A 114,952-nucleotide genomic window follows, 5' to 3' on the forward strand; every position below is an offset into this window, starting at 1 on the left:
TTTTTGAAAATTACGAATGTTACGTCACCTCTAAAATGATGAGAAAACGTTATCATATGACCCGTGGCGCCATCCCTTATTTAAAAAAAAATCTTTTTGCCGGAAAACGCGTCTTATTTGAACGAACTATTGAGAGATAGACGGCGCCACGGGTAGAATGATAAAGTTTTCTCGTCATTTTGGAGCAGATGGCAGTATTCTTATTTTTTAAAAACTTTTTTAGCGAAATACTGAAATCCGACGTTTTGATTGGACCTCTAGATTCATATTCCCAACTCAATGGATGCGACTGGTCATGAGCGTGGTTCGGCGTGGTAATCTAGATTTTCTTCTGCCCTTGTAAAGGTGCCACCAAGAATTTTGATTTCATTCTTGCTCTACTTTACGTCTAAAGGTTTATCAAGCCTTTTCCTCCAGCCGCCAAGCCAGAGCCCGTTGCTTTTTTCGATGTTGAATTTGGCATTACTGTATTTGGTTTGTAGTTATTAACGTGTTTAAGTCATCGGCGAATGACATAACGGAGATTGGGTTAAAAAAGAACGGAAGTTTGATTGGGTGCTCGTAAAGACGTTTACGTAAATGGCAGAGAAAGGGTTTGATTGACATATTGAATAAAAAACTCGATAGGGGATCACCTTGACGTATCTCCTTCGCGATTTTAAATTTGGCAGATAGTGTATTATTTACCTTTATACGCGCTTCGGCGTTGTTGTACACGTTTATTATAAACTTATTGATAGTTGCTCCAAAGCCAATCTGTTTTAAGATTTTTTATAGGTAAGCGTGTTTAACCCGATCAAAGAAATGTGCGCTTACACCAGGGGTGTAGTAAAATCTACAAATGCATTCGGAGAAGCTACACTCCATTAAAAGTCCAAAACCATTCTCCAGACCCCTTTTGGTTTCACTTTGCCCCTCCAACTTCTAGAACGTTCCTACGCCCCTGGCTTACACACGTATACGAGTAATCAGAAAGTAAGAACCAAGTAAAGGTAATGAGCATTAGGTAAAATCAATGATGATTCGCTTAAAGGGGTTTCGGAATCTTTCACAGAAGGTTTGGAAGAAACATAAAATATTTAAGAACAAACCAGAGGAGAAGCTTGATTTGTAAAGTTATAAAGCTTATACTGTTACTATTTCGTTGTTGCGTAACCGGCTTTAGAAGAAAACAATTCTAGCAGAACATCTTTACCGCTCGTGTAAACTACTTTACACTGAAGGCTTTTTTGATAACTATTTCTAAATATGGCAACGTTTCAGCTGCTCGGGTGATTGATTGTACCGTAGGAAAGGGTTCACTTCACCATTTTGATTTAGCAGTATTTTTGTTTTTTGGCCCTTGTGTATGCGTAAACACATGGCCTCTACCTAAGAGCTTTAAAAAACAAATGTTCAACACCGCCAAATACGGATTCTTTAAGGGAATAGAACCACATGTAAATTGTGTGCAACACCAATACTTCTAATATTGGCCACTTCATTATATGCCTTTAGATATTTATAGTAAGTGAATACTTACTTAAATTCTCAGTCGTCTTCCAAAAAGATTGAGTCGAGGTTAAATTCCCTTCAATGCTCTTTCCAGTGTACATAGTGGCTTTTGTGTTATTGCACAGTGGCCTTTAGTAGGTTCTTGTACCGTGGGGGAGGGAGGTTCAAGCAACGTCTGCACGGACAAGCTTGGGATACATTCCTGTGATTTTCCCAAGAGGCTGATTACTAGTCTGTAACCTGGACTGCACTTAAGTGATTACGTGGCTGATTTCAGATTAAGCATTGCTATAGGCTGTAATGAATTCCGTTTAGTGTTACAGGTATATGGATTTCTTGGAAGTGGTTAGCCACCTGAATTAATGGCTTTAAAAGTCGCTTGATGACTTGGGCCTAAGGTGGCGCCTTGGGTATTACATTAGCTGATGATGATTATTACTAGCGTAGGCTGAAGAATTGGCTTACATGAATATATCCGATTGAAGACGGTGTCGGCCGGGCAAGTGAAAGGGTAAGCTTGACCCCAGTCATCCCAGCTGCATTCGTAGAAGACACGTTTCAGAATGAGCCGAAAAGTTCACTTATTTACCAAAAAAAACTTACTTAGTTGTAAAAACGATTACGTCATATTTTATTTACAGTTATATACATAAATGAAAACAAGTGTATAAAAATATCACAGTCATTTCGTGACAGTTAAATTACTGCGGGTAATCACAAACGTTCAATGTCGGATTGAAGACTGTGTCGTCCGGGCAAAAGAGAGGGTAGGCTCGACCCCAGCTGCATTCGTAGAAGACATTTCTCAGAGTAGGATGGGCTAAGTACACAGGAGAAGGTCCATTCTCAGCGGGACAGCACTTGGAACCAATACAAGACCCAGAATCAAGGCATCCCTGTCCGCGGTGGTCGCAACAGTCCTTTAGCTGGCAAGGTTGAGGAGTGAGTACTGGAGTAACAGCACTGCCGAGGCAAGGTCTGCAATGGATCTTCTCCTTGGCTTCTGCGACTGGAGCTTTGTGGACGAAGGTTTTGTCTTCAAGGGTTTCATCAGATGCCTCGTGTCTGGGTGGTGCAAAAGATTCCATCTCTTCGGCAACAGTATCATTTAAGCTAACTGATATTGAAGAAGTCGTGGGATCATCTGGAGTATTATCGGTAGCGCTCACCGCTTCTGACACATCTTCGCTTCCTATTTCGATCTCTTCAACTTGTTCCGCTGTGGATCTCTCAACGATGCGATCGCATTGATGACAAGGCTTGGCAGTTGGAACAGGTTTACAAGGACCGGGCTTCGGAGTAGAGGTAGTTGCCTTGCAGGAACAGGGCTTCGGAGTAGATAGTCTGGAGTGACACGGACAGGGTTTCGGGGTAGTTGGAGTTGCCTTGCAGGAACAGGGCTTCGGAGTAGATAGTCTGGAGTGACACGGACAGGGTTTCGGCGTAGTTGGAGTTGCCTTGCAGGAACATTTAAGATGATTGCAGTCAGGGCAATGCTTTGGCGTCGGGACAGGCACGCAGTTGCACTTCTGGCACGAACAGACTCGTCTTTCTTTTTTCGGTAGTTGATGGACAATGGGAACCTCAACTCGTACTTTGCAATGCGCGCATCCCAGACCTTTCCTATGGTATGATTTGCCTTCAATTTCGGAGTCACCTCGAGAGTCACCTGGTAAAGGAACCGCTGTGGTCCACTGCAGAAACACGACCAACAGAATAACCAACAAGTTGAAACACTTCATTGTCAAAATTATACAAATTGTCTAATGACTTAATCTCAAGACACTGATGTCTGACCTCAATTTGCCCGGCTATTTATACCATGCCCCCCCCCCTTAGGTTAAAGGTTACCCAACAATGTAATTTTTTCTTGAAATATCTATATTAATTTTTTCATTTAACAAAATAAAAATCGGGGAAACTCATAGTACAGTTTTGGAGCGGTTCTATATTCAATTAAATGTTTTCACTCGAAAGTTTTTTTTAGCCTAAGAAATGGAAAATTGAAGTTGGTTGGGTTTTTGATGAAATTCTGTAACATAAGTAAATGAAACATAATGTGGAGTTAAACACCTATGAAATATTTGGTTTTCTTTAAAATAATACATTTGAAAATTAATACTAAACTACTTCGTCGTATGACTATGATCAAAGTGTCCTAAAAACAAAATTTTATCAAAATTCAGGAAATTAGAGTGGACAAGGCAATTATATCTGTCCTGAATTACCCAAATATGATAAGAGCAACGGGCAATAATAACGTGTAGAGGAGATTTGTAGGAGTGTGGTTTGTGCCCTATAAAACCATGGACACTGTATCTCAAACCGGACGGGAAAACAGCCTAAAAGAGGTACCCCCTCACTGTCCGTTTGCGTCCTACTTCGTATTAGCTGAAATAGTCGGCCGTACTCGATTCGCAGGGCCGTCAAGGTTATTCGAAAGAATGTAAACTCCATTTCAAACGGATCTTTTTGTCGACCACGTGACGAATTATATGGCTTTGACAGCCTGCAACTTTCAAAATTCTTGAACCTGCCTCCCTTTACAGAGAGACGGTGGCGGCGGCAGGTGGTTTTGTATGGTGGAAGCTACAGCTTTTCCCGTCCGGTTAGAGATACAGTGTTCTAACATATCAAGAAGGTTGTTTCGGCGTCGCACTTTTATTCATCGATTTCTTGATATGTTAGAATTGCGTGCTGCGCCAATTAGTTAAATGCGTATTCTCTCCTAATATTTAAAAGGCCATAGCTCGCGAACTATTCGTTGAAATTTAAAAATTCAAACACTTTTCCTATTTAAATCGACCCAGAGGAATATGAAAATCACAATTAAAAATCAAATTTCCAAGCGGCAAAAAAGTTACTATTCCACATTTTGGAAAGTTTAGACGAAAATAGGTCAAAACCTATACGTTTCCTTATGTCAAAATATGTGTTTTGTAGGGATTTTTCTGTTCTTTTCAACAAGCTAGGAACTTTGTTACTAGCATTTCTAGAAAATAAATTATCCTCATTTAAATTTTTAAATTATAGGACGAACAAACTTTTCAGACAGAGTATACAAAGTCTGATAGCGGCAACGGCTTGAGTCTAGACGGATTAATTTCTAATTCTAAGTCGTTAGGAGAACAAACATGTTTTCTCTGGGAAAATATAATTGAAAAAGGTTTGTAAACATAAAGTACACGAAACTAATATAATAAACATACGAATAAGGAAATATCTACTTGAAATAAATGTTAGCAAAGACAGGTTTTTTTCTGCCTCCGCCGGAAATATAGTCCGTTAAATCAAGAATTTATTTTTACCAAGAATGTATTGATGTGAACGGAGAATATGTGGTCTGAAGCCTAGTCGGCTCGTGATGCAAGCCAATGGCGTTGGGACACGTACGTTAGTGTGCTGGAGCTTACTTTTCGAACCACTGCCTCCTATATTTTACGAAGGCCCGTGCATGCTCCCCCGTAAGAGAGGTATAATATATATATATAGGTTTGCACTTTTTTTCCGAGAGGTGGCAGTGCTTTTCAGATTATTTAAAATTCGAAGCAGGTTCGCATATGTCTAAGGACCTTTACTATGTGGTTAACTTTGGCTATTTTCTACAAAATTTTAATTTTGTCATTCTTAGTGCCAAAAATAAGCTTAGTAAACAGGGTTGGCAAGAACCAGACAGACTGGTTTAAACCACTTTTTTTTATTATAAAATATATTGAGAAATTAACTAGAACTATTGAAAATTTTAAATACTATTTCAAATAAAAAACGCAAAATATAATATTCTGCATTTTTTATTCGAAAACGAAACTAAAACTTTACCTTCACTTTTTGTCTTCTGCTACGTCGTCTCACAAAGCAATTGGGGATCTTAAAATTCGTATGGCACGTGCAAATACGCCACCATGTTATGGTATTAAGTTGTTTTATGTAAAAAAAAATATAAATCATGGTTCTAAAAACTATCTAATATTTAAATTTCAAACTTTTTGAGCTTTTCGAGACAGAGGTTTTGAGTTTAGTAATGAAGTGACGTCCTCACAAGAAGAAAATTTTCCCCTAGCGAGGCGCTGTCAAAGGCTACGTGTGACGCGTTAGCAAAATGGCGACGAAGCCCGTAATGCGGTCTGTCTTGTGTGCATGTGATGAATAGGAAGTGTCACACTTATGTAATAATGTTATACACTTATGCTATCAGTAAATATCTAAAATAGTATTGTAAATACACACAACAAAATGGTCAAGACCAGTTTGTTTTTACTCCACGAGGGCGTATTAAAAATTGGTCCAGATCGAGTGCGGCGGAAATTGGTTAGACCAAAAGTAATTAACACAATAAATTAAAAAAAATAAGGATGTGGGGGCAGGTGAACCTGAAGGGTGACGAACCTTTTTAAGTAAAACTTTTTTAACACTGTGAAAAACGTTTAAGACCTGTTTCCTGAGAAAATCAAGGTACATTTTAATAAATTTAGTTAATAATTGGTGATTACAAAAATTATATGTAGTCACGTGATTTGGGTACTTTCCGTCTGAAATGGCGCCCAAATTTTAGAATCACCGATAAATTAAAAAAATATTATTTATCCGATCTGGCATACTTAAAAAAAACTTTTTCCGCGTCAGCAATATGATGAACTTATGGTTCTTGGTTCATTTCGACGTGACGCTCTTTCCCAGCCGAATGGAGGCTTATTTAGATGGCTTATTATTTCATTTCACGTGATTATATTTTCCGTTCGCTTCTTCCTTATATTTACACTGACTTGATTCCACGCATGGCCACTCGGCAGTCGCAGAACAAGGTGCACCTCTCGACTATGACCGTCATCAATTTGGAAATCCTCTACGTGATAAATCATTTGAGCGCAAAATGGGCATATGAAATGCGATTTGAGATTTATCACCGTTTGGGTTGTCTGAAAGTGGATGATTTAAAAGAACTGATTTAGGGTTATTGAGAACTTGTGAGCCTAGCTTCCAGCTCCAATGTACTGGCTTGATCATCTACGAAGAATGTTTATTAGTGAGTGTAGTAATCGGTGTACAAGCTTGTAGCTTTGACTGTAGTAAAGTGATTACGTAATCGATTACAGATTTAGCACAACCAAAGGCTGTAGTCGCTGTAATCGGGGTACAAGCTTGTAGCTTTGATTGTAGTAAAGTGATTACGTAATCGATTACAGATTTAGCACTACCAAAGGCTGTAGTCGCTGTAATCGGGGTACAAGCTTGTAGCTTTGACTGTAGTAAAGTGATTACGTAATCGATTACAGATTTAGCACTACCAAAGGCTGTAGTCGCTGTAATCGGGGTACAAGCTTGTAGCTTTGACTGTAGTAAAGTGATTACGTAATCGATTACAGATTTGGCACTACCAAAGGCTGTAGTCGCTGTAATCGGGGTACAAGCTTGTAGCTTTGACTGTAGTAAAGTGATTACGTAATCGATTACAGATTTAGCACTACCAAAGGCTGTAGTCGCTGTAATCGGGGTACAAGCTTGTAGCTTTGATTGTAGTAAAGTGATTACGTAATCGATTACAGATTTAGCACTACCAAAGGCTGTAGTCGCTGTAATCGGGGTACAAGCTTGTAGCTTTGATTGTAGTAAAGTGATTACGTAATCGATTACAGATTTAGCACTACCAAAAGCTGTTATCGCTGAAATCGGTGTCCATAAATTAAAAAAGTGGTTAGCCCCTCGGTGTAGGGAGCTATTGACTCACGTGGCATGAAGGGTTTGCCACCACCCGCCTACGCATTGTAGCCGGGCCACCTGAATTAATAACATTAAAAGTCGCTAGCTGACTTGTGCCTAAGGTGGTGCCTTGGGTATAAGACTAGCTGATTATTATCAAATAGATGACAAACAAATCAAAACAGTACACTTTGGGGAAATTGAAATCCGTGCGCACGCGCTGTCAAATATTAATAATAACCAGCTAAGCTAATACTCAAAGCACCGCTTTAGGTCCAAATCAGATTGCGACTTTTAATGGTCGGGTTAAATTGCGTAGGAGGGTGGTGGCAGGCTCTTCATGCCACGCGAGCCAACAGCTCCCTACACTTACTATTACCGTTAACCTGTACAAGTATTTATGGATAGGCCTAACCGAAGAACTCAACAAAAACCAATAGACTATTCTATAAAGTATTACTTATGTATTTATTTACTTTTGTGTATAGAGTGGCAGAAGGTTTGGCCCGATTTTTCATGAACCAGGGAGGCTCCAAAAAGGCTTCTCTGGCAAACCTGCCAACCTAGTTGTCTGGATAAATAATGCTTTTTTGGTCAAAATCCTACTCATTTCACGGTGATAGTTTTATACAAACTATTATAAATAGTCAACTAACTATATATCATGGATTGTGCAAATAGTTCAGGTATGGACTTACTATATTTTGAAATATACTATCTTAACATAGGCTACCTTAGCTATATTTTGAAAATGGACTCTATGGGGGGTGCTTCAGAAAACCATAATAAAATAGAAATGAGCATAAGCAGAATTTTTAAAACCAAAGAACAAATAAGTTGGCAAGTCGTACTGCTGAAGTAGCGCTTTGTTGTCTTTGTGAAATTATTGGGCCTGTTTAGCTAGGAATTTATAGAAAGGTCTATTTAACCAGTGGTGCGAAAGTGGCAATCGAAACCGGCTCCTTTTGCTGCGAAAGTTGCAATCGAAACCGGCTCCTTTTGCTGCGAAAGTTGCAATCGAAACCGGCTCCTTTTGCTGCGAAAGTTGCAATCGAAACCGGCTCCTTTTGCTGCGAAAGTTGCAATCGAAACCGGCTCCTTTTGCTGCGAAAGTTGCAATCGAAACCGGCTCCTTTTGCTGCGAAAGTTGCAATCGAAACCGGCTCCTTTTGCTGCGAAAGTTGCAATCGAAACCGGCTCCTTTTGCTGCGAAAGTTGCAATCGAAACCGGCTCCTTTTGCTGCGAAAGTTGCAATCGAAACCGGCTCCTTTTGCTGCGAAAGTTGCAATCGAAACCGGCTCCTTTTGCTGCGAAAGTTGCAATCGAAACCGGCTCCTTTTGCTGCGAAAGTACGCCACTAAACTGCCTAATCTGGTGGCGTAGAGCATAACGTGTTGGATGGACAGACGAAAATCGAAAGCGGTATTGGCGTCTTCCACTTTCGGCCGCGGATGTCATAAAAAGTGAGATCGAGGAAGCGGAGATCTTCAAGTCGGGCGGGTTTACCATTCCACCTGTTTTTTCTCCCCAAACACAGTAAACTAGTAAAGCCAAGTCCGATTCGCTTCGCGAAAAATCGCAAACGATGGGAAGAAACTGGTTGCGGGGAACCACTGCCGAATTTAATGGGATGTGTGTGCTCATGCGAGTGGAGTCGCTGACTTTTTGCAGAAAACGACAGTTGAGGACCAGAGCGGGATGGACACTGACCACGTGACTGATTCGCGAAACAACAGACATACATTTTTCTATGAAACATTTTCGTAGGTCATTGTTCGAAAAAAAATGAATTAAATAACTACGATTTAAGCTTCGATGTGAAAATATACTACACATTGATCATAGCCAAACAATGAAGAAACTTATTATAAAAACACAAAAATAGTTTATACGAAAATACAAAAACAGTTTATACGAAAATATAAAAATTGTTTATACGAAAATAAGAAAATTGTTATAAGAAAATACAAAAATTGTTTGTACGAAAATAAAAAATTTGTTTATACGAAAATACAAAAATTGTTTATACGAAAATACAAAAATTGTTTATACGAAAATGAAAAAATTGTTTATACGAAAATACAAAAATTGTTTATACGAAAATAAAAAAATTGTTTATACGAAAATACAAAAATTGTTTATACGAAAATAAAAAAAATTGTTTATACGAAAATACAAAAATAGTTTATACGAAAATAAAAAAATTGTTTATACGAAAATACAAAAATTGTTTATACGAAAATAAAAAATTTGTTTATACGAAAATACAAAAATAGTTTATACGAAAATACAAAAATAGTTTATACGAAAATACAAAAATTGTTTATACGAAAATACAAAAATTGTTTATACGAAAATAAAAAATTTGTTGATACGAAAAAACCAAAATAGTTTATACGAAAATACAAAAATTGTTTATACGAAAATAAAAAAATGTTTATACGAAAATACAAAAATTGTTTATATGAAAATAAAAAAAATTGTTTATACGAAAATACAAAACTAGTTTATACGAAAATACAAAAATAGTTTATACGAAAATACAAAAATAGTTTATACGAAAATACAAAAATTGTTTATACGAAAATAAAAAAATAGTTTATACGAAAATACAAAAATAGTTTATACGAAAATACAAAAATAGTTTATACGAAAATACAAAAATTGTTTATACGAAAATACAAAAATTGTTTATACGAAAATACAAAAATTGTTTATACGAAAATACAAAAATAGTTTATACGAAAATACAAAAATTGTTTATACGAAAATACAAAAATTGTTTATACGAAAATAAAAAATTTGTTGATACGAAAAAACAAAAATAGTTTATACGAAAATACAAAAATTGTTTATACGAAAATAAAAAAAATTGTTTATACGAAAATACAAAAATTGTTTATATGAAAATAAAAAAATTGTTTATACGAAAATACAAAAATTGTTTATACGAAAATAAAAAATTTGTTTATACGAAAATACAAAAATTGTTTATACGAAAATACAAAAATTGTTTATACGAAAATAAAAAAAATTGTTTATACGAAAATACAAAAATAGTTTATACGAAAATAAAAAAATTGTTTATACGAAAATACAAAAATTGTTTATACGAAAATAAAAAATTTGTTTATACGAAAATACAAAAATAGTTTATACGAAAATACAAAAATAGTTTATACGAAAATACAAAAATTGTTTATACGAAAATACAAAAATTGTTTATACGAAAATAAAAAATTTGTTGATACGAAAAAACCAAAATAGTTTATACGAAAATACAAAAATTGTTTATACGAAAATAAAAAAATGTTTATACGAAAATACAAAAATTGTTTATATGAAAATAAAAAAAATTGTTTATACGAAAATACAAAACTAGTTTATACGAAAATACAAAAATAGTTTATACGAAAATACAAAAATAGTTTATACGAAAATACAAAAATTGTTTATACGAAAATAAAAAAATAGTTTATACGAAAATACAAAAATAGTTTATACGAAAATACAAAAATAGTTTATACGAAAATACAAAAATTGTTTATACGAAAATACAAAAATTGTTTATACGAAAATACAAAAATTGTTTATACGAAAATACAAAAATAGTTTATACGAAAATACAAAAATAGTTTATACGAAAATACAAAAATAGTTTATACGAAAATAAAAAATTTGTTGATACGAAAAAACAAAAATAGTTTATACGAAAATACAAAAATTGTTTATACGAAAATAAACAAAATGTTTATACGAAAATACAAAAATTGTTTATATGAAAATAAAAAAAATTGTTTATACGAAAATACAAAAATAGTTTATACGAAAATACAAAAATAGTTTATACGAAAATACAAAAATAGTTTATACGAAAATACAAAAATAGTTTATACGAAAATACAAAAATAGTTTATACGAAAATACAAAAATAGTTTATACGAAAATACAAAAATAGTTTATACGAAAATACAAAAATTGTTTATACGAAAATACAAAAATTGTTTATACAAAAATAAAAAATTTGTTGATACGAAAATACAAAAATAGTTTATACGAAAATACAAAAATTGTTTATACGAAAATACAAAAATAGTTTATACGAAAATACAAAAATTGTTTATACGAAAATACAAAAATTGTTTATACGAAAATAAAAAATTTGTTGATACGAAAAAACAAAAATAGTTTATACGAAAATACAAAAATTGTTTATACGAAAATAAAAAAAATGTTTATACGAAAATACAAAAATTGTTTATATGAAAATAAAAAAAATTGTTTATACGAAAATACAAAAATAGTTTATACGAAAATACAAAAATAGTTTATACGAAAATACAAAAATAGTTTATACGAAAATACAAAAATAGTTTATACGAAAATACAAAAATAGTTTATACGAAAATACAAAAATAGTTTATACGAAAATACAAAAATAGTTTATACGAAAATACAAAAATAGTTTATACGAAAATACAAAAATAGTTTATACGAAAATACAAAAATAGTTTATACGAAAATACAAAAATAGTTTATACGAAAATACAAAAATTGTTTATACGAAAATACAAAAATTGTTTATACAAAAATAAAAAATTTGTTGATACGAAAATACAAAAATAGTTTATACGAAAATACAAAAATTGTTTATATGAAAATAAAAAAAATTGTTTATACGAAAATACAAAACTAGTTTATACGAAAATACAAAAATAGTTTATACGAAAATACAAAAATAGTTTATACGAAAATACAAAAATAGTTTATACGAAAATACAAAAATAGTTTATACGAAAATACAAAAATAGTTTATACGAAAATACAAAAATAGTTTATACGAAAATACAAAAATAGTTTATACGAAAATACAAAAATAGTTTATACGAAAATACAAAAATAGTTTATACGAAAATACAAAAATAGTTTATACGAAAATACAAAAATAGTTTATACGAAAATACAAAAATAGTTTATACGAAAATACAAAAATAGTTTATACGAAAATACAAAAATAGTTTATACGAAAATACAAAAATAGTTTATACGAAAATACAAAAATAGTTTATACGAAAATACAAAAATAGTTTATACGAAAATACAAAAATAGTTTATACGAAAATACAAAAATTGTTTATACGAAAATACAAAAATTGTTTATACAAAAATAAAAAATTTGTTGATACGAAAATACAAAAATAGTTTATACGAAAATACAAAAATTGTTTATACGAAAATACAAAAATAGTTTATACGAAAATACAAAAATTGTTTATACGAAAATACAAAAATTGTTTATACGAAAATAAAAAATTTGTTGATACGAAAAAACAAAAATAGTTTATACGAAAATACAAAAATTGTTTATACGAAAATAAAAAAAATGTTTATACGAAAATACAAAAATTGTTTATATGAAAATAAAAAAAATTGTTTATACGAAAATACAAAAATAGTTTATACGAAAATACAAAAATAGTTTATACGAAAATACAAAAATAGTTTATACGAAAATACAAAAATAGTTTATACGAAAATACAAAAATAGTTTATACGAAAATACAAAAATAGTTTATACGAAAATACAAAAATAGTTTATACGAAAATACAAAAATAGTTTATACGAAAATACAAAAATAGTTTATACGAAAATACAAAAATAGTTTATACGAAAATACAAAAATAGTTTATACGAAAATACAAAAATTGTTTATACGAAAATACAAAAATTGTTTATACAAAAATAAAAAATTTGTTGATACGAAAATACAAAAATAGTTTATACGAAAATACAAAAATTGTTTATATGAAAATAAAAAAAATTGTTTATACGAAAATACAAAACTAGTTTATACGAAAATACAAAAATAGTTTATACGAAAATACAAAAATAGTTTATACGAAAATACAAAAATAGTTTATACGAAAATACAAAAATAGTTTATACGAAAATACAAAAATAGTTTATACGAAAATACAAAAATAGTTTATACGAAAATACAAAAATAGTTTATACGAAAATACAAAAATAGTTTATACGAAAATACAAAAATAGTTTATACGAAAATACAAAAATAGTTTATACGAAAATACAAAAATAGTTTATACGAAAATACAAAAATTGTTTATACGAAAATACAAAAATTGTTTATACAAAAATAAAAAATTTGTTGATACGAAAATACAAAAATAGTTTATACGAAAATACAAAAATTGTTTATACGAAAATACAAAAATTGTTTATACGAAAATACAAAAATTGTTTATACGAAAATAAAAAAAATTTTATACGAAAATACAAAAATTGTTTATACGAAAATAAAAAAATTATTTATACGAAAATACAAAAATAGTTTATACGAAAATACAAAAATAGTTTATACGAAAATACAAAAATAGTTTATACGAAAATACAAAAATAGTTTATACGAAAATACAAAAATAGTTTATACTACACTTTCATCTTATAAGAACGATTGAAATTAGTTAAATGTTTAAATACAAAAAAAAATTACTAAGTCATAATTTTTGTTGATGCTAAAATAAACTACACGTTCATCTTAGAAGAACGATGAAGATGTTTATTACTTAAATACAAAAATTGTTTATACGAAGTCAAAAAAATTTGTTATTCAAAAGATACTACACTTTCATCTTAGTCAAATGATAAAGAAGTTTAACATTAAATTTCAGAATATTAATAACGAAGTAATTCACTTGGTTGATCCGAAAATATACTACACTTTAATAATTAACCTTAGCCAAACTTCTTATTACTTAAGTACAAAAATTGTTCATTCGAAGTCATCATTTTGTTGATGCGAAAATATACTACACTTTCACCTTAGGCAAACGATGAAGAAACTTATTATTAAATTTCCAAAAATTAAATATACACCTTTTGGATTCGAATTGATACTACACATTCATCTTATCCAAGTTCATTATTAAATTTCAAAACAATAAATATTTTAACGGAATCAACTATTTAGTACAGCAGAAAACATTTTACTTTTAGAATTTCTCTTACTGGTGTAGTGTTTTATGAACTTTTGAAAGAAAGATTAGAATTAAATATTAGTGGTCTCTTAGCAGTGGATATTCCCGGACCTAACTAAGACTTTGAGAAACAAGTGGTACTTCAGTGCAGGGCCGGATTAAGACTTTATGGGGCCCTAGGTCCAAGTTAATTTTGGTGCCCCCTTTCAATAGCGAGCTAGGCACTTCCTCAATTTATAATTGAGAAATGGAAGGAAAATTCATTTTGCTGCCAGATTTAGTATGTCGTCAGGGGCTAGACGGCAGTCCGTCAGATAATGTGACAATCAAACGTTTTTGGTTTATAGGGGTGGACGCATTTACTAAAATTACTCCGGAAAATATTTTGTGAAAAGCAAATGATTTAAGTTTTGTACTTTAATTTTTTTCGAAACCTCTTGATGCCCCTTGTAGGCTTGGTGCCCTAGGCCTATTGGTTAATCTGGCCCTGCTTCAGTGCAAGGAGTAGCATAACTTAGTTTTCAGAGTGCAAATGCAAAAACGAAATACTTGGTACTCTAATTAGAAAAAAAGGATATATTTGCTTAAACCAAAAGTTCGATCGAATACCAAATCGCAGTGTAATCCATCCACCTGAATTAAAGGCATAGTCGCTAGCTGACTTCGGCCTATGGTGGTACCTTCCGGGTCATAGCCTATAGCTAATTATTATTGTAATTACGTATTTAAAAACTGGTCAGGGTTTTTCTTGATTGTTGAGTTCAACAAGAGAACGTTAATTATTCAGCTTTTAGGTCTTGACAAAGTAAAACTAAAACTAAAGCTGTAAAGCCAAAGAGTAAAATTTTTTGGTATCAGTTAATTGGCCCGGTTTTTTAATTAAAAATTATTCGACGTTTTTAAATTTTCGATTTGGTATTTGACGTGGCTAGGAAATAAATATTTCATATTCGATTTGATCAAAACAAAAACGGTATTTGCTGACCGCCATTGTTTCATTACATAACCTCAACATTTCTTCGGTTGTAATTTTTAATAATAAACATTAAGAGCCTCAACATGTTTCCGTCGAATCCCGCGTTGTATTTTTAATAATACGCATTATTGTGTAGTAAATATTTCAGCTTCTTTTCATTAATATCGTTTGCCCTTGGCCCTTGACCTTTTGAATGACGCTCGAACATCGACACATCCTTGACCAATTTTGTCGCGTACAATCAAAAATTCGTTCTTGATATATGGTTCGATGTTTTCATCATTTAAAATACCGTGTGTGTTCGCATTGGGCCGAAAACGAACAATTGTGGTTCCTGTGGTAGAACAAAAGCCTATTGTTTTTATAGCCGGAAAAAATCCACGTGCCAAATTAGTCTTTTTTTGTATCTTCTTCACTGAAAATGCTATAATTATTTATCGAATTCCTCTTGTTAAGTTTTTATGAAGTCTTCATTCGTAATATCTATGTAATAATAATTAACTACGCTAATGCCCAAAGTACCACCTTAGGTTCGAGTCTTCAAGCGACTTTTAATCCCATTAATTCAGGTGGCCGGGTTACAATGCGTAGGAGGGTGGTTGCAAGTCCTTCATGCCACGTAAGCCAACAGCTCCCTACACTCACAATTACCGTTAACGTCAACAAGTATAACCAGTGGGGAGATAACTTGTTCCTCTTGCTGTAAGATATCAGATGGTAATTTCATTTTGTTCGCCGACATTTCGAAACTTGGCAATTTTTATTGACAAGGCTTAGCGCCAAATTTTATTTCGTTTATTTGTAATATAGTTCGAAACTTCTTTCTTGAGACGATTCTTAGCGTTGCTCCCAATCTCTACAAATTTTGGGAAACAATTACTGGCTGGAATTATAGTATAACTATAGTAGCACCATAGTAGTACGTATTTTGGATTTCAGTAAGAACATACCGTAGTAGTTTTTCTCAAAGGGTTGCCAGTTTTGAAAGAAAATGCAATTCGTAAAATTATTAAATTAAGATTTATTGAGATTGAGGGTGTGCTCTTCGATTTTGGAACAGGATTCAATTAATGTAAAAAACAAACTGGCAAGCTTGCCAAAATATACCTCTCCTCGGAAGAATTTGCCTCCAAATATATAAAACCAACGTAACCACATGTACCACACATTTAAAGCCGATAAGAAAATACGTAAAATAAATTACGAAGTTACGAGTTAAGTAAGCAAAACAAAACAAGAAGCAAAAACCTTACCATTAACGAAGCACAGAAAGCCACTTGACTAAACGACAGCTCGGATATCAATAAACGTTAAACCAACGCCACCACATTAATACAATTAACTATATCTAAGTCGATAAGAAAACACGTAAATAAATTACAAAAAACCAACTAAGTGGACCACCCACGCAAGGGCGTATCCAGGATTTTATTTCAGGGGGGGTTTTGAGGGAAAATTTCAAGGGGGGGTGCTGACGGAAGTTTCACTGAATTTTATTAGGCACCTCCCCCCGGTCATCAAATCCCTCTTAACTACGCCCTTGCACCCACGGGTTCTACCCTTTAACCATCTTATCTCCGCTGACTGCGCTAAAACAATATTTGACCTTGAAAATGTCATAGGTAAAAAATGTAGACTTTAAAAAGTATTAGTATACTCTTCCGCTAAGCTGAGTTTGTAATTTTCAATGAAGCGTAACATGTATCGGTGTTTCTGCGGTAGAACGTCTGCCTGTCATACAGGAAGACTCGGGTTCGAATCCCGCTCGATGCCATCGCAATTTGATACTAAGAAGAATACCGTGAACAATTGGTGGGAACCCTGCCATTTCGACGTTGAGACGTTTACTGTAACCCCCAGCGCTCGGTCCGTCCCAAAAGTCAAGAAGATGGAGAGTAAACACCCATACATACAAACAAACTCATCACCCACAACCGCCATAACACAAACTCAACATTCCCACACTACACATCAACATAACAATAACAAACTTTCCAATAAAACTGAGTTGAAACCGTCGCGACGGTGAGCGTTAACGAAAAAAACAACAGCACCTAACCCAACCGCAAATTCATCCGTTAACGCTCACCGTCAGACGGTAGTTTTCCACCCTTTAAACTGCAAACACGGTTTTTCGACTTTGCCCCGGTAACGCGTTTTGGACTTTGCCCCGGTAACGCGTTCGCAGCACACACACAGACAGACAAACACGGTGATTGTAAAACCCCTCCCAGGGAGAGGTAATAATCGGTAATAGTTCTATTTATAAAGTTACGTGGCCTTATTGTTTCAATGTGGCTCTTACTTTTACAAGTCTACGAGCGCACGCTACAGTCGCCAGAGGAATATAGGCTTTTCTAGCGCACGTGCGAAGAATTAATGAAGCGGTGTCTTGTGACGTAAGAGCACCATTTTATCAAGTTGCGCAAAACCACATTTTATTTTCTAAATCAATTATTTGTCTCATTTTAAATCTAATTTAAAATGAATGGTTGAGTAAAGTCTAAGGCTAGTTTTGTACCGTCGCGTATCCGAGTTTATAGCAAAATATAGCTTTCCCATTATTCTACAAATCTACAATCAGAACCGTTATTTTGTTGAAATAATGATAAATTGGCCAAATGTAATAATAGGTACTCCAGTTTGTTTTTGCGCCTAATGATGTAGAATTCAGTGTTGAACACGATGTAATTTTTTTGGCGGAAATTAATTGTTTTTTAATCATTTTTTTCAAAATATTTTTCTTTTTGGCGGAAATTATGTTTTTTTTCGAACACGAGGCTTTTTTTGCGGAAATAAAAATGTTATTTCTAAAAATTTTATAATTTTTTTTTTAAATTTGTTTTGGCGGAAATGATGATTTTTTTGGGTCTAGAATGAATTTTACCAAAACTAGTAGCAACGAATTCTTTCGCCCTTACTCTTTGTTATACAATTAATCCTTCGGGGCGGAAATGTTTTCTTTTAATTTTTTAAATTACATTCAGTTTGTGAAACACTTACGTTTTACAGCATTCTTTGGCTTTAGTTCGCGTTACTCGAGGTAAGCCGGGTACAGTCTGTTCAACCATTAGTTTTCAGTGGTGTAGACAAGGGGGGTTTCCGGATCCAGCCCCCCCCCCCTTGGGACTACCTTTGACTGTACTAAATTCCCACCCCCTTCTCGACCCCCTCTTAACATTCACGTACTTCGACCCCCCCTTGACGAATTTCTGGCTACGCCACTGTTAGTTTTATATCGGTTTGGACAAATACTAGGTGCGTTTGGCTAGGTACTGTCCTCTTGGTCGTGTTGTAGACGGCCCAGTTTGGTATAAAAGAACGGGGCTGAGGGGGCGCCAATACTTAGATGCCAAGTCTTTAAATTTAAGTTTCCGCAAGAAAATTAAATTTAAATTTCCGCCAAAACATTTTTGCACCAATATAATCCACAAGTTGCCCTCTTTCGGAAAAAATAATAAAAAAAGGGCGGCGATTTTACCAATTATACAAAAATAAGTGGTTGAAAACGTTTTCACTATGGTTAAAATTATTTATCGGAAATTAATACTTAAGGAGATATAGTAGGTGGGGTTTACATATGCACCCATAATGATATAAAAGTCTTAATAAGTTTTTAATTAAAAAACATTTCATCCGCCCCCCCCCAAAAAAATATTGTAGTCCTTTATATATAACTTTATTTGACGTATTTATATCTATTAATTTATACTATATATTTACCCCACCCAAAACCCCAACTTTTTAACCTTGATCCCGAAAGTATGTTTTGTAGTCCTTAAGTGGATACAATTTTCGATACACTTTTTGAAAAATTATTTCCGCCCAAATGAAAATGTTTAAAAAAAAACAAACATTTCCGCCAGAAATTTAGTGCGGGTAAAGGAAGCCATTCTGGATAATTTCGCGTTTTCTCTTCGATTCGGAGAATATTGGGTATAACTTGAAGACGACGCCATATTTCTGTCGAGCTTATTTGACGCGTTGTATAATACTGAATATTAGAATTTTACAGTTCAATAAATCGAGAGAGAGTTATGGCAAGTTGTCCTGTTTCAAGCAGCATGCGTGTAACGAATCGGAAATACTGGTTTTATTTGAAATAAGCCTTGGTTACGTTCAGTAAGGAAAATCAGTTGGAAATTGGTGTTTGCTTGATTTTTGTTTGATGTGAACGTGGTGTCACGGGTTGTTGAACGGGTTCCTATTTCAGTCATCGGTGTTTTGAAACATGACTGCGAAACCTACTAACAACGCGTGAGACGTCACGCCGTAAAAAAACCCATATCTTCTAGCGGTTTTTTTTCTGAATGGCATCAGATGGGCGTCATGACGTTCCAGCCGGTAACGCAAAAAGTCGGATCTTAAGCAGTAGAGGTCGGCGTTTGAATAAGAAATTATATATTTATCCATAACCGAGAATTATTCAGAAATATTCGAAAAAAATGATTAATTTTGCATGTTAAATCGTTGTTTAATCGTACAATTTATTCGTATAAAACAAATAATACAAATTTTAATCATTAATTGAAATTTTGTCGGTTAATTTATTTGTTCCACCGACCTCTATTAAGCAGTGATGCCGGGTCGCGAATAAAATTTCCCTTTCAACCCTCGAAATTTTCCTTTTTGGATTAAAATTTCCTTAGTTTCCCTAAAACACTAAAAACAAAAATAACAAATGTCCTGAAGAAAATATTACTTTTATTTTCATCTCGCAATGCATAAAAACTAGGAACAATTTTACCAGTACAAAAATCACAGTTTGTACTAGGGATAAAGCGGGGAAAAGTCGTTCGGATTTGCTACTGTGGGCCAGTTATTTAGCAGACGACTTTCCAAATTGCGTTAAAAAATTTGCAGGGGTGCCAGCTAAAGCGAATCCGACAAAATATGATCGTTATATAATAATTTTCTCCTCGAATTTCCCTAGATTCAGCAAATTTTTGTTCGGATTTACCTTTTCCCTTTTTACCGTTTTTAGGGGTCAAAATTTCCTTATATTTTAGAAATTTCCCTCAATCTGGCATCACTGATAGTAAGAAAATTATGGCATCGATTATTCACTGATGTTTTAGATTGAACGTAACCCCTGTACAATGAGGTTCTTGAAATGTTTTTAGATAAAAGGGGGCGCTGCACAACATTGACTTGCTTTTCCCAAATTCTACCCCATCTTTTATCGTTATCTAGGTTAACAGGAATCCATACCTCTACTTGGAATGCTTATCCTGGCGTATCGCGTATGGTAAGATCACTCTGACGGCTTTGTCCCCGCCTACGAGAGAAAAAATCCCCTTTGGGCGCGCTCCCCTCTCACGTTGTTGTTTGTTAAATTAACGAAAATCTGCCGCGATAAGCATTCCAAGTAGAGGTATGGATTCCTGAGCTTAATTTTTTATTTCTTTTTTATTATTGTGACGGGTGGGACAATACAGTCCGCTCGTCCATTTGATTAATCAGGTGCGAGCTATGTGTTACGGCCACGCCAACGGGGGGGATACTTGGGGATAGGGTTGGTACACCCGTGGCGGAAGTATGACAACCACCCGTTGTGGGATTAGTGGTCGTCCTCACACGGCCTTCCACAAACTCTGCCTCCCGGACGCCTGGGATTACAGGAGTGAGCCACTACTCCCGGCCTGAGCTTAATTACATTGAGTAAAGATAGCCATAATAAATATTGATTTAAAATATTTATTCATTATATATTTATTTTTTACTAAACCACAGCATTATTTACTTTTTTTGCGAGAGCTTCTATTTATCTGAAAGTAGTTTGCAAACTGGTTAAATAACCGCTGATTTTGGACATTTTTTCAATGTCAAGATTTTTATTGCAAATTATCGAAACTCTCTGGTATTTGATCCGTTACCTGCCACCGATTTTCCCCCTAAAAAAATATTCGACCAAATTATTTGATGTTTCTAATTTTCGATTTAGTATTTGACAAGCCTAGAAAAATATTTGATATTCGATTCGATCTCAAAAATATGGTACCTGCACACCGTTAGTTTCAAGTAATTAACATAAGAAAGTGGATAATAATAACAATCATACAGAAATAAGCCAACTAGTGACTTGTGAACAGGGTTGGACATAAGGATATTTTTTTAGTAGTCAGCCTGACTAGTGAGCCTCCTTTCTTAATTTATTTTAATAGTCACTGCCTAGTGGGGGTAAAGAAGGGGGTATAAAAACCAGAAGGGCAGCCAACATTTCGCTTTACCCGTCACAATTAAAATAGGAGTTTATTAGCGCTTGAGTTACATGATGTGATTTAAAAAAAAATGGGATTGCTGAATGATGAATTTATGATACACCATCTTCGCCATTGTTTATGAATATTTAGGTATATTATTCACTAGTCAACATATTTAGATTAATTTTAGTAGTCAGAGCGTTTATTTTAGTAGTCAAATGCCGTGACTAGTGCCTAAATATGTCCAACCCTTCTCATAAAGCTTATACTTATGTCGAAAATGAAATGGTGGTGCAGTATGGACGTTGAAAAGCGAGTATAACCGACGGGCAGGTCACTTCCTTGATTAACGACGCACCCCTCAAAAGGTTAAATCCGATTTAATCGTGATTATTTTGATTAAATTCAATTTAATCACGATTAAGTTGATTAAATCACGTTTAATCATGATTAGAATGTTTAAACACAAAGTCGTCCTTTGGACATCCGATTGACGTCACACTCGAATCTTGCCTTCGTTCGTAGGACGCCCCAAAATCCGCGGTTGACGTCGGTCGGACATTAACAGACCCCAAATCAAGGATCCTATATTTGTCCTTGAGGGAATAGTAACAAGACGTCCCACGTTTACAGGCTCTCTTAATATCGACGGCGCTGCCGCCGCGGCGTTTTGAAAACACGGACTAGCCGGAGGGTAACCTATCCTCGACGGGCAGGGCACTTCCTTGATTAACGACGCACCCCTCAAAATATTAAATCCGATTTAATCGTGATTAAGTTGATTAAATCACGTTTAATCATGATTATAATGTTTAAATCTGATTTAATCATGATTAAATCTGTTTAAAATGATTAAATTCTTATTAAAAAAATTATATCGTGATTAATATGATTAAATCGTACTTTAGTTTTGATTTTAATGATAAATTATCTATTCGACCGATTGTATTGATTAAATCGTGATTAAATATAATTAAAATGATTAAATATAATTAAAATGATTAAATATAATTAAAATGATTAAATATAATTAAAATGATTAAATATAATTAAAATGATTAAATATAATTAAAATGATTAAATATAATTAAAATGATTAAATATAATTAAAATGATTAAATATAATTAAAATGATTAAATATAATTAAAATGATTAAATATAATTAAAATGATTAAATATAATTAAAATGATTAAATATAATTAAAATGATTAAATATAATTAAAATGATTAAATATAATTAAAATGATTAAATATAATTAAAATGATTAAATATAATTAAAATGATTAAATATAATTAAAATGATTAAATATAATTAAAATGATTAAATATAATTAAAATGATTAAATATAATTAAAATGATTAAATATAATTAAAATGATTAAATATAATTAAAATGATTAAATATAATTAAAATGATTAAATATAATTAAAATGATTAAATATAATTAAAATGATTAAATATAATTAAAATGATTAAATATAATTAAAATGATTAAATATAATTAAAATGATTAAATATAATTAAAATGATTAAATATAATTAAAATGATTAAATATAATTAAAATGATTAAATATAATTAAAATGATTAAATATAATTAAAATGATTAAATATAATTAAAATGATTAAATATAATTAACATGATTAAATATAATTAACATGATTAAATATAATTAAAATGATTAAATATAATTAAAATGATTAAATCTAAATAAAATGATTAAATCTAAATAAAAAGATTGGATCATGATTAGAATGATTAAATCCTGATTCAAAAGATTGGATCATGATTAGAATGATTAAATCCTGATTCAAAAGATTGGATCATGATTAGAATGATTAAATCTCGTTTAAATCGTGATTAGATTTTTTAATCTTTATTACCCTGATTTAATCACGATTACCCTGATTTAATCATTTTACTATGATTAAGACGCACCCTAAATGGAATGACCTGCCCCTCGAGTATAACAGTACTCTGTCAAACACTACGCGAACAATAGTAGAAAATCAACGGACACTTTAAAAAGCTATCAGTTAAAAGTTAGCGACAGGAGATTTCGATCCGTCAAAGCATTCCACATTAGTCACCGTTTCATATCACCTTCAGCGTTTGGTTTTACCTGGTCGTTTTCGGGCCCCTTTCAATTGTGTATGCCTTACTTCCTGTCATTGTTGGTTGCACCATTTGGTGAAAACTGGGAAATTCCTACACTATACGTGTTATCTTCATGTGGAATTTCAACGACGAAAGCTCTCATTGTGCACGAATATAGTGCTAGGATTATAGACTTTGTGGGCGGCCGTTCTGTACAAAGCATAACCGGCAACCATACTGTCATGGTGCTTTGTAAGTTGGCAGTATAAATGCTATAGTAAGTATTTGTATTTTCAAATTCACAGATCGATATTTTTATGCGTATTAAAGTATACGTTAACATAATATTTTTTAATATATAAAAAAATAAAATTAGTAATAAAACAATATTGAGGTATCGTTATTGCATTGCATACAATATTTTCTGGTTTTCATAAATTTTCTTTGTATTTTCCAATATTTCTTGTAGATTTCACCCTATTTTGTACAACAAATTTGTTATGTTTTCTTTTAGAAAATTTAGCTGATAAATAATTTATCTACATATTTAAAATCTGTAAATTAACCTTCGGCTCTTAATAGTCTGGATGTAATATTCCTAAATCACTGTGAAGTGAGTTAGAATGTTGAAAAAGTTTATAGATCGATCCATTTTTAATGGTGGATGCAGTGGCGTATCTGATGGTCCGCAGGGCCCGCGGTGCGGGGGGGCCTCGAGCTTCAGTGGGGGCCTCGAGCTTCGAGGGGGGCCCTGATAACCATAAAAAAATTAAAAAGGGGGGCCTCATAGAGATTTTTGCGGGGGGGCCTCCGAGTTCTCAGCTACGCCACTGGGTGGATGTGGTGACATAAGTTAACATGAGATCAAAATTTTATCCAGAAATAAAGTTGTCTTCAGAGACCCAAACTACATCATGGAGAGAATAGAGTTTCAGCAAATCAATTTCTAGCCGTTTGCGCGGACGTCTACCGATCTCCTGAACGTTGCAGATGTTAGCGTAAACACCTAGAAATGGGTTTGCTGAAACTCAAATGCTGTATCCACCTGCCAAATTTTCTCCAATGATAGAGTTGTAATCCCTAAGTTAAATTTTATCCAGAGTCTATGTTGTCCTTAACATCATTCTTTCTCCAGAGATATTGTTGTTCTTAAGATCAATCTTTCTCTAGAGTCAATGCTGTCCTTAAGATCAATCTTTCTCTAGAGTCAATGTTGTCCTCAAGATCAATCTTTCTCTGGAGTAATTGTTGTCCTTAAGATCAATCTTTATCCACAGTCAATGTTGTCCTTAAGATCAATCTTTCTATAGAGTCAATGTTGTCCTCAAGATCAATCTTTCTCTAAAGTCAATGTTGTCCTCAAGATCAATCTTTCTCTAGAGTCAATGTTGTCCTTAAGATCAATCTTTCTATAGAGTCAATGTTGTCCTCAAGATCAATCTTTCTATGGAGTAATTGTTGTCCTTAAGATCAATCTTTCTCCACAGTCAATGTTGTCCTTAAAATCAATCTTTCTCCCGAGATAATATTGTCCTTACACAGCTTCATTTAGTGTCATACTTAATTATATTGTTACTTATGGTGGTACGTTACACAGCTTCATTTAGTGGCTTACTTATGGATATTGTTACTTATGGTGGTACGTTACACAGCTTCATTTAGTGGCTTACTTATGGATATTGTTACTTATGATTGTTCTTTTACGTTACGTTGAATAGCGTAGGCAGATACACTACAATTATAGAAGTTTATTTTTAACAAACATTTCCTTGGTTAAAAAGTGACTATAATGGTAATAATTCTGGTGTAACTAAAAATATAAACATGTACATATATATATATATATACATGTATATTCTGCAATTTATAATTGACAAATGGATTGAAAAATACAATTTCAATGTAGACTTTGCGGATATTTTAGTGACGTTAATAAATGATTGCTTTACATGGTATCGAAAAATGTGGACCCATTTACTAAAATTACTAAATGATACAATTTTTGTACTTTTAATTTTTTCGCAACTTAGTTCCTGGTGCCCCTTGTAGGCTTGGTACCCTAGGCCAAGGCCTAGTCGACCTATTGGGTAATCCGGCCCTGATTATTTATGACTAGAAGTTTCAAATTGACAATAATAATAAGCCGTGAGTGACCGAGTGTTAGGCTATGATAGAGTCGCAGAATATTTTGAAAATTAATTTCCCAAAACATTGTTCGGCTCAAAAATAGGTTAAATATTATCGGAAAGGGCGACAGCTATCGTACGTCTGGCAACGCTGCTCTCTATAGCGATTTCGTGCAAGCGCATTGAAAAACCTGCGGAGAAAAAAACAATAATTAGCAAGAGCTCTTTGGCCGTGAGCGCAAGCAGAGAGGCTTGGGATCTAATACTGGCACTGCCGTCGTTGGGTTTTTTTTAATCGAATGTGTAAAACCCAGAAGGCGTTTTCATGAAATCTTTCTTTAGGATATCTAACTTCTACTTCTACATTTGTAGTAATTCTCCAGCTAAGGTCTAGTTTAAGCTCGTTTTGAAGTATTGTAATTCGGATCACATTAGTAAAACTTGGTAATTTTTTATTTGTTCTAAAATTGATATTCGTTTATATACAGGACTATAGATTGACCTTTACACACGGAAACTAGCGCGCCATCTTATTCGAGGTCAAGGTCGACCGGTAAGGAAATAAGGAGTAAAAACAACTGGGCAAATAAGAGTTAATAAAAAATATCACACTTTTTATGGTCCACCCATTATCACATTTCCCCCTCCCCCTAGGTAAGTCGAGAAAAACAACCTGAAGGCCGATTGCACCACCAACCTCAACCCACAGCCAGTTGGAATACTCCGTCAAGGCACGACAGAGCCCCCTCGTTAAACCTTGGATTAACAATATTAGAGCCTACCTGGATATATCACTTGGAAGGAACCTGACCAGCAAATGGCTTTGGCGACAGCAGCGCCGCTTCGGCGAAGTTAACGGATAATTTTCAAAACTAACGTAACACGTAGCCTTCTACAAGGCAGAACCCGTAACAAGCACTTAGGAAATGCACGCGGAACGCTAGAGTGATATATCCAGGTAGGCACTACTATTGTTAATCCAAGGTTAAACACTTGAACCCTCCGACACAGCAGCCTGGATATACCTTTCCCGGGAAACATTTCGGACTAGTCACCAAAAGACGAGATCATCCTCAGCGAATCAGAAACGTGGTTTCACTTTCAGTTCACCCCAGATCGAAACTACAAGTAACTAATACACCTACGCTTCCGACATCCAACATTTCCACCCTCCACAAATAGAAGGACAACAAAACCAATTTACGGAGAAAAAATCAGGAAGCAATTCAGATTGAGATTCTGGCAGAAGAAACCCCAAAACAATTTTCCAGAAGAAAACATAGTCCATGGTTTCCCCCAATGTTATTCGCTAGCGAAACGGGTATAGGCGGCGCCACAGTCGCTACCCCTGCAGCTTGGTTTGTCTGCGTACTTTGTTGATCAAAACAAACGGTTAATATGGCGGATTGTAGGCGCAGAGGTGGCATAAATTGCCTTTTTGTAGTAATACTGCCTTTAAAAATATTACAATTCGAGTAAATGGTGAGAAAAGAACGTTGGAGTTATCGTTTCACAATTTTCCGAAATGCAAAAATCTTTTTAATGTGTGGTTAACTAATATAAAATCAGGGAAGATGCCTAGTTAGTGGGCACAGATTTGCAGCGCCCATTTTAAAGATAAAGACTTTTTAGAAAGAAATGGTGAGACACAAATTTTACTTGTTATTACGGATTTTAAAGTTAATATTATTAAATATATATCATAATAACTGTCATTTAGATGAAGATAATTCAAGAGACGCATGAAATGCAGTGCCATTCCAAGCAATAATTTACCATGTAGACTTATTACAAATCCAATGTAACTAAATAAAAAGAGAGGACCCTACGTTTTGTGAATCGTTTTAAAGGTGATCTGTTTTATTATATACTGCAAAATAAGGAAATGCTAATGAATTAAATTAATTTTAGGTCAAGCCGTTCGATTGTCATTATCGCTGGAAAATATTACATTGAGGCCCACAAAATTATGCGTTAAAAGGGCATATTTTTCTATTTTGTATTGGACACCAATTTTCCTATCTTTGCCACCCTGATGGTTCGGTATGAGTTTTCGAGTTGATTAATAACATTTCGAGCTATTGCCGCAGATCCCAATATGATTAAAAATAATACTGTAAATTCCAATGGTTTTTATTTTTAATACTTATTTGCATATCTTAACATTTTATTCACTTCTATTGTAGTTTCTAATTAAGTGGTTTCTTCAATGAATTTAATTGCTTTTAACTTTGAATTAATTCTATAATACATTTGTTTTTGCCTTTTTAGTTAACATGGCTTTGAGTAGAAAATTCATAACATAAATAGTTCAGTTCATTTGTTATCTACAAATACTAATTGGCCAAAATTTAAAATAGGAACTAATTTAACATATTAAAAATATAACTTTCCTTGACTAGAAGTGTAAATTTAATTATAACTTTTCTTTAACTAAAATCTAAAATAAAAATTATATATTTGGACAACGTTTTTCTTCAAATATTGTCAGTCTCTCTTAATATCAATTAAAAATAGCCCTTGAGAGAATAGACAAAAAAAGAAAAGGCCTAGCTGAATTTTTCCATAGTAGCCTCTACAGTCGTTAGCCAGTAGATTCCTTCCTTTCCAACTTAGTTATTTTGTGCCACTGCCTCTTCAATTGATATTATTTTCGCTTCAAATGGACTCTCCACAAATATTTTATCCCGACTAAAAGCTAGAAATAAATTTTTGAGACTAACTAAGTGACCAAATAAGAGTACATAAACCTTTTTGAGCCAGCCAAATTTAACCCTCACAACTCTAGACATTTTATTACCGTACATAACCGAAGGCACAGTTAGTTCTTTTCCTTCATTTTACCCCACTTCTAAAGTCAGAAAGTTGGGATAGCTCTCAGTATCTTTATATATAAAATAGACCAGCAATTTACTGCATGTTCGCAAAAGCCTGAATTTCTAGAATAATAAGTAAAACAGGTTACATTAAAGAATTGGGTTTTAATAAAAAATATATTTACCCACTATTGCATGAACAATGGACACTTTCAATGCTGTGTTTTCCATCACCAACTTCAAATTTTAACTTTTGTTTTAAGCATCCGCACACCTTATTCTATGGATCAAGAGTAGATTACTCTCCAATATACTTAAAAATTTCAAGCATGGAGCGATTCACTAATATACCAAATAAAATTATTTAAAATACATTATACATTATACAAAATGCTGAAGCTACTAGTCTATGAAATTAGAACAATCTGGGCTTGTTCTAATGTGAAGATAATAATAAATTTCCTACATACCTTTAAAACTTACAAACTGATCCCGTGTATGAATTCTCCAAGGCCTACTCATAGTGTTATTAAACTCGAATATTTATACTTATATTTACGAATTCAATACCTATTGACAGTTCAAAATTAATAAATAAATGTCGTATATACACCTTTGTTAATACAAAACATTCGAACACGCTTTAAAAAACATGCTAAAATCGTTAGTAAAATGTTTTAATTGATGTTATAAAACGCGCATTTTCGCATAACGCCATTACCCGTATCACCCAAATATAGTTCTAGGCAGTGTGACTAGGTGGCGCAGCTGTAGTTTTCGGTGGCGAACATGAAAAGATGTTAAGTCCGCAATTAAACAATCCTAAAGGTTGGTTTTCACTAGGACCAAAATGGCACGACGGCGAGCTTCGACGCGTAAAATTTGTATTAGGCCTAACGGGGATTTTTTGCGTCGACGTTCACCGCTGTGGCGTTTTTGCCCAAGTGAAAATCAGCCTTTAAAGATGCATTTTGACCATCGTGTCGTTGTGCGCTCCCCAATATCTTCGATCAAAGAACGTGTCTGTGTTATGAAGAGCTTTCATCAAGCTCAACTCTCCAAAAGTGCCTTAATCCTGGTTCCATCCCTTCTTGGCCGAGTCAAAGTCGTCTTTCCTAAATCCTCCTTAGCCTAGATCAAAACAAGCCGTAGCCAAAATAAACCAAATGCATTTTGCGTCCATCACTTTTAAGTCCTCTAAACTGTTCAATGTCATATCTAACCCCTTTTTTTCTGAAAGTGTATACAGGGTGTTTCAAAGGGTTATACAAAGTTGTAGGGGGTGAGTTGAGAAGTATGCCTGTTTTTCTCCATTTTCCTACGATGAGTTAAAAGAGCGCCAGAGAGCTTCTAAGTGTGGCCTACTAGCCTCTGGAAGTAGGATGCAACAAGCGCAAAACCAAGCATGCGAACATTAAGATTTGGGTTCGTGTGATAGATGATAAAGGACTTTGTAAACAAATCGAGGTAACCCGCGCAAAAAAGTAAACTTAAACAGTATTTTAAGTCCCTGCTGCTTGGTTTTGCGCTTGTCGCAGCCTACTTCCAGGGTCTAGTATAGGCCACACTTTGAAGCTCTCTGGCGCTCTTTTCACTCATCGTAGGGAAATAGGGAAAACAGGCATACTTTTCAATTCACCCCATTCAACTCCTTCACCTTTTTGCATAACCTTTTGAAACACCCTGTATTTGACCCATAACAAAACAAGAGTCTATCTCAATACTAGAATAAAGGTTGCCAGTTTAATATATATTCTAGTGTTTTATATTTTATATTTTTTTGGTTCAATAACGAGTTGTTTATATCAATATCAAATTTCCATTGAGAGTCCTATTAAGAATGGCCGGTAGCCCATTCTTATTTAAGGGGTCAGCGCGATTTCCAATGGCTAAAATTAATACAGCCAAGCGCAGGAGAATCAATTAGTCGGGTCGCTAAAAATTTTAAGACTTTATTTTAAGCGATTATCATGCCCAAGATTCAGTATTAGGGAGGCTACACGGCTTTGTTATTACTGTCAACTTAAAAAAAAACAAACTTCATAATGGCAATACAATACATGGTTTACTCGACAGTAGGTAAAAGGCTACCAATGGCTTTACTTTTATTGAAACATTTTTGACATGACGGCTTTACTTATCGGCTGGGAAGTTCATGAGCAACCCTGTTCCAAAGTTTGAAAATAAAAGTTTTAGTCGGTGCCGCCTTAAAAGTTTTAAATCTTTTCAGTGTTAATAAACGTATTATTTGTAAATAAATTTGGTGAATAATTTTTCACTCTCATTCAAGGGTTCACTTAAAGCCCTAATTAATAAAGCAGTAGTTTATTTAGTCAAATTGTAACTACAAAAGTAAGTTTTGGGGTGGTCTCTTTGGCCCATTACATTTAATTATTTTTCTTTTGAGGTTTATTATTTTTCACTCTCAGTCAAGGGTTCTTTTAAAGCTCAAATTTATTGAAATGCATTAATAAATTAATATAAAGCTTTGTTTTTCAAACTTAAAATAGCAGAAAATATGTATGGTTTGCAATATTTTTTTTGTAGTTCACAATTGTATGTATTTCATATTTTAAATTATTAAATAAAGTTTCACTGAAAATTTGAAATTTACTGTGAAAAATGTATTTTTAAGTAATATTAAATAGTAATTAACGTCCCTGAGACGTCGTTGATGGCGCAAAATTAATCCAAGATAAAACCCCAGATGAACTATTAAACATCCAGCTGACATCCCTAGGATCGTTCTAGAGGCCAGGAATGTCCATAGGCTCTAGACAAACCGGACATTTGGGCCAGAATCCTATATGTTAGAAGGATAGGCGAGGGGCAGGTCACTTCCATTTTGGGTGCGTCTTAATCATAGTAAAATGATTAAATCAGGGTAATCAAGATTAAAAATCTAATCACGATTTAAACGAGATTTAATCATTCTAATCATGATCTAATCTTTTTAATCAGGATTTAATAATTTAAACGAGATTTAATCATTCTAATCATGATCTAATCTTTTTAATCAGGATTTAATAATTTAAACGAAATTTAATAATTATAATCAGGATCTAATCTTTTTAATTAGATTTATACATTTTAATTAGATTTGATCAATATAATCGGTCAAATCGAGAATATATCATTAAAATCAAAACTAAAGTACGATTTAATCATGCTAATCACGATATAATTTTTTAATCAGGATTTAATCATTTCAAACAGATTTAATCATGATTAAATCAGATTTAAACATTCTAATCATGATTAAACGTGATTTAATCAACTTAATCACGATTAAATCGGATTTAATATTTTGAGGGGTGCGTCGTTAATCAAGGAAGTGCCCTGCCCGTCGAGGATAGGTAGCCCTCCGGCCAGCCCGTGTTTTCAAAACGCCGCGGCGGCAGCGCCGTCGATATTAAGAGAGCCTGTAAACGTGGGACGTCTTGTTACTATTCCCTCAAGGACAAATATAGGATCCTTGATTTGGGGTCTGTTAATGTCCGACCGACGTCAACCGCGGATTTTGGGGTGTCCTACAAACGAAGGCAAGATCCGAGTGTGACGTCAATCGGATGTCCAAAGGACGATTTTGTGTTTGCTGGATTGATCTGCTCTATTAAAAATATTTTTAAAATTAAAAACTTTTTATTTTCCAACTTATGGCTTTATTTTACAAATATAAATTTTAGGCAAAATATGCCCTGTGAGGCAGAGAAAAGGGACAGCTATTAAATAAAAAATGCTTTTATCAAAGCAGTTGAAAGGTTGAATTAAGGGGGAGTAGTTGAGATCTATGAAGGCGCAGATATTGAAAATGTTTTAGGTTTAAAGAGTTTTGTTTTTGGAATTTTCAAAAGCGAAATATATTTCTAAAATAATTTCCATCGGTTTTCCTCACCTTTTATATATTTTAAAACCCTTCCCTTAAATTTGAGCCTTGAAACTGTAACAGTAAACTGAGAAAATTTTAAATTGTAAAGGATTACGTGTAAAATGACAGCATTTAACTTATATATACACATATAGAGTAGTTTCACTCAAAAAGCATGGGTGACGTCGTATCACGTGACACTGAAATAACTGTATAAATATATATATATATCACAGAAACTGAACTAGAAAAAGTCATAAATAAAAGAGATTTGCAATAATTTTAATCAAGACTGTGTTCAAGTTAACAGAGAAAATTTTGATGTAATTATAGCTTCTATTTTCACAATCAACAGATGACATTCTCTTCCTATAGAGAGAGCCTGCAAGTGCAAAGAGAGCCGTGTGTCCCTTGGGCTTAGAAAAGATAAGTCATTGTTTTTCTTCCAATAAAAATAAATTATAATAGAAAGAAACATTGCGTTTTAATGTAACTCTTAAGTCTCTTTTTTACTACCAGCGCTTACTCAAACTTATGTGGAGCTTCAGATTTTCATTAGGCATGCCAAAACTGTATAAAGCTCCATGTTGTTATGTGTAATTCTACCAGGGATTAATGAGGTTAATTAATTCATGATTCGACTTTAAACGAAAAGTTTAAAAATGCAGACTATGATGGATAGAATTTTGAATATGACTTATATAACATCAATTAAATTCAGATAATTAGCTTACATAGAACGTTGCCAACTCCTTTAACCTTTTAATTTCTTTTATATTCATACAACATTTTTAATTTAACATATAAAAAAGCAAATTTATTAGGCTATAACTCATTACGAATACTAATTTGCAAAACAAATCTGTACGTAGCAACGTATAGAGTTCTTAAATTAGGAAAACAGTAAATTACGCGGTAATTTACAGCGTAATTTACCGTGTTGTGGTAAATTACCGTAATTTTTTTTAAAAAAAGGTTTTTTTTACGATTAAAACAAGGAATACAAAGAAGAAACGCTTTTATTCGTTAAACAAATCGCATTTACCGGGCTTCACAGTTTGTTGCTCAAAATATTTCTGAATAACTAGGTCTACTTTATTTCTTTTACGCATTTTTACCGAATAAAACTTTATAGAAAGAATACTATATTCTTTCGCAAGACTACTTCGAAGTAACGCTAAACTAACGTAGATGTTCGGAATAACCAAGTGAAAATAAAACTAACATTTTAGCAGACGACTGATGAATCATGAATGTGATTTTTCTTAAACAGGGCTATAGACATAAGTAATTAAGTATTCTTCCTATTAAACGTATCAAACTATTCTAACACAGCCTTCGACTAATTGGAAATTCGTTACCAAAACGAATCTAGGTGGCGCAGCGGTGCCTAGCTCTTCGAGTTAGTGCGTTACGCCTATGACCTAGTGTTTGCTGGAGTGAAATTACATTATTAAACGATGCAAAAATACACTAAAACGCGAATAACGTTAGGTTTTGAGTTTTGTAATCTTGTGCGACGTATTTTACGTACATTTTAGCACGAAAGATCAAAGAAATTGAGAAACAGTGAATCACGAATACGATGGTAAATTACCCTGGTAATTACCAGGGTAATTACCATTTTCGTAATTTACCTGAGAAAATTGTAAATTACTGTTACCAGGGTAATTTACCGCGTAAATTACCAGGGTAAATTACCGATTCGTATCTCTAGCAACGTAGCAGACGTCTATCGGATTGAAAATCAACGCCAGAAGCCCAGAAATAAGCTTTCCATTTGAAAAATATGGTGCCATATCAAGCAATGAAGGCTACCTCGTATTTTTGTCTTTTTCTTTCTAGATTTTGATCATACAGCTCTATTAATTTATCCCTGGCTAACTGCCCGTGATTTTAAAAATTGGTTTAAATATTTCGATTAGAATAGAAAAAATTCAGAATTAAACACGCGTACTCATTTACAATTTAAAATTTTCTCAGTTTACTGTTACAGTTTCAAGGCTAAAATTTAAGGAAAGGGTTTTAAAATATATAAAAGGTGAGGAAAACCAATGTAAATTATTTTAGAAATATAGGGTGAGTGAGGGTAAGAATGGACATGGCGAAGTTTGGACACTTTTGAAAAATATTTAATTGAAAATTTATTCTTTGATGCCAAAGCGCAAAATTGGTCTCATTTTGAAGCCTTAAACATACCCTAAAACATGCAATTTATTACTAAATATTTACACCGCGACAGATTATACGGCAAGTCTTGAAATAAAACAACTAAAATTATCGAAAAAAATGTCTTGAAATTTCATTGGAAATTTCGTTTTGTGGCTTAGGAAATAAGATATAGCAGGCAAACATGAAATGGTGAGATAAAAATAAATTGTTTAAGTATTATTTTAAGCAATTTGGCGTTTTTCTAGTACACGAAATTTATAATTTAATGAAGGTTTTGCCTTTTTTATAAGCATTTAAATTAACTAGTGCAAAGTTTAAGATTGGACAGCCTACTTTGTGATCAATCACATGTCGATTGTATTCAATTTTAAACGAGGTAGGATTTAGTTTAAAGTCTTTCCTTGAAAGGAAACTTTAAAAGCAAGTTTTCATATTCAAATTTCCCGGGAAAGCAGACGGCTGACTGTGTACGGCTGTGAGGTTGGAGCTCTACGAAACACGTAGCTATGAGGCTGCCTCGCTTACATTGTTAGTCTAGGAGAGTCGAGGGGTTCGACACTCTTTCAAATTTCGTACACGCCAGTAATTTGAAAATTTCCAAATTTCAAATTACTTATTAAATTTTAGAAAATCTTTTCAAATTTCTCAAATGTTTTGGCAAATTTTAAATTTTTTATCGATTCCAACAAATTTCTCAAATTTAATAAATCTTGTGAAATTTGATGGTTTTCCGCAAAATTTTTATGAAATTTGAATTGAAATTTTAGCAAATCTTGAGAAAATTTATAAATTTCTACGGGAAATTTAAGAAATCTTCAAAATTTAGAAATTTACAAAAAAAAACCCCGGAGGAGAAATTTCCAAAGATACCGTAAACTATTTCTGTGATAACTGGACTCGGGAAGTATAATATGTAATAAATTAATATTTTTATATATTAATATTGTAATATTACAATATCTACCCTTCTTGTCCATAGTTTTCCTAATAGTGTCCAAAGTTAGCACCCCCCAGGCTAATTCAAAACTATTTTGTCCAATGTTTGACTTACTCACTTCATTTCTTAAAATAATTATTGTTTTAAAAATTCACAAATTTAAATACCAAAAACCAGAATATATTAAAAATGAACATTCATTATTTGTATTTCAAATCGTTTTAAAATGGTCTACTCTCAATTTGTGTTTTTAAATCGAATTTTACAAAAAGTGTCCATTCTTACCCTCGCTCACCATATTTCGCTTTTGAAAATTCCAAAACAAAACTCTTTAAACCTAAAACATTTTCAATATCTGCGCCTTCATTGATCTCAACTACTCCCCCTTAATTCAACCTTTCAACTGCTTTGATAAAAGTATTTTTATTTAATTAATTGTAGGCTATTTGTCACTATTTGTTCGACCATATTATTTGGCTAAATTTAAGGTTTATACTATTTGCACCGACGAATCGAATTTTGGTCATTAATATTCTAGAATACCAAATAATTAATTTGAAAAATCCGAGTATTCTATTTACAAATTTTGATTTTTGTCAAATTTTAACCAAATTTACCAGACTATTTGGTATTCATATAAAATTTTCGGCTGTGAGCTCAGCAAACTTTGCCATGTTATCGCGGGGTGTCATCAACTCCTAACACGTGCTAAACCCACTAGGGCTGCGTTCAATAACCTTTCGATTCATTCCCGATTATGCATCAGAAAAACAGATTTTTGTTGATGAACTCGCAGGTAGAAGTTTTCCGTGTTTTGCCGCTCAACAAACATTTACGTCATGATAAGCAATTGGACCAAATGTATCGGATTATTATACGATTTTAATGTTGGCCTGACGTTTCCAAGTCTATCTAACTTTAAATATAAGGAATGACAACTTGTGGAAGAGATAATTTTTGGGGGAAGAACGTCATTAATCCATATCCATTTGGTGCCCCAAATTTTCATTATTAATTTTTTTTAACTTAAAACTAGGTCATAGGTCAATGGTCATTGACTGAATAGTATAAAAATTAATTAGTGATATATGGTGATAAATGAATAATCAATAACTCTTTATATTAGTCTAACTAAAATGTTCAAATTAAGTGTGAAAAAATGGTGATATATGCTGAAAGGTCAGCACTGAGAAGTGATATTTTACGGTAAGCGTATCATAAGGTCCCCCTAGGTAAAGGGACCCGTGTGATGTCCTCCGAGACTAAATTCTCTTCAGAGGTAAAGATGTCCTCCGAGACTAAATTTCCTCCAGGGGTAAAGATGTCCTCCGAGACTAAATTCTCTTCAGAGGTAATGATGTCCTCCGAGACTAAATTTCCTCCAGGGGTAAAGATGTCCTCCGAGACTAAATTTCCTCCAGGGGTAAAGATGTCCTCCGAGACTAAATTCTCTTCAGAGGTAAAGATGTCCTCCGAGACTAAATTTCCTCCAGGGGTAAAGATGTCCTCCGAGACTAAATTCTCTTCAGAGGTAATGATGTCCTCCGAGACTAAATTTCCTCCAGGGGTAAAGATGTCCTCCGAGACTAAATTTCCTCCAGGGGTAAAGATGTCCTCCGAGACTAAATTCTCTTCAGAGGTAAAGATGTCCTCCGAGACTAAATTTCCTCCAGGGGTAAAGATGTCCTCCGAGACTAAATTCTCTTCAGAGGTAATGATGTCCTCCGAGACTAAATTTCCTCCAGGGGTAAAGATGTCCTCCGAGACTAAATTTCCTCCAGGGGTAAAGATGTCCTCCGAGACTAAATTCTCTTCAGAGGTAAAGATGTCCTCCGAGACTAAATTTCCTCCAGGGGTAAAGATGTCCTCCGAGACTAAATTCTCTTCAGAGGTAAAGATGTCCTCCGAGACTAAATTTCCTCCAGGGGTAAAGATGTCCTCCGAGACTACATTTTCTGAAGAGGTAAAGATGTCCTCCGAGACTAAATTTCCTCCAGGGGTAAAGATGTCCTCCGAGACTAAATTCTCTTCAGAGGTAAAGATGTCCTCCGAGACTAAATTTCCTCCAGGGGTAAAGATGTCCTCCGAGACTAAATTCTCTTCAGAGGTAAAGATGTCCTCCGAGACTAAATTTCGTCCAGGGGTAAAGATGTCCTCCGAGACTAAATTTCCTCCAGGGATAAAGATGTCCACCGAGACTACATTTTCTGAAGAGGTAAAGATGTCCTCCAAGACTAAATTTCCTCCAGGGGTAAAGATGTCCTCCGAGACTAAATTCTCTTCAGAGGTAAAGATGTCCTCCGAGACTAAATTTCCTCCAGGGGTAAAGATGTCCTCCGAGACTAAATTCTCTTCAGAGGTAAAGATGTCCTCCGAGACTAAATTTCCTCCAGGGGTAAAGATGTCCTCCGAGACTAAATTCTCTTCAGAGGTAAAGATGTCCTCCGAGACTAAATTTCCTCCAGAGGTAAAGATGTCCTCCGAGACTAAATTTCCTCCAGGGATAAAGATGTCCACCGAGACTACATTTCCTCCAGGAATAAAGATGTCCACCGAGACTACATTTTCTGAAGAGGTAAAGATGTCCTCCAAGACTAAATTTCCTCCAGGGGTAAAGATGTCCTCCGAGACTAAATTCTCTTCAGAGGTAAAGATGTCCTCCGAGACTAAATTTCCTCCAGGGGTAAAGATGTCCTCCGAGACTAAATTCTCTTCAGAGGTAAAGATGTCCTCCGAGACTAAATTTCCTCCAGGGGTAAAGATGTCCTCCGAGACTAAATTCTCTTCAGAGGTAAAGATGTCCTCCGAGACTAAATTTCCTCCAGAGGTAAAGATGTCCTCCGAGACTAAATTTCCTCCAGGGATAAAGATGTCCACCGAGACTACATTTTCTGAAGAGGTAAAGATGTCCTCCGAGACTAAATTTCCTCCAGGGGTAAAGATGTCCTCCGAGACTAAATTCTCTTCAGAGGTAAAGATGTCCTCCGAGACTAAATTTCCTCCAGGGGTAAAGATGTCCTCCGAGACTAAATTCTCTTCAGAGGTAAAGATGTCCTCCGAGACTAAATTTCCTCCAGAGGTAAAGATGTCCTCCGAGACTAAATTATCTTCAGAGGTAAAGATGTCCTCCGAGACTAAATTTCCTCCAGAGGTAAAGATGTCCTCCGAGACTAAATTTCCTCCAGGGATAAAGATGTCCTCCGAGACTAAATTTCCTCCAGGGGTAAAGATGTCCTCCGAGACTAAATTCTCTTCAGAGGTAAAGATGTCCTCCGAGACTAAATTTCGTCCAGGGGTAAAGATGTCCTCCGAGACTAAATTTCCTCCAGGGATAAAGATGTCCACCGAGACTACATTTTCTGAAGAGGTAAAGATGTCCTCCAAGACTAAATTTCCTCCAGGGGTAAAGATGTCCTCCGAGACTAAATTCTCTTCAGAGGTAAAGATGTCCTCCGAGACTAAATTTCCTCCAGGGGTAAAGATGTCCTCCGAGACTAAATTCTCTTCAGAGGTAAAGATGTCCTCCGAGACTAAATTTCCTCCAGAGGTAAAGATGTCCTCCGAGACTAAATTTCCTCCAGGGATAAAGATGTCCACCGAGACTACATTTCCTCCAGGGATAAAGATGTCCACCGAGACTACATTTTCTGAAGAGGTAAAGATGTCCTCCAAGACTAAATTTCCTCCAGGGGTAAAGATGTCCTCCGAGACTAAATTCTCTTCAGAGGTAAAGATGTCCTCCGAGACTAAATTTCCTCCAGGGGTAAAGATGTCCTCCGAGACTAAATTCTCTTCAGAGGTAAAGATGTCCTCCGAGACTAAATTTCCTCCAGGGGTAAAGATGTCCTCCGAGACTAAATTCTCTTCAGAGGTAAAGATGTCCTCCGAGACTAAATTTCCTCCAGAGGTAAAGATGTCCTCCGAGACTAAATTTCCTCCAGGGATAAAGATGTCCACCGAGACTACATTTTCTGAAGAGGTAAAGATGTCCTCCGAGACTAAATTTCCTCCAGGGGTAAAGATGTCCTCCGAGACTAAATTCTCTTCAGAGGTAAAGATGTCCTCCGAGACTAAATTTCCTCCAGGGGTAAAGATGTCCTCCGAGACTAAATTCTCTTCAGAGGTAAAGATGTCCTCCAAGACTAAATTTCCTCCAGGGGTAAAGATGTCCTCCGAGACTAAATTCTCTTCAGAGGTAAAGATGTCCTCCGAGACTAAATTTCCTCCAGAGGTAAAGATGTCCTCCGAGACTAAATTTCCTCCAGGGATAAAGATGTCCTCCGAGACTAAATTTCCTCCAGGGGTAAAGATGTCCTCCGAGACTAAATTCTCTTCAGAGGTAAAGATGTCCTCCGAGACTAAATTTCGTCCAGGGGTAAAGATGTCCTCCGAGACTAAATTTCCTCCAGGGATAAAGATGTCCACCGAGACTACATTTTCTGAAGAGGTAAAGATGTCCTCCAAGACTAAATTTCCTCCAGGGGTAAAGATGTCCTCCGAGACTAAATTCTCTTCAGAGGTAAAGATGTCCTCCGAGACTAAATTTCCTCCAGGGGTAAAGATGTCCTCCGAGACTAAATTCTCTTCAGAGGTAAAGATGTCCTCCGAGACTAAATTTCCTCCAGGGGTAAAGATGTCCTCCGAGACTAAATTCTCTTCAGAGGTAAAGATGTCCTCCGAGACTAAATTTCCTCCAGAGGTAAAGATGTCTTCCGAGACTAAATTTCCTCCAGGGATAAAGATGTCCACCGAGACTACATTTCCTCCAGGGATAAAGATGTCCACCGAGACTACATTTTCTGAAGAGGTAAAGATGTCCTCCAAGACTAAATTTCCTCCATGGGTAAAGATGTCCTCCGAGACTAAATTCTCTTCAGAGGTAAAGATGTCCTCCGAGACTAAATTTCCTCCAGGGGTAAAGATGTCCTCCGAGACTAAATTCTCTTCAGAGGTAAAGATGTCCTCCGAGACTAAATTTCCTCCAGGGGTAAAGATGTCCTCCGAGACTAAATTCTCTTCAGAGGTAAAGATGTCCTCCGAGACTAAATTTCCTCCAGAGGTAAAGATGTCCTCCGAGACTAAATTTCCTCCAGGGATAAAGATGTCCACCGAGACTACATTTTCTGAAGAGGTAAAGATGTCCTCCGAGACTAAATTTCCTCCAGGGGTAAAGATGTCCTCCGAGACTAAATTCTCTTCAGAGGTAAAGATGTCCTCCGAGACTAAATTTCCTCCAGGGGTAAAGATGTCCTCCGAGACTAAATTCTCTTCAGAGGTAAAGATGTCCTCCAAGACTAAATTTCCTCCAGGGGTAAAGATGTCCTCCGAGACTAAATTCTCTTCAGAGGTAAAGATGTCCTCCGAGACTAAATTTCCTCCAGAGGTAAAGATGTCCTCCGAGACTAAATTTCCTCCAGGGATAAAGATGTCCACCGAGACTACATTTTCTGAAGAGGTAAAGATGTCCTCCGAGACTAAATTTCCTCCAGGGGTAAAGATGTCCTCCGAGACTAAATTCTCTTCAGAGGTAAAGATGTCCTCCGAGACTAAATTTCCTCCAGGGGTAAAGTTGTCCTCCGAGACTAAATTTCCTCCAGGGGTAAAGTTGTCCTCCGAGACTAAATTTCCTTAAGGGGTAAGGATGTCCTCCGAGACTAAATTCCCTCCAGGGGTAAAGATGTCCTCCGAGACTAAATTTCCTTAAGGGGTAAGGATGTCCTCCGAGACTAAATTTCCTTAAGGGGTAAGGATGTCCTCCGAGACTAAATTTCCTCCAGAGACCGAAGGAAAAGAAGGAGCCATCCGTCAACCAGCCTAGCCAGTCACTATCACGTTATAACTTTTCAAACTTAATTTTTGAAGTAAAAAACAGGCGGAAAAAGATGAACGCAATTACGCGCTTCGGTAACTAGCGACTGAGCTTTACGAATTCACTAATTAAATTAAACTAGGAAACTTTTGATTATAATTATTTTTAATTTCGAACGTGATGCGAATCCTAATGGTTTTGGGAAACTGGAAAGACAGTTGTCACGGTCAAGGGCGTGTTATATTCTAAAACATTAAAGCTTTATCAACTTGGATTTACTAAGATTTCGTTTCAGAACAAAATCCAACTAACCGTGAATATTTTTAAATCTCAAGCAGAGTAATATGTAATAAAGTTTTTATTTAGATAAAACAAGGAACACGACGATACAATTTAATGTTTGGACAATACTAAATCCGATAGCTTAAGGGGGACGATTTATGTCATTTTTGGATCAATGGGGTTAGTTTTATTTTGTTAAATACGTAAAAACTTAACTATATTATAAATAGCAACAAATGCTTTACCACTAAGCGCCTTGCATCAATTGATCTGAGTTTAAAATTTCAAGGTGCTCATATTTTTACTGTACTTGACCATATTATAAATGTGCATGAGTATATTTTAGAATGCAATGATCTTGTTATAAATGTTCATGATCATGTTGTAAATCATAAATGTTCCTGATTGTGTTCTAAATATTCCTGATTGTGTTATAAATGTTCTAAAGGTTCATAGACATATATAAAATGTCCGTTAACATATGGAAATTCACCATGGATTGGTAAAGTTCGGAAATTTACAACCAATATTTGGGAATGAGATGCACAGGTAGGCTGAAAACCTCGAGCATATCGGTCGTTTCAACGCACAAATCCTAAGCCTAACAACTTCAAGTTCCCAAAGTGACCGTTGTTGAGTCTGAAGTGTAAAGCACGTCTTTGCAGTGGCCCCCACAGAAATAAAATTGATGATAACTAGCCTTTAATCTCTTCTGAATTCCGTCTTTTTACAGAAGTTATTATGATCTTGAAGATGCGAGTAACATTAAGATGAAATAACCATAAAACTGATTTCAATAGATTCGTCCAAACAGACAATCGCCTCGTCGTGTACCCAGTCTTACGCAATTATCCTAAGTTACGCTATAAAGCGATATAGCCAGATTCCGAAGGCAATAAAGACATCGAGGGGTGCCGGGAGTAGTGGCTCACTCCTGTAATCCCAGGCGTCCGGGAGGCAGAGATTGTGGATGGCCGTGTGAGGACGACCACTAATCCCACAACGGGTGGTTGTCATACTTCCGCCACGGGTGTCCCAACCCTATCCCTAAGTATCCCCCCGTTGGCCAGTGGCCGTAACACATATCTCGCACCTGTTTAATTAAATGGACGAGCGGACTGTATTGTCCCACCCGTTACAATGGCTCATAACGAGCACAAAAAAAAGACATCGAGGAGATTTTAGAAAGAACACTTCAAAAAAATAAAATAATAAAGATTAAAAGCAGTACGTTTTCTTGCTTAAATATGAATTTTTGGATAGACAAAATGGTCGAGACCCCCACAGGATTTTTTAACGATCGCCGCCACTGTGGCACTGCGTCTTTGTCGTTAGTTAAGCGTTCTGCTTGACGGTGTCTTTCCGACCTGCAGGGCTCCTTAGTCGCTCTTTAATCAAAAGGAAAAGTGGTACCGTGCTCCATTGCCAATTATGAAATTCGGGTTCAATGGCCCCTGCTACCCGCATTAATAATACCCTTCACCTTGTTTACCAAAACACTATTAATTTCGCGCCAAAGAGTATTCACTTTCTACCCGTGGACCGTCGCACCTGACGCTACAAGTAATTGAAGCGAAGCTTCTTTACATCATTAAGAAATGTTCGTTATTGTCGTAGGCATACTAAAACATTTGAATAAAATTTTGAAACACTGTCTTAACGATGCCCATAGTTCTGAAATATCTAGTGTTGTTAATTTTCCGGAAAAATAAAATGCGGAAAATTTTCAGAAAAAAATCGAAAAATAAAAAATTGAAACATAAATTACTTTTTAAGGCTTTTTAATTTTTTAACTTTAAATCGATATAAAATGTCGAATAACAGTAAACATACTACAAAACATTAATAGTGCTACATTGTTAATCAGTTTAAACTAGTCTAGAGGTTTAGTTTTACTTTCAGATTCGAAAAAATGAGGCGAAAATTCCGCTTTATTTAAATTTGCAAACAATATTAGACTAATTATGGAATGAAAACTTTTGTTTATTATCTTCGAAAAAATACCGAAAATTTTCCGGAAAAAAGGCCTCGGTCATTTTCGGGAAAATTTTCGCGTAAAACACTAGAAATATCGATCTGTGGTAAATCTAGTTATTAAGAAAAACATGATTCTTCACCAGTCATTGTAAAGGGTAGAATTTCCAATATATTGATATATGGCTTAGATAAAAATATATTTTTTCTGAATCGATTTGGCAATTTTGGAATAATTTTCACGAAGTGTTAAAAAATAATTGCCATTGAGTTTTCTCACCTTTTTTGAAAATTGATATGCATATTTATCAGTTGGAAAGTTTTCATCTCAATTCTGACCCGCCAAACTGTCAGGCAACGTTAATATTTTAAATTTAAATACCAAAAAGGTTTTTGAAACTAAATCTGAGGACGATTTCAAGATTTTGAAATGATTTGATTTTATGGTTTAATCCCATTTGGTTTTCTTAAATGGGATCTCAATATTACCAAGATTTCTAAAATCTTTTTTCTATGGAAATCCTTGCATCGTTTTTTCTGTGTACTGTGTGTAGATTTTACATCGAAATTGAGAATTTTCCAGGTTTTTGAAAACTTGGTTCTTAGAAGTGATTAGCTAATGTTTGTTTTGTCGCTGAACTTAAATTAAATTACATAAGCGTTTCTTTAATTGGCTGTTTAAAGATAACGGATTTAATAATCAGCTAGGCTAATACCCAAGGCACCACCTTAGGCCTAAGTCATCAAGCGACCTTTGAAGCCTTTTCATTCAGGTGGCCGGGTTACAATGCGTAGGAGGGTGGTGGCTAGCCCTGCATGCCACGCGAGCCAACAGCTCCCTACACTAACTATTACCGTTAACCTCAACATGTTTTTATGGAAGGGGAAACCGAAGAGCTCGAGGGAAAACCACTTAAACCAGTGGGGAAAGAACTTGCAAACTCAACGCAGAAGGAGTTGTTCTGAGTTTTCACCCAGTGCCACAAGCTGGGATCGAACCCGGCTCCTCTTGCTGCGAGGCGAAACTGCTTAAGAAATTATTATTCGTAATTATGTAAAATATTTAAAGGAATTATTATTAGTAATTATGTAAAATATTTAAAGGAATTATTATTAGTAATTATGTAAAATATTTAAAGGAAATATTATTAGTAACTATGTTTAATATTTAAAGAAATTATTATTCGTAATTATGTAAAATACTTAAAGAAATTATTATTCGTAATTATGTAAAATATTTAAAGAAATTATTATTAGTAACTATGTTAAATATTTAAAGAAATTATTATTCGTAATTATGTAAAATATTTAAAGAAATTATTATTAGTAACTATGTTAAATATTTAAAGAAATTATTATTAGTAACTATGTTAAATATTAAAATATTAATTAAATATCATATTATATTACTATTATAATTTTTAATTAGACATTTTAATGATATTAAATTATTATAACAGTCCTGATTCAAATTAATGTTATAGTAAATTTAGTAATATTACTGACCCACAGATGGCGACTACGCCATACTGCCCAATTATGCTCCACCCACGAAATTCGAAAAAGATTACATCATGGAAACGAAGGTAGAAGTGTTAGTTTGTTCCCAGTTACTTAGATTGGTTTTTGGGTGTAACAATAAGCAACATTAGTAACCAGATACTATTCAGATAGTCATATAATCTTCTGAATTATCCATTTAAGTTTTTGTAGAAACGCAGAGAAAACGGAATTACTTATAGCATAAGTAACATAATAACGATAAGTTCTTATTGCTTTAATTCTAATTTTCTAACCGAACTTTTTTCGGCACTGATACTCTCTTCAAGCTGTGACTTGGACTCGCGACTTACCTTTTTGGATGACTACGTTTTGATAAAAATTTAAGCCTAATATCGAAGAGCACGTTCTGGAGTCGCGAGGGGCCTTGGCTTTGTTTAGAAGCCCGTGTGTGAATCACGCGTGATAAAAAAAACATGAGCTCGTGGCGCCGAGAAAAACGTTTTTAATTTTTATCATCTTAGCCTAATATTCCGCCTATCTATCGGAAACCAGATATTTCGGCTTAGCGGAAGTCTCGCGTATTTTAGACACTAGAGGGCTCTGTGCTGAGAAAACATCTTAATAATAATCTTCATAATAACGAAAATCAGTTTGGTTGTAAATCTCGTTAATTGTCATACTTATTGTTAATATGTTACTTATGCTTATAGTAATAATCAGCTAGGCTATTACCCAAGGCACCACCTTAGGCCCAAAACATTGACCTTTAATGCCATTAATTCAGGTGGTGGTGGAAAGCTCTTCCTACCGTTAACCTCAACAAGTTTTTATGGAAAAGGGGAACTCTTTTAACCACTGTTAAGAAAGCAATCTAAGTGCTAACCAATCCGCCAAACCACCTCTACTTATAAAGTGCTATTTCTCTTTTCAGATAATAGATGGCGCGTTAGTATTGCTAAACTCAAATTAGACGCTCCAATTCGGTGTTCCTCCGTGACGTAGACAAACGGAAATCGTCAAAGGTCAAAGCGTCGTTGGTCACGTGAGCCGAATGAAAAGAAAGATTGAAAAACGGCTCTTTTGATGTGGCTATATTAACCTTCGACGTTTCTTCGCGACAAACGATTTCTGAAAGCGCAGTCTTTACGGCTCTGTCCCTGAGGAGAGTCGATTGACGAAATGAGCGTTGTTCCGCTAACCTTGTCTTTCAATATCCACCCAAGAAATCGCCGTGTTGAGGTGCCAATTTTATTCGTTATCATCTCACTTTATAAGTGAGCAATAGTTACTACTGTTCAAAACAAAATGAAATAGATATACATCAATTCTGTAACGTGGTTTTCGGAAAACTTCTATACGGAAATATTTTGTTTCCTACAAAGTATACCGTCTAGAATATGCAATTTCATTGGTGCCAAATTAGAATTAAACTTCTTCGTGGTTTTGGCTAAGACCAAAGTGTAGTATATTTCGCGTAAGCTGTTAAATATATCCGGTTACGTGCAACATTTAAATTCTTTAAATATTTTTTTAAGCAGGTTAATTTTCGCAATTTCTTTTTATTCAATTAAATAATTTCCGGACCTGGTGGATGACCTTGATCTTTTACACCAAACACGTTTTGTAGTTTTGATAAAGTGAGTTTCAATGTGTTAAAGTGTAACAATCCTTTCTTTGGGCCTCGGAGCAGCTGCTTTATTATGTTCTGGGATAGCCTTGGGTATTAGCCAGCTGATTATTATTATTATTATAGTTAACTATTCACTTTCAAATTATCGAAACTAATTTAACCACAATAAGTACGGAAGTTCATACTCCCTTTAAACACTAAAAAAAGATGTACTCTATTCTAGAAAAATTACTAAAATCAAGTGTTTTTTAAATATTGATTTAAATCAAATGTTTTTAAATATTGATTTAAATCAAATGTTTTTTTAAATATTAATTTAAATCAAATGTTTTTAAATATTGATTTAAATCAAATGTTTTTTTAAATATTGATTTAAATCAAATGTTTTTTAAATATTAATTTAAATCAAATGTTTTTTAAATATTGATTTAAATCAAATGTTTTTAAATATTGATTTAAATCAAATGTTTTTTTAAATATTAATTTAAATCAAATGTTTTTAAATATTGATTTAAATCAAATGTTTTTTTAAATATTGATTTAAATCAAATGTTTTTTAAATATTAATTTAAATCAAATGTTTTTTAAATATTGATTTAAATCAAGTAATATATAATAATCCTAAAAATTAAAAACCACATTTACGTAGTTTACACTGAAGTATTTTATTTAAAATACGTGACGCAACTAGATTCGGAGCAGTGTGATTTGAGTTGTTTTAAATAAAATAAAAATAAATAAAATAAACACGTAGGCTTAGTATCGATTAAATCATGTAATATATTACTAAGAATGCATTTCTTTCCAATTCGGGGGTGTTAAAACTCTACTAGTTTTATGAGTTAAATGTAATATTAATTTGTTTTCAATTTAATATGTAGCAGTTTACTCAAATAATATAATGCTTTATATTCTTTGGTTTACTTGTATTTTTGAAATAGACATTTCGGCCTAAAGAGGCAATAGTCGTAAAAATGGAATGTTGTCCCCAACGCACTCAACTTTGACCCCGAGCAAAGCCAAGCCCTATTTACGGCTCTCGGGAAATTCCTAGAAACAGGGGCTCGCCGCTCGCGTTTCAGTGAAAGTAACAAAAGGAGCTAAAATTCCTTCAAAAACTATCCCGCAGTGGTGCAATTACGTTCTTCTGGCACCGTAAATAGGGATGTACCGGTATGGGTGCAGCCGATAATATCGGCCGATATTAACAAAGTTATCTATCATAACAGTTGTGTATATGATCAAATCATTGTCAAAGACGGTTCCGTGTACTGCCATATAATTTTATTCTAATTTTTCATTAAAAAACGTTTGCAAGAACATATGCGAATATGTTTAATTTCATTTTACGAGATACATATTTTCTATCACAAATCGAATATAATTGTTTTAAATTTGTTTAGACTCGTAACCCCCTTTCTAAAAAAAGGTATGATCTAGCTTCTGAAGTCTGGCGAGAATTTTCTTATTTTTAAATGTTTTCTCCCTTAATTCCCTCCAAAAAAAGTACTCTTAATTTTTTAAATACTAAATTAGTAATTCAATTTAATTTTAGATTTTATAAGCAATAGAACTGAAATAGATTGGCAATCAGGGATTAATTGCTCAAAAATCCATAATTTCATTAAAAACTGATTTAAAACAATTTTTTATTGAAATATATTTTGAAAATATGGCCTCTTGAGCAATTGTTGCACCACTAGTTCAGATTTTAGAATATCCTGCTTATTACGCAGATCTGGCTGCACTTTTGCTGACTTTTTACCTTATTTCAGTAAAGGAGAGTACACGACGAAGAAATAGAAATGTTTGGACAATACTGCAGTCGGACCTAGTGAATCAATTGGTTTTTAATAAAAGATAGATGTAACATCAAGAATGAATACTTTGAGTTCAAGAAATGAAATTACACTGCGTAAGTATAATAGCTCTTTATATAAAATACGAGAGGTCACGTGATTACGTTAGATACATCGTTAGAGTGCGCGCGAAAACGCACGAGACCCTCTACACGGAAATATTAGCAAGCGCGCGCTCCAAAAAAAAAATTTTTTTATACATGTATGCGTATATATTATTTTATAGAAAGAGCTATTACATTTTTTATATTTTCATATTTAATCACATTTTTCTCTATTTATTAATTTTATAAAACCGTATAAAACCACTGTACGATGTATTTCGGTGTGCCGTATGGTTTTATCCAAGAATATTTTCGAAAAATAAGGAATAAGATTAGCAGTAGATTGCAATAGATACTTCACTCTATAATTATATACTTTTGGTGTTACGTCACACAGAAATTCCAAACCTGCGTAGTTACTTGTTTCAATCGAATAACTTTGACAGTACTATACAGCGATTGATACTTCTCTCAATAAGGATATACTTTTGGTGTTACCATAAGTGTATAATATTGATACATAAGTATGACACTTCCTATTTTTCACACGCAAAGGTTTTACTGAGAGCTACTCACAAGACAGACTGCATTACGGGCTTAGTCGTGGTTTTGCGTCCGCTTGCTAACGCGTCACCCGTATCCTTTCCATAAATCCGCTACGACTGCCCAACTTGTTCTGGAAATTGTGCGGATAAACCTATGGACGAATTCATTCGCTCTGTTCAGTGGGAGAGCTGGGGAAGCATGGTAGAAGTGTGGAAAAAACAGTAAACAAGAAAGACAACGTTATTTTATAGAAAGGCCTATTATCTCGATATAAAAGCTGAACGTTTCAGTTAAAGAACATTCGTATTCAAAAGTCGTCTACTATTTCTTCCCACATTTAGTTGACAGGTATTAAAGTAGATGGCTCTATCTTTTCTAAGCTCGAAGCCTATAGAACGATGGATATTTATCTCCATAATTATATAAATGTTACGAAGGGATAAAATGAGCAATACACACCGATGGATATTTATTACTATAAGTATATAATTTTGGTATCACGTATTACAGAATTGCCAAACTTCATCATAAGTTAATATTTCTTCTTCTGATGCCAAAAATAGTTCTTAAAGCTTTCTAAAATCCGTCCATTATTTGATAACAAATGATAGAGCGAGATCATCCGAGGCCTACTCGTCTCGGCGGACCACCCGGCAACGCGATAGGGCCCGCCGTACCTGGTCCGACGCTCCGGGTTTCCCCCGCAACCCTATCAACCCCGTCAGGCTGTTGGGCTCGGACGGGCAGGAGCAGCCGCGGCCGGCTTCCCCGTAACCATGCCAACCGACGATCACGCCACCTTCCGAGGAGATCGTACGAGTCGACGTCGGCGGGGAGCGCGCGCTGCCGCTCTTTTCGCGGACATTGCGGCGAAGAAGTCTGCGCAGGGGATCAAACATTCTAGTTCGTGCCATGTCGAATTTCGCAACGACTGAAGGCGGGTGCCGTTAAGCCTAGGCCCCATTTTTTGCGTAGTGGCCTCCCTACTCTCTCTCTCTCTCTCCCTCACTCCTTTCTTCGCGCGCTCTCTCTCTCTCCCTCAAGACTCATTTTTGTCTAGGCCTAACTCGTACGATCTGTCTGCTCGCTGCGGAGACAAACCCCTATTGTTTTCAGCGCGAGTGACCTACTTGCGCTTTTAACCGGGTGAAAACAGCGGGTAAGTACGATAACAGACACTATTATTATACTCTATTACTTTTAATAACGAGATAAGAAACGTTTATGTAAAATTCGAGCCTTTTTTATTTGCATCTTTTTATCGTATATTTACCAAACCGTTACAAATGGATGAAAGATGAATTATTTAAGAAATTTTTCTATTTAAATTTTTTGGGTATAAACGTACCTATTTTTTAAAATGTCTTTACGGGTATGTAAACGTTTTGTAATCCTTAGGCCTATAATTTAAGACTGAAAAAAAGTGTTTTTGCGAGTTTATTTCTTGTCGTTTTATTTTTTTAAAATTCGCGTATTGTGTTTTATTTATTTAGACTGCGTTTTCAATTTTTCAATTTATATTTTATTTTATAAATGGCGAGTTCAATGTTTTGACGTGGCGTTGATCCTTTACAGGTGTATGCACGATAAGCCTATTTTTAGAACTGAAAACTAGACTTTTAAATTATATTCGATAATAATTTAGAAAGCGCGAAACAACAATGATGAAAATGGTGAAAGTTTTCAGTCGTTGTACGTAAGGTTTTCGAATTTCGATCGATCTAGCCGTGTTGCGAACTGATCGAAATGATTGAATTGAACCCTTGATTGAACGATTTCTAAACTGACTGTTTTGCATGCGACACTACCTGTACTAGTTTCGGTTTATCACGATTATTTTCACTCCATAAAACATTGTGGGATTTTCAGGCGCTCGTTTAAAAAAAAAGTAAAATGGTTCAGATTAATGACGTCATAGTCATAAGATTTTAAAGAAGAAATCAGCAGATATTTTACAGATATTTATTCAAATTCTACGGTTAATATAAAATTAAATTTAATTTATAGGTTAATACTTAATGATATTTAATTTATAGGTTAATACTTAATGATATTTAATTTATAGGTTAATACTTAATGATATTTAATTTATAGGTTAATACTTAATGATATTTAATTTATGGGTTAATACTTAATGATATTTTGAAATGAAATGGTGTGTTTAATGTGCACAACAACAGTTACAAATCGAACCTTCGAGGTTGTACACAATAAGAAAATTGATCAATGTATTACAAATTAGTACAAGGAATATATAGATTATTTACAATGTTGAAAAGTTTCCAGAAATTACTGTAAAAATATCTTAACAATCAGAAAATTTATTATAAGTTATTTGCATATGTGAATTTAGGGATATTTAGTATAATGAATATGTAGAATTAGTATAACTATTTACATGTATGTCTGAAAAGTCATTCATTTTCGACAATTTTGAATATCCGCGTTTATGTCTAGTACTGTAACTAGGTACTTGAAACATTAGTGAGCTTGTTAGGCCCGCACATAGACGCTAAAAGAAATTATTCACTCCAAAATAAAAACCGTCAAAAGGAAGGGTTTTTAAATTAAAAACGCGTGAATCTCGATGATATCGCCCATTTTTTCGTCGCACGTGTAATTATTTATTCTGATAATAAAATAGAATCACGTGGGCTTAGCAATATTTATCCGCATTTGTCTTAGCCAATAAGATTATCCCTTCCGAGCAAGCACGCGCCAATTTACACAATATAACCGTTGAATTTTTCAAATCAATTTCTTTTAAGATCTATTGAGAATTAACTATGGTTTTTTTTTAAAAACACGATTTCACGTTTATCATAATAGAGTTTTATCGTATCCATTCCCAAATAATTTAGTAAGTATGTGTAAATGTATGGCTGTTTTTTTAGGAAGTGGGTGTGGGCAAGCTCCACGAATTTGCGTTGCACATTTTCGACATCCTGAAACCCCATGAGAGCATTCCGTAAGTCAACTTTGACCGTACCAAAGTCATATACAGCGTTTTAAAACATCTGACAGACTTAAGGTCACGTGATAATCGCAGAATTCCGAAAAGTAAACGTCTAGATCGTCCAACAATATTTGAAATCTGCTCACGGAAATATAGCTTTTCATCAAATAAGACGCCAAGGTCTTTTAGAATAGCAGTTCGTGGTATAGCATTGTCGTTTAGTTTGTAAGAGTAAAGTGTACTGTTTACTTTTCTTGTGAACGTGATAACTAAACTTTTGGAGTCGTTCACGAGTAAATTATTCAAACAGCACCAGTTAGCGATTCGAAAGAGGTCATCTTGTAGAAGTTGGCAGTCTTCAATATTCCTGAAAAGTAGTTGGAAAAGAAACGTCCGTTAAAGTTCCATTGCATTTTAGCACGTTAGTTCTGTTACGTAGATAGTCCGCTACCCATTCGCAAGCTGGGCCAACCAGTCCATATCATTTTAGTTTTTTTATCAACAGTCGATGCGAGACCCTGTCAAAGGCCTTTGACAGGGCAATTGATACTACATCAACCTGACGCTGTCTCAACACTGCTGGCATAACGTCATTTAAGAACGATACGTGGTTGGTTTCCACAGACCGTGATCTAATGAAGCCATGTTGTGAATCGGCGAAATTGGGCTTAAACCAGTTGTATAATTTGTCGTGCATTATTGAGTCAACTATTTTTGCGAAACAACAAAGTAGCGATATGGGCCGAAAGTTCTTTACGTCGCCCGCGAAACCAGATTTAAATATTGGCGAAATAATGACCATTTTCCGCAGGGACGGGAATGGTCCAGATTTGAGCGATAAATTAAATTTAATTTTCCGGTTAATACTTAATGATATTTAATTATTCGCTTAATAGGAAATTATATTTAATTATTCGGTTTATAGCAAATTATATTTCATTATTCGGTTAATACCAAATAACATTTAATTATATTTTAGTTTATTACCTAATTAAATTTAATTTTCCGGTTAATACGTAATGATATTTAATTTTCGGTAATATTTATATTTATTTTTCCAGTTGATACGTAATTATATTTAATTTTCCGGTTAATACGTAATAAAATTAATTTCCCGGTTAATACGTATTAAAATTAATTTTCCGGTTAATACGTAATGATATTTAATTTTCGGTAATAATTATATTTATTTTTCCGGTTGATACGTTATTATATTTAATACGTAATAAAATTAATTTCCCGGTTAATACGTAATAAATTTAATTTTATGGTTAATACATAATGATATTTAATTTTCTGGTTAACACGTAATGATATTTAATTTTCTGGTTATACGTAATGAAATTTAATTTCCCGGTTAATACGTAATGATATTTAATTTTCAGGTTAATACGTAATGATATTTAATTTTCAGTAATAATTATATTTATTTTTCCGGTTGATACGTAATTATATTTAATACGTAATAAAATTAATTTCCCGGTTAATACGTAATAAATTTAATTTTCTGGTTAATACATAATGATATTTAATTTCCCGGTTAATACGTAATGATATTTAATTTCCCGGTTAATACGTAATGATATTTAATTTCCCGGTTAATACGTAATGATATTTAATTTTCAGTAATAATTATATTTATTTTTCCGGTTGATACGTAATTATATTTAATACGTAATAAAATTAATTTCCCGGTTAATACGTAATAAATTTAATTTTCTGGTTAATACATAATGATATTTAATTTTCTGGTTAATACGTAATAAAATTAATTTTCCGGTTAATACGTAATGTTATTTAATTTTCCCGTTAATATTTACTGATAATGAATTTGATAATTAATACTTAACCCTGATTTCGTCAATAGCATACAATTATGCTTATTTATTTTTATAATAATAAATGTAAAATAAAGGTTAAAACAGCTGAAAGAACTGCGCGGCCTATGTACTCAATACTGAAAGTGAACTATGGGCTCGCGTGTTTCGTCTACCAGCATCCAAAGTGTAATCGCTGCCAGCGAGAACGAACTCCAACGCGCTGTAGCTGAAATCTAAATCCAAAAATCACTGCCCTAAATCCGAATTTGATCTTGGATTTTTTCTCCAAAAATTTCAAAATCCGACGAGTTTTTATTAGTTAAACCTAGGAGTAACAAACGCGAGGAGCAGTGGCGTAACTAGGAACTCCGCCACCCCCCCCCCCCCCGCGAAAAACGACTCGGGGCCCTTTTAAATAGCACCGAGTTTATGGGAGTGAAATTCTTGGATATTGGATTTGTGGATTTGTATCCAAATTTTGCACAGGATTTCGCGAAATGTCCGACCCCTAGCTTTAAACACGGTAACGCAATGTTGTGTAAAAGTTTCATTGGACGAACCTTTTCACTGAACGTTGTACGGGCGGGGGGGGGGGGGGGCAATTCCCCGATGGCAGCAGGTGCTACAGCGTCTAATCAATGAAAATTGTACGCAAGGAAATGCACGACTTTTGACGTTAAAAGGCACCACCTAAGGATTTCAATGCAAAGGATGAAAAAATAGGTCTTCGAGTGAAAAACTAAAATAAAATAGCCAGAAACTCCAACGGTAGACCGGTTTCGTCAATACCGTGCGGGAAGGCTGGCTCGCGACTATAACACCGAAAAGAGAAACTAAGCCTAAACATTAAAAATTAAAAGTTTCGCGTCATTTTGTTTGCTCGAAGCATGGATAGTAGATTTTAGAGGATCGGTAAAAAGTGGATAGTAGATTTTAGAGGATCGGTAAAAAGCCTGGTTTTTAGCCCCCGTAAACCAATCACACTAAGGGAGTCGGCCGAGGTTATTTGAAAAAAAAAAACACGAAGTACATTTTTACGCCAAACGGTATTTTTTCACGTTTTTATAGATTAAATATGATATACTAAATATCAGTTGATAGTTTTTATTGAATTAAAAAACCAAAATTAAAAATTACTAAAATATAAAGCGCAAAAAATTACGTAACGATATCCACCGCATTAGATTGCCATTTTGAAATTTTAAGATAACGTGGTACAAACGACCTTGCAAGACGCCCTCGGAGTCTCTCGAGCTGATTGATACGCGGGGAGAAATAAAATGCACTGTGGAAGGCTATCGAAAACCTGTCCTTAATTTACTGTCCATGCTCGAAGACCTATCGGTACGAGCTCATGGTTCGAAAAAACCCGGGTTTTTTATTTTAGTATACTATTTCCATATTTGTATTATATGATATGTCAAACAAACCTCAAATCAAGAGAAATTAGAAATGTCTTATGTCGAGCCCTGCTAAAAAAGATTGAAGGGACTAGATATCGTCTGCTTGGTAGACTGCTTCACTTTTTTGTGTCAGAAAAAGCTGAAAAGCTTGTAAAAGTGTACAGATACTGCAAAGGCAGCAAAGCTGAACCAAAGGACTGGTAGAAATCTGAAGTCGTAAGTCTCAAGTCTCAACTATTAAGTTAACAAGCCGGTTAACTTTGTAAATTACTATATATATATAAGTGGTCATTGCACCTTGAAAAAATGCCTTTTCATTAAAATATGACATTTTAAAGTGGGTTTTTAAAGTGGGTTTTTAAAGTGGGTTTTTAAAGTGGGTTTTTAAAGTGGGTTTTTAAAGTGGGTTTTTAAAGTGGGTTTTTAAAGTGGGTTTTTTGGGTCGGGTTTTTGGTTTTCGAACCCTGTACGAGCTATTTGTAAGTTTTTAAATTTCTTCAATTTTGTTTAGGGTTTAACTTTTTTATCCCTTTCCATAATGGACTAATCTACTTATTCGCTAATTTTTAACGACTTTTGACGTGGGCGGCTGTGTTGGTTACTCCTATAGGTAAAACCAATCCATGTATGTGTTTTCGCCTAAAAGCCAGCTGCGTTTTTCTATCGAATGGCTCTATAAATTTTTAATAGAGGTTCACTACGCTTGTTAAAACGTGATGACGAAGTACTTTAATTAGAGCCTGTGGATGAATTAACAAGGTCTATGGTGCGACTGCCAATGGCGCGTACCGGTAGAATATGTTTCGCGAGGAATATAGGAAAATGGAATCAACCAACACGTACTAGCATAAGTAACGTTAAAACAATAAGTATGACACTTCCAATTGCTTTAATGCTAATTTTCTAACCGAACCTTTTTTCGGCACTGATATTCTCTTCAAGCTGTGACTTGGACTCGCGACTTACCGTTTTGGATGACTACGTTTTGATAAAATTTTAAGCCTTATATTGGAGAGCACGTTCTGGAGTCGCGAGGGGCTTTGGATTTGTTTTGAAGCCCACGTGCGAATCACGAGTGATAAAAAAACATGAGCTCGTGGCGCCGAGAAAAACGTTTTTTAATTTTTATCATCTTAGCCTAATATTCCGCCTATCTATCGGAAACCAGATATTTCGGCTTAGCGGAAGTCTCGCGTATTTTAGACACTAAAGGGCTCTGTGCTGAGAAACATCTTGATTACGCAATAACTATGAAAATCAGTTTGGTTGTAAATCTCGTTATTGTCATACTTATCGTTATTATGTTACTTATGGTACTAGACAGATTGTGTCTGCCAAAGAAAACGCTTAGCGTTATCTCTACGCGTTTTCTAGATCTGCCTTAATGTGTCTATTTTACCAACTCAAACATTGGCTCTTGGTCATCAAAATCTCTTAACAAATAGCAGTTTAAGAAAATATTGTCTACCTTTTATAATGAGTTTGGTAAAGCTGGATACGACGAAATGGACGACTCTTATTAAAAAAATTAAATTTAGTTTAATAGCTCCACAAATTTCTGAACATCAAGCTATTGACCTTTTTTAAATGTAGTACTGTCCAAACAATTGTATTATTGTTTCTCGTGTACCCTCCTTTACTAAAATAAATGTTATTTAATGAGAGGATTGTCTGCTGTTTTAGACGCCAAGAAAATTTTATTTTATCGTAGAAGTTTGTGTTAATATATTTTAATAAGTTGCTAAACCAAGAATTTGTCCGCAATTTATATATACAATGTCGGACTGTAAACTAAAGAATGTAAAACCGGGTACCCGACGACAAAACAAATATGTTAGGGCAATATTATTACGTGAGAAGCTCATAAACTGCTAGATTTTCTCTTTAGCAGACCAAAATCCTACGTGGCTATGTGTAAACTCAGGGTTGCCACGGTACCTGGAAAACCTGGAATTCCTGGAAAAGTCAGGGAATTTGAAAATGGGTATAAAAATCAGGGAAAAGTCAGGGAATTTTAAAAATTAGTCTAAAAGTCGGGGAAATGTCGTAGAATTTAATTTCGTTTGCAAATAGAAAACTTTTTTTTTTCTAAAATATAGGTTAAAAAATACAAAATCTTGGCAGAAAATAAGTCAGGGAAAATCTCCGGAGATGGTCAGGGTAAACCTGGAAAAGTCAGGGAATTTGATTGTGAAAAAACTGTGGCAACCCTGATACTGGAAATGACTAATAAGCGATCTAGGAGTTGTTTATTATTATAACAACGGTAGAGTTAATGAAATCGTTTTATTGCAAAGTACAAAGTGACGAATGAAATGGTACCTATTAAAATATTGCTATTCAGAGTAAATTTTATTTTACAACCGGAAATATTACTGTCGAAAAACACTTTAATTTCGCTTAAAATTGCCAATGGGAAATAGTATTGTCCAAACAGAATAATTTCATCGTCGCGTACCCTGTTCTATCTTTTAAAATACGTCGGGACAGAATTGAAAAGAACAGCCTACTGATAGCCCTTTGGTACGCGGGTATTTGTTTGACGTATGAAACGGCTTGCCAGGGGAAATCGTGGGATTTCGTTTCAGGGCGAAATTATTTAAAAGGGTCACTTCGACCGTACGGACAAAAAAAATCGGGGAAGCGTTTCTTTAGGGAAACTATAAAAAGTCGACGCGAATCGAGGATCACGAGCGGATCACGTGCAAGTTAACGGAAGAAATTCGATAAAATTATCCGCTCACTATTTTGGCGCGTCGCTTCCAAAGGCGTTTAACGAGAGAAAAAGCGCCGCGTAGTCGCTTAATTGGGAATATTTTCTAGTCATCTTGATTCTCCAAGGATGAAACTCTGATAGCAGACTCGCACGCTAACTTAAAGCGAAAACATACTATGTCAATTATCTTTCTTTTGGTCACACTGTGGTCGATTTAAAATGTAAAATTTATATTTTTCGATATAGAATTATTTTGAAGGATTCGAACTCAGTGGCGTAGCCAGAAATTCATCAATTAGGGGGGGGTTCGACCATATTATCGTATGTTTTCTAGATTTGGTGATCACTTAGTAAAGCAATTGTAGGTAACGTGTTAGTAATTATCGATGACTTACCACAATTTTACTGTTATGTTTAGTTACTGCTCACAAATTTCCGATAATTACCACTTTCCAGTGACTTTCGTACGATTTGTACACGTGATAACTGAAGTGTGAATTTCAGAATTTTTCACTTTTTTTTCGTACAATTTTTACAACCGATTTTTTAAATAATTATTATCCGAAAGTTTCTACGTTTTAAGAAGGCTTAGCGGAAAAAAGAAAAACCTGAAAACAGCAAATTCTTTAGTGGCCGTGTGAGCCGAGCTAAGGGCAAATGTTAAGCAGGAAAAATACACGTTTGAGACCGTATTTTTTCGAGTAAAAAATGTGTGACGGATGGGGAAATTTCCACTAATGCAAATTTATTTTGAATACCTTTTTAGTTTGAGGTGTTAACAAACCTAATTCCGGAAATTCCCTTACATTTAATGATAATGTCGAAATCAACTTACAAAATTCTTGAATAAACAAAATATCGGTTCTAAAATACAAAGGAAAATCAAGCTTAAAAATTAAAATCTCAAAATCCATTCCGAAATCACAATGATGCATTCTAATGAAAACGCTCGCTCTCGGCCAGCGAAAAGCGTTTTTCCATTAGCGCAAAATGCGTCTCTTTTTTTGGAAGGCCTACTCGTACTTAGCGCACTATCGCTTTAAGCGCTCGTATTGATAAACCCTTTGACAGGGAGAAGTAAAGGGCGATCCGTCGCGGTTTGCGTCGAGGGAAACTAGAGAAGCCGCGCGAGACAGGCTGCTGAGCGCGCGCGCAATCTCTCGGGCTATTTGTTTCTCTCGCGCGGCAAACTGGAGGGATGACGTAACTTTGACATCACGACACGAGCGCTTCGACAATTGGCGGAATTCACGTGGTGTCATGCATCGCGCGAGTCGGGGGGAAAGCGCGAGGGATGATTTCTCCTCCGCCGGTCTGAGTGGGAGGGGAAAGGCCCAGCAGCTTCAGCCGCGCGCGCTCGAACGACCGACTTTGCTTTCGTGAAAATATACGAAAACGCGCCACTTCTTCTATTTCCAGCGCCCCCCCCCCCCGCCTGCCTCGACGTTTAGGAGGAAATAATGGCGTGTATTTTTATACAAAACATTTTATAATATGACATTCTAAATAAGTTCGCATCATTCGGCGTCGCGGATCGCTACCGGTAACCGACGCTCTCTCGAGACGGTGATCGCGTTCAACCGTATTGGGCGAACAATATTTAAAAAAAAATATCGAACTGAGTCTCGCGCTCTTCACGTGCGCTCGAACTAAGAACGCGTCCGTCACGACTATTTTATCGACGCACACGCGTCCAATTAAAAAATAGGAACGGCGGCTGATTAGGGGACTTCTTTCACGTTGTACCTTTTCACGCGTCACGAGTATCGGCGCGGGCCATTCACGCGGCCGAAATAGAGTCGAGAGGGTCTCGGATTTTACCTTTGGAGCTGGCTCCCCTCCGTTAAAAGACCTTATACGTGGATCCGAAAGGTACAAATACCGGCTAGTCGCCGACCACGGCGCATCGTTCTTCGCGAGTTCTACTACACGGATTACCTGAATATTTTACGAGTTAATTCTTTATTTGGCGCGGATTCGTCTCTGATGCGGCGTAGAACGGTTATTAACACTTTAGTCGTTATTTAAAATATAACTTTGGTGTTTTGGCGGATAAATATTTGTTTAATCCGGATTTTTCTGTGCTTAAACTTTTTCCTTTTCGGATTTTTTTCGATTACTAGTTCCTTTTCGAAAGGAACTTTCGGTTGTGTCTTTAGCTCCAAGGATTGGTTTTTCACGGCTCCAGGCAAGTACCTTAATCATGCTTTCATTAAACGACGGGCGTAGTTTTTGATTAGGCCCTTTTGCGGATGGTCAATTATCTAAATTAGATTTATTTACATCAATTTTTATTTAAATAAATTGCAAAACCGATTTTTTTATTAACACCAAATCATTCGGAGTATTTGTTTCAGGGGTAATTAATAATCTGGGTATTTAATTTTGGTTGCCAATGGAAAAAGTTTACTATAATATTGGTCCAAATTTTAACTTGGAGGAAATGGTAGGGAATTTTTAGAACTGGGTAAAATTAAGGGGATTTAATTTTGTTTGCTATATACTAAAATATAGGTCAAAATTTTGACCTAAAAATGTCAGGAAAAAACCTGTGCAACCATGTGAAATGGCTAGGGTATAATTTACATTCGAAATTAAATGTATAAAATAAACAATTACCCGAACGCAATTTCTGATTGTTTCGGACGAAATGAAATAGCTTTAACTTTAAGATTTTTTTAATTTATAAAAAAACGACTTTAATACACGCGTATCGGCGTTTGATATTTTAGTTTTTTTTGTTACATTTTAAATTAATGATAAAACCAAATAAAAGCTTAGAAAACTGACCGCTATACTGGCTCTAAATAAAATAGATTTATATCAGTTTTTGGTTTTTAAATTGAGACAAATAAAATTTAATAACCGTAGGCACGGCCGTAGCCAGGACATCGATATAGAGCGGGCGAACCATATTTTAGGAGGGGCGAATTGAGCGTAGGGAGGAAAAATTCTACGCAATGAGATATGGACGAAACATTCATTAGTGGGACTGACGGCTAGCTTTTAAATTGTATCATTTTGGTAGGGGTGGTTTAAAGTCAGGCCGTATTCAGATTGTTACTCGACATTGTTTCGATTTAGAAATTCGAGATCGTGGTAAATGGAATTCTGTATATATTAAGAATGAGCGTAGTACAAAATAATTTTAGAGATTCGACCTTTAGAATAACTTTCTCTAAACGTTTTTCTTTAGCAATATCAGTAGAATACTCTAAAATTTAGAGTATTCTATAGCTTTTAGAGTCTTAAACCTATATAGTGTTCCATAAATCCTTAGAAATATCAATAGAATAGTATAAAAGCTATAGTGTTAAATTAATTCTTCATAGAGCTCTAAAGATTTATTTTAGAATTTTTATGGGCATAGAAAAATACAATGATGAATTTTTGTCAACTAATTCTGAGGGGGAAATAACGCGTGACTTGTGGATATCGTACTGTCTATTTTTGTGGGGGGGGGGGGGGCGGAGTGGTTAGTACTTTCACCTCGCATCAAGAGGAGCCGGGTTCGATCCCAGCTTGTGACACTGGGTGAAAACTCGGAACCTCTCCTTTCACGTTGAGTTGGCTAGTTCTCTCCCCACTGGTTAAGGGTGTTTTCCCCGAGTTCTTCGGTTTCCCCTTCCCGTAAAAACTTGCGAAGGTTAACGGCAATAGTGAGTGTAGGGAGCTGTTGGCTCGCGTGGCGTGAAGGGCTTGCTACCACCCTCCTACGCATTGTAACCCGGCCACCTGAATTAATGGCTTCAAAAGTCGCTAGAGGACAATTGGCTGTTGAATTTTCGTAGCTTATGGCCATGTATGTCTGGTCCCCATCTTTCGCGAGCTTCGAAATGACTTTCCTGTTTGTGGTTTAGTTCCGGACGGTAATTTGTAAGGCGTGAGACTCTTAAAGACGGTGACTCGATAGAAATCAGGTTATTTAGACAGGTGCGTTTTTAGCTTTCTTTCAATATTTTCGGCGTGTCGCGGAGGGCTGTGACAACTGAGAAGTACCAGAAGCCGAAGTCATCGGCGACAGATTGCCGACGTAAGCGGTGTACTCGTTTCACATAATCTTAGCGTACTCTCGCGTAATTTGTACCTATTCCGCGTACTCTTCGTGTAATCTGGATGTACTCGGCCTAATATTGGTGTACTCTACGTACTCCATGCGTAATATTAGTGTACTCTACGTACTCCATGCCTAATGTTGCGTAATGTTGGTGTACTCTACGTACTCCATGCCTAATGTTGCGTAATATTGGTGTACTCCATCATCTCCATGCCTAATGTTGCGTAATATTGGTGTACTCTACGTACTCCATGCCTAATGTTGCGTAATATTGGTGTGCTCTACGTACTCCATGCCTAATGTTGCGTAATATTGGTGTACTCTACGTACTCCATGCCTAATATTGCGTAATGTTAGTGTACTCTACGTACTCCATGCCTAATATTGCGTAATGTTAGTGTGCTCTACGTACTCCATGCCTAATATTGCGTAATGTTAGTGTGCTCTACGTACTCCATGCCTAATATTGCGTAATGTTAGTGTACTCTACGTACTCCATGCCTAATATTGCGTAATGTTAGTGTACTCTACGTACTCCATGCCTAATATTGCGTAATGTTAGTGTGCTCTACGTACTCCATGCCTAATATTGCGTAATGTTAGTGTACTCTACGTACTCCATGCCTAATATTGCGTAATGTTAGTGTGCTCTACGTACTCCATGCCTAATATTGCGTAATGTTAGTGTGCTCTACGTACTCCATGCCTAATATTGCGTAATGTTAGTGTACTCTACGTACTCCATGCCTAATATTGCGTAATGTTAGTGTACTCTACGTACTCCATGCCTAATATTGCGTAATGTTAGTGTACTCTACGTACTCCATGCCTAATATTGCGTAATATTGGTGTGCTATACGTACTCCATGCCTAATACTGGCGTATACTCGTGTAATATTGCCGTAATACTCCTAGCCAAAAATCAGTGTACTCGCCAGAGAACGTTGAACAATTTTATCTGTTCTCGCACTACGAGATAGACAAGAATTGCCCCGACCAAAGTAGCTTCATAACGATATCAATTTTCCAAAATAAGCACTAAAATTACTGGAAAATATTGGCTAATAAAGAAAAATTGCGTTTAGAAGCATTAAAAAGTAATTGGAATTAAATTTTTAAGAAGTTTATTGTAAAAATATTTAACACTGAACGTACAATGTTAGAATGAATTATTCCAAAATTAATTATTCCAATGTTAATCGCAATTTGACCATTCCTATGCACATATTTGCCTTAAGTAGCCCAAATCTGAAATTTGCGTGTTTTTTTTTATTATTTAATAATTTTTTGTGGTAAAAAATTTATTTGCCACTTTTGGCCAGGCCATCTCGGGACACCAAACACGTTTTTTTACCGAAGAATCAATTTCGGTATCAATTTGGCATAAATGTTAGTTGCGATATTTTTCCATTGAGATATTGTATTGCGCGGTGTAGGTGTGGACATCAAAGGTTCTATCTCTGGAAGATACGCTCGCGTTTATGGCCGTTATTGATAGAACTAAATTTCGCACCTTATTCCGAGATTTTGCACCCGATTTCGAAGTTGTTGCGCGTTATTTCGAAAGGTTCGTACAATTTCTAGATTTTTGACCAACTTTAATTTGTTTTGGAGATTTTCGGGCGAAATCTACTTTGAATTTTGGAATTTTTTTCGAAGAAATGAACGTGCATGCAGGGTTCGAAAAAAAACCCACCTCAAAAAACCCACTTTCAAATCTCAGATTTGAGATGAAAAACCGACTGGTTCAATGTGCAATGGCCACTTTAATATATCTTAGACTGAATTGTAATGTGATACAAACTTAGCAAAGTTAACTGGTTTGTTAACTTGAAACTTATAACTTGGTACTTCCTTTGGTTCAGCTTTGCAGTATCTGCAGGGTTGCCACGGTACCTGGAATTCCTGGAAAAGTCAGGGAATTTGAATATGGGTTTAAAAATTAGGGAATACACTCTTTTTCGCGGTCTTTTCGACCCCTCTTTTTGGCCGCCCGCTAGTCGGCCATTACCTGGAACCACCGGTGGGGGGTTTAGGCTCGGGTCTTTGGTCCCAGGATATGGAGAATGGGGGTTAAGGGGGGTAAACTCAACATGGACGCGCCCAGCAAAATTCCAAAAAAAAAGTCTATAGGCCGGGAATTTTAAAAAGTAGTCTAAAAATCAGGGAAAAGTCAGTGAATTTAGTTTGAATTCAAATAGGAAAGGTTTAGTAAAATATAGATTAAAAAATACAAAACCTTAGCACAAAATAAGTCAGGGAAAACCTCCGGAGATGGTGAGGGAAAACCTGAAAAAGTCAGGGAATTTGATTGTGAAAAAACTGTGGCCACCCTGATCTGTATACTTTTACATCTCGTCTAATACAAACATGGAAATTGTATAATAAAACCCATACAAATGAAAAGAAACTCAATTGGATTGGGCTTTTTGGAAAAAACCCCTGGTTTTTTCCGAGGGGTTGGTCACTCCGCGAACTCGGTGTACACTGTCGTACCTCTGACTGTGCTAATAAGAGTTCGTGAACTCTTAAAAATCCGTACCTTTAACAGTACTAAGTACGCGAACTCGGTGTACAAGTCATCCCCATCGGTTTTTTCGAACCCTGAGAACGTGATTTAGCCGTTTGTTCCAATTGTTTCTAAAATAGATCAGTGACGGTGTACATTTAGTTATCTTGTTTTTAATCCGCTGTTGTAAACGCAGGTGTGTCCCTTGTTATTTATTTACCTGAGGTCTCTCATTACCTCAACTACTTGACTACATCCTAACTTATACCACTAACGTCAGCTTATGCAACACGGTTTTATGTAGCTTATTCGTCACGAAATACGTAAAAGTTCAGTTTATACTTAAAGGGAATATAACCAGCCGGGCAATCTTTATGGAAGACCCCTTCAATTTTCCCTGTACAGTGGCGCCAAACATTTCTAAATCCAAGGGCAAGAGCAGCCAGAGCTGCAAACGTTGGTGTTCCTCACCAAATATCCGAGGTTATATTCCCTTTAAAAATAGGGTACCTCATCCAATTAACCCTTAGGTCCAGGGCTTTTCATAGTAAAACTTCATTTCGTAATAGTATGATAGTTTTAATACTCCTGTTTGCCATTTTATAATAGCATGATAGTATTAATACTCCTATTTCTCTTCTAATAATAGTATGAGTGTTAATTCTTCTGATTGTCATTTCATAATAGTATGAGCGTATTAATACTTCTGTTTGACATTTCATAATAGTATGAGCGTATTAATACTTCTGTTTGACATTTTATAATAGTATGATAGTATTAATACTTCTGTTTGACATCTTATAATAGTATGATAGTATTAATACTCCTGTTTATCTTCTAATAATAGTATGATACTGTTAATTCTTCTGATTTCATAATAGTATGATAGTTTTCTACTTGTAAAAACTGGGATTTAATTCTTAATGTAATTAAATAATTTCTAGGTTTATGGTGGTAAAAACTGGTTGAGGTAATAGTGAGTGTAGGAGCTGTTGGCTCGCGTGGCGTGAAGGGCTGGCCACCACGCATTATAACCCGCGCAGTGGCTTAAATAAGACCCCGCAATGCAGGAGGGCCACAGGGCTTCAGGGGGCCCCTAAATTCCTATCAAATAATATGCTAAATACCGACTAAAACGAAAAAAAGAGTTTCGCGGGGGAGGCCTAGTTTGTCTTAGCTACGCCGCTGTAACCCGGCCACCTAAAAGTCTCATGATGACTTAGGCCTAAGGTGGTGCCTTGGGCATTAGCCTAGCTGATTATCATTATTATTATTACTTTAATTAAGGGGGAAATTTAGGAGTTTTGTCTTTCTAATAACTATTCTTTGTCAATTTTTGACGTGACGTACTTTGTGAACGAACCATTAAGTTACAACAAGAATGTATTTATTTATACTCAGGGAGAATGAATATGTCGAGATTATTTTTAGCGTTTCTCCAATTCCACCCGTTGGGGCCCCCGGTATGCTCCTCCGCTTTAATAAAATCAAATAATACTGCAATCTCATTGGTTCTTAAAAATTACGTTTTTCGACGCGATTAACGCTGCTGCAAGGACGCAAAAAATAAGACCGCCTACTTTTTTCGTCCCCCCCCCCCCCCTTAGCGTGACGGGGTTAGGGGCTCAACGTGTCCGTCGATAGTCTCGACATATTCATTCTCCCTGATTATAAATAAATACATCCTTGGTTACAACAATTCTTTTAAAAATGCGTATAAGTTTCTGACTTTTCTCGAATGATTTTTTTGGTTGAAATCCGTTTAAAAATAAGATAGCGGCTAGTTTTGGTCCCGGTAGAAATAATTGAGGCTATTGTGTTGGAATATGTTTTTAGGAGGAAAACATTCGATGGCCCACATCGCGCTTCTATAATAACGCTTATAATATTATACCCGAGTCACTTCCTCCGACCTGTATCTGGATCCCCGCCATTTCGCCAGAGAGTCAAAATAAACTTCCTAATACGGAGGTTAAGCGCCGCCCGCCTCAACGCCAACGACTACGCCTATCCACGCCGCTTACGGTAACGTCCACCTAACTTGGCAACGCGTTGGAACGCGGTACGTGAGGTTTCGCTTAATCGACGTATTAGAGAGCTTAACCAGGACGCTTTTGAAGTTTGAACGATCACGTGGAGGAGTATCTAGAAATTGCTTAAAGGGGAACGGAAAAGCTTTTCCAAATATAGCCTTATTTCCGTATCAAAAGATTAACAAGACGTTCAATATACTAACACGTACCTTTTTTTGTCTTGAAAAAATTGCTTTTGGCCCAAAAAGTTGGAACGAAAAATAATAATAAGTGTTTGGGTTTTAATTTTCGCCGCCATCTTAGGGGCTGCGCCCCCAACCCCGTATGAACGATTTGCGAACTATCCTAACTTTTAAAATCGCGCAATTTAGGCTTAAGACTCTTATAACTGGAACGGGCCGCGCGTGCAAAACATATTTTTTGCGTCTTCAGCAGCGCGCGCTTTTACGTAGTTTTTGTCTCACCGACTTCTCACCAGGTGTCGCGGCGGACGCGCGCTTTTTGATTTCCCGAAATTTCTTTATTTTATTAAAAATTAACAACTCAATATTTTTTGATGCGGTTTCCGCCATAAATTTTAGTTTTTAGTGGGCTATAGGGCTGTCTAACTGGTTAAAGCTTGACCGTTCCCTTTTTATTTTCCACAATACACCTACGATAGAATATTTTAATACACTTTAAAAATATTTGGTAAACCCGGGTACACGACGAAAATACGTGTATAACCCATGCTCTAACGCGACTCATTTATGGCTGTGAACATTGCCTAAACCCACACATTTGTTGTCGTGTACCCTGCTTTACTGTAAATTTGTCTCCGATTTCGCTTAGCTCGTTTCAATTGAAACCAGTTCCTACAATTGCTAAAACGCACGTTGCTAGAAAAGGAACTAATAATAATAATAATAATAATAATAATCAGCTAGGCTAATACCCAAGGCACCACCTTAGGCCTAAGTCGTCAAGCGACTTTTGAAGCCTTTAATTCAGGTGGCCGGGTTACAATGCGTAGGAGGGTGGTGGCAAGCCACATACCATTATTATCTGGGATTTGTTTAGCAAGAAATTGGTAATATTCAGTATTTTTATTTAATCGCTGTAAACGTGTCGCATAAGCTCGACAAAAATATGGCTTCGCAGGGACCAAGACCATTAAAATTGGCTAAAACTTAATTAAACAAATTTGCTATTTTTAATAGGTAGTGTAGGGTGCTGTTGGCTCGCGTGGCATGAAGGGCTTGCCACCTAAATTAAATTAGATGACTTGGTCAGGCCTCCCACCAGGTGCCTAAAAGCCCCTACTTTTTTTCGAGGTCCCTAAACCACCATAAAATCGGGATTTGGTCACTAAATCACCCTATTCCTAGTACATTTGGTGAAAAGTACCGTCGGCTTAAAATATTTCGTAGAAAAGCGAAAAAAACCCGATTTAATGTGATAAAATTATTACAAAAAATTTATAGTCATTTTTGGGATTGATAAGTTTTTTTAGAAATTAAAACTAAGTACTTAATTTTTGTGATAAAACATTTTTGTAAATTAAAACCAAGTCAGTTTTAAAAATTTGCTGCTTTTAAAAGTTTAAAGATCTTATTTTTGTTTATTAAAATGGTCCCTATTTGGTTCCTACTTTAAAATATTTGGTTCCTATTTCACCCTATTTCTAGCCAGAAAAATCCCCTATTTCCCTATTGTTTTTTGAGATTTTGGTGGGAGCCGTGCTTGGTCCTAAGGTGGTGCCTTGGGTATTAGCCTAGCTGATTATTAATATTATTAATAGATTATAGTTGATATTAGGGAGTATTTGTTTGTAGAATTCAATAAGGAAAATTTCATATATTTGCCCCTTTATTAAAAAACACCGTAAACGATTCCCTATAAAATACGTTATGTTGGAAATTTGTTTAAGGCTTGGTTTATAAAGGGCATAAACATTAACAAAAAATTATTCTGTGTGGGGTTTTTTTATACGATAGAACCTAAAAAATATTAAAATAATTTTGGCCAAAAATTCATAAATTTTCCCCCAATGTGCGTCGCCTTCAAGTTATAAAAGGTTCCGAAGTATAAACGTTGTCGTTCGAACTCTTAGAGCACTCTGCTTAATCTCTAATAACGCGATATTGTCAATTGCGGAGGCCTTAGAGACACGCATTAAAAGTAAGTAACTTGACATAATTGGTACGCGCAAAATCCGATGTGAGTGAATGTTCAGGAACACGCTGGTATGTTATTAAAGGGGTTTTTCCCGCGCCTATTCGTAAAATATGCCCCGCAGACTAAATTAGCGCTCCACGTATAAGTTTTAATTTAGTTCTTAATGAGAATGTAACCTCGGGACACATTTTTCTGCCATTTATAGGCGGATAGTTGACTCTAGGAAAGAATACTGATCGTAGATTAACGGAAAGATGAAATGTTTGGGTAAAGTGGGTTAGACGACGAGACGAAATTCCCTTTAGACGTTATTAACAGATTCATTCTTTTAAACGCGATAAACAAATGGGTATAGGAGGATTATAGACTCTTGAAAAGCATACTGATTGTAAAAGTGAAGTTTTGCGGTAAAGTGGGTTACCTGACGAAACGAAACTAGCCTTAGACGGTACTAAACAATTTGATTTAAATTGGCTTTAAAAAATTATAAACTAAAGGGTAAATATTATTAAAACTGAGAAGATTTTATAAATTTTAAATCTCAAGGCTCAATTTAATTACAATTAACGTCAATAGTTGTCCGAAACATAATTCCTTTGAAAACTTAAACATTTCGGTTTTTATTCCGTTTGTAGAAATCTTCCTACTCTACGGTATGTTGCTACCAGTGGCGGCTTAAGTAGGCTGGGTCCACGGGGCGGCGGCAGGGTTTTATGACACCCCCCAGGACCGTGCTGAAGTTTTCACGGGTCCGTCTTCTTCAAGTTTAATCGTTCTGATTTGCACCCCCCGCCCTCGAGCTTCTCCGATGGCACCCCTGGCTACCCTGGTACCCGGGGCGAACCGCCCCCCTCGCCCCCCCTTAAGCCGCCACTGGTTGCTACTAACATCTGCGATAGAAACTCCTACTATATTTATGGCCTAGTTGGGAGGCGTTTATTACGTTCGCATAACCATAATCAGGTCATCGTTACAAACAAGCAATTACTTAGTGTAGTGTAAATAATTAGTGTAGTGTAACACGCACAAGGGGATTTATTTTGTTGGTAATTGTATTTACTGGGCGCGTCCACAAATCTCAAAGCTTACGTAGAAACGAGTTATCGGTGTTAAATTTAATTTAATTCTGATTTAAATCAATTTATTGAAAGAAAATAATGGTTTAAATCAAAAAATTTATTTGAATTTAGAAATTAGGAAATAGTTAAAAAATGGTTCTAAAAACCAATGCGATTACAAACAAATCTGAGCAAAAATATGGTTATAATTAAATTTAATTAAAGATTTTATCTAATTTTATATTAAATTACAAGCAAAGTATCCAATTAATAAATTTAAATTTAAGATATACACATGGAAGTCTGTTTCAAATGTTAATAATTTTTTTACTAATTTTTTAAAATATTTTACAGTAGCTCGAAAGCTATTGTAAAATATTTTAAAAGATTTGTAAAAAAAATAACATCCTATTAAAAATAAAAAAATTATTAAAATAAAATAGATCTGATTGCAATAAAAACATTTATTGATTTAATTTGATTTAAATAAAAAAAATTAAATGGAAAATGTAACAAATATGCGATTAAAATAACCCGAACGCGGTTTACAATATTAAATATTTCGAACACGTTTAAAGGAATTAGATTTCCTTCCGAATTTATATCCGGGAAAGTGTTTTTATCTTCTAATCTTAAATTTTTGTCGATCCGAGTTTTCATTTCTTTTAACTTCACACCTTTAGTTAAAAATATCTTAATTGTATTATTATTCAAAGGTAATCAGATTTGTGGAATTGCACGCGAAGTGAAGTCGGTTGTTAACCCTGGATTTTAGTCCGTACGGAGGGCATGGCGGCTATAATTATTTGCACTGTCACATTTCACAAACTGGCTCTGGGAATTTTAATGCTCGACAATATAATTTCAATCTCATAAAGTTGGTCGTTAAGTTTTAAAAAGGATTATTTTATTACAAATAATACCGCTTCCGTATTAAAACAAGTTGGGCCAGCTACATTACACTTTGATTATTTATTTTCTAATTACGCCGTAAAACTTGGTTATACTAAACCACCGAAAATAAATTCGATTTAGATAATTCTGCAGATTTTAATTACAACAAATACCATCCGTAAGTTGCATTTGAATTTAATTATAAAATTACGTCATAGAGTATGACTTTGCAAACCACGAAAAATATCTTCGGTTTAGAGTATTCTAAATATTTAAAACAAGCTGGGCGAGCTACAATACACTTTGAAGTTTCAATTTGTCGTTTAGTTTATAATTAGGTCATAGAATTTGCATGCATAAACGACGAAAAATATCTCAAGTTTAGAGTATTTGTTTTAGAAAGGTTTGGTACGGATTTATATGAAAATTTAAATTAATCCAGCCATACGACCTTCCGGTCTATGAAACTATTACTTTTTGATAATCAAATTACATTATCGTTCAATTCGAAATCGAGATAGTTCTTTATTAGAGGAGTATTTAATTACAACAATAGAATGACAGACTAAATATTACAAGTTGCTTAATTTTATAATGATCTATATTTGAAATTTTGTGTTTGTTGCCTAAATTTTGGAAGTATTGCGTTCGTTGCCTAAATTATTAATTTTTAAATATTCCGTTCGTTTTGCGACGCGAAATAAACGATTTTAAATTCCGAAGGGTTTTGTTTTTTTAATTGATAAAATTGAATGTTTGAATTTTCAATATAGCCCCGCATTAAACGCCTTGAGAACGTGGATCGTGTAATGTCGGGAGTATTTGTTTCCTAAACTCGTACCTGCCTCGTATTTAGACGTAGCTCCGAGGCAAAGATAAAAAAGCGCGCATCAGCAATTGAGTATGGCGGTCACGTAGCTTTTAGGGGGGGGGGGGGGACATAGGGAATCGTGGACCAAGTATTCGTTAGAGGGACCGATGACTTCTAGGTTTATTTTACGGTTTGCCTGATGTAACAATTTTTAATATAGGTGTGGAATAATATTTAAATGTTATTAGGGAAGTTAAATTAGTAGTTTCGTTGTCTAGGGGTTACAGTTATATCATAATGATTAAAATTTAAATTGTTACATTGAAGAAATAAAATATATAGTTATAGAAGTAATTTAATTAATGATGATAAAAACATAAAGGCTGGTCAGGCCACAATTAAAAATATACACAAACAAGATAATTATATACAATGAAAAGAATATATTTACACACGACAAAGGTCCATGGCGTCCCAACGTCCACCGGCCGAAACACTCGGCCCACACTACGGGCACTAAGGCCCCGCCGTTCCGACGCGCACAAAAACTCTGCTAAGACATGGCGTCTTTTTAGTTTGGCGATTTCCTCAATTCTGCCCTTTCCCTCGCTCGGGTCGGAGGTCTTAACCCCTACGAAGGGTATGGCGAAATTAGGTGAAACCTCCTTCCCGGCGAGGACAGTTTTGCACAACGGAAAGCCCGCGAGGCAACGTCATAGTTAAGGGAGAGTAAAATCCGTTACACTGACTTAAAACTGAAGCTTTTGGATTGTTTTTTTACTCATTTCATTTAAATCCAATGATGATTTTAAGAAATCATTGCATTTAAATTAAATATTAAAAAAACGAATACACAAATTTATCGGATTTAAATTCAATTAACTATTAGAATAAATGTCTGTATTTTTAAGTGATTGTCCTTTCGGATTGTATATAGTACACCGGAAAACTTCATTTGTCCTACAAGATATTTTACTACGAAACCACGTTAGTTCCTCTACAGACATGGTGGTCCACGCCTGAATCTACTCGTCAAAAGATTGCGCTTTTTAATCGGGGGGAAGTTGGTGTGGCGGCGTTAACGGATATTTTACTTTCGGGGTTTCCTGAAAGAAAATAATTGACGTCTGTCGGTGGAAAACAAAATTCTTTGAATTTATATTTAAAGGTGTTTAAAAAAGATCCATTTCCTTCGGAAGTTCTCAATAGAAATTGTTGGACTGGGTTACTGAAAAACTTCATTTTTTTGACTGGGTTACTGAAAAACTTCATTTTTTTGACTGGGTTACTGAAAAACTTCATTTTTTTGACTGGGTTACTGAAAAACTTCCATTTTTTTGACTGGGTTACTGAAAAACTTCATTTTTTTGACTGGGTTACTGAAAAACTTCATTTTTTTGACTGGGTTACTGAAAAACTTCATTTTTTTGACTGGGTTACTGAAAAACTTCATTTTTTTGACTGGGTTACTGAAAAACTTCATTTTTTTGACTGGGTTACTGAAAAACTTCATTTTTTTGACTGGGTTACTGAAAAACTTCATTTTTTTGACTGGGTTACTGAAAAACTTCATTTTTTTGACTGGGTTACTGAAAAACTTCATTTTTTTGACTGGGTTACTGAAAAACTTCATTTTTTTGACTGGGTTACTGAAAAACTTCATTTTTTTGACTGGGTTACTGAAAAACTTCATTTTTTTGACTGGGTTACTGAAAAACTTCATTTTTTTGACTGGGTTACTGAAAAACTTCATTTTTTTGACTGGGTTACTGAAAAACTTCATTTTTTTGACTGGGTTACTGAAAAACTTCATTTTTTTGACTGGGTTACTGAAAAACTTCATTTTTTTGACTGGGTTACTGAAATTAAATTGTTTGACTGACGTCGTGAGGTAGTAAAAACTAATTTTCTTAACACGGCTAGTGAAAAACTAATTTTTTTAACACGGCTAGTGAAAAACTAATTTTTTTAACTGGGTTAGTGAAATCTGAAATTGTTTGGCTGGGTTAGTGAAAATCAATTTTTAAAACCATTTGTAAAAAACGATATGGTTTGACTGGGTTGGTTAAAGACCAAATTTTGTAACACAGATAGAAAAAAGTTAAGTTGTTTGACTGGCTTAGTGGAAACGAAACTGTTTAACAGGGCTAGGGAAAGTTTTAGAAATCGATAATTCCCACGTTAACACGATTAAATTTAATTTGGTCACGAATTTCTTTAAAAACGAATGAAATTCCAATCAGATAAAAACCACCTTTAGCGCCAATAATCAAATATTCCAGTAATCTAACGAAAATCTTGAAAACTTTCAATCATCGTTTTCTAAAAATTAATAATAATAATTGCTCCTAAACCCAAACCAGTATTGACTAAAACGAGGAAATGCAGCCGTCAACAACACGGCCAACACGACAGTCGAAAAAGACGAGAAATGTCTCGCGGAAATCGGCGACTAATTCTGACCAAGCAGGAAAGTTTCGGTCGTTGCGAGTCGGGCACTTCCATTCCGAAATTCCTTTGATTTTTTTATGGGTCACCTCCCAGTCTTCTAATGAAATAGAAAAGGTATTTTTATATTTCTAGTAATTCTATTTTGAAAAAAAAATTTAAAAGCAAAGCCTAGTTTTAATAATATGCAGGCGGAAAAAAACGTTTCCTTTCGTGAAAGCTTGTTTTTGAAGAAATTGGATCTAGTTAGGGTTTTGGATTAAGGGGGAAGACTACAGTGGCCATTGTCTAGTTTCGCGCTATTTCAAGTTGAACTGTTTTATTTTTGTGTTTTAACTTATAAAATTAATATTGATGTGTAGAACAGCTTCTTGTTTAGTGCTTAAAATAATTTTTAAAATTTTAAATTTCCAAGTAATTTAATTATTACGTTTTAATTTGGACCCACGGAGCTAAACAAGTTGGGCAAGCGCCCAAACTACCCTTTAGTTATAGCCTTATATCTCGTTAACTATAAATATTAGAATTATCAAAATTATTTTAAGCACTAGAGGAAGGTTCAGCCTATTAATAAAAATATAATTCGATTGTGTAATTGTAACTATCGCCAACTTCCAAATTGCTTTTTCTGGACGGAAATGATTTTTTTGGGGTTTTTATTGTTGTATAAAAGAGTAGTTTTCAACATGAGTTTTTTGTAAAAACTGGGTGAAGGAAATTATGTATCGAAGCTTATTTTATTGTCTTAACTATAGCCTAGCGCCGCCGATACAACGGCGCCGATACCGTTATTTTCTCTGGCGCCGAACCGCCGCCGCCAAGTCATTTACTTTCCCGCGCGCCGCCGATATATTTTGGTTATCAATATGGTTATCGATATCTATTTTGTTTATCAATATGGTTATCGATATCTATTTTGTTTATCAATATGGTTATCGATATCTATTTTGTTTATCAATATGGTTATCGATATCTATTTTGTTTATAAATATGGTTATCGATATCGATCACGATTTTGTTTATCAATATGGCTAATTGATTTCGATATCGATTTTGTTTATCGATACAGATTTAAAGACCATACGCTAGGTAAAGCGGTTCTCAATATTAATTATCAAATCTTATAATTCGATTAAAAGGCCAAAGGTTTCTGCAAATATTTTTTAAATCAATTAACTAACGTGACCATTTCCTATTGTTGAAAAGCAAACTAGGCGATTCTATTAAGAGAAAATTATAATCTTCTAGAAATGAAGGTAGTAAAAATGGTTTTTCTTCCTCCTATTGTTGTTCCACGAAAAAGCAAAATTAATTTCACGAACTTGCCATTACCAGCCCAGCCGCCTTGTTAATGATATTATAAAGAGTCTAACACGCCGTCAACAAGATTTGCAATTTTTATTTCATTTAATAAAATGAAAAAATATATATATTATTTCAAATTGCATTTTTAAAGGAAATGCCCATTTAATTTCGTTAATTAAATAAACTTCCTCCAAATGCTAAGTGACTATATTTAGTTTTTTTTTTCAACTTACAATTGTGACGTACGGTTTAGAAGCCACTTTGCCGATAATTTAGAACTGTCAGTTTTTGGGGATAGTTAAAAACCGAGTAAATGTTTACACACATTACTCTCCAAGAATTAGGCTTAGAAGGGCGATATTTGACTAAAAATCTACATACTTTTTTATATTAAGAAAGACTTGGTTGAAAATCATATTTTTAGTTTGTACTGATCATTTCTGAACAACGTTTTCGGGTGCATTAAGAAATTTTAATTTGAAGTGAGATTTCTGGCCAATTCGCGGGACCTCATAACCCGCGTATGCAGAATATAGCGTGATTTTTAAATTAAATTAAAAATTGGCTAAAAATTAATTTAAAGTGTTCGCATTTTGCTACCTTATTTCCAAGACCAAGTATCTCGAAAAATTAGGTTTAACTAAAAATTAATTTAAATTAACGTGTTTGCATTTGGCTACCTTATTTCCAAAACCAGGTAAAAATTAAATTTTCGATAAAATTCCAAGGTTGGCACTTTTTTTTAAGTACAAATCAAATGAATCGATTTTTATTTAAATCGGATTTTTTGATTTTATTAAATATATTGATTTTTATACAATTAATGGCTCTTTTTCTGTAAAATTAATTGATATTTTATTTTATCAGTTAGCTAATCTTGAATTAAATGAAATGCGGATTAAATTTAATTACTTAAGAACCTATTTTTAAGAACCTATTTTTGGTTATTTTATATTCATCCGTTGAAATACATCGTGTGATTTAAATCAATGATTTTTTTTAAAAAATCACTTGAAAATTGTCTAAAGTAACATAAACCAGTGTTTCAAATAAACCTGGTTTAAACCAAAAAAACGGTTATTTTGGTTTTTTGCTAACCCCGACGTATAAATAAATAAGTTCTTGGTAGATCCTATAGAAGGTTAATACAACCGTAAATTTCAGGGTGACCAGATTTCCTATATTTTCCCATATTTTTAATGCCTTTCTATAAATTCCTATATTTTCACCTATATGTTCCTATAAATTCACGGTCTTTTGAATATGAAAGAACTTTTTCGTCCCTGTCATATCTATTTCTAACACTGCCACTTTCGAACGAAATCTTGAAATGTAAGGGTTTTGTAAATCAGTAAAGCAGTGTACAAAAATGTATCAATATTCTAGGTGATTCGAGTCAGAGTATACCGATTTGCAATAATTACCGTATTATTTTTCCTATATTTTCCTATACCTAGCGTATTTAGTTTCCTGTATTTATTTAAATATAGTGAGGTGACGTATTGGTTAGCACTTTCGCCTCGCAGCAAGAGGAGCCAGGTTCGATTCCAGCTTGTGGCACTGGCTGAAAATTCGGAACCACTCCTTCTGTTTGCAAGTTCTCTCCCCCACTTGGTTTTGCAGCTTCTTCCAGGGGCTAGTAGGCCACACTTTGAAGCTCTCTGGCGCTCTTTTAACTCATCGGTTAACGGTAATAGTTAGTGTAGAGAGCTGTTGGCTCGAACGCGTGGCATGCAGGGCTTGCCACCACCCTCCTACGCATTGTAACCCGGCCACCTGAATTAATGGCTTCAAAAGTCGCTTGACGACCTAGGCCTAAGGTGGTGCCTTGGGTATTAGCCTTGCCGATTATTTTTATTATTATTAAAATGGGAAAAAACCGGCATACTTCTCACCTCACCCCCTACAACTACTTAAAATTTTTGCATAACCTTTTGAAACACCCTATATTTTACTATTTAGTATCCTATATTTTCCTATAATTCGCCGCTTTTATTTCCTATATTTTCCTATAATTCGCCTCTAGAATTTTTATTTTTCCTATAAAATGTTCAAAGCCTTTCCTTGGTCAGCCTGCAAAATAAGCCTTTCTATAAAGTCATTACGCTTGCCGAACTTGTTTTCATGTATCGCTTTCGTCACGAGATACGTAGGAGTTCAGTTCAATTTTGAAGTTTAGATCTTTATAAAAAGGGCGACTCGTCGAATTTTAATTAATGTCTTGTTGAACTTGTTAAAAATGTTCCACGCGCTCTTTTAATATTTCAGCGTAAAAGGCTCGCGCATTTTTTTTTATTTCGGGGGAGCACGAGCGAATCGGCTCGAGCCCATTTGCGCTAAAATATCATGACGCGCGTGGAACTTTTTAACAAGTTGAATAAGACATAAATAGAGTTTATGCTAGCGTTTATTGGCTGTCATAGTGAAACGTCACGAGTGACGCGCCCAATACATCTAAACAAGAAGGCCAATGTTACTTTATAGAAAGGCCTATTCCGGCAATCCGAACCCCAAGGCCACTCCACAAATTTGGCCGTAAAACAGTTTGTTAGGTAGGCTTAAGAAATACCTCGAATAAAGCTTTGTCTAAAGCCCACTGTGGTGAGCTGATAAGGGGATCGCGTTACGTAAAGACTCGAATGATTTATGAAAAATGTTTTCGAGAGAGAATTCTCTGGGAATGTTATCTCGGCTGTTCTACCGTGGTCCGATCTGACGAACTTCGCTCTCGTATCTCGTGCTTTGCCATGCGCTCCTCGATACTGTGACGGCAAACTTCATTTAAGATTTCATTTAAAACAGTTATTTTCATGTAATTTTCTTTTTAAATAAAAGAAAATTTTGGTTCAGTTTTGATTTAAATCATAAAATTTTGGTTTAGTATTAAATTGAATCATTTTATTTGGGTTTAGTATTAAATTGAATCATTAAAATTTGGGTTTAGAATTTAATTATTAAAATTTGGTTTAGAATTTAATTATTAAAATTTGGTTTAGAATTTAATTATTAAAATTTGGTTTAGAATTTAATTATTAAAATTTGGTTTAGAATTTAATCATTAAAATTTGGTTTAGAATTTAATCATTAAAATTTGGGTTTAGAATTGAATCATTAAAATTTGGCTTAGAATTGAATCATTAAAATTTGGCTTAGAATTGAATCATTAAAATTTGGGTTTAGTATTGAATTTAATTAATTCATTAAATTTGGGTTTAGTATTGAATCTAATTAATTCATTAAAATTTGGGTTTAGTATTGAATCTAATTAATTCATTAAATTTGGGTTTAGTATTGAATCTAATTAATTCATTAAATTTGGGTTTAGTATTGAATCTAATTAATTCATTAAATTTGGGTTTAGTATTGAATCTAATTAATTAATTAAATTTGGGTTTAGTATTGAATCTAATTAATTCATTAAATTTGGGTTTAGTATTGAATCTAATTAATTCATTAAATTTGGGTTTAGAATTGAATCATTAAAATTTGGCTTAGAATTGAATCATTAAAATTTGGCTTAGAATTGAATCATTAAAATTTGGGTTTAGTATTGAATTTAATTAATTCATTAAATTTGGGTTTAGTATTGAATCTAATTAATTCATTAAATTTGGGTTTAGTATTGAATCTAATTAATTCATTAAATTTGGGTTTAGTATTGAATCTTAATTAATTCATTAAATTGTGGTTCAGTATTGAATCTAATTAATTCATTAAATTGTGGTTCAGTATTAAATTGATAATTGCTAAACAGTGTATTTTTGTAAAGTTCGTAATTAAAAAACGGTCAAATAAAAATTACGATTACTAACCTAATTTCCTTAAAACAGCCGATCATAATTAAAACCAGACCAAAATTAGCGTAGGCTGTTTATTCAAATATTGATATATGGGTCGTGCACCAACTTGTTTTGAAAATTAGAATTTCTATAAAGTGTGTTCGAAGGGAAAAAACCCCGTGAAGAAATGATACATTAAAACCAGTTTTGCACCGACTCTAGAAATAGCTATTTTTGGGAATATTTAAAAAGTAGTTCAAGGTTACCAGTTTATTACACCCGTTTAATTTTAGCGATTAAACTATTTGGAAAGTGAAGCTAAGATTAGGCTAGCAAGTTAGGTTGACGAAACGACCGTTGGCAATGTAGAAACCTGGTAGTTCTTTGCCATTGCGAACGTCAGCTTAACTTTCTTCATTTTGCTATCTTAGTTCCAGAACCAGGTATCTCAAAACATTTAATAAAAGTAATTTAAATATGAAAATAAAATTACGTAAATACTTTTGAAAATTTATGTTAATAAATGGTTTTGAAAGGTTTTTCTAAAAAAATAAAGTGTTGTTGATTTACTTAAATTTCTTTAATTTATATATTTCTTTTATTGATTTTTAAGCACTATACTTTTTCCTGGCAAATATAATGATAATAGATTAGTAATGCACACTAAATTTTTACTTAATTATAATTAATAAATTAGTATTTTACAATCATTTGATTTGAACCAGAAATTTACAATCATTTGATTTGAAACCGAGATTTACAATCATTTGATTTGAAACCGAGATTTACAATCATTTGATTTGAAACCGAGATTTACAATCATTTGATTTGAAACCGAGATTTACAATCATTTGATTTGAAACCGAGATTTACAATCATTTGATTTGAAACCGAGATTTACAATCATTTGATTTGAAACCGAGATTTACAATCATTTGATTTGAAACCGAGATTTACAATCATTTGATTTGAAACCGAGATTTACAATCATATAAGTAAACATTTCAAATTTATGAGATTTAAATCGACGTTTTTAAAATCACGGTATTTAAATGGACATTTAAAGCTCAACGAAATGGTCGTCGAGGAAGAGTGTACGCGACCCGGATTCCTGCTTCGTTATGTCGTAATATAAATATTAATAGAAAATGAATTTTACCTTTTTCTAAATTTACTTTCAAATTACTTTTTTTTATATAAACCGAGTTGATCATGACCACTTTATATATATATATTATACATCGTAATATTTCCTTCTGGCTTTTTCCGGCATCCGAACAGCGAAGGATACGAGTTTGGGCATCTCGCGGATGCCCGGAAATGTTCTACTAAATCTCTCTCGAAAACGAGTTCAGCCCAGGTTCCTCAACTTTCTTCTCTGGCGCGTAGATGACACGAAGTGAACCCGCCGCGCTCTGTCCGCTTAAATCCCTTCTATGCCGTTGAGAATAAATAACTCCTGACGGTAATTTACCGGGAAATCTCTCGTGTGTTTACGAACTAGATTTTTGTTGAAGCCAACTTTTGCCGAAGTGATATGTTGAATTCTTTCCTGTAAAGGTTTTATTATATTGCTAAAATTTTAAACCTTTTGTAGCGTTAGTTATCGGGTCAGTCTGTTAATAGTCGTAGAATATCGAAAAGATCGCGCTGGATTTAGAAATCACTAAAATGTGCAAAAAAGTAAATATAAAAAGACTTAATTTGATTTAGAAATCTCATACATAGACAATGCCAGAAAATATCATAGAAAATACGACATTTGATTTAGAAATCTCAAAATATACCAATTGTGCTAGAATATTTGAAAAAGACCACATTTGATTTAGTAATCTAAAGAAATGGACAAATTATACGGGAAACTATCGAAAAGACCACATTTGATTTTGAAATCTCAAAAAATCATAGACCTCATTTGATTTGAAATCTCAAAAATTGACCATATATCAAAATATCATAGACCTCACTTGAATTAGAAATCTCAAAATTTGACAATCCCAGAAAATATAAAAAATACATTTCATTTAGAAATCTCAATCTACTAATTGTGCCAGAATATTTGAAAAAGACCACATTTGATTTAGTAATCTAAAAAAATAGACAAATTTTGCTTGAAACTTTCAAACAGGACTATCTTTGATTTAGAAATCTCAAAAATTTACAATATCACAACATATCATAAGACACCTCATTTGATTTAGAAATCTCAAAAATTGTAAATCCCAGAAAATATAAAGAGCAGATTCTAGCAAAGCATATCTAAAAGACCACATCTGAATTAAAAATCTGAAAAAGTGAACTAATTGTGCCAGAACCTTTCGAAACGTAGAATTCGTAGTTAAAACGTATTCGCTTCGAGGCGTCGTTCTAATTGGCCAAGTTCACTCTTTCCTTTTCAAACGTTGACAGCTCCCCGGCTGTTTCGGCGGCCCTACATCCTCCTGTTGACGATGCGCTCGGGTTTTGTAGGTAGCGGAGGCCCCCTGCCGAATCCTTCGGGCGGCTCGCTTATTCGCGCCACCTGGGAGCGAATCAAATAAATAAATTCCACTTCTTTCACGCTGGTAATACCTGTTAGCACTCCATGAAGCGAATACGTAATCAGGTACGTCGCTACCGATAGCTGCGCCTTACTAGTAGTGCCCGATTTTATCATTTGGTTTAAAGATTTATTATTTTATTCCGTATTCATGATCATTTTTATACTTTTTATTTGAGATATTATGTTGGACATTGGTATTATTTCAACACATCTTAATTTCAATCTGATTGATTTAGAGATTTCTAAATCTGATATTTTTTGAGGTTTTCCAATTTATTCTTGTATTTTACTTTTTTGCCATTTTTAAATTCAACCGTGATTTTTTTAGTTTGATTTTTCCAAGGTTTATAAATCTTCTCGAGAATTTTTAACTTATTTTTTCAAAATTATTTTTTTGCTTAAAATTTATTTAAAATTAATTTTTTTTGCTTAAAATTTATTTAAATTTTTTTGCTTAAAATTTTTTACTCTAAATTTATTTAAAATTAATTAATTTTTGCTCTAAATTTATTTAAAATTAATAATTTTTGATCTAAATTTATAGAAAATTATTTTCTCTAAATTTATATAAAATTAATTTATTTTCTCTAAATTTATATAAAATTAATTTATTTTCTCTAAATTTATATACAATTAATAATTTTTTTATCTAAATTTATTTAAAATTAGGAATTTTTGCATTAAGTTTGTTTAAAATTTATTTTTTTTGCTCAATTTATTTAAAATTGAGAATTTTTGCTCTAAATTTAATTAATTTTTGATAACTTTTTAGGTAGTTATTATACTTTAATCGTTGTTTAAAACTACATACAACGATTATTTAAATTTGAAAATAAGAGTTATCAACATTCATTTATCTGGATTTGGCTTTCAGGCGTCAAAACGAGTTGAAGGGTTTACGCCCTTCTTAATATGACAAGCTTTGTGCAGAATCTCTCATCGCGTATTTAGGTGAGTGACAACGGATGACCTTTCGAGTGAAAAAGGTCGAGCGTCTTTGGGGTGGGCGCGCGTACAAAAGTACACTGACAAATTAAGATATCGCATTTGGGTGTAGATCAAACGCCCTTCGCAGGGGGCCGGTCACAGAAGGAATTTGTCAGGAATCAAAATAATTATTTCTCGAACTCTAGAAATTTCCGAAATCCCGAAAAATATTAGCAATCTCTTGAATTAAGAATAAATAATTTTCAGTTATGGGAAATATTTTGGGAAATATCGGATTTTTATTTGGGAAATATCGGATTTTTATTTGGGAAATATCGGATTTTTATTTGGGAAATATCGGATTTTTATTTGGGAAATATCGGATTTTTATTTGGGAAATATCGGATTTTTATTTGGGAAATATCGGATTTTTATTTGGGAAATATCGGATTTTTATTTGGGAAATATCGGATTTTTATTTGGGAAATATCGGATTTTTATTTGGGAAATATCGGATTTTTATTTGGGAAATATCGGATTTTTATTTGGGAAATATCGGATTTTTATTTGGGAAATATCGGAATTTTATTTGGGAAATATCGGAATTTTATTTGGGAAATATCGGAATTTTATTTGGGAAATATCGGAATTTTATTTGGGAAATATCGGAATTTTATTTGGGAAATATCGGAATTTTATTTGGGAAATATCGAATTTTTATTTGGGAAATATCGAATTTTTATTTGGGAAATATCGAATTTTTATTTGGGAAATATCGAATTTTTATTTGGGAAATATCGAATTTTTATTTGGGAAATATCGAATTTTTATTTGGGAAATATCGAATTTTTATTTGGGAAATATCGAATTTTTATTTGGGAAATATCGAATTTTTATTTGGGAAATATCGAATTTTTATTTGGGAAATATCGAATTTTTATTTGGGAAATATCGAATTTTTATTTGGGAAATATCGAATTTTTATTTGGGAAATATCGAATTTTTATTTGGGAAATATCGAATTTTTATTTGGTAAATATCGAATTTTTATTTGGTAAATATCGAATTTTTATTTGGGAAATATCGAATTTTTATTTGGTAAATATCGAATTTTTATTTGGTAAATATCGGATTTTTATTTGGTAAATATCGGATTTTTATTTGGTAAATTTCCCAAATAAATATCGGATTTTAATTTGGGAAATATCGGATTTTAATTTGGGAAATATCGGATTTTAATTTGGGAAATATCGGATTTTAATTTGGGAAATATCGGATTTTAATTTGGGAAATATCGGATTTTAATTTGGGAAATATCGGATTTTAATTTGGGAAATATCGGATTTTAATTTGGGAAATATCGGATTTTAATTTGGGAAATATCGGATTTTAATTTGGGAAATATCGGATTTTAATTTGGGAAATATCGGATTTTAATTTGGGAAATATTGGATTTTAATTTGGGAAATATTGGATTTTAATTTGGGAAATATTGGATTTTAATTTTCTGGAAAATTGGCAACACTAAAATAAAATATTATCCTTAAAAAGGCAGGGAAAATCTCTTAAGACGGTCAGGGGAAACGGTGGAATAGTCAGGTTATTTGAATCTCAAATTTTGATGGCAATCGTGAATATCTTTTTTGCGAAGTGGGCAACGCATCCATCCTTTCGCTTCTACCATTTCACAGTTCAGTTACGTCATTTCAAAAAAATACTTAGATAATTTAGATGCGCAGTAGGATGATACTTGGCCACAATTTCCTTTAATATGACCTCTAATTTGCGATGCTTCGGCTAAACGCATCGCTAATCTTGAAAATAGTCATTTAAAGTACCTGCATCCACTGTAAATGGAAAGAAGCTTGGTGAAGCTGTAGTGGTTTCCGCGAGTCGTGATGATTGGTTCTTGGAAAGTGGCGCGTTCACATCAAATAAATAATCGCTCGGCAAAGCTAACCCCCAAAGGGAAGTCATAGAACGACGTTTAACGCCATTAATTCCAGGATTGGCTGCTTTAAGTTATTTATTTTAAAAACCAATGATTTTTAATAATTGGTTTTCTAATTAGCCTAATATTATTCCACATTTTCTTACCGAAATGATTATATTTCTACAGGGTTATTACCGAGCCTGGATAAGTCAGGGATCCAGGGCTCTCACCAGGTCCCTAAAATGCCTAAAAGCCCCTACTTTTTTTCGAGGTCCCTAAACCACCATAAAAGCGGGATTTGGTCACTAAATCACCCTATTTCTAATACATTTGGTGAAAAGTACCGTCGGTTTAAAATATTTCGTAGAAAAGCGAAAAAAACCCGATTTAATGTGATAACTATACATTTTTTGTAATAATTTTATTTTTGTGATCGATAAAAGGTTTTTAGAAATTAAAACTAAGTAATTTTTGTGATCGATAAAAGGTTTTTAGTAATTAAAACTAAGTAATTTTTGTGATAAAATATTTAAAAAAAAGTCAGTTTTAAAAATTTGCTGCTTTTAAAAGAATAAAAGATCTTATTTTTGTTTATTAAAATGGTCCATATTTGGTTCCTACTTTAAAATATTTGGTTCCTATTTCTAGCCAGAAAAATCCCCTATTTCCCTATTTTTTTTCAGATTTTGGTGGGAGCCCTGAGGATCTCTAAAATGGAGGAAAAATGTCAGGGATAAGTCAGGGATTTAAATAATTATCGTAGAAAGTCAGGGATTTTAGTTAGTCAACCAAACCACACATTAGCAAATAATTTTGTATCTAAAAGAATAAAAAAAATGTCCAAAATATAACCAAAAAGGTCAGGAATATTGGCAAAAATTGGTTAGGGATAACCTGGAAAATTCAGGGATTTTAGATCAGAAATTTTCGTACGAACCCTGTTCTAAAACATTTACTTTTCCGATATTTTCAATACCTTCCTATAAATTCCTTAAGTTTCCTCATGTAGTATAATCCGAAAACATTCCGTCGTCGTGTACCCTTCTTCATCCTATATTTCACTTTATTTTATCTGCTGTTTTTCGATAAGAATCCTTATTTCTGCTTATAGTTCTTCCTATATTTTCCTTTAATTCTAGGCATATGTTTTATTACTCATATTTTTAGTTGTTTTGTAATATGTATGCACGGTTAAACAAAAGCGAAAAATAGATTAAAAGTAAAATAAAGCATTGTTTAAAAAAACCTGATTTTAACAAAAAAAAAAGTATCTTCCGACTGCCTATTTACAATATGCTGTTTTTCCTCACTAACCCGGCGCAAATAAGATAAACTGCTTATTAACAAATATTCAAAATAGCAGTGTGGCCGGCAAAAGTGTCTTCGAAATTTCCGCCAAACCAAGTTTATGCGGCTTTAAAAGCGTAGAAAACTTCCTCGTCGTTAGATCCATATTTTAAATATAATACTCGGAATAGTTGGAAGATAAAATAGAAATGAATCGTTTTGGCGTATTATCCTGGCAATTTCACGTCTCATAAAAATTCATGCTTCTGGTAATTTGCACGAACAATGGCCGCGGCTAGGTAAAATACTTCTTCGCTTTCGAAAATATTTTCTGGTCAATATTAGCAGGAGTTTCAAATATATTACACGAGATACGGGAGTTTTAGGTTATTACATTTTTAACAAAGTATAATAATAATATAATATTTGTAATAATTAGTGTATTGAGATGTTGGCTCGCGTGAATTAAAGGCATTAAAAATCGCTTAGATGACTTGTGCCTGAGGATGTGCCTCTGGGTATTAGCGTAGCTGATTATTTTAATAAATAATAGTAATATCATAATTTATAATAATAATAATGAAATGAAATGGTTTGTTTCTTGTGAAACAGTTGCAGTATGTTGGCACGTTTACAATAATGTTTTTAAGTATATTCGTTGCATCTTTAATAGTGGGCTTAAAACTTTGTTAAAAACTCACATTTAACAATAACAAATTGTATAGCTTGGCACATGGCACATAAAATGGACAAATGGTGTTAGTTCTGCTAGAGATGAAATGTTAACTAGCTTACGTTTTAATAGTGTAACTTTTGATTTTTTAAAATTTTTAAAAAATTAAATTTTTAAAATTTTAAAATTTTTTAAATTTTTTAAATTTCTTAATAGTGTAACTTTTGATTTTTTTCCATGCCCAAGCAGTAGTCGTATGGTTCGGAAGCACATATCAAGAATGTATTTCAAAGTGTCGGCTTAACGTGAAGTAGCTCGTTTTTCAACAGATGTCGCTAGCGCCGAAATCAAAACTAGATAATGAAGCTACAATTTGACCCAAAAGGCAGGACCCAAAGTACCCCTCGCGTTGATTGGCTCGTTTGTAAATTGGACAATAACTTATATAGCAATTTTTAAAAATATATTTTATTTGGGATACATAATTTAGGTGAAAGTCCACTAAGTAGAGTATAAGTTGTCTAATTATAATACTCTACAGAAGTTCTCTGACGAAATTATTGTTTCGATATTTTGGGGTTTAGCAACTAAAGATGGCACCACGGCTTATTAGTGGTGTATGACGGTACCCTAATTAATTTAATCCGGAAAGGTAGTAGCTAACAGTACCCTAATTAAATTGCGTAACTTGAACGCTCAGTAATTGACGATACCCTAATGAATTAAATTCAAAATCTCAAAACTGACGATACCCTAATTGAATTCAAAATCTCAAAACTGACGATACCCTAATTGAATTCAAAATCTCAAAACTGACAATACCCTTATTTTATTTAGTCCGAAAAGCTCAATCTGACGGTACCCTATTTAAATTTAAAATCTCAATCTGACGGTACCCTATTTAAATTTAAAATCTCAATCTGACGGTACCCTATTTAAATTTAAAATCTCAATCTGACGGTACCCTATTTAAATTTAAAATCTCAAAACTGACGATATCCCAATTTAATTTAAAATCTCAAAACTGACGATATCCTAATTGAATTTTAAATCTCAAAACTGACGATATCCTAATTGAATTTTAAATCTAAAAACTGACGATACCCTAATTGAATTTAAAATCTCAAAACTGACGATACCCTAATTGAATTTAAAATCTCAAAACTGACGATACCCTAATTGAATTTAAAATCTCAAAACTGACGATACCCTAATTGAATTTAAAATCTCAAAACAGATGGTACCCTTCTTTTATTTAGTCCGCTTGATTTAAGTCTTAGTACAGAATAAGAAAGTGCGACAGTATCAGACAAATAGCGTGTTTCCAATTTTCCAACCCCTTGAAAGACATTTCCCCGCAAGTCCCTAACGGAAGGGTCAATTCCTGGCATTATTAACAACGTGAAATGAAGGAAAAATCCTTGACTCGTCACCCTGGAGACACGCGTTATTTTCGAAACCTTTATTCTTCACGTAATTCTGAATTTTGCTTTCCCGCCTCTCCAAGCCAAAATTCTTCCGTTGGTTTTTCTTAATTTAAAAGCGACGTTTTGGGCGGATAAAGTGTGATGGCAACTTATCCGTTTATGAATAGTTCTTTCCGAGGCCGTTCGCGCTGAGGAATTATCGGAGGGGTTCCTTCCTTTATTGTCACTGGGAGCGCCTTCTTCCACGAATTTATCTTTGGCAAACAAAATAATTTTTAAAAAGGCGCAAAAAATATCAAGAGGCTTTAAAAATGAATAAAAATCGCTCACACGATAAAATAAATATTTTATCCGTATTTGGTCGTTGTAAAGCGAAAATTCGTGCGAAAACTCCGGATTTTTTTCCTTTTAAACCCCTACTTTAAAGGCTCTTTATTTTTAAAGGAAGAGACGACTCTGCTAAAACAATTACCTGGCCTGTCTGCTTTGAATAAATTTGATTGAATTCGCCGATTTAAAACACCTTTTATACTTGCAATGTGGAGGTGGCGGAGTGGTTAGCACTTTCGCCTCGCAGCAAGAGGAGCCGGGTTCGATCGCAGCTTGTGGCACTGGGTTATCCCTTGACTTCTTCGATTACCCCTTCCTTAAAACCTTGTTGAGGTTAACGGTAATAGTAAGGGTAGGGAGCTGTTGGCTCGCGTGGCATTAAGGGCTTGCCACCACCCTCCTACGCATTGTAACCCGGCCACCTGAATTAAGGGCTTCAAAAGTCGCATGATGACTTAGGCCTAAGGTGGTGCCTTGGGTATTAGCCTAGCTGATAATTATTATTATTATTATTAAGGCATAAGTCGCTAGATGACTTGCGCCAAATAATTGAGGGAAAGGGTGCGGTTTGCTTTTGTACAAAAGTACATTATCATTGAACTTAATAGGTTCTTGGTCAGACTATTTTGTAAGCTTACTGTTAAAAACGTGCATTACATTCTACCTAAAGCAATGCGTAATGAAAGTCGATTTACTCTTTGCAGAATAAGCGAGCGGGTGCAAGATGCCTGCCCATTCCGTGAGCGAGCCCGTCTTAACTGACGACAGGCAGTCGCTAGGTGGCCCCACCACCTCCAAGATGCCCCGGTGGGAAATCACGGAGGACATCGTCATCTCCGGTATTTCCGGACGCTTCCCCGAGTCTGACAGCATCGACGAATTCAAAAATAACTTATTCGCCAAAGTGGACCTCTGCACCGAAGACGCCCGACGATGGAAACCTGGTATTTTTATTTGTTCAAAGACTGCTCGTTAAAAGTACCAAAACGCCACGACGGCGAACGTCGACGCAAAAAATATTAGGCCTAACGCAAATATTTTGCCTCGACTAGAAAACCATTTTTAGGCCTAACGGAAATATTTTGCGTCAACTCGAAAACCATTTTTAGGCCTAACGGAAATATTTTGCGAAATTATTAGGCCTTAAAACTTGATTTCCACTAGCGTTAAGCATTTTCCTTAACTCGCGTCAAACGTCCTAAAGTTGAGTTACGCGCAACATATTTTTTTGCGTAGGCGTAAAAACATTAGGCCTAACGGCAATTTTTTGCCTTCACCGTCGTGGCGTTTTTGCCTATGTTAAGATCAGCCTCAATGGTTTTGTTAACTTTTATCCCAACCATACCTATTCAATGAATAATAATAACGTTGAAACAATTCAGGTCTATTTGGACTTCCAACCCGTCAGGGAAAAATTAAGGACATCACGAAATTCGATGCTATCTATTTCGGAGTCCACGCCAAGCAGGCGGATACCATGGACCCCCAACTCAGAGTGCTGCTAGAGGTGGTCTACGAAGCCATTGTTGATTCCGGTAACTATTTTCTCAATTCCATTCTTGAAAGGGTTATCGAGTATCAGTCATTTTTGTTTTCGTAAAACACAAGATTTCAAATATCTCTTCGAATTCTGGCAATTTATTTTAATTAAGGTATTTATTAGTTATAACGAATTTACATCTTCTAATCTGCGATAAAGGTAAAAATCAACAGCCAGCTAGTTTTAAAGCCCAAACCGATTAAAAAATACCAAATTGAAACCCGACCCTAACCGGCCCGCCAAAATTATTATTTTCGAAAACCCGACCCAGCCCCATAACTTTTTTTTTAATTTTAAACCCGACCCGAACAGGCCCAATAAAATTGGAACACGGCCCGACCCCAAAAACTTGAACTTTTTATGTTTATAGTATACGCTTGTACTAAATCCTAGAGCAGCCTCCCAGATTCCCATTTTGTCAGTAGATGGCGCTTGGAGCTTTTTGAAAAACGGTAAAAAATTTGTGGATTAGCTTTCTGTATATAGAGATATGCTGTTGCTAATAAAATAGAAAGAAACTGAAGGTACAGGGTGTTTTGAATTGCTCTGACTTGGCTTTTTTTTCAGAACCTGCAAGAGATAGAAATGCGAATTTTTCAAGATATTATTTCTACCGGTAAAAAAATATTTGTTACAATAACCCGAAATTATTTCCGATTTTTCTGAAATTTAGGATTTAAAGCGATCGCACACTAGAAATAATACCCTGAAAATATCGCAAACTTTATCTCTTGCAGTTTCTGAAAAAAATGCCCAGTCAGAGCAATTCAAAACACCCTATATAAAAGCTCGGTCAGTTTTATGTAAAAACCCCGACCCAGCCCGACCCGTTTAAAATAAGCCCGACTAGGGCCGGCCCGAAATAAAAATAGAAAAATTAAATCCTACTTTGACACCCTTTAAATTGATTTCAATGTCTTCTAGTTGATTAGTGAACGATATATTTTGTTAAGGTGGAGTTTACACTTCAATATTTATGGAGGATCAACGAATTTCACAATTTATCGCACCAGATTTAGCTAGGGGTAATTGGCGCTAGTTACGTTATTGAAACTCACTCTCTTCCAGGCTACAGCGCCCAGTCGCTGAGAGGCAAGAACATCGGGGTCTTCATGGGCCAAAGTTTGTCCGAATCCGAAGAGGCGTACACGTCGGACAAAGACAAAGTCACCGGCTACGCGCTGACCGGATGCAGCCGAGCCATGTTGGCCAACCGCATCTCCTTCTCGTTCGACTTCAACGGGCCCAGTTTCACGATGGACACCGCCTGTTCCTCCAGCATGTACGCCTTCCAACAGGCCCTGCTGGCCATGCGCACGAACCAGTGCGAAGCGGCCATCGTGGGCGGCGTCAACATCACCCTCAAGCCGACCAACAGTCTTCAGTTCCACAAACTGAGCATGCTGTCCCCAGACGGGAAGTGCAAGGCCTTCGACGCGGCTGGCAACGGATACGTCAGGGCCGAGGCGGTCTCAGCCGTTCTCTTGCAACGGGCCAGCACCGCCAGACGAATCTACGCCACCGTTCTACATTCGAAAATTAACACGGATGGCTCCAAAACCGAAGGTAACTCGCGGTTTATTCGACACATCGAAGACTTTTTAAGGTTACTGAGAACGTACGAGGATCACAAACGACCTGGAATAGTCAGGGAATTTTAAAAAGTTTCCAAAACGTCAGGGAATAGTCGTGGAATTTAAAAAGTTTCCAAAAGGTCAGGGAAAAGTCAGGGAATTTGAAAAGGTTTCCAAAGGGTCAGGGAAAAGTCAGGGAATTTGAAAAGGTTTCCGAAGGGTCAGGGAATTTTAAATTAACCCCAAAAAAATTAGGCAAATAAATATTTGAAAGAAAATATTTTTCCAGATTTTTACCTCAAACCATTTCCGTCGTCCATATTTAATCGGACAGACTCGTATGTTCTCTGGGTATCCTTAATACGTTCTTGTTCAGGGCTGCCACAATACCCGGAGAACCTTGAAAAGTCAGGGAATTTAAAAATGGGTTTAAAATTTAGGGAAAAGTAAGGGCATTCTGAATTTTAAGAACCTTAAAAAGTCATTGAAAAGTCGGCGAATTTAATTAAGGTCGAAAGTAGACAATATTTACTGAAATACAAGTAAAATATTCGAGGGGGTAGTCACTTAAGTAATCAGGTGTACAAATCATAGGTAATCACGATAATTCACTTAAAATAATCATCGGAAATCATTGAAAATTGAGATAAATCACTGATAATCACCGAATATTTTACAAATATCAGAAATCAGCTGTACAAAATATTTAAGAGTGACTACCCCCTCGAAAAAATTGCAAAACGTTTGTCGGGGAAATTCCGGAAATTTTAATCTAAAACAACTCGGGCAACCCTGTTGATCGTTCATTTTGTGGTCGTGTTGTTAACGTAAAATGTCGAATTTCTAAGGAATAACGTATCCGTCGGGAGCCATGCAGAAACGACTCTTACAAGAAATTTACAGCGAGGCGAAAGTGGACCCGAAAGATGTCAACTACGTTGAAGCCCACGGCACCGGAACCAAAGTGGGCGATCCCGAAGAACTGGGCGCCATCACCGACGTCTTCTGCAAAGACAGGACTGGGCCGTTGCTTATCGGCTCCATCAAGTCAAACATGGGACACTCTGAACCATCGTCCGGTACGTATTCGTTAGAACCAAAAGTATATTATGTATATCTTAAAAGAGAAGAACCCATTCGTCTGCACCACTGGCTTCCTCTGATTGAAAAAATCCTTTTCCGAAGAGAGCCGTGTTGGAACAGAAACTCTAATATTACCATCCCCTTCGCGTTGAAACCATAACACATACCCATCCCATTTGCGTTCAAATATTTGTCTTACAACCATTTCTATTTTATTTGACACATTCACTACCATTCCCTACTATTCCGATTCCAAATATTGCGACCATTCCCGAACTCTAAATTACCTTTTCCATCCATTCCCTAAATCTGATCCACGCTCATTCCTACGGTTACCGTGGTAAATGGTAAAAATCCTTTCGACCAAGCTTTCTAACTTGAAATTCCCTAAATGGATCCTTCTTTCGTAAGAGAGATATTATTCACTGCAGACAGTGGCGAACTGGCCATAGAGTAAACCTGCCCGATGGACCGTTCATGAAGTGGGCCCCCTTAAACATGATAGCGTTATAGTTGTTAAGGCTGGGGCACTTGGTCTCCTGGCAACCAATAATATTACACCCAGTCCGCCACTGACTGCAGATAGGACGTCCGCAAATATTTAACCTTTGCTTAATTGTGTGCAGGCATGTGCTCTTTGGCCAAAGTGATAATAGCCATGGAGGAAGGACTCATTCCTCCAAACTTGCATTTCAAGAATCCGAATCCCTCCATCAAGGGACTTCACGATGGCCGGTTGAAGGTCGTCAACAATCCGGTTCCCTTGAAAAACGGAGCCATCGTCGGCGTCAACAGCTTCGGATTCGGCGGGGCTAACGCCCACGTGGTCCTCAAAGGTAACAACCGAGGACAAACTCACCGTCCAACGTCTAGGAAGATCCCCCGTTTAGCCATCGCTTGCGGACGAACGGAAGAAGCCACCGAGTTCATCTTCGAAAAACTAGAAACCGAAAACTACCCGGACGAAGCCTTGGTCCTCTTGGAGGAGGTCAGTAAGGCTCCGACGGCCGGTATGCCCTTCAGAGGATACATGTTGGTCAAGAACCCCGAAGAACCGATCAAGCTGGTCGAACGCGCGCCTCTGGAGAAGAAGCCTTTATGGTTCCTGTTTTCCGGAATGGGTTCCCAATGGCCCGGCATGGCCAAGGAAATGATGGACATCGACGCTTTCGCCAAATCCATTTACAGATCGGCCGAACTGCTAAAACCGTACGACGTAGACCTGGTTCAGTTGGTGACCAACGGCACCGACGAAGATTTGGGAAAAATCACCGCCTCTTTCATCACGATAGCCGCGGTTCAGATCGCCCTGGTGGACATGCTGCGAGATCTCGGTATCAGCCCCGACGGCATCGTCGGACATTCCGTGGGCGAATTGGGATGCTCCTACGCCGACGGTTGCTTCAACTCCGAACAGATGCTGATGGCCGCTTACTGGAGAGGAAAGTGCTGCCAAGATACTAAACTGCCTCTGGGCGGAATGGCGGCGGTGGGACTGACGTGGGACGAAGCGAAGAGGCGTTGTCCGGAGGGCGTTATTCCGGCGTGCCACAACGCCGAAGACTCTGTCACCATCTCGGGTCCGCTGGACAAAGTCACCTCGTTCCTGGAAGAATTGCGCTCGGAGAACGTTTTCGCGCGAGAGGTCAAAAGTTGCGATATCGCCTTCCACAGTCATTACTTGAATCCGATGGTCGATAAACTTCGAGCGGCTCTGGACAAAGTCATCACCAATCCCAAGCAGAGAACGGACAGATGGATCAGCTCTTCCATTCCGGAGGCCCGATGGAACCAACCTCTGGCCAAGATGTCTTCCGCCGCTTATCACGTCAACAACTTGTTGTCGCCGGTGCTGTTCCACGAATCGCTGGCACACGTTCCCGCCAACGCCATAGTTGTCGAAATCGCGCCACACGGATTGTTACAAGCCATCGTCAAGAGGCGCCTCGGTAGCGACTGCACTTACGTGTCTCTAATGAAGAGGAAACATCCTAACAACGTTGAGCATTTCTTGTCGGCCATTGGAAAGTAAGTTCTTTTTATAATTATCATTTTACCAAGAACGTACTTAGGATTAACGAGAGTTTAAGAGTTGGGCGGTTATTATGTACAAGGAATGGGCGGAGCTTATTATTAGGCGACTACCGTTATCTGTCTGAGAACACAATTTTTGAGAAGTTTGTTAATTATTATGAATTCAATATTTTAATTAAGAATTATTTAACTAAGTATGTCCCTATAAATTGCAAACAGTTCGGGGCGTAGGTAAGGTAAGATAGGCCCTTAAGTTCTAAGACATGATAGGTTAAGTTGTTCTTATTGTTATATTAATTCATTTCTTACAACTTGCACAGGCTGTACAACGTTGGATTGAACCCGAACGTGAAGTCCCTTTACGCGCCAGTGACATTCCCAGTACCGCGAGGCACGCCAAGTATTTCCAGCTTGGTGCGATGGGACCACTCCCACTCTTGGCAAACACCCGGCCTCGAGGAATTCGCGGCGACCAGAAAGTCTTCGGATTTATCCGTGGACATCGACTGCTCTAATACGGAATCCCCGGACTACTACGTAGTTGGACACGCGATTGACGGTCGCGTCTTGTACCCGGCCACTGGCTACTTAATGCTAGCGTGGAAGTCGCTGGCCCGACAGAAGCAGTGCAACTTCGAAGAGATTCCGGTTGTGTTTGAAAATGTCACCCTTCATCGAGCCACGGTCATTCCGAAAGAGGGAACCGTCCACTTCAGTATAGGACTGATGGATACCACCGGAGAGTTCGAGATCTGCGAAGGCGGTTCCGTGGCGGTGAGCGGACGCATTTACGTACCGGAGGACGCCTCCTTAAGTCTCGAGGAACAAGTGAAGAAATCGCCACTCCGAAAAGATAATATCACCGAATTCACCTTAGACAGTAAAGACTTCTACAAAGAACTGAGACTTCGTGGTTACGATTACGGTCCGACGTTCCAAGGAGTGGTCGAAGCCGAATCCAACGGCCTATCCGGAAAATTGAGATGGGACGGTAATTGGGTCACTTTTATGGACACCATGTTGCAATTCCCCATCCTCGGCATGAAGAATCGAGGTTTGTATTTGCCCACCAGATTCCAAAGGGTGAAAGTGGATCCCAGAATACAACCGGATCCGTCCGAAGTGTCTGAGATTGCCATCTACAGCGATCCTTACATCAACGCTTGCGCCGCTGGGGCCGTCGAAATCGAAGGTTTGAAATGCAGCATGGCGCCTCGTCGCGTTGGAGGGCAAAGCGCGCCCGTTCTCGAAGGATATCAGTTCGTCGCGAACGCCGACTCGAACGTCCTCTCCAGACAAGAGAGAACCCTCATCGAGGAATACACCCAGGTTTGCTCTTCGCTGGCCCGGAAGATCTTAGAAGCGAGCGGAAGAAACAAGGCCCAAATCAGCGAAGTCATGAACGGTTTCAAAGAAGCGTCTGACCACGTTCTGAACCGCTACTTGGACCAAGGAAAAGACGACTTTGTCCTGCTCACTACTTTAAAGGACATACTGGACGCCACATTGTCTCCCATCAACGACAACACCTTGCCCGAGAATATAAGGCAAGCCATTTCGGAACGAAGCTCTTCGTTAAAGAAAGACATTTTATCCAATACCCTTCTGAATGAGAAGTCACTCAGGGCATCGTTGGACTTAGTCATCGAAAACATTCCAAACCTGCACAAGCTGAGAATCCTCGAAGCCGTGACGGACAATTCCATCGCTACTCGCCTCATTAACTACGTCAACACTTATCACGTCACGATCCAGGCGGACTACACTGTCGGCCAAGTTAGCGACTCTACTTTGGACGCTGGTAGTCTCGGGGAAGGAGTGAAAACCATCAAATGGGATCTGGACTCGAAAGAGGGACCCTCCGAGAGCTTTGACTTGGTGGTCGCGAAAGACTTAAGCTCGACCACAGGCAGCGGGCGTACTTTAAAATCGGCCCTTCGTACAGTCGCCGAGGCCGCCAAGGACAATGGTTTCGTCATCTTGATGGAACGAACCCAACTGACTCCAGCCGAGAAATTCCTGTCGGTCGTCAGCGAAAGAAATCTACCCGAGAAATGCGAAGAAGACATCGAAGCCGCTTTCAAAGACATTGGCCTGGTCGTGATTGGCAAGAAAACCGATTCCATGACCTCCACCCTTTACCTCCTCAGGAAACAGAAGACCCCGCCGACGCCCCAACAAAAACAAACTGTGATAAAAATAGACAATAACAACTACGACGCTTGGGTCGAACCTTTGAAGGAGAAAGTTCGAGAACAAGAGGCAGCGCCCGATGGCGAGAACCTGTGGCTCGTCGCCGACAAAGCCAACGTCGGAATCATTGGTCTCGTCAACTGCCTGCGCTACGAAGCTGGAGGAAAGAAAATCAGGTGTCTCTTCAACGCCAACCTCACCAACAAATCCTTGCCCGAGTTCAAAGCGAGCGATCCCTTCTACGCGGACATCGTCAGGAAGGATTTGGTGATGAACGTCAACAGGAACGGACAATGGGGCAGCTTCCGCCACTTCGGACTCGCCTCGCCTAATGAAAGTTCTGGAGTTCCGACGCAACACGCTTACTTGAACGTCTTGACCAGAGGCGATTTGTCCAGTTTGAGATGGATCCAGTCTCCTCTGAAATTCTACAACCCAAAGAAGATCCAAAACGGACAAACGTTGTGTCACGTATATTGCGCTCCACTTAATTTCCGTGATATTATGTTGGCCACCGGAAAACTTCCACCTGACGCCATCCCAGGTTTGCTTCTTTCGTCAAAACAAATTCCAGATGGTTTCTAATAAATAAAATCTTCTTTTAGGTGACTTGGCAGCTCAAGATTGTATATTAGGTCTTGAATTTGCCGGTCGAGAAGACAGCCCGAAGGGACGTCGAGTGATGGGTCTCGTTGAAGCCAAGGGCCTCGCCACAACTGTCCTCGTTGACCCGGAGTTCTTATGGCCGGTTCCAGAGAGCTGGTCCTTGGAAGAGGCCAGTACCGTCCCAGTAGCCTATACTACCGCCTATTACGCCCTGGTCACCAGGGGTGGCTTGAAGAGAAGCGAGAGCATCTTGATTCATTCCGGAAGTGGCGGTGTGGGACAGGCCGCCATCAGCATCGCCCTCAGCATGGGCTGCGAAGTCTTCACCACAGTTGGTTCCAAAGAAAAACGAGAATATCTCAAGAAAAGATTCCCTCAACTTCAGGACAGGAATTTCAGCAATTCCCGAGAAGTAACTTTCGAATACGACATCAAAAGAGAAACTCGAGGAAGAGGTAAAGAAATGTTTGTCTTAAGTAAATTTTCTATTAAATACTGACGGATTTCTTTCGGATTAGGCGTCGATTTGGTTCTTAATTCATTGTCTGAAGAGAAACTTCAAGCCAGCGTCCGATGTCTGGCTCAACACGGCCGTTTCCTCGAAATCGGCAAATACGACCTGTCGGCCAATAACCCGCTCGGCATGTCCGCTTTCCTTAAAAACATTTCATTCCACGGTATCCTGCTGGACGCTCTGTTCAACGAAACCACGGCCACTTCCTCCGCCAAGAAAGAGGTCGTCGAACTGGTCACCGAAGGCATTAAGAATGGAACTGTTCGACCCTTGGAGACTTCGCTCTTCAGATGGGACGAAGCCGAGGACGCGTTCCGATTCATGGCCAGTGGGAAACACATTGGCAAAGTCGTCATCAAGGTCCGAGAAGAAGAGAACGTAAAACAGATCACGCCGGTCCCCATCCAAGTCCCGGCAGTTCCCAAGTCTTTCTGTCATCCGGACAAGACGTACATTATCACCGGAGGCCTCGGTGGCTTCGGTCTGGAGTTGGGCAGCTGGCTGGTGGACCGCGGCTGCAAGAAGCTGGTGGTCACCTCCAGGACGGGAGCGCGCACCGGATATCAGAAACTCTGCCTGAAGAGATGGAGGAAGAGTGGAACCTCGGTTGAAGTCTCCACCAAAGACGCTTCTACCAAAGCGGGGGCTGAAGGGCTCATTAAAGATTCCACGAAGTTGGGACCCATCGGCGGACTGTTCAACCTGGCCATGGTGCTGAGAGACGCCTTCCTGGAGAACCTGACCGTTGAGGACTACGTGAAAGTTACCGACCCGAAAGTACGAGGAACGATATTTTTGGACCAAGCGACGAGATCTCTGTGCCCGGAACTGGAATGGTTCGTGGCCTTCTCGTCGGTCAGTTGCGGCCGCGGCAACGCCGGACAAACGAACTACGGGTTCGCCAACTCCGTCATGGAGAGGATATGCGAACAGCGCCAGAAAGACGGCCTTCCCGGAGTAGCCATTCAGTGGGGCGCCATCGGAGACGTCGGCGTCGTCCAGGAAACGATGGGAGGCAACGACGTCGTCATCGGCGGCTCTCTGCCTCAACGGATCCAGTCTTGCCTCTCTACCCTCGACTACTTCTTGCAAATGTCCGCCGACGACTCGGTTGACTCTCGGGACAGTCACTGCCACAACGGACCGGCCGTGGTCTCGAGTTTCGTTCCAGCCGAAAAGGTGTCCGCCAGTTCCGATGCATCTGGAAAGAAAGATCTTCTACAGGCCATTGGACGAATCCTAGGTAAGCCACCTATTATCCCTCCTCCCCCCCCCCCCCCCCCATCCTGACTTTGAGCATCTAACAGGGTTGCCACACGTCAGGGAAATTAGCGAGAAGTCAGGGAATTTGAAAACGGGACTAAAACGTTAGGGAAGGTCAGTATATTTTTAGAATTTGTAAAAAGTCAGGGAATTCAATTTCATCTTGACACTTTTTGAAGGTAATTTTACTCTAGAACTATGACAAATTCTATGATTATCATTAATTTCCTTGAAAGTTTGGCTAATTTTTGCAATAACCTTTTTACTGAAATATAAGTCCATTTAAATTTATTAATTTCTGATAAAAATAAAATATAAAATAAAAATTTTGGCTTTAAAGAGTCAGGGAAAACTCTTTAAAATGGTCATGGAAATCCGTGAATAATCAGGGAATTTTAATCTGAAAATTTGTGGCAACCCTGTCTAAGCCCCTGTAGTTACCGAAATCTTGGCCCTTGTTGCTGATTGGTTCACATAAATTACCTAATTTTTATATGGGAAATACCAGAGGTTAAAGTTCACTTACAATTGTTAGTGTATTTTGTCAAATTATTACACTTAGGTATATTCTACATTTTAGTGGCCTTTATCATCAATAGATGGCAGACGTAAATGTCGTGATCCCAGTAACATTTCACCATAATTTTTATATGATAAATATAATATAAGTTTAAAGCGTCCTTAGAATATAGTTAGTCAAATGATTATAGCCTAAAACGGATTTCTTTGGCCTCGGTTCTTTTGAACATTTTATTATACATATCCACCAATATATGACAGACGAGTCGCTTTTAGTTTATAATTGCTAGAAAGTGGTCCCACCTAGCGGCACCATCCAGAAGCGTCTTGTATTTTTTTACATGTTTAATACAACCTGGCATGCAAACGGTGATATAAAATAACAGAATATAAAATTATTTAAAATATTTCTTAAATTTATTTTGATGGTCCTGGTGACCCCTCGACTAGTGCTCGGTCGGGGTCGGGGTCGGGGTTAAGTTATCCCCGAAAAAAAGTCTGGGTCGGTGTTTAGCTATCCCAAAAAATATAGTTACTGGCTTATTGATAACTAAAAGAACCAAATAATTTCGTGGAAAAAGGTTTAAGTAAAAAAAAAATATATATAGTATAGTATCATATGTAACATAATTACTCATAAGTATGCCTCTGTATAATATTTCCATTGAAAAAAATTCAATGAGACCTTGTTTCACGCGGAACATACATTGAGCAGACCCATAAATGCAAAAATGCTTATAATCCTTGCGCTATTGAAAAGGTTTCCATGGAAATGAAATCACGTGTTCGCGAGGCCCGAGCTAAACTTGATGTGGGCAAAGCCAGAAACGCGCGAGGAATTCTCACTAACTTCCGCTTCCCATCAGTAAAGTTGATGACGCGTATTTCGTCACGGAGTTGTAAGTGACGTAATTTACGTCATATCCCGTGAACAAGGTTTCATTAACGAAAATGCTTTTATGGCATACTTATGAGTAATTATGATACATATGATAGTATTTATTACAGACTTACAAGTAAAATTAACCCCGATTCATAAAACTCCCGACTTCATTTTTATCTTCGGTACCGGGGTCGGGGGTAAATGACGGGGGTTTTCACTACCCTCGACAGCTATGATTTATCCCCCCCCCCGCCCGCTCTTAGACTAACTTTAAGCCTAATTGTTATCTTTTTGAAACCAAGGCTTAAAAGACATCGGCTCCGTGAACGGTGACATAACTCTGGGTGAACTCGGCCTCGATTCTCTGATGGGCGTCGAAGTGAAGCAAACCCTCGAGAGGGACTACGAAATGAACCTCAGCATTCAAGAAATCCGCGTTTTGAACATGAAAAAGTTGATCGAAATTGGCGGCGGCGCCGGCAACGAAAGCAGCGCCGCTCCGGCTCGCGTCTCCAAAACGCCCGAGAAGGAGCCCGCCAAGACACCCGAATCGGCGACGCCCGCGCCGAAAAGCGCGAACGGTATCGGCGACGATTTCGGAAAGCACAGCTCGAAAGTGATAGACATTAAGCTCCCCGAACAAGTGATCATCCCTCTGAACAATTTCAAGTCCCCCAAAGCCGTGTTCATGGTGCATCCCATCGAAGGCTTCTCCGTCATGCTCGGCCCCGTCAGCGCCCATCTCAAACTCGCTTCCTACGGTCTCCAGTGCACGGCCAACGCTCCCATCTCCACCATCCAGGATCTGGCCGCTTTCTACGTCAAAGTACGTTTCTTTTAATACACTGTCTTTGCTTGCTGGAAAATACACAAAGCTTGCTACATTCCTCGGTAAAATCACTAGGGAAAAGTCGTCAATTTTTGAGAACTATCAAAATCGTCAGGGAAAAGTCTGGAATTTTTGTGAACTAGTAAAATCATTAGGGAAAAGTCGGGGAATTTGAGAACGTGTAAAATTGCCTGGGAAAAGTCGGGAAATTTTGGAGAACTAGTAAAATGGTCAGGGAAAAGTCGGGGTATTATTGAGAACTAGTGAAACGGTCAGGGAAAAGTCAGGGTATTTTTGAGAACTAGTAAAATCGTCAGGGAAAAGTCGGAAAGTTTTGAGATTTAGTAAAACCCTAAAAAAATTTAAGAAATTAATTAATTTATAAACATTTAGTTTCGGAGGGTCTGAAACTGACGAACACGTTGCGCGATAAAACCGGGAGTGCGCTGACCACTCTATAAAAAGATCCTGGTTCAGGACCAGTATCTTTGACGAAAATCCGATTAAATTTTGAACTTATTTTTTTCCTCGCAGCAAATCAAATCCGTACAATCGGAAGGGCCGTACCACGTGTGCGGATATTCGTTCGGCGGTTTGGTGGCCTTCGAGATGGCGCTGTTGATCCAGAAGGAAAGCAAGAAAGGCGTCAGTTCGTTGACGCTTTTGGACGGCGCCCCGGACTTCATGAGGATCCACGTCGAGAAGCAGGTCGGACGCATGAAGAACATCGAGACCGAGGGACCCATCATCGCGCTGCGCATTTTTCTCCTTCGATTTACGGATAATCAGTCTTTAGAGGTAATTACATAAGCCAACACTCGCTTCTAACCAACACAGGGAAATATCCATCTTGAATCTCGTAGCTTCGCTGGGCCCAGATACATTTTAAAATTTCATTTTCTAGTATAGAGTAGTATCACCTCGTAGCTTTGGCCATGGCCGCCATTTTAGGCGCGTTTTTTTCTCTCTATAGGAAAAAGCATGGGTGATGTTGCGTGATGTAGCACTGATACTACTCTATATTAATTTAAACCAAGAACCGATTTACGTTAGGTAGAACCGATATTTTATTTCCTAAAGACGCGCATGCCGCCATCTATGCAGCGAAATTGAAATTATTAATATTACAAACTTACCAAATTTTCCAATTTCTAAATATAATTTGGGAAAATACGGTAACGAATGTTAAAACTAAAATGAGCACTTTTTATAATATAAATTATTAAAGGGACTATAAAATAAATTAAAATGTGTCGGCTAACGACTTGTTTTTTAAGGTAACTAGCGCAAATCACTAGAAAAAAATAAATGCATAAAAAATATGCATTAAATGAAATTAATATCCTATATATTAATATTACAAAATTTTACGTATTTATAAAAATATTTAGTATAATAATTAATTAATATAATAATGCTTAAGAATAATGTTTCGTATTCCTTTCAAGTGATGGCGCTCTAAACCTAGAATCAAGATGGAGGCTAAAATGGGGCGGGGCGTTGGTATAACAACATAGCCGCGGAGCTATAAACTTCAAACCCAAGATCTTCTTTACGTAAATTAGTTCTTGCTAAAACTAAACATTGTTAGCCCGCGAAGGTACGTCGAAGTTGGATATTTACCTCGTAAGGGTCGTGTAATACGCTTTTGACCGTAACGATTTAAGAGTATAATGGAAATATTTTAAATGAATTACTTTGCTAATACAAGGATAAGCAGCTCAATGAGGACGTGAGTTTATACATTTTAGATAATTCTCTTAAGCATCTCAAGCATTAATTTGGTATAATTTTATTTCAAAAATATTCACGAATTTTTCTAATAGAAATTATAGTAGCTTTAAATCTTAGAATTTTTGTTCCATCATTTTATGAATTCGTTTAAGACTATATGATGCTAACGTAACGGTAGCCAGTGGTCAGCGAGTTTAAAGGTCAGATCATATTGTACAAGTATTAATAACGCTTGGCCAGAAAGTACCACAATTCTATCTTGATAGTTGTAGTATTTTAGGTATCAGTTTTCTTCATATAGTCTTTGAATTTCAATTCGGTGAATGCGTTTCATCACTTCATAGCCGACAAAATTTATAATTTTTATAATCACCGCCATATCTAGAAATGTAGCCAAAACCAAGCCCTCAAAAATCCTTTACAATTTACACTTCATTTATTTCTATAGAAGAAATATTACTACATAAAAATAACCTCACTTTCTAAGGAAAGGTTACAACGATTTCAGTAGAAATGTTACAAAAATTTCTATAAAAATGCCTTTTCTATAGAACATTTCCTATTTCTATAGAACGTGTCCTCCATTTCTATAGAAACGTTCGCCTCGATTACTTTAGTAATAAGGCATGTACAGAAGTTCTATAGTAATAATGCATGTACAGACGTTCTATAGTAATAATGCATGTACAGACGTTCTATAGTATTAATACATGTACAGACGTTCTATAGTATTAATACATGTACAGACGTTCTATAGTATTAATACATGTACAGACGTTCTATAGTATTAATACATGTACAGAAGTACTATAGTATTAATACATGTACAGAAGTTCTATAGTATTAATACATGTACAGAAGTTCTATAGTAATAATGCATGTACAGAAGTTCTATAGTAATAATGCATGTACAGAAGTTCTATAGTAATAATGCATGTACAGAAGTTCTATAGTAATAATGCATGTACAGAAGTTCTATAGTAATAATGCATGTACAGAAGTTCTATAGTAATAATGCATGTACAGAAGTTCTATAGTAATAATGCATGTACAGAAGTTCTATAGTAATAATGCATGTACAGAAGTTCTATAGTAATAATGCATGTACAGAAGTTCTATAGTAATAATGCATGTACAGAAGTTCTATAGTAATAATGCATGTACAGAAGTTCTATAGTAATAATGCATGTACAGAAGTTCTATAGTAATAATGCATGTACAGAAGTTCTATAGTAATAATGCATGCACATATACCATTTTCTTAAGATTAGCCAATCTGAAATCGTAAAAGCGGGTTTGAAATAACGGTACCCGTGAAACTAGCAATTGTAAGGTCGGTAAATAAATTAAAAGTGAATTCATCGCGAATACTTCATACGATTTCATTTCTTCTCAATTTAGCAAATTTGAGACACCTTCCGAACGAATGTAGCCCTCGACTTAAAATCTAATTTTTTATCGTCCCACTTCAGCTTATTGACAAATTGCACAAGCTGACCAGCTGGGAGGAGCAACTGAAGATGGGCAGCGAGATTTTAGTCAAATCGACGGGCGTGAATTTCAACCGGGAGAACTTGGAGCAGGCCGCGGACGCCTTCTACCGCAAACTGTTGGCGAGCTCCAAATATCAAATTAGCAGCAAGTACAAGGGAGACGTCACTCTGATCAAAGCGGAAGAAAGTATCAAAATGGCCTCGCATTTACCCAAGGACTACGGCCTCAGCACGGTTAGTGTTCTTTGCCACTCGACACAAAATAGACTCGCTTTTAAAACCAAACATTCTATTGTTAGACTATTACGCCAATTTCATCGGCAAAAACCGGTAATTTAGAAACAGTTTATTCGGTAAAAACCGGTAATTTAGAAAGTTTATTCGGTAAAAACCGGTAATTTAGAAACTAACCGTTTTATTGAAAAAAACCGGTAATATAGAAGCGAACCGTTTAATCGGTAAAAACCGGTAATTTAGAAACAGTTTATTCGGTAAAAACCGGTAATTTAGAAACTAACTGTTTAATCGGTAAAAACCGGTAATATAGAAGCGAACCGTTTAATCGGTAAAAACCGGTAATATAGAAGCGAACCGTTTAATCGTTAAAAACCGGTAATATAGAAGCGAACCGTTTAATCGTTAAAAACCGGTAATATAGAAGCGAACCGTTTAATCGGTAAAAACTGGTAATTTAGAGATGAACCGTTTAATCGGTAAAAACCGGTAATTTATAGACGAATCGTTTAATCGGTAAAACCGGTAATTTAGAGACGAACCGTTTAATCGGTAAAAACCGGTAATTTTGAGACGAATCGTTAAATCGGTAAAATCCCGATTTAGGTAAATCCCTTCACTAAAACATTTGTCTCTTTTAAGATGGTCGAAGGAAAGGTCAACGTTCACACGGTTGGAGGCAACCACAACACATTCCTAGAAGGTGCCAGCGCCACCAAAGTAGCCGAAATAATGAACTCTCAACTAGCGGGTGCGAAATGAAAATATATATTTTAGTAGAAGCAAAAGACTGTAAAAGGAATGCTGACAAAAAATGTTTTAAAATATTTCGCATTGGAAGGAAAAAGGTTACGTTAAAAAAAATTAAATCTAGGACTTATAAAAATAAATCTAAGTATAAATGTGTAAACCGTTCGGTTTTGGGGAAAAAAATATATGATAAACGTAACGCATATATATTTATCATTTATAATATAATATTATTATTTTTCTCAAAGAATTGTGATGTTTCTCAACCACCCCATCCCATCTCAAAATCCCTCTAGTTTTTGAGAACAGTGAAATAATTGTTAACAATTAATATAAATATATGAGACTGGTTTAAACAATTTCCAACGAGTCCTGAATATTTTTTTCCAAAAATTGGCGAGAGTCGTTACCACTGTTAAATACAATCAACAGATGTATATCGTAGCGTATAATATTCTAAGTATATGATAAAAAAAAACATTTGATCGGGGGGCTAGGGCATAAAAATACTTCAGTATAAATCTATGCATAACTTAAGAAAAAATATCCTTATTACATTGCTGAATGAAATATTGTATTATTATTATTCGATTTACAGTACACTATTTGAAATGTACAAACTTTTCACACATTTTTTTTACAATTTTCAGTTGTATTGTATATATCTTTTGTTTTGTTTTCCAAAACATATTTTTTAAAGTTAAGAAAAAATTGTTTTGAAAAATTTGTTGGCATTATAACTATTCTGGTAAATACAGATATTTTTCTTCGGTATTTTTTGAGGTCCATACGTACCACGTTAAAATTATTATATATTTTGTCAAATTTTTACATTTTTGAACAAAATAGATTAATGAAATTTATTGGTCCAATTTTTACATTTTTATTGACTAATAATAAAAAAATGATCTACCCTCTTTGCCCAAAATTTTTTTTCCTCAATTTGAACTACTTTCTCCCAGTTTTTTCCGCAAATATTCATTGCAACTGCATTTCAGCAAATGTTTAAACATATATTTATCAAACTGCCTCTTCCAACTTCAAAATAGTTGTAAAATTTATTCGAAGTTAAATAAAATCTTGTTTTTTGAGTTAACGTGGTTTTGTTTCATATTTGAATTTGGTATTAGCGTAATGTAATTATGAATAAGTACTAACTAAGAGCTATTCACAAGACAGACTGCATTACGGGCTTCGTCGCCGTTTTACGTCCACTTGCTCCCGCGTCACACGTAGCCTTTGACAGCGCCTCGCTAGGGGGAGATTGTCTTCTTGTGATGACGTTAGTAAAATATTCCCCAAAGTGACAAACTTATGGAAAAATGATATATACTTATGATGATACCAATAAGAATTGTTTTGTAATGGTAATTTTCTTGCTGAAACGTTTGTTTCGTACATATGGATCTGCAACCGAACTGCGTGGTATATTATCATACTTAGTAGTAGTATATTTGCCTTGGCCATATTAAGACACTATAGGGCCCTGTGCTGGGCTAAAAATCGATTGTGCAATCGGGCCGGCCATGCAACTGCTCCCCTTTGTCCTATCCACCTCAAGGGGATCACATAGTATTCGGGTGAGCTCTTACATCGTCACCTCAAATAAAGACATTTTTGTTCTTTGTCGAAAGACATACTTTTTATATAACTTCATGATAATTATGGGTATTAACAAAAGCCTATCATTCGGTGCGGCTATTTTGAAGAATAGGTCCCTCTCCTATATATTTGTTTTGATTGTGCTAAAATATTGTATTTTTCGCAAGGAATCTATTGCCGTTAAAATTATTTGTCGGAAATAAATACTTAAGGAGATATAGTTAATTCAAAATTATATATAATTGGCTTATTCTGCTATTTTGGGTGAAGTGTAGAATAGCTGCCCCCACCCTATTTGTTTTATATATTTTTTTTTGGATGGAGGGCAAGATGGGGATTATTTTAATGTTATTTTTTTGCCGGAAATGAATATTTACAAAGATATGAATTTTTAAACATTGGCCTTTTTCAGTGAATTTTCCCTAGGACGATTTTTTAAATTCCTAGATTTTAATGCGTTTTGGATAACGTGGGGCTGATGACGAAAAAGAAAAATGTGGTAATGCAAAACATTAACTTATTTTTTATTTTAGGTATTTTCGCCGTATTTCAACGCATTTAAGGGGTTTTGGCGGGGAAAATAGGTTATTTATATTATTAAGTTAGTTGGATTTATATCGGGTTGACGATACTTGATGCGTCAGGCTTGGTGCTGTCCTCTAGGTTGCGTTATAGATGGCCCATAGCTTTTTTAGTATGGGGTTGGGGAGGCGCTTAAAAGTTAGTACTGTTTTGCTTTTCAGCCTTTTTCTTTTTCGTCATCAGTTATTCAAAAAGTATTAAAATTTAGGAATTTAAAGAATTGTCCTCGTCATCAGTCCTACCTCATCCAACACGTAGACAAATCTCGAAATATGTCGTATTTTCCGTTGTAAAAATTGCTGGCAAGTAACAATTTTACATTGATCATATCTTTTTAAATAATAAATTGCGGTTAAAACTTTTTGCATTACTGTAATCCTTGACCAAAAAAAACACACAAAAAGTGTCTATTGTTAAGAAATCCCCACTTGAATACTCACGATGAGACGACCCGAGGTGGTTCTCACCGATTTTGTTCAAACTTGGGGTAGTTAGACCTATGTGTAAGATGAAAACAGCTACAGGGAAAAGTTACGCTGGGCTTCCGTTTTGCCATGGCAACCAAAAATGTTTTTGACAACTTAAAATTTAAAAAAATTTAAATATATATATTTTTTTTTAAATTAAAAAATAGTAAATTTTACGTTTGTGGAGTACTTTGCACTAATGAAGGGGGGGGGGTAAAACTATTTAAAGTGAGCTCGAGCTAAATTGAATTAATACGTCGTAATTTTAAGAATAATACACAATATTGGTAAAATGTATGCTGTAATAACTTCCATATATTTTCGCCGAGAAATCTAAAAAATTATATAAAACAATGTCGGAGCCATATCAACAAGCTTTTTATATTTTGATAGAAATCCGTCGCCATTTTGCAAAATGGCGGATATAAATATAAATCGCGGCGCGATATATTCGGTACTTTGTATCCGATTACCCTAAGATTTTCTACGTTGCCTTATCTGACCGAGTGAATTAGTAAGTATAGATTTTAATAGGAATCCGTCGCCATTTTGCAAAATGGCGGATATAAATATAAATCGTGGCGCGATATATTCGGTAATTTGTATCCGATTAATCTGAGATTTTCTACGTTGCCTTATCTGGCCGAGTGAATTAGTAGTATAGATTTTAATAGGAATCCCTCGCCATTTTGCAAAATGGGGGATATGAAAACATGGTGTGATAAGTTCCGTAATTATTCGTCTATTAATTTGAAATTTTTTACGTTTCCTGATCTGCCCGAAATAAATATGGCGGATATAATTATAACTTAAGCTGTCATAACTACCTATATTATTCACAGATTTACGTTAAACTTTCTACGTTACATTATCAGACCTAATAAATAAGCCCTTTATAGTTATTTGCAGTTTAATTTAAATTTCTTACAGAGGTCCTATAATACCTGGAAAATCCCTTTTATCCTATAATTTAACCAATCATCTTATAAAGTCTTATAGTTTTGCTGATACATATTCTCTCTGATATATATTCATACCTACATGAACCTATATTATTAACCGATTTACATTATCAGACCTCATAAATAAGCCCTTTTTATTTATTTGCATAATAATAATTTCCCCACTTACCAATATTTTATTGAATTTCTAATTTCCAGATATACCAATTATTTCCAGATATACCAAGAATTTCCCGAATCACCAAGAATTTCCCGAATCACCAAGAATTTCCCGAATCACCAAGAATTGCCCGAATCACCAAGTATTGCCCGAATCACCAAGAATTGCCCGAATCACCAATAATTTCCAATTACCAATAATATAGGTAGTTATGACAGCTTAAGTTATAATTATATCCGCCATATTTCAAAATGGTGTCGGATTATTATGGAAAAGCTATAGAACTATTTATTTCGGGCAGATCATGAAACGTAAAAAATTTCAAATTAATAGACGAATAATTACGGAACTTATCACACCATGTTTTCATATTCCCCATTTTGCAAAATGGTGAGGGATTCCTATTAAAATCTATACTACTAATTCACTCGGTCAGATAAGGCAACGTAGAAAATCTCAGATTAATCGGATGCAAAGTACCGAATATATCGCGCCGCGATTTATATTTATATCCGCCATTTTGCAAAATGGCGAGTTATTCCTATTAAAATCTATACTACTAATTCACTCGGTCAGATAAGGCAACGTAGAAAATCTCAGGGTAATCGGATACAAATTACCGAATATATCGCGCCACGATTTATATTTATATCCGCCATTTTGCAAAATGGCGACGGATTTCTATCAAAATATAAAAAGCTTGTTGATATGGCTCCGACATTGTTTTATATAATTTTTTAGATTTCTCGGCGAAAATATATGGAAGTTATTACAGCATACATTTTACCAATATTGTGTATTATTCTTAAAATTACGACGTATTAATTCAATTTAGCTCGAGCTCACTTTAATTAGTTTTACCCCCCTTCATTAGTGCATAGTACTCCACAAACGTAAAATTTACTATTTTTTAATTTAAAAAAAAATATATTTAAATTTTTTTAAATTTTGTCATTTTCCTATGTTAATTTCCATAGGATTTTTTCCGTTTTAAGTTGTCAAAAACATTTTTGGTTGCCATGGCAAAACGGAAGCCCAGCGTAACTTTTCCCTGTAGCTGTTTCACTTTTCATCTCTTCGCTCGAAATTTCTGCGGGAATTGAAGCGACATCCCGAACTCCGGTAGTAATTTTTTATTATTGCTCAGTTGATTGTATATACTGTATATATTCTTGTATGTGTTCACTATTACACATTTTATTCTGTATTTCTTTCATACTAGCGTGATGGGCATTGCCTTTTGCTAGTTTCAATAAACTTGAGAACTTTAGAACTACGGTGCTAAGGGCTCGCGGCGGAGATTTCTCCCGCATGGTTCTAAGTTTAAAAACGTTCGTGCACGCCTTCTGCGCATTCATCATGCAACCAGGGGCGGATTAACACTTTCGGCGCCTTTAGACACAGAAAACTTTGGCGGCCCTTGGCATTGGTCAGCTAAGGAGAGGCGTATCGGTTTATAATAAATAAATATATTTTAGTTTCCCCAAACCTTTTCGGCGTTATTTTGAGTAGGGCCAAGCCAAGTACATGGACCGTGGGGCTTTATCAGAGTTTTGGCGCCCCTAGAAAAATGGCGCCCTAGGCACGTGCCTACTTTTCCTAATGGTTAATAAGCTCCTGCATGCAACGAGCTAAATTCATTGGGGAAATGCCTAGTTGAGAACATAACCACTAGGAGGTGCAGATTTTGAATACCTACCTCTTAATAACGGGTTTGTGATCGTCAAAAATTTGGCCTAGACCTTTGCTTATTAACAGTGCCGTATTTCCACCTAGGCCAACCTAGGCCGTGGCCTAGGGGCCCATCCTTGAAAGGGGCCCTCCAGTGACCGTAATTACTGTATTCGAAGGCATAAATCTATAATATCAATCGTAATTTATATTGGGGAAATGCCTAGGTAGAAGATTTTGTTTTAAAATTACCAAACTTTCGGCCTGGTAGTTTACGGACGCAGCCTTAAATCGCAATGTTGCATAATTATCGCATATTTAGTCGACGATTGTTAAGAGCTTTTATTTAGTAATATAACCGTAGAGCTCAGACTTCTACGCTGAATCAGGGAAATTCAGGCACAGCCTAGTTCCAGGGATAAGAGTAAATGCAGCGCATGAAAAGGGGGCCCAGACTCCTTATCTGCCTATGGGCCCAGGATCTCTAAGTCCGGCCCTGCTTATTAAACTAATTTCCAATGAATTTAGAGGAGCCAATAAATCTTTCCGATATCTTTATGGTTCGCAAAACTTATGTTCCCCCCCTCTCGTGACGGTGGAGGAACTAGACTATGGCAGGATTAAATAGTGTGTCAGAATTTATAGCCCGGTGTACCTAGCAACTGTGGCCATACCTCCGGAGGCCTATCATCATAGTGCCCTACGCCAGCATCCACCTAGCCCGGACAGGTGACAAATCCAGCATGGGTAGTAGTGCCCTACTACTGATGGTCGCACCTTTGACGCAAGCCACTCAACCCAGCAGAAGGTGCAGCAATGGGTGAACCAATCCCCACTTCGCACACAGCAGTGGGGTTTAAGAGTGGATGCTATAGCAACTCCAGCCGACACCCTACCTACGTAGGTAAAGAGTCAAACCCTTTGGAGAGAGCTCCTAAAGGGGAACGACGGGAACACAGCGGTCCACATAACCCGGCACAGCTGGCACCGGAGATCCCGGTGTGCCCAAAAACGCCGGGAAACAGGACCACCGTGCCCAGGGCTGGATTAAGACTTTATGGGGCCCTAGGCCCAAGTTAATTTTGGTGCCCCTTTCAATAGCGAGCGAAGCGAGCTAGGCGCTTCCTTAATATATAATTGAGAAATGGAAGGAAAATTCATTTTGCTGCCAGATTTAGTATATCGTCAGGGGCTAGACGGCAGTCCGTCAGATAATGTGACAATCAAACGTTTTTGGTTTATAGGGGTGGACGCATTTACTAAAATTACTCCGGAAAATATTTTGTGAAAAGCAAATGATTTAAGTTTTGTACTTTAATTTTTTTCGAAACCTCTTGATGCCCCTTGTAGGCTTGGTGCCCTAGGCCCAGGCCTATTCGGCCTATTGGTTAATCCGGCCCTGACCGTGCCCTCATACAGAGGCCCGCCGCCCCACAGCAGGCTACCCAATCCGCCGAGGCGGCTTGTAGCATTGGCCAGCGCAAATCGGTGAACAGGGGGGAGACCAAAAAACGATAATATTTGAATTTAGCCAATCACAGACCACTTTGGAAAAGATCGCCGCGTTTGTTTGGATGACGGAGCAACACCACCAGTCGGTCACTGAGGTAACTAAATAACGCGTCTGTGAAGACTTGGCCGATCTTGACTCCTTGATAGGAAATCGGGGTCGGATTGGAGAACTCGCTTTTTTAAGTGATTTAAAAAACCCCATAAATTTTGTAAAGTGCTTTTTTTAATTCCCGAAAACCCTTAGTAAGTTAAGTTATTAGTAGTTCTGAAATATATTTTTGGGTGGGTTATTGTCAAAGAAATATAAGTCGCGTTCCTTTCAGTTGATTCTATTGAAACCATTCACCTTTCTAAAACAATAGGCGAGGAATACGATGGTGTAATTAAAAATTAATTTACGTGTTTTTTATGAATATTTGAATATTTTGCGGGGGTTCCGATCCTATAGATCGGGCAACTGTTCTATTATAGGTCCGCAATATTCGCACGCTCGTTTCAGCATTGGACCTTCGACAGAATGTTTGACTTTCAAATTCAGAATCAATATTTCGCTATTTATTAAAATATTTGGAAATATATTTTGGCAGACGTCTATTTTGAAGTCCAACCTTTAACAAAACAGAATTACAATTAATTATTTTAAGGGTCCCCCAACTAACCAAATTGCATTTAAACTTGATTAAATTAAATTTTTTAAATCAATCCTTCAGATTCCCATGTTATTTTCAATGGAAATATCCCAAATCCTGTTGTCAAAAACGTTTTCGGTTGCCATGGCAAAACGAAAGCCCGTCACAATTTTTCCCTTGCAGGTTTTTTAAGGAGGTGTACGCTATACCCGAGTTTGAACAAAATCGGTGATTATCACCTCGGGTCGTCTCCTGTAAGTTCCTCACATCGATGTATGAAGAGATATTGTATTTGGAGAATCTTCTAACAATTGAGTCCTTTATAGAGGTTGAAATTGTTGTATCTGTTACCATGGGCCAAATAATGATAAATTATTTGGCCCATGCTGTTACTTGGTATGTTGGAACTTGTAAACTGTGGGTTTAAGATTTTTTTCTAATATTGGTTTTTAAATATCGTACCAAAGATAACATCGATTTTACACCTACTTTATATAGTGTCGATATAGTGCCTGTTATTTTCGGTCTTAGTACCCATCTATTTCGCCGATATTCTTTTCCATCAATCGAGACAATGTAAGAACGATCTGCAACTTTTCTGATTATTCCGCCTTCGCGCCACAAACTTTCTTTTAGTTTCGGGTTGGCTTGACCCAAACCGGTTCACCGATTGTGAGAGCACGCAGTGGCTTTGTCGTTTGAACGAAATATTCTTTACTTCTTTGTCGACGTTGTTCTTGTAATTTCGTTACTTTTCTAGCAACAGGAGCATTTTCTTTGCTATTTTCACTGCCGACTGTGCTTTTCCATTTCCTTGATAATGGAAAGGAGAAGATGTTTTATGAGTAAATCCCCACAAATCAGCAAATTCCTTGAATGCTCGTCCATTAAATGGTGGACCATTGTCTGTGATCACGAGCTCTGGAATTCCGAGTCTGCAGAAATAGTGTTTACAGTATTCTACAACTGTTTCCCCTGTCATGTCCGGAAGTCGATCTATTTCCCAAAAATCAGTGTAAGTGTCCAGCAAAACTAAGTATTTGTGAGTATCAGAGCAAATGGCGAACAAGTCCATTGTGATTTTCTGCCACGGGAGCGAAGCTAACGGTAGCGGCATCAGAGGCTCTTTTGGCTGTAGAGAGCTAGTTGCACACTTTGCAGGAACTAACTCTAGCTTTGATATCATTAGTGATCCCTGGCCAGTACACTACTTCTTTGGCCTTTCTGATGCAAGCTTGTACACCACCATGACTTGAGTGTAGTTTCTCGAGCATTTCTTACCTATGAGATTTCTATGTTTCTGAGCGCATGCTTGAATTAAGGTATAATTATACGACATCCTTTAAACAGTACCCCGTTTTCCACTGCAAGCTCCTCTCGAAAACCCCAATAGTCGTGGATCTCCCGTGAAATGCTGATTTGTCTCGCGGCCATCCCTTCAGTATAGTTTTAGTTAATAATTGTAGAGTTGGATCAATTTTAGTTTTTGCTTCAATCTTTTGAAAATGACTTTTATAAACTCTTACGTAGTCAGAGTGTTTCACTTTGTCATAAGCATTAACGCCTTCGTTAAGTTGAAAAACAAGTGCGCTTTTTTCAGTTTTATAATGATCCGTAAACGGAAGATATACTCGGGAAAGACAATCAGCAACGAACATCTCGGAGCCTTTCTTGTAGGAGACGCTCGAGTTGTAGTTTTGTAGTTTTAGGAGCATACACTGCAAACGTTTGGGAGCCGACAAGAGAGGTTTCTTAAAAATATTTTCAAGAGGCTTGTGGTCGGTTTCTATTTCAATTTCGTCTTTACCACAAACGTAATGGTGGAAAAGTTGTAAAGAGAACACGATCGCAAGACACTCTTTTTCGATCTGAGCGTAGTTATACGTTCTGTTTGTGTTAGTGACCTTGAAGCCAACGCGACTGGTTGTCCCTCTTGCATAAGCGTAGTTATACGTTCTGTTTGTGTTAGTGACCTTGAAGCCAACGCGACTGGTTGTCCCTCTTGCATAAGTGTTG

The 114,952-nt window shown here is 35.8% G+C and overlaps 1 protein-coding gene and 1 long non-coding RNA gene across 3 annotated transcripts; both read left to right on the plus strand.

Annotated features, from left to right (window-relative positions):
* Positions 1–27,005: 27,005 nt before the first annotated feature.
* On the plus strand, positions 27,006–27,595 carry LOC149968844 (uncharacterized). The gene is made up of 3 exons (XR_016480647.1): positions 27,006–27,238; positions 27,318–27,447; positions 27,509–27,595. It is a non-coding gene; the product is annotated as an uncharacterized LOC149968844 (long non-coding RNA).
* A 22,429-nt stretch (positions 27,596–50,024) lies between these two features.
* On the plus strand, positions 50,025–105,753 carry LOC149968845 (fatty acid synthase-like). 2 transcript variants are annotated; one of them, XM_090154977.1, is made up of 13 exons: positions 50,025–50,196; positions 88,807–89,046; positions 89,485–89,637; positions 90,711–91,208; positions 92,065–92,295; positions 92,926–94,327; positions 94,654–97,070; positions 97,132–97,587; positions 97,651–98,889; positions 100,614–101,137; positions 101,675–101,938; positions 104,347–104,601; positions 105,244–105,753. In XM_090154977.1, the coding sequence occupies exons 2-13, from the start codon at positions 88,827–88,829 to the stop codon at positions 105,361–105,363; spliced, it is 7,779 nt and encodes a 2,592-aa protein (XP_090011103.1). In that variant the 5' UTR covers positions 50,025–50,196; positions 88,807–88,826; the 3' UTR covers positions 105,364–105,753. The 2 variants fall into 2 exon arrangements, with proteins under 2 accessions (XP_090011103.1, XP_090011102.1); XM_090154976.1 differs by lacking the exon at positions 50,025–50,196 and adding an exon at positions 59,449–60,120.
* The last annotated feature ends 9,199 nt before the right edge of the window (positions 105,754–114,952 follow it).

Source organism: Leiobunum rupestre, chromosome 1 (assembly GCF_980474605.1).
Source record: "Leiobunum rupestre chromosome 1, qqLeiRupe1.1.hap1, whole genome shotgun sequence".
In the NCBI taxonomy this organism is placed as follows: Eukaryota; Metazoa; Arthropoda; class Arachnida; order Opiliones; family Sclerosomatidae; genus Leiobunum; species Leiobunum rupestre.

Coding starts and splice junctions, on each gene's coding strand:
- LOC149968845 (XM_090154977.1), top strand. CDS start 88,827: ATGCCTGCCCATTCCGTGAGCGAGCCCGTCTTAACTGACGACAGGCAG. Junction 89,047..89,484: donor CGCCCGACGATGGAAACCTG/GTATTTTTATTT, acceptor GAAACAATTCAG/GTCTATTTGGACTTCCAACC. Junction 98,890..100,613: donor GGCCATTGGACGAATCCTAG/GTAAGCCACCTA, acceptor TTTGAAACCAAG/GCTTAAAAGACATCGGCTCC.